Genomic DNA, 108,361 nt, shown 5'->3' with positions numbered 1-108,361 from the left:
CATTTTCTAAGGATTCACTTGGATCCCAGCTGTCTATACTTGATATATGATTAGATTAGATTACTTACAGTGTGGAAACAGGCCCTTCGGCCCAACAAGCCCACACCGACCCTCCGAAGAGCAACCCACCCAGACCAATTCCCCTACACCTAACACTAACGGGTAATTTAGCATGGCCAATTCACCTAACCTGCACATCTTTAGACTGTGGGAGGAAATAGGAGCACCCGGAGGAAACCTATGCGGACACGGGGAGAGTGTGCAAACTCCACACAGACAGTTGCCCGAGGCGGGATTTGAACCCGGGTCTCTGGCGCTGTGAGGCAGCAGTGCTAACCACTGTGCCACCGTGCCTCCTTCGTTTTCTTGACCAGAGCCTCAAATTCTCTATTATCGAGCATTGCCTACATCTACCAGCCTTGGGCCTTACTTCAATTTAGAATTTAACTTTTTGACCAGTTCTATCCTTTCCCATAACTATTTTAAAACTAATAGCATTATGATCACTTGACCCAAAGTGCTCTGTATTCACATCTGTCACTTGCCCTATCTTATTTTTCAACAGAAGGCCAGATTTTACTCCTTCTCCACACATTGAATATGAAAGTTTTCTTGTACACACTTAACACATTTCTCCCCAACCAAGCCCTTACCATTATGATAGCCCGGTCTACTTGGAAAGTTAAAATCACCTCCCAGTACAATCCTATTTTTCTTATAGATATCGGAGGTCTCCTTAAATATTTACTTCACAATTTCCTGCTTACCTTTTTTTTCATTCATGAGATCTGGACGTCACTGGCTAGGCCAGCATTTATTGCCCATCCCTAATTGCCCAGAGAGCAGTTAAGAGTCAACCACATTGCTGTGGATCTGGAGTCACATGTAGGCCAGACCATGTAAGGACAGCAGTTTCCTCCCCTTAGGGACATTAGTGAACCAGGTGGGTTTTTCCAACAATCGATAGATTCATGGTCATCATCGTTAGACTCTTAATTCTAATTCTTTTTATTGAATTCAAATTCTGACATCAACTGTGGCAAGATTTGAACCCAGTTCCTAAGAATGCTGGGTCATTGGATAAACAGTTCAGTGGTAATATCACTAGACCATCACCTGTCCCCAATAATGCAATCCCGACAAAGTGATCATCCCTTTCTAAGTTCCACCCATATAATTTGACAGTCTCCCAGGAATATTCTTTCTAATTATAGCTGTAATGTTGTCCCTAACCAAAACCAGCACTCTCCCTCCCCTCTTGCCTCCTTTTCTATCCCTCCTATAGCATCCATACCTCAGAACATTAAACTTCCAGTCCTGAGCATCCCTGAGTCACATTTCTGTGATAGCCATGATAACTGCTTGAAGGAAATGCAGTGTTTGCCCAGTGACGGCAAACAGCATGGTGGCTGAGTGGTTAGCACTGCTGCCTCACAGCACCAGGGACCCTGGTTCGATTCCAGCCTTGGGTGACTGTCTGTGTGGAGTTTGCACATTCTCTCCATGTCTGTGTGGGTTTCCTCCAGGTGCCTGTCATGATCCAAAAATTGTGCAGGTTAGGTGGATTGGCCATGTTAAATTGCCCGTAGTGCTCAGGAATATGTGGGCTAGGTGTATTAGTCAGGGGTAAATGTAGGGGAGTGGGTTTGGGTAGGATACTCTTTGGAGGGTCTGTGTGGACTTGTTAGGCCAAAGGGACTGTTTCCATACTGTAAGGATTCTAAATTGCTGGCACATGCTTCAGAGGTAACATTTACGTAGCATGGTACCACACAATGATATGTCCATCCCCTTGAATGCTCCCCAATGTGACACATTATTCATCTCCCTTGCTATGCTATTCTAAACCGCAAAGGTTAGCAATTCATAACTGAGCACTGAAGACCCCACAACATGAAGTAAGCAAAGTGAGCCATATAGAGGCTGTCAGTCTGTACGTTTGTGCTGAACTGTGAATTAGTGAGTACAGTGAAAAGTTCACAAGTCGCCACCTATGGTGCCATTTAAGGTACAAAGGTGCCAAGATACAGAATCTTAGGTACAAAGCAGAAAAATAAGGAAAACCAAAGTTAAACATCACAGTGCTTTACCAAATAAAGATAAAAACAAACAAATACAGTTAACAGTTCAACACCACAGTCCATAAGCACCTAGCCATGCTGGACTCGCAATCCTCACGAGGGCTCGATCACCACCAGTTGCCCCATGCTGCCTGCTCCCGCTCCGGCCTCCGGCCGCCCCACGCTACCTGCTCCTCCTCCGGCCTCTGTCCTCCCCACGCTGCCTGCTCCTGCTCCCGCTCCAGCCGCCCCATGTTGCCTGCTCCCGCTCCAGCCGCCCCATGTTGCCGGCTCCCGCTCCAGCCTCTGGCCTCCCCACACTGCCTGCTCTCACTCCGGCCTCCCCATGTTGCCTGCTCCCGCTCCAGCCTCTGGCCTCCCCACACTGCCTGCTCCCTGTCCTGCTCCAGCTGCCCCAAGCTCCCTGTTCTGCTCCAGCTGCCCCAAGCTGCCTGCTCCTGCTCCAGCCTCCGGCTGCCCCAGGGTGCCTGCTCCTGCTCTTGCTGCCAGCCTGTTCCAAGTTGCCTGTCCCCACACTCCTATTGGAGGCCCGCTCTAGTACCACTCAGGGCCTCCAGCCATTTCCACGGTCCAGACCTTAAAGAATCCACAATGCCGCTGACTGCCAGAGCTCTGCTCAGACACACCATGTGACCGACTGCCTAAAGCCCCAACCGCTGCCGTCGTTGCTGCTGTGACCATGACTGAGCTCTCTCCAGAAGGCAAGTAGAGAAAAGAAAACTGGGAAAATTAAAACAAAAGAAAGAAAAAAATTGAGAAAAAAAGAGTTTGTGCTAAGAAAGTATTGTAAGGACTGCAGAGGCTGGCAGCCCCTAAGGAAGCACAAAGTGAATGAGCTCAAGAAAGTAAGTTTAGAACCACAAGATGTACCTTATGTGTGATCCTCTGCAAAGTATTAAAGTGTTGAGGCTGGTGGTTTGGCTGATGTCGACTTGCATGAATGAAAGCCATAGAGAACACAAAGACCTGCTTGTGAAGAAGCCGTTACATGTTGGCCAACAGTAATTTGTGGTGTCCAGTTTCTCAGGGAAGGAGAAGACAATTGGAGATGGCTCATCAATAAGAGGAGCTGGAGCTTCAATGTGATGCAAATCCATGGAAATAACATAACCATCACACAAGGAGAGACCTGAAGTCACTATTTAAGGTTTGATGGAAAAATTTGCAAAAACTTTTGTCAATGTCAAGTTTCAGATATTTTCATTCTCTGTATTTCTCTCCCTTTCTCACTTTGCTCACACATCTGCCACTGTATAATTCTGCCCACTGTATATGTAGGAACTTGTAGTGCACAAAATGGCTGTTACATTTTCGCAATGTTGATTAAGGAATAAGCATTGGCCATTCTGCAGGGGATAACAGTCCTACTCTTCTTCGAGATAGTGTTAAGGAATTTTTGACATTCAGTTGACAGACTATATAGGGCCTTGATTAAACTCATCCAAATGTCACTGGCTCCAACCGTGCAACACTCCCTCAGCACTGGAGCATAAACTCTTTTTTACACATCACCCTTTAAAAATTCACAAAGTTGTGAATCAGAGACAAGCGAACTCTGATGGACATACTAAAACAGCAAAATTAATGATATACCGTTTCCAGTAGGCTCTCTGCCAAGTTGTACATCATTCTGACTTAAACGTCTCAGTGTCACGGGAACAGGATCTGTGAATTGCATACATAAACCGCTCTGGAAGCACCATCACTGTAAAAGATTACAATGGTTCAAGAAGTCCCACTATTTCTTCAGAGCAATAGGGATGGGTACTTTTGTTCAATTAGCTGCCCTCTGAAGTGGCCTAGCAAGCCAATCAAGACAACTAAGGAATGGGCAATAAATCATGTTCTTGCCAGGGATGCTCACACCCGAAGAACAAATGACCAAATGCTGCCTTGCCAAAATTGGCTGCATCATGAATTTTTATTTTCATATTCAGTAATTTTTAATCTATTGTACAATCCAATGAATAGTTCTGTAATCTCACCAAGATCATAGCTTGGCACTTCTCTTTTTTGTAAGTATGGGATGAAAATACTTGCTATTTCTCATTCTTAAGTTTGTTTCTTCTCCTTTCTTTCCAATGTTCTGTTAACTGCTTCCACTTTATAAGTTGTGCATATGGTGTCAGCACATTTATTAGGGTTAATAGAATTGTTGTTCTACATTCCAATTCCAACAGCTGTAAATGTCAACAACAAACGTACGTTTTTACTCTCATGTTGGTTTAATTCAGTATAAGGACTTTTGGTCTTAGTCATATTTATTAATCGAACTTGCAAGCTAAGAAATAATGCAGTTATTCTTTCAAGTTCAAACCTCTGTTCCACATGTGTGGGTCACTGGGTGGTGAAATAGAAGGTGCAAAGTTATTTGTGTGAACATTTCCAATGATTTTACAGCTCCTTGGGGAGCTACTTCTCACACCTACTGAAGCAACTTCAGAAAAATACAAATGCCAAATGTGTGTGCTTTATCACAGCTTTATAACATTTTCCTGTCAACAAAACCGCAATACTAAAAAAGAACTTTCTAGAATGGTCCAGTCGGTGTGTTGTACAGCTTTCATTGGTTATTTAAAATATTTTGGAACAAGTATCTACTGGATTCTTGTGAAATGTTTGCAAATCCTTTGTTTATTTTGCAGTGTTTGGATTTTCTGGCTCCCCACTGGCAGAATTAATTCCAAAAGCAGTTTTCTTGTTTACTTCCCACTGCTTTACTGACTGTTGCAATCAAAATAAAATCACAATGTAAGCTCCTACTTGAAACAGTGAAAATCCCATTGCTGTTAGACACAGCATGTGTTGGTAATTTATTTCATTATTCCTTTTGTAAAGTAGCTAGCACTTTCAACCAACTATGTTGAGTATATTTGATCCAAAGCATTCATAAGTTTTTTTTTGTTAAATTCTGAAATCAGGGTGAAAGCTTACTGAATTTAGAATTTCTTAAATTTAGAATATACAGCGAATACTATAGCTCACAAGAGCTTAACATGTTCATAGGGAATGTTTAGCTGGGAAAACGTGCTCTGCATTGTAACAATTCTGGGATTCTGAGTTAAAATACTATACGAATGGTTAAAAGTTTGCTATCTTACAATATTAACAAAAGATGACTAGTAATTTAATAAAGGCTGACATAACTCCTAAAATGCTGGCAACTCAAACGCAGAATTGATTTTAAACCCAAGGCAGTGATATCCAGTCATTAAATGGGTTTTGTATCTTAAGCTGCATGATAGATCAACATTGCTTCACTTGGAGGAGAGGGTTGTTGGGGGAGGTGATGTAAATGTGATTACATGAAAGCCTAGAGAGTTAATAAAAAAAACCTGATGGCAGGGAGTTTATCTAGATTTATCTAGGAAATAACTCACAGGAGTTTTTACAATTTCAGTTTTATTAAATGTATTTTCTAATACTTTAGCATCTACTGCAATCATGAAGATTATTTGAGAAAAAAATTGGGAGCTTTATTATCATCTGTTGTGTGTGTGAGTCAGGCAGCATCCGAGGAGCAGCAGAATCGACGTTTCGGGCATAAGGCCTTCATCAGGAATGAGGCTTGCGGGCTGGGGGCTGACAGATAAATGGAGAGGAGTGAGGCTGGGGGAAAGGTAGCTGGGAGTGGGATAGATAGATGAAGGTGGGGGGGGGGAAGGGTGATAGGTCGGAGAGGAGGGTGGAGTGGATAGTGGGAAAAAAGATGGACAGGTCAAGAGGGCAGTGCTGAGTTGGAGGCTTGGGACTGGGATAAGGTGGAGGGAGAGGAAACGAGGAAACTGGTGAAATCCACATTGATCCTGTGTGGTTGGAGGGTCCCAAGGCAGAAGATGAGGCGTTCTTCCTCATCTTCCAGGCGTCATATGGCATTTGGTGATGGAAGATGCCCAGGACCTGCATGTTCTTGGTGGCGTGGGAGGGTGAGTTAAAGTGTTCAGCCATGGGGTGGTGGGTTTGCTTGGTGTGTGTGTTCCAAAGATGTTCTCTGAAACGATCCGCAAGTTGGCGTCTGTCTCCCTGATGTAGAGGAGATCACATTGGGTGCAATGGATACAGTCAATGAAGTGTGTGGAAGTACAGGCAAATTTGTGTTGGCCTTGGACAGAGGTGAGGGCGGAGATGTAGGCTCAGGTTTTGCACTTCTTACATTGGTAGGGGAAGGTGTCGGGAGTTGGGAGTGGGCTGGTGGGGGATGTGGATCTGACAAGGGAGTTGCGGAGGGAATGGTCTCTCCAAAATGCAGATAAGAATGGGGAGGGATATATATCCATAGCAGTGGGGTCTGTGAATAATGAACTTTCTCCTAGTTCATTATTGTTTTCATATTTTAAAACATGTTTCCCCCAGGAGCAGCAGATATTCCATTATTTTGAGAGACAGGATTACTTGAGGATGGAGACACCTATTCCAAATTAAGTCTCACTTTCCCCTCAAAGAATATATGTGCCTACAACATTACATTTTCTGACTGGTTTGGGAACCTACTGTTTGAAATACATTGAAATTTTACTGTAAAGTGCCTAATCTGAAACAAGGCCATGCTTAATGATTGGTAGGTTTTAATCGTATGCAAAGAAGAAAAGACTTACATTTATGTAGCACCTTTCATGTTCTCAGGACATCACAAGGCACCAATACAGTGTTGTCATGGCCGTGATGACAAAAATAAAAATGAAATTAGGGCTTTTATCAGCCAACAAACAATCAGACAACACTTCCCCATAAGCTACTTCACTTGTCATTCTCCCACATACAAAACCTTTTCAATGGCCCATTACCTTCTCCAGCATCTCCAGCAAAACTCTACAAGGCTGTACCTTCAACTAGTTCAGTTTAATCAGGCATTCACTCACTCCTCCCCTTTCAATTTGGCATTTTTCTCTCACTCTATATCAGTAACCTTGTTCGAACCAGTAATTTTCTCTTTCCAGTTGGAGCAGGTCCAGACTTCATTCTGATGCTACTTTTGATCAAGTACCCGCTGACATTTACTTAGCTCAATTAAGAAGAAGAATCATTTGTGCAAACTATCATTCCTCAAGCCAACGCCTGAGGAAACGAGCCCAGCACAGACTTATGGCTGCAGAAGGAAGGGAAAAGGAACAAAACTTGAAATAAAGCAGAAAATGGTCAGTGTTCCCGTATGGCTTTTATTTGGGTCTTGAAACAAGCTGAGGCCACACTTTAACAGTTACACTATACATGATGCTACAAAACAATACCATCTGAGCTTAAAACACAGCCCCCTGTGAAGTATTTAGAAGAAGGGAAAATGGAAGAAACAAGAATTAGAGGAGCACATAGATTACATGGTTGGATCAGATTGCAACTATTAGGAAGGGCAGGGATGGGGGTTGTTGATGGTGATTTGAAAATAAAGATGAGTGTATTAAAATTAAGACATTTCTTGACTGTGAGTGAACGTAGCTCAGCGAGTATAGTGCTTTCAGGGGAACGGAACACACACACAGATACACACTCTCTCTCTCTCAGTCTCACTCAGTCTCTCCCCCTTACATGCACGCACACACACACATGTAAGTCTATGGGGTGAAATTGCAGTTGCAGAATTGTATTTGCAGATACATTCTATTTTGTTCAAAAAGCATACAATCTGTAGGCAGTCAATATTTTTTATAATCCATGCAACATTTTATAATTTCCTACTTTGCAGCGTGAGGAGATTGTACCTCTGCTTTCCTGTCACTATCATAGATGTTAGCTATGAATTATTCTGCTGAACAATTCTGTCATATATCTTCAAATAAATAGAACTAACATATCGTTTACAAGTATTTGTTTGAGGATGGTAAGTTTGTGTCAGGCAAATACAGAAACACATCAAAAAGGACTAAATGGTGATAAGAAAGCATTGCGTCTGCGTACGCAGCTGATTGGTGGCAAAGTATATGTGTACAATCAGTTCTGGTCAGCTTCGTTGTGCAAACAGCCTCCATTAATCTATGCTCCATAATCACTCTAATTGGAAAGGGAACAAATCACTTGTTGGTAATTTTAATCTTTAAAAAAGTGAGGAGTTTGAACAGGTGGTGAGGGATTGGGTGAGGGTTAAGTGTGAAAAATCTGTTTCCCAATTCAAACTTGCCTTCAGCTTTAGCTGAGGCCAGGTGGTGTGTTTATGGGGGTGACCAATCTGTTTTAAGGAAGATGTTTGCAACATTAAACATAATAATGACACTGCAAGTCTTAACGTCAGCTAAAGTTTCACCTTTAACTCTGGTCAGGAATTTGGGGTGGGAAGGCCCATGCTTAACTTTCCTGCCCTAATGCCAACTCAGGTGTTTATGTGTCCACTTCATAGCCTCTTCATGCCATCACCAAATAAACACCATTGCTGCAGGTGAGTACAGTGGCAGCCTTCCCAACTGGTACAATGTAACAGCCAGTTTGCTGGTTATAGAGAGTAGGCATTGATTTTCCCTGATTTGAGGATGATACAGTGAGGGGGCAGTCAAACAGGAGGCCTCTGAAAGTTACATCTGAACCTCCTGACCTCCCTGTGCTCCATGCGATCTCCCTTCAAAAGTCACCTATCGCCTGCAGTTGGCTGTAGTTGTGCTACGAAGTCTTGCTGTCTGAGACAACATGGTTATATATAGTGGTTGCTAGTGTCTGATTGATTGTCACCTTTGGATAGATGGAAGATTGCTGTCACAGGATGTGATGTGCTGCAAAGCCCACTGACTGACAACGAAACAGCCTGATAGATATAGGATCTGGTGGAATTTCTAGTTTGTGGCAGTGTGGAGGGACAAGGATGGGTGGTGTCCTGTGTGATAAGTGCCCAGCACAACTCTTCAAAAAAAAATTGGAAATCCCAGCTTTAAGGGTATGCAGGTCTGGGTACATTAAGGTGCGCTGTCTCTCACTTTCTATCAAACTGTTTTACCTTGCATCGAGTTTGAATAGGTTTCCATTGAGTTTCTTTCTCCAAATTAAGATGATGATATAGATTTGTTTCCAGGGAAACTTTGCATGAGGTAATACGACTTTCTCCAAACTCAATTTTACCTCGAATTGAAGGCAGCAGTGTAAAACATAATATCGCCTGTAAGAAAAAGTGCTTGTCTAAACAGCTACTAAGATTAGATACCCTACTTCCAACCAATCACCATTAGACCTCTAATCCCATCATGATCCATTTGACCTCCTCAGCCTCCAATCCACCCCTCCCTCCACAGATCAGTAGCTTACCTATTAACAGTCCCCTCCTCCAAGTGAGCACTTTATATCCTGATAGCATCCCCTTCCCCCAATTAATCCATTCATATAATGATAACAGCCCTTTCCCCTAATTGAGCCAGCCTATATCCTGATAACGGCCCCTTCCCCCAACTGAGCCCTTTCTTGGTGAAACAGTACTTGACCCTGTGGTTTTCTGCAACCAGTATTGTGCTCTGTCTTTTCCCTGTATGCTCTTGTCATTCTCCCTTACTAGTGTTTCCCCACTTTTCTTAGATAACTTTTGGGGGAAATACTGTACAACTCATTTGCATCTCTGCAATAGGCATTGCAAATCCTCGGTGAGGAGAGCTGCACACCACAAAATTTGATTCTTTGCCATGCAAGCAATCAAACTCTAGTTAGTGAATGAGTTAGCTGATGAAATGGAGGTTGGTTAGCTCATTTGGCTGGATGGCTGGGTTTGTAATGCAGAGTTACATCCACAGTATGCATTCATTTCCTGCACTGGCTGAGGTTACCATGAAGGACTCTGCTTCTCAACCTCTCCACTTGTCTCGGGTTAAACCAGTCATCTGTCTCTAATCAAGAGAACATCCCTGCATACCAGAAGGACTATGGCAACCTTAACTTTGTAGACGATTTGTTACCAGATGTTATAAACTCTGTTTTAACATCATGAAGGAAAATGTGTTGTTGTGATTACTGTAAGGGAGCTGCAGTTGGCCAGACTATGTTAAAATCCAATTGTTCACAACTGGAAAAGGAAAAGCAGAGAGTGGAAAGAGATAAATGTGAAAATTGAAATTAAATTAATTCATCAAATTAAACACAGACTAAAAATTGGAACAGGGACTTTTCCCAGCTTGTGTCATTCAATTCCCACCTCAGGCGACTGACTGTGTGGAGTTTGCACGTTCTCCCCGTGTCTGCGTGGGTTTCCTCCGGGTGCTCCGGTTTCCTCCCACAGTCCAAAGATGTGCAGGTTAGGTGAATTGGCCATGCTAAATTGCCCGTAGTGTTAGGTAAGGGGTAAATTATGGGTGGGTTGCGCTTCGGCGGGTCGGTGTGGACTTGTTGGGCCGAAGGGCCTGGTTCCACACTGTAATGTAATCTAATGTAATCTAATCTAATCTAATTCACATGATCCTTCCTTATTTTCTTCATGGGACGTAGATATTGTTGGCAGGACCTGCATTTGTTGCCTATCCCTAATAGCTAACCAGTGGTTAGCATTGCTGCATTATAGCACTAAGGACCTGAGTTCGATTCCTGCCTCGGGTGACTGACTGTGTGGTGTTTGTACATTCTCCCCATGTCTGCCTGGGTTTCCTCCCACAGTCCAAACATGCACAGGTTAGGTAGATTGGCCATGCTAAATTTTCCTGTAGTGTCCAGGCATGTACAGATTAGTTGGATTAGCTATGGGAATAGTGGGGTTATGGGGATAGGGTGGAGGGCTGGTTCTGGGTGGGATGCGCTTTCCAGGGTCAGTGCACACTCAATGGTCTGAATGGCTCTATCTGAAAGGTAGGGATTCTATGATTCTATAGTTGCCCTTGAACTAAGTGGCTCGTTTGGCTATTTCAGTGGGCAGTTAAGAGTCAACCATACTGGGAACAAACCTACTGGGAACAAACCTGAGGAAATGACTTCTTCATGGTTTTTGGGGTTTAAAACAATCTCCTGACCTCCAATTGTGGATTGTTCCTTTCCTTCCCTTTGTCATAGCTTCAGAATTCTCAGGTGGAGACCTTTTATCACAACACATTTTCTGTTTGAGGTCTCAGTCAAATCAACTTGTATAAAATATAGGTAAATACTGGATGTAGGTTTGCTCACTGAGCTGGAAGGTTCATGTTCAGACGTTTCGTCACCCTACTAGGTAACATTTTCAGTGAGCCTCCAGACAAAGCATTGCTGATGATTCCTGCTTTCTATTTATATGTTTCGGTTTCTTTGGGTTTCAAAGAAACCCAAACATGTAAATAGAAAGCAGGAATCATCAGAAATGCTTCGTCTGGAGACTCACTGAAGATGTTAACTAGTATGGAGATGAAATGTCTGAAAATGAACCTTCCAGCTTAGCGAGCAAACCTACATCCAGAACCTTAACCTGAGCTACAAATCTTCTCAAAACTCGCTAATAGATAAATACTGTTAGGTAATAACCCTAGCCTGTCCCAATTGTCAGGAAAGCTGTCAGTTGACCCAGTTAAGTGAAAGAACCGTGTTAAAAACCACTCCCTTTTACTTTCCATAGGTCCTCCCTGCTCCAAGCAGATACCTATGGTTTAAGCAGAAGTATTTGTGAAACAGAATTTTTTCCATTTCCAATATTTTTTACATTTTATAAATAGAAGTCATATAGTAATAAACCCTTTATGGCATGAAAGAAGACCCTTCAGTCCACCATGTCCATGCCAGTCATGAAACATCCCATTTTCCAGCACTTTGCCCATAGTCTTGGATGGTATGTTGATTCAAGTGGTCATCTTATTGGTTTCCTTAAATGTCTTAAAGGCTCTGGCCTCGACCACCCTTACAAACAGTGAGGGTAACCCTAAGGGTAAAGAAGTCTCAAAGCTCCTCTAAATCTCCTGCTCCTCACTCTAAGACTGTGCCGCCTGGTTATTGACCCACTACTAAGGGGAAAGGATTCTCCTTATTTAGCCTACCTATGTCCCTCAGAATTCTGTACACCTGAGGATCCCATTAGCCTTCGCTGCTGTAAACAAGCCCAGCCTACCCAAGTGAGCTGCTTGCTAGATCTGATCAACCAGCATTCAATAGAAAATGCAGCTTTAAGGAGCTGCACCAAGTAATTTACAGTTCTTCTCAACAAATTCATCTGCCAACCTCTGTGCTGTCAGCAAATAATGCAAACTGCACCAGAAATATGCCATCCATATTTATAAGGACATCAGAAATCTCAAAGCAGGTCATTCAACTCTGTACACTGGAAATATGAAGTATGACAGCTCAAATCCACTATGTGAACTGTTCAACTGCAAGTATTCAAATCCTGCCCAAGCAAACTGCTTATTTCACAAGAGTATAAAGTGGATCCAAGTGTTTCTGGATAGTTTTCTCATCCAGCATAATTATGGAGGAGGGGGGAACATCCCAGGTCTAGTCTGTAAGCTCATCTTGGCTATAGGCAGTAGTTTGGATAGTTCAATAAATATCAGAGGGAGGAGAAATTCAGTATTGGGGAGGGGAAATGTTTTAACTCCCAGCTGTTTTCCCAACCACACAGGCTTGTGATTTTGGAATGATATTCGTTCTGATTTTCCCTTTTGTTACTGAATTGTCTGCAAATGAAATGTCTAATTTCACACAGGAAGAATGACCCCAGCAGCCGTAGAACAATATCCCCAATGTGAAAAGTGGAAAATATGAACAATATGCTATTGCAGCACCACCTGGTGTTACTGGATGTTATTGTCATGCATTATCAACTGGCTTCTGTGAGTGAATGTGCAAGTGTCCATGAGATCATTCTTCTGTCCACTCAGCAAAATGATCAACTCAAAGAGTCACGGATCTGTGGAATTCACTACCTGAGTGCGGTGGATGCTGGGACATTGAGTTTGACATTAAGAAGGGGGAATAGGCAGATTTTTAATTAGATATGGGTTGAAGGGATATGGAGAGCGGTCAGTAAAGTGGAGTTGAGGTTGAGATGAGATCAGCTATGATTGTATCAAATGGCGGAACAGGCTTGAGGGGCTGAATTGCCGACACCAGTTCCCAGTTCTTATGTTCTTAACTCAGACAGAATAATTAAAACAGCAACTCCCAGATATTTACTAATTGTAAAACTAAGGATATAAGACATTTCTAGCGCTCTTGTGGCAATGGAGTGTCTCTGCCTCTGGGCCAGACAGTCCAGTTTCAAGTCCTACCTCTGCCAGGAGTGTCTTGCAATAAGTCTGAGTAGGTTCATTCCAAATATTAATCAGATATCTCTTTGCTTCCTGTCGTGTCACAAGCAAGCTTTGCATCAGGAATATATAAACTACTGGCAAGATTACAGCAAGATTGTGAATATCTGAAAAGAGAAAAGTAGTCTCAGGGTTTCAGTAGAAACATTAACTAATGATGTTGGATATTTGCAAAAGAAATGGATGAGTGCTTAATTAGCATGGTAATTTATTTTATTAAATAGTTGAAAAATGATTCACACTCAACTGGTTAAAATCATATAACAACAGAGTTATAGTCCAATAGGTTTATTTGGAAGTACAAGCTTTCGGAGTGCTGCTCCTTTGTCAGGTTGATGGGTTGATGAATCGAAACTTGCAACTCATTCTAAGTGATTAAAGACTTAACAGCAATCTCGGTTAGTTCAGTACATCGTATGACAATTTGATCTTTCACTATAAATTCTGTGTCCTCTCATCCTGCCTCACTAGCTACCTGATGAAACGGCAATGCTTTGAAAGCTTGCACTTCCAAATAAACCTGTTGGACTATAAACTAGAGTTGTGTGATTTTTAACTTGGTAAAAACAATGACTGCAGATGCTGGAAACCAGATTCTGGATCAGTGGTGCTGGAAGAGCACAGCAATTCAGGTAACATCTGACGAGCAGCAAAATCGACGTTTCGGGCAAAAGCCCTTCATCAGGAATAAAGACAGAGAGCCTGAAGCGTGGAGAGATAAGCTAGAGGAGGGTGGGGGTGGGGAGAAAGTAGCATAGAGTACAATAGGTGAGTGGGTTGTCTGGCAATAGTGCTCCCAAGTGTTGTTTAGTAACATGATACAGACCAAAAGACAATGAAAAACAAAGTTTATATAAAACAGAATGGCACATGACCTGGAAGGGATGTTGTTCCTATGATAATGTTGTTTCTGTTCTTATTGGCAGCAGAGTTTGCAAGAGAGGGAGGAATATTCTTTACAACACAAATTCTGCAGCCAACTTTGGTGATGGAGAGTGTTGATATTAAACCTGCTGACAGGTGTCTGTCAAGTTAACAACTATACCTTGAGTAATATTGAACTTCTGGAGTGTTACTGCAGTTACATTCACCAGATTGTCAATTCCAACTCAAATGCTATCCAAATCCAACTTCAGGCTAGTATGAATTGCTTCATATTGCTGAATATAATGAAATTTCCAACAAATAAACCCACTTCTTTCCTTATAATGTAAGAAAGGTCAATAAGATGGTTGGGCTGAGGACTTTACTTGAAGAACTCATGCAGTGACGTCCTGAAGCTACAATAACTGACTTCCTATCACAACTATCTTCCTTTGACTCCAGTCACTGGAGAGTTTCCCCATTTACATCAGTTTGTTAGTGATGCTTAACACTGTATTCATTTAAGTGTTCTCTTTCTGTTTACTCTTCTTTGGCAGCCTCCGACTATCTGGGGGAAAGAGAACTTTCTTTCCAGTATTCACTTGCTCTATCAATAATTCCAATGATTTCATCTAAAGGTTTCTGGGGTGTGTTGGACCTTAAGGTATTTTGGAGACTATCACCATATTCCATTTTGTTTACGTTTAGAACTGGGAGTTGAATTTAAAAGTTGAATTTTGAATGGCAGCTTGTTTTAAAAGTGAAAAGACCAAAGACAAATGTTTGCTGTTGGGAACTGACCTGAAAACTAACACAACTTTATTACTGTTTGAATAAAAAAAAGGTCATCACACTCTCTCTCATGAGAGAGAGAGAGAGAGATGACTAGTGTGACTTAACCTGATGGTCCCCATGCCTCAGTGAGGGGAGAGGTTGAGAAGGAGAATCCTTCATGATAACCCCTGGTGTGGGAATTAAACCCACGCTACTAGCATCTCTTTACATGGCAAGCCATCCATCCAGCCATCTGAGCTCAGCAACCCCCAAATGAACTGCAGGACACTTAAATTCAAAGTTCACCATCTGCCATGGTCGGATTCAAACCCAGGACTCCAGAACATTGGCCTGGGGTTCTGGATTACAAACTCAGTGACATTGCCGCTATGCCACTGCCCTCCCCTTTATGTAAGGACATTGTAGATGTATAGGCACTGACTGTCGCTATACTCAGGGATGACAGCTGCTTGGAGATTGAATTGGTCAATAAAGGGAGGACTGGTACTAACCAGCGAACCACAGAGAATGTTGATTGGAAAGAGGAAAGGTCAGTTCTGTCTGGGTTTTGGAGGCTGTAATTTTTGGAAGCTTCCAGACTACAGGCTACTGCTGTGTTTTGTTATCTCTTTAGTTTGTCTCTCGAGTTATCAAATTTTTGAGTGCATTCAGAAAAAAATTCCAGTCTGTAAGAAATAAGTAAATATTTCTAGAAATTGGATGGGATTGTTTGCATTAACTGGTGACTTCAGAATTCAAGCAAAATATACAATTCAATGTATCTGGCAGGTTGTGGCCATGGACACATAGCAGCAATTATTTTTTTTCCAATACACTCTTTTTATGAAAAAGGTGCAATTTATTTTTGTATTTTGTATAATTGCCTCAGGCTAGCCAGGTCTGAGCATTAAGATTGACAATTAACTGTTCTTGTTCCATTTTCATGGCCCAACTAGGGCCCTCTATTCATGCTGTATAAATGGTGTCTGTTTCTTGTGTCTTAGTACTGATGTGTACAGGACAAAAAGCTTCAACCTCATTTTCTTTTAGCAATGTTTAAATTCCATATTTCTCTTTTTTCTAAAAAAGAAGCATTTCTCCTTTGAACTAGTGTTGGCACTTATGAACCTGCGCCAGGGCCCAATTCCTGCCTCCTAGTCAGGAAGCTGCCAATATGCAGACTGAATTCCTTCCCCTTTCCTCATGACATTCATAAAGTCATGATGTATTGCCTTCTTAATCTAGAGTAGTTTGTCTGAGCTTTTAAGACCATAAGAAATAGGAAGGGATCATGGCTGATCCAACTTTCTTCACATCCACTTTGAAGAAGGGATTTCACCCAGCAACAGAGAAGAGCAGTGATATGGTTCCAACTCAAGACGGTGTGTCACTACCTTTCAGATGCAATGTTAGATTAGATTAGATTCCCTACAGTACAGAAACAGGCCATTAGGCCCAACCAGTCCACACCAACTCTCCAAAGAGTAACCCACCCAGACCCATTTCCCTCTGACTAATGCACCTAGCAGTATGGGCAATTTAGCATGGCCAATTCACCTGACTTGCACATCTTTGGACTGTGGGAAGAAACCCAGCAGACACAGGGAGAATGTGCAAACTCCACACAGACAGTCGCCCAAGGCTGGAATCAAACCTGGGACCCTGGTGCTGTGAGGCAGCAGTGCTAACCACTGAGCTGTAGATCCTTTCTGATCTTTCAGGTGGATGTAACAGACCACACAGTGGTAAGAGCAGGGAATTCTCAACTTGCCTTCAATAACATTTATTCCACAACCATGCCCATCAAAACAGACACCCTGAACATCTATCCCATTGCTGTTTGTTGAATTTTACGATGCACATATTGGTTTTGTGCATTTCTCTACACAATACCAATGACTATACTTCAAAAATCATTTGACTGTGGATTAATTTGCCATTTTATGAGGTAATAAAATGCATTACATAAATATAGTGTTTCTGTTAAAATAAATGAGTGGTTGAAAAAGGTGCAATGAAAAGTTTGGTCAGTAAGATGGGTTTCAGGAAGATTTTTAATGGCATTTGAAGATATTGAGCTTTAGGTAGAGAAATTTAAATCACAAGATCTAGACACAGCTACAATTAAGGGAGGACAGGGACAAAAAGCTAGAGTCAGAAGGATGAAGAGTTTGAGGGTGTTTTCGTGCTAGAAGATGTTACATAGATATGGAGAAAAGCGGATGTGAACTGGTATAAACACAACACTTGAATTTTAAATTGGAGACTTTAGAGCACTGGAAATCAAAAGTCAATGCGAACCTAGATGATGGATATGCAAGACTTGGTATGGTTTGGAATATATGCACGTTGGTACATTCTTCCACATTAAAAGCATTAAATTAATGCACATTGTTGATTATGGTATTTTGTATATAAGTCAGTGATGAATCACAACATTTAGTACTGCTGGATACTGGCATTATAGTACAGGTAAACATGTATTTCTATTGCTTTCCAATTCACACACTTCAGTTTAGGTATTCTAACATCATTCCATAATCCTGAAAATTCCAAAATCCAGAGATGATCCCAAGAATTCCGGACTGGATGTTTTAACTTTATCTCAAAGCAAAACACCAGGTCAGCCTCCAGGCTTTCTTATGCTACGTTAATCATATATTAATGCACAGGAGTCTGTCTCACACCAGCTCCTTCAAAGAATAATCCAATTTCACTCATTTCTCAGCTCTTTCCAAAATTCCTTACATTTGTTTCAGGTTTCTGTCCCATTTCCTAGTGAAAGCTACTGTTGAATCTGTTTTCACCTGTCTATCAGGCAGCGCGTTCCAATCTGAGTCGAGTGTGTGGTGCTGGAAAAGCATAGCAGGTCAGGCAGCATCCGAGGAGCAGGAGCTTATGCCCAAAATGTTGATTATCCTGTTCCTCAGATGCTGCCTGACCTGTTGTGCTTTTCCAACACCACACTCTCAATTCTGATCTCCAGCATCTGCTGTCCTCACTTTCTCCCCATTCCAATCTGAATGATTTATTGCATGAAAAATTACAGATGTAAACTACTTATTTTTGATGCACATCACATTTCACTTTTCTATCATCGAGTTCCACTCTGCCATATTCCAATCAGAGGGCACTGCAAGACAGTTGTAGCTGATTCATGAAAACAATATCTTCAATTTATATTGTTTAAAGTTCCATTCAGTTTCACTGGATCTAAGACTGTTATTACTTGAACCTTCTTTATATTGAGGGAGGAACGTTATGCTGATTCCTGCCCTGTGACATTGCTCAGTTTTCTCCCAATAGTGGGGGAATAAACAGGTTCCAATCTCTTGACGGGGGATACCCAGTTCTTAGATAAACTCATCCCTGAAATGTAAACTTTATTTTCTATTTCTGTGAGAATCAGTTGCTGAGTGTATTCCAACAATTTCTGGTTCAAATTCGTTTGAAGTTTGTTTCAGTTTCCATTAAATTAATAGATAATTACAGCAGAGAAGGTAATTCAGCCCATCTCGTCTTCCTCCCTCAGAGGTTTTTCTGATTGAACTATCTACCGGAGCTCTCATTGTAACTTCAGAGCAGTCCCTTAGATTACCAGCGGTGCGCATGCGCACCCGTCACAAAGCTCCGTCACGCTCAAGGCGCATGCGCGAACCTTTGCCCAACCTAAACAGTGTTGCGAGAGAGTGGCAGAAGTTGAAAGGGGGGGGGGGTCTGAACAAAGTGAGGGAGAGTGCGGGGCGGAAGGTGAAGAACGGGGGGTCTGAAGAAGGTGAGGGAGAGTGCGGGGCGGAAGGTGAAGAACCGGGGGGCTGAAGAAGGTGAGGGACAGTGCGGGGCGGAAGGTGAAGAACGGGGGACGGGGTGTGGGGGCTGAAGAAGGTGAGGGACAGTGCGGGGCGGAAGTGAAGAACGGGGGGCGGGGTGTGGGGGCTGAAGAAGGTGACGGACAGTGCGGGGCGGAAAGTGAGGCGTGTGCTGAAAGAGGTGAGGAGCAGAGTGGGGCGGAAGGAGGAGCCGGAACAGGATGGGGCGAAGTACAAGGTCAGCATCAGCCAGTCAGATCGAGTGCGGCAGTTGGGGACAGTGTATGAGGAGCGGAAGGAAGATGGGCACCGCGGAGGCCCCGAGTACCGAGATGATGGAGGAATACGCGGGCGGCAGTTCGGAGGGAGTCGGTGTGCCGCGGTTTGGCTGGAGGATCTGCCTGGCCCATCAGTTCAGGGAGCAGAGAAAACCGTTCGAGGCCAGCGACGTCTCCATGTCACATATGATTGACCACCTGGGCCTGGGAATCCGGTGAGTGAGGGCCCGGAAAAGGGGTTTTCAAGGCCGGGTGTTTGCTTTGAGTGCTGATGGAATTGGTGTTTGACTCACAGCTGGTATGTCCGGCCTGGGATTTGATGCTGTTTGTTGTTGTGGATTTAGACAATTTCCCTTCCCTTGCTCCCTGGTATTGGTAACAGCTGACTCTGTCTGCTCACTACTGCGATTTGAAATAACCTCTATACAGATAGCACCTGCCACTCACCGGGAAGGTGCTGATTTCGCCAGTGAAGTCTCTGTACAAATCTGGGGGGAAAAATGCTTAGTGTCAATAGCTCATTATTACCCTGAAAGATTTTAAATTGTCTCCATTGCCATTTGGATTATAATGCACTAACTATGAACTGCAGTCGTGGTAGATTGCTGCCGCACAGAAGGAGGATGTTTGCCAGTCTGTGCTGAGTCTCCGGAAGAGCAGTTTGTACCTTGCCCCATTCTCCCCGAAACACTGCGTAAGATCCTAACCAAGAACTTGTTATGTAAAAAAAAAGAGGAAGTTTTGCATATTGTTCGCTAACTGCAAGGCAGCGACTGTCTTCAGATAAGAATCTAACCACCTTCCGGTGCTTTTCGATGGCATTACCGTCACTGAATTCCCACAGTATCAATATCCTGTGGGTTACAATTGACCAGAAATTACTATAGGCTAGTCATATAAATATAGTGACTGGAAGAGCAGATCAAAGGCTCTAAATTGTGTTGAATAACTCATTTAATATCTCCATGGCTTGTCCATTACGTACAGGATTTAAGTCTGGAGTATGATTGAATACACTCCACTTTCTTGGAATGAGCATGTCACCAACAGCACTCAACAAACTGGACTCCATCCAGAACAAAGTAAGAGTCACAGAGATGTAGAGCATGGAAACAGACAGTTTGGTCCAACTCATCCATCCCTATAATTAATCTAGTCCTGCTTGTAAGTTTGCTTGCTGAGCTGGCAAGTTTGTTTTGAACACAAACCTGCCAGCTCAGCGAGTAAACATACGACCTGAATCTCAACCTGAGCTACAAATCTTCTCCAAAATTGTAATCTAGTCCACTTTGCCAGCATGTGGCCCATATGGGGGTATGGTGGCTCAGTGGTTAGCACTGTTGCCTCACAGTGCCAGGGACCCGGGTTCAATTCCTGCCTCGGGCAACTGTCTGTGTGGAGTTTGCACGTTCACCCCGTGTCTGCGTGGGTTTCCTCCCACAGTCCAAAGATGTGCAGGTTAGGTGAATTGGCATGCTAAATTGCCTGTAGCATTAGGTGCATTAGTCAGGGGTAAATGTAGGGGAATGGGTCTGGGTGGGTTGCTCTTCGGAGGGTTGGTATAGACTTGTTGGACCGAATGGCCTGTTTCCACATTGTAGGGAATCTATCTATCTATCTATCATCACTCAAAACCCTTCCTATTCACATACCCATTTTCAACATTGTAATTGAACCAGCCATCAACACTTCCTCTGAAAAAGTTGCCCCTTAGGTGCCTATTATACCTTCCCCCCCTCACCTTAAATCTAGTCCTCTAGTTTTGGACTCCCTTACCCTGGGGAAAAGACCTTGACTATTCACCGTATTCATGCCCCTCATGATTTTATAAACCTCTACAAAGTCGCCCCTCAGCCTCTGATGCTTCAGAGAAAGAAGCCCCAGCCCATTCAGTCTCTCCCTAAAGCTCAAACCCTCCAACTTGGACAACATCCTTGTTAATCTTTTCTAAACCCTTTGAAGTTTCACAACATCCTTCCAATAGGAAGGAGAGTAGAATTGAACACAGTATTCCAAAAGTGACCTAACCAATGTCCTGTACAGCCAGAACATGACTTCCCAACACAATGCACCGTCAATAAAAGCAAGCGTGCCAAATGCCTTCACTTGTTTGAAACTCCATTTACCACCTCAGTTGCAGCAGTGTGTACTCTATAAAAGCTGCACCATCCTGACATGACCATTCGTTTCCTGTCGTTGGATGAAAGTCCTGAACTTTCTTTCCTAACAGCTCACCTCTGGTGAAAGGAATAATTTTAAAATGATCAGATCAAGCTTTTTGAATTTGTGTTTCAAGTGTAGATTGGAGTTGACTTAGTATCCTGTATGGTCAGATGAGGGTTACGCTGTATTATAAACTGAATTCTGTAAACAATTCATGCTTTTGTTTAGTTGTCAGTCATTATGTACCACAATTCTATTTCTAAACAGTTATTTGAAATGGTGGTACAGAAAAACTCGAATAGAAAAGAAGACACCTTTTATTGACACTTTTAATTCTATTCCATTGCGTCAGATTTATGGTAAGTACAAATTAATAAATTTATAAATGTGGTTCAATAATTTGAAGGTTTTTTGAGACTTCTGTATAGTTAGAATTTCCAGTGTTTTGCCATTTGAATAATAGTGATTATTTTAATCCTGTAAATGCCAATAGAAGAATGGTTGCTTATCCACTGTATAGCTGGTGTATGTGCAAGGAATTAAGGCAAGTATTGTTAGTTTTAACCAAGTAATTAGACTACCAACCATATTTTTTGATGTGCAAAGATTAGGAAGAATTTTGATCTCAAAGTATGGTGAATAAGTGGAGTCAAAATATCAACCTGATGTTCCTTCTCAGGCGCACCACTCGGTGGGTTTGGAGGGGGTTCCATTACAAGGGGATGGCGAGGGGAGTTCTGCAGATGGCAGCTAAACCCAGGAATGTACACCTATGACACTGTGATTGAGAACCAGGTATGTATTTGATTGTGGAAGTAAGGCTGCTGTGAAACTTAGTAGAGGTATTGCCCTTGAATACCCTTGTAAAATTGAGCTGTTGCCAAAAAAAATTCTCAATGTGCTGTTTTTGAAATGTGCTTTTCTTACTAGTTGTGTAAATAAAAATGTAAGAAAAATAAATTGGTTTTTAGGCTTCTGTTTTTCAGTAATGATAACCCACTGGTCTTTCTTTCCTAAAATTTGAGTTAATTAGAAAAACATTTAGTTGGGTATCATTTTAATCTATAAGAGAACGTTCTATTTAATGCTAAATTAATTTTAGCTCTACTGGAGCCTGCAGATCATTGAGTGATCTCCCTTACCCACAGTCATGTTAATGCTTATTCAGTTGAGGTTCCACACTGCTTGTTAACTGCTTCATAAACATGCTATGGAGTAATTCATCTTTGCAGAAGTCTTGAGAAATATGTGTTTTAAGTATGTGGACTTGTGTCAAATCAATTTTTTTCCAATTATTTATCATCAGCAATCAGTCATTGATATTGAAATCAACAAATAGATTCAACATAATAACTGTAGCTTTTTGATGTGGGTAAGAGTGTGGAGCAACAGCATCCCAACTGAGTCTGCTAACCCTGTGTTCATAGCATACTGCTGTGCACTGGTAAGATCTGGAGGTCATTTGCTAGGCAGAACCAAAGACTGAAGAGTTTCTATCTTTGCATTCTCAGATGTATCCTCGGTGTCTTTTGGTAGCTCAAGGTCATTAACATGAGCTTAGCCATACTTACTGGGTGAATTACAGTTGTATACCAATTACATTCCGTGCAGTGGATTGGCCACTGGCTCTCAACTGCTGCAAGAACACCGCAAATGAGATATAAAGACGACTGACACTGATAGCCTTGACTGTCTGAAAGTTGGCTTGAAGGACATGGCAAGCAGAAACTGGGAAACTTGAAACAAAAATAAATCCAGCATGTCTGGCAGCATCATTGGGAAGAAGGCAGAGTTAATATATCAAGTCTGATGATTTGTCATCAGAACTGAAAGAGAGATTATTATGGATCAGGCCAGGACAGAAGAGAAGCTAATAGTGAGAGCCGAGGGTAGCAGGGAGTGGGTAGTGTATGCCGAAAGCAAAGTCATGTGAAAATGGTTGGCTATGCTGAAAGAAACCCATGTGGTAACAGGACTGGGTGTGGGCTCAGCAAAAAAATTGAATTGTGCTCTAAAGTTATTGCATTCGATGTGGAGTTCCAGAGGCTGCAAGATCCTGTAAACTGAATACAAGATGCTGATCTTTTGAGCTTGGTGAAGTTCACTAGAACACTGCTGCAAGCCCGAGACAGAAATGTTGGCCAGGGAACACGGTGTTGAAGTGGCAGGCAACTGGAAGGCTCTGGGTTATTTTCAGGGACAGAATATAGGTGTTCCGTAAAGCGTTTCATCTCCTCAGTGTAAAAGAGACCACACTGAATGGCAAATACACTAGACTAGATAGAATAAAGTATGGGTAAATCACTGCTTCACCTGGAAGATGTATTTGGCCTTGGGTGGTGAGGAGGGAGGAGGTAAATGGGCAGATGTTACACCTGTGATTGCATGGGAAGGCATCAAAGGAGTGTGCAGAGGTGCTGAGAATGGAGTGGGGTGGACCCGTTTACAACAGAGCAGAAGGCCTGGGGAATTGGAAGCTAGTAAGCCATGCAACTCAGTCCATTGTCTTCCTCTGCAGAAAAAAACAGTTATGCTAAAGTGGAGTTCCTCAGCTACATCAGGTGATGTACACAGTTGACCATCACAGCACAAGTTATTATCGCAGGAGATTAAAGGCTATCACAAATATTCACACCTGAGCAATGATTTTTGACTTCTGCAGAATTTGAAAGATTTGGTGATTGAGCAGAGCAATGGAGTATTTTAACAAGCCACGATCTAATTTAGTGGGGGAGCAGGCAAAGAGATTGTTTGGCTGACTACTGTTTCTTATGTTCCTATTTTTGACCATATTTTTAAAACCTTGGGGCTAGTTCCTGCTTATTGGCTTCACCTTGCTCAAAGGTGGTCATTGAGCTAGTTTTTTTTTGAAGAAGGAACTTTTTGCATAATGTATTGTTGAGTAAAAATTGTGCATGTGGCCCTGTGAAGCGATGAAAATTTTATATCATTGCTGTATGTTAAAGCTGCGAGCATTAATTTACTCTGCTGTAGAGCCCTTTCAGAATTTCAAATTTCAAAACTCCCCCACTAAATTAGATCATGGCTTGTTAAAATACTCCATTGCTCTGCTCAATCACCAAATCTTTCAAAAACTTTTGTTTTTGAAATTTGGATTATTTTATGGTGTTAATGTTAATTTTTCTATTAACTGCAGCTGTGTAAATAAGATTGAAACTCTGAATAATCTTGTATTCTCTGAAGGGACCTTGTTAGAAATGTGGTGCTGAGATGCAGAAAGAGCCCAGGTTAATGTAATTTCTAAATGAAATGTACCACATTTATCTTAGTTTGTTAGCTCTTTGCCAACTTTGCTTGTGTTCATGCCACTCTGAGCTGAGTTATGGACCAGACCAAACCCCCTCAAAACAAATATGAAGAGGTAGCTTGGACCCTAACTTTGAGGGCTTATGCCTGAAACATCGATTCTCCTGCCCTTCGGATGCTGCCTGACCAGCTGTACTTTTGCAGCACCGCACTGTTCGACTCTGATCTCCAGCATCTGCAGTCCTCACTTCTCTTAGACCTTAGCATTTATCTTACTTGAAGGCAAGTGTAAGAGACTGCATTCCAGATGTGATTCAATTGATCGAACTACTAGTATTAAAGTGCACTTTATTCTTACACCGCAGTTAAAATCCAGAAACAAAATTGGCATAGCTTTAACTCTAATGAAATTATTAACAAAATAATATATTATTTTAACTACTACTTGTCAAATTTTCCAATATAGCAGCATCCCATAGATAGCCTTGGCAAATGAAAATTTGGGAAAATGGATTCACTCACATGCTATGTCCAGTCCAAGAGAAAGAAAAAACTGAAAAAGAATGAATCTTGCACCAGGGTGAGAGAGAGCTGTATCTTGCTGTTTCAACTCTAAAACCCCAATTTCAGCAACTAAAAGCAAAACTAAAACCCCTTGGTCTGTGTGTGCCTGAGTCCACCCACTCATGCTTTTTTTGTATAATTTTAAAACAAAACCCAATGGAGCAAACATCTCTGCTTCAGGTTTACAATACCTCGCCAAGAGAATCAGGATGGTAAAATCCTCCTTAACGGCATAATTTGTCACAGCTGGGATGGTAAGATTTTTGTATTTTTCCCATAGTAACCAAAACAGACACCTGAAAAACAAGGTAACCGATTGCTACGTGAGTGTCTGAAGCAAGCTTTAAAACCTTTTAATATAATTATTAAATTTTCGACACTATGTACCAATATGATGTATGATGACACTTAACTGGATTTCTGTTGTTCCCAGTTTACTGTCTGCTTAAGAAAGAATGGACAGACTATTTATCAACAAGTACTTTCTATTGAGAGACCTCACAAGCTGCAGAGTTGGAATTGGGGATACTGTGGAGAATATGCTTTTTACCATGCCCTTTATCCACGCGCATGGACGGTTTATAAACTTCCTGGACAAAATGTAACTTTGACATGTCGGCAAATATCTCCAATTATTCCGCATAATTATATGGTTGGTATTATTACGCTATATGATCTGGAAATTTTTTTGGAAAGATGAGTTATGACTATAACATTTGAATTTATTTACAATTTATGACATATAATTTATCAGAAATCAATGGCCTCTGCGTCAAGTTGTGCAAATATAGGTTTTTCTCAAATCATCTAGGAATTGAAGCTGGTTTTATAACTTGCTGGAATGGTCTCTTTTTTTTTGTTTTGTCGCTGTTAGGAAACATTTATCTGCTTAGTGAATGCAGGTCATTAAATCACAGAATATTGTTATGGTGAAGAAGGTAATTTGGCATATTGAATCTGCACCTTGCCCAGTATTTCTATTTAAATAGTTATCTAATGCCCCTTGAATGCCTTGATTGGACTTACTGCTGCCGCATTTCTAGGTGGTGCATTCTAGACCAGAATCACCTGGGATGTGAGAAAAAACTTCCATCACAAAGGAATTGCTTCTTTTGCAAAATACTTGAAGTCTGAGTTTTCAAATCTCCTCTTGACCTTTTCTCAAAGGAAGAAATTCTTTTGAGTTATGAAGATAGTATAGAACTTCCTCATTTTCTGACCACTCTTCTAAAACCACTCCTTCACTCTCTCTCATGTTCACTCATCCAGCGTGACACCCAGATTGTGTGGCTCTCGGCTGAGGTCTGACTCCTGTCCTACGAAGGTTTAGCATAACCTTTCTCCTCTTTTACTATATTCCCTGTTAAAGGATCGGAGAGTGTATGCCTTATTCATTACTGTGTCCAACTGCCCTGCCACTTTTTTAATTACTTGTGTACATATATACCTCTTAGAGATATGCTCTTTAGTTTGTACTGTCCATGTTTTTTGCATCCAAGTCTATAGTTTTTCAGTTTTCCAAATTGGACTTCATCTGCCACCGTTCTGCACACCTCTGCAGTTTGTCAGTGTTCTTTTGAAGTTGTATGTTGTCATGCTCACCCAGTTTATAAATCTTCCTAGTGCAGTGCCATCAACAAGTTTTGAAATTGGTCTCTGCACGCCGAGATTTAAATCACGGATGTAAATTGTGTAAAACCACGATTTCAATTCTGATCCCTGGAGAATTCCATCACAATGTTTTTCTCCAAATATAAAATATTTCTGTCAGTCAGCCAGTTTTATACTCTCATTGCTGCTTATTCCTTTTATAACTCATGGAATAAACTGTCCTTCAGATCTGTGTGACGCTGTATTAAATTCTGTTTGAAAATCAACTTTGTGCGGTACAAGATATCCTCATTAACCGTATGTTAACTCTTCAAACAACTGTTATTTTCCCTTAGGAACAGCCAACATCTATTTCTTAATTAATCCACATGTAACTAAATCTTTCCTGCCACTAAAATTAATTGGCTGATCTGTAATTGTTGTGCTTATGATTGCAAACACTGTTCAAAAATGGTTATAATTTCTTCCTCTGGCACCTGTGTAGAAGGAAGAGTGAAAGAGCATGGCCAGTGCAATTTCCATTCTCTATTCCTTCGGTATCCCTGAATGCATCCTCAATTGTTGTGATCTTGGTAATATCTTTTCCTTCGACATATGACATATTCATTTTAATATCACTACTTTGACTCCACTTTAATGCATAAGCCACCCTTTTATTATTTACATGCATACAGAAGACCTTAGGATTCTCTGAGGTTAGCTGCCCTTTTTTTTTCTCATAATTTTTCTTTAATTCTCTTATCTGCTATTAAAACTCCCTTTTGAACATCTTGCTGTTATTGGTGAAATACAAACACACTGTCAAATGCAGTGGTGTGGAACTAGGCACAACTATTTCAAAGTATTATCACCTTTTACTATTTTAAAAGTAACAAATCTTTTGGTCTTGATTTAATACAGCATCTTTCTGCTTTATTATTATAAAGAAAATTATTTATAAATCATGCCTATTGAATTCCCTATAACAATAATCTTTTTCCGTTATTTTCCCCCACTTTCCTTGGTGGTAGTGAGTTTAGAACCTAAGAGCTAGGAGCAGGAGTAGGCCGTCCTGCCCTTTTGAGCCTGCTCCACTGTTCAATAAGATCATGGCTGATCTTTTGATGCACTCAGCTCCACTTACCCTTACTCTCACTATGTCCCTTAATTCCTTTATTGTTCAAAAAAATCTATCTTTAGCTTTAAAAACGTTTACTGAAGCTTCTGCAATTTTGTCTGTATTAATATTCCTGTGTAATGCTGGTATCCGATGCACAAAATTCTCTTGGTACTATTTCTACTGTTTTCATGACTTGGACTCTTCTTTTGTGCTGTCTAATGCCATTCAGTTTTTTTCTCCTGATAGATTACTGATTTTTGTCTGGCTGCCACGTGATTAAATCTTCCTTTATTTGAATGCAATTTATATTATTTAAGTCAGCAATCTGTGGAAATTTGAACATTCAGTGAACAGAGATTTTGTTATATTTGTTCCAAAATGTTAGCTATATTCAGTACTGCCTAGGAACAAGACTAGTTACGTGGATTTTCATAGGTCGCTTAGAACAAGAGTTACCACCCTGTCAGTTTAATCAATTGGGTCAAGACAGTTCGAGAAGAAGGTTGCTACCTTTAAACTGCTAATTGCTAAGGTATTTGGGACTAGAGACGCGGCACTAGAAAAGATGCTATGCAACGTTTGAACAGTTGGGACTCCAGGAAGGTCTAGGCAGATGTATTGGGGTAGTTGGGGCTCATGACTTAGCTCATAGAGATGTACAGCATGGAAACAGACCCTTCGTCCACTCGTCCATGCCAACTAGATGGCAAAGCAATGTGGTATTAATAGTTCAGAGCAGCTGTGGGGGCAGGGTGAACAAAGCCAATGAGCAGTTTTTCTGTTATGCAGCTAAGTACGATTTAGAGTTCTCAAGAGATGAAAGGACAGTGCAGTTTTGTGAACCTGGCCATCTGTGGGCCAGCAGAAGTTGTGGCTGAGAGGAGATATCAGAGTGCAGTTTCCAGATTCCAGGGGAGCAGAGTCCCAATTGGGAGAGTGAGGCCATCTGTGATGTTGCTGCTTTTGAATTTAGATCTTCAAATGTGAAATATTGGATATTCTTGTAAACTTTTAATGAAATTTCATGATACACAAATGTTACTAATGTTCTGAGGGGGTTGCTGAAATGTCCATGGGATTTGTCTTGACCATGTTTGCTATTTGAAGTCATTTCTGTTCGTACTTGCCTCTGGTTAATTTTGAAAATTAGAATATAAATGATTATTGTGGGAGGTCTTACTGTTCTAATTTTGTATAATTTTATTATTTGTTCAAAATTGTGGAATTCTGTGGTTTTATTCTTTAAGTATTTAGAATCTCATGTTTTGTCAACTTTCTTTAAAAATAATAGCTGGTGTCTAGTCAGAGTACAACACAAATTTAATAGTCTGAATGGGGATCAAAGATGAAACTGGATTTTTAATTGCAAGCTGGAAAGGTTCAGTTGAATAGACAAAAGAAATGTGGAATGGATTTGACAAGCATTTACTTGCCTTGTAGGACACTAGTCTGCCAGTTGGAGTCTTTATATGGGAAATTGAAAACCAAAATAAAGAGGACCTGGAGGTTGCGCTTATGTTTACTCTGAGGAATGGTACTGGAACCAAGGATGATCTGAAAGGCGGGCACTGGAATGAGCCATTCCATTTCAATAAAGAAGAGGAGCACATTTCAGGAGTGTTGTTGCATCATGCTGCCCCTGTAAATAATTATACAATGGCAATTTCAGCCAGACATAAGGTTAGTGATTTATGTTGTTACTGTTCCAGAGTTTAGTATAACTTGGTGGAAGTAGGGCATCAATTTTAAAATGGTCATTGGGAATGGAGAAAAATTTAATGAAATTCATTTTATGAAAGGGATTTCGGAGCATAAATGCGTTGCCTCAATGTGTAGAGTAGATAGAAGAAGGATATTCCCAATAGCAAAGGTCGCAGTCTAAGGAACTGAGGTAAACATTTATATCTGAGATGAGAAATTTCTTCATGTAGGTAGTGATGAGCCTGTGGAATTCACTACCACAGAAAACAGTCAAGGCCAAAACAATATGATTTCAAAGTGGAAAAAGATCTCGCCTTGGGGTTTAAGGGATCAAAAGACATTTGGGGGTGGGGGGGTGGAGAGCAAGAACAGACTGAGTTAAATGTTCAGTTATAATAATAATGAATGGTGGATCATGCTCAACAAGCCAAATGGCCTACTATAGCTCCAAACATATCTTTCTATGTTTGAGGCATAGACCAAATAAATTAGGGATAAGTGTAGACCACTCAGCCCTTTGAGCCTGCCCACCATTCAATAAGGTCATGGCTGATCTGATTTTTAACCTCAACTCGACATTCCGTCATACCCTTAGTAAACCTCTATGACAATCAATTATCTTTAAAAATATTTAAAGATTCTTCAATTGCTCCCATTTAAAGAATGGAATTCCCAAGAGTCAATCCTGTTATACGAAAAATGTTTCTTTATTTTTCTTAAATGGGTGACCCTTTATTTTTAAACTATGACCCCTAGTTCTAGGTTTTCCCACAAGAGGAAACATCTTTTCAGCATCCACCCAATCAAGTCCCTTCAGGATCTTTTTATATTTCAGTTAAGTCACCTCTGACTCTTAAGCTCCAGTATTAGTCTAGGAAAGCTTCTCTGAACTGCTTCCAATGTATTCACATGCTCCTGTAAGGACAGTGACCAGTACTGTATACAGTCTCATCAATGCCACATATAACTGAAACATAACCTTCTGATTCTTGCACTGAATTTCCCTTGCAATAAACTATAACATTCTACTAGCCTTCCTGATTATTTGCTGGACTGCATCCTAAACTTCTGTGATTCATGCGTTAGCACCCAGATCTTTACATTCCAGAGCTCTTCAATCTCTCACCATTTAGATACATTGCTTTTTTAAAATTTCTGCCATAATGGACAGTTTCTTTTTTTCCCCCCACTTCTTTTGTCAGATATTTGCATTAAATAAGGGGGGGGTAACTTTCGGTTAGTGGTCTGAAAAAAATTTAGCTTCCATACCTTCAGTCCCTTCATCCAAATAATTTATACAAATTGTAAAGAGTTGAAGCCCCAATACCAACCCCTGTGGCACCACTTGTGATGTCCCTCCAGCCTGAAGAAGATCCATTTATTCAGAGTCTCTTTTTTTTTGTCTTAGCCAGCCAACCTTCTGCTCATGTAAACGTGTTACCTCAATACTGCAAGATTTTATTTTCTGCAGTAAATTTGATGCACTTTATCAAATGTCTTAACTGAAAACCTAAGTACAATATACTTACAGGTTCCCCTTTATCTACAGTATATTTATTTAAACAAGCTCCAATAAGTTCGTTATACAGGATTTCCCTTTGGCAAACATTATATTGGCTCTGCCTGATTACCTTGAGCTTATCTAATTCCTCATTTTACAATACCTTTTAATAGTTCCTAATATTTTTCTTCTCATGGAAGTTAAATTAATTGGCTTGTAATTTCCTGCTTCCTGCCTCCCCTATTTGAATACAGGAATTACATTGGAAAATAGCTAATCTTAAGGGAAAATTCTGACCTACTGCTAGTGCATGCACAGTTCCTTTACTTGCTGTCATTAAGTGATGAGAACTCATCTGAAGTGTATTGCATGTCCAGTTGCGGCATGTAGATTGACTGACTCTGAACTGGATGTAAGTCGAGGTGACATATTTATACTGCAGACTATTTCAGGAGCAGGTGACCAAAAAAAATCGGCTTTCATCAGTATTTCTAGATTCTGATTTATCTTTCTCAGCAAAAGTTTTTTAATTTGTGCTTTTGTTTTTGTTTCCAAGCCCTGCAGATGAGATCATAATTCTATTTTTATCTTTGGTTTCTGCTTGGGGAAATCGACGTTTCAGGCATGAGCCCTTCTTCAGGAATGAGGAAAGTGTCCAGCAGGCTAAGATAAAAGGTAGGGAGGAGGGACTTGGGGGAGGGGCGTTGGAAATGCGATAGGTGGAAGGAGGTTAAGGTGAGGGTGATAGTCCAGAGAGGGGGTGGGGGCGGAGAGGTCAGGAAGAAGAGTGCAGGGTAGGAAGGTGGTGCTGAGTTCGAGGGTTGGGACTGAGACAAGATGGGGGGAAGGGAAATGAGGAAACTGGAGAAATCTGAGTTCATCCCTTGTGCCTAGGAACCCTCCAACCACAAGGGATGAACTCAGATTTCTCCAGTTTCCTCATTTCCCCTACCCCGACCTTGTCTCAGTCCCAATCCTCGAACTCAGCACCGCCTTCCTAACCTGCAATCTTCTTCCTGACCTCTCAGCCCCCACCCCCACTCCGGCCTATCACCCTCACCTTAATCTCCCTTCCACCTATCGCATTTCCAACGCCCATCCTCCAAGTCCCTCCTCCCTACCTTTTATCCTGGCCTGCTTGGCATACTTTCCTCATTCCTGAAGACATGATGACATTACACATTGTACTGTGAGGAACAAAACAATAATCAGTACCATTATATTACACTGTCATTCTTGGACTAAATAATATTATTAAAGAATAATTTATCAAAGATTTGTTTTAATTAGTATGATTCCACAACAGCAATAACCTATACAGCCTTCACAAAATATTCCCTATACTTTGGGTTCATCTTCCCTTCTCCCGAATCGCCCGAAATGTCGATTCTCCTGTTCCTGCCTGACCTGCGCTTTTCCAGCAACACATTTTCAGCTCTGATCTCCAGCATCTGCAGTCCTCACTTTCTCCTTTCTGCTTGGGGAGCCTTGTACTCCTTTATGGCGTGAAGCAGATGATAAGGAAATTTTCAGACTAATGTTTGCTTGGAAGTTTATCTTGTGTTTGTAAAGGGAATAATCTAACAAATCAAATGACAAAGAATTAGCAATCTTTCCTTTCATGATGAAAAGAAGCAACATCTGACGTCTTAAGTGGTTTGAATTTAAAACCTTGTCTGACTTTTACTCTGGAAAAGGAGTGAATTATAGAATTGCTTTGAAATATCAGCTTGAGTTGTATGGTTCACGTGGTTGACAATTATGCCATAGTGTTACAAACCTTGTGTTCATAAGACAAGCAGTTCGTTCTTTTTTGGCCCTGTAGCTATGAAAATGGTCTATGCTTCACTTTATTACAATTTTTACCAGCTGCTGTTGGCTGTTTCTCTTAATTTTTTTTGTACCCAGTGTACATCTTGGCTTTTTAACAGAAATGAATCATTACTGTTAATCGCTGCTATTTTGACCTCCACCTTGAAGAACAGGAGTAAGCTATTTCAGGTTATTTTGTCATTCAGTTTGATCATGGATTGGTATATTAATTGCATTCACATTCATGTGTTCTGAATTCCTTAATACATTTAACTATAAACTTTTGGTCTCCATTTAAAGTTTTAATTCAACCTAGCCTGAACAGATGTTTGGAAAGGGAATGGTCAAATTTACTCTTTTTTTTTTGAGTGAAGAAGTTCCTTATGACATCTCTCCTAAACAGCCTCATTCTAAGTTTTTAGTTTAAATGCCTGCTCTTTCTGAACTACACCACAAGGAAAATTATTTCCCTCACTACTTTGATCATTATGTAGATCCCAGTTAAATAACATGATTTTCGAGATTCATGGGATATAAAACCTATTTTTCAAGTTTATCTTTCTTAATCCTGGTGATCTAGTGAATCTAAATGGTACCCTTTCCAAAACCTGTACAACCCTCTTGTTACTTCATCTAATTTTTTTTGCCTGCTACATATGGAAAATGATGCTAGATGGTTGGCTACTTTACACTGCTTGGTTGCACGTGTTTTTTTTTAAATAAAAGGTCAGCATTTATTTTCCCTGCCCTGAGATGGTGATGGGCTGCTGCAGCTGTTTAATACAACAGGGTGGCTTGCTAGGAGTGCATTGGAGTGCAGTAAACAGCCAATTATTCTGTGGGATCTTAGTTACACGTAAATCGAACTGGATAAGGGCACCTGAGGCCTGATTTATTTACAGACAAATTTAAAAACAATTCTTTGAATTAGAATCAGGCCCCAAGTTTCCATCTGGAAGGATATTATTGAATTAATTTGAGTCATGTTGATATTTGGACAACTTCCTTATTAAGGAAGTATTTTACTAATGCCAACATTTTAAAATTTCCAATTCCTAGGTTTGAATTAAATTTCTCAAACTGCGTTGATCTTATTGTATATTGGTCATGACTCCTTATTTACTGGTTGTTTCATATGCTGCTGTAACTGTATTCACGTGCACTGTCATCTTTCAATCAAACACTTTATAAAGTGTATTTGCACTGTTAAAGCAGTCAGTTTTACATTGGATAATGAATATGAGAAACGTCTTTGACTTCAATGGAAATTAGCACAAATGCAGATTCTGTATGTAATTGTTCAGCAATGTTTAAATGATGTCTTCTCTTTGCTAGCTGTAAAATATTGATTAGTTTGGTGTAACTAGATGGCAAAATATAAGTTTTTTTTAATATATTCTGGCAGCCATATTTCTTAAGGTTGGAAGAGATGTCCTGCTTTATATAGATTTGCAACATTGAGAGTTTATGCCTTCTGTTAGACTCTTGATCTGCATAGACACCTCTGTGTAAATATATTTTGAATACATTTAGTATAAAGGTAGTTTTGAATCTAATTTGAATTCAATTTGGTTTCTTAAACAGCAAGGTTTAGTAATTAGTCACCAGACTGAATTTAACCCGAATGGCATGGGACAAGAAATCTGGAAAGATCTGCTTCAGGATGGGAAATTAGATTCTCTACCAGGTATTTGTATGTTAACTACTTTTAATGTGACTTTCCTTGTGTTTTTATAAATGCATTTCCTTCTGAAAATGGACACGCAAACTTTATTTCTGTATCATCATAAAATTATTTTAGGTTTGAATAAGAGTTGTTGAATATGCTAAAATTAAAATTACATGGCATTTGCCTTAATAGACACCAGCACAAAAACTCTCCTTCAGATTTATATGCTTATATTGAATTTCTTACCTAGTATGCAAGGCCTAAGTGTGTGGTGAAGGCAGAAACAATTGTGGCTTTCAAAGGAAATTGACAAATTATCTGAAAAGGAAAGAAAAATACAGGGCTGCAAGGAGCATGGAATAGGCGTTTCCACCTTTCCAAGCTTGCTGTTATTCAATAAGATCATTGCTGATCTGTAACCAAATCTGCATTCCTGCTTGCCCCAGTTAAATTTAAATCCCTTGCTTGACCAGAAACTCTGTACCCCTACCTTAAACATAATCATGGACTCTGTTTCCACCACCCTTTCAAGAAGACCCTTTCAGAGAGAAAATAAAACATTTCCTCATCTTTTTAAAATTGATTACCCTTTTGTTTTAATATAGTGACTCCTAGTGGATACAGGCCTAGCCGGCCCAACTTTTGCTTATTTTAGCTATTAATCTGAACTATTTATCTGACAAATCTGTGAACTACTACCAATGCATTTATGTATCTTCCTTAAATCAGGTGACTGATACTATGCACAGTACTCTTATACGTAGTGTCACCAACACCTTATATGATTGAAGCAGTCTTCTCAATTTTATATTCATATCCCTCTTGGTGAATTATAAAATTATATTAGATTTTCAGTTATTTGCCGTACATGCACAATAATCTTCTATGATTCATGAACTTGGGTGTCAAATTACAGTTCTAACAGACTGTATGCAGTCTAACCAGTCAAAACGTCATTTCCACCCTGGACAGCATCAAGATCAGCTGCAAGCAAGTTTGCTTGCAACCTTAGCTTCTAACCCCAGTAGTTAGTAAAAGCTTTTATAATGTTGTGGAGTGGTTGGAATGCAGTTTACAATAAAATTCTTACAGTGTAGCTAAATGATTTCAGAACAAGTTTGCTGCTCTTTCCAGCAATCTCTATGGTCTGGCACTCACAGTAATTTCACCTAGTCTATACTTATGTAAAGCAGAAGGGTTGTTCACTGCGACAACTGAAATTGTTCTGGCAGGGAAATCATGTATATGAGCTCATCTGTATTAAAATGAGATGAAAGCCATTATTTTTTAATGCTGTAAAATGCTTTTAAACATGTTCAAAAGCTCTTGTACTGACTCTGGCAGAACTTCATGGTCTTTTCAAATTCTCTAGTTTGGCAAAGACCAGGTCCTGAGGCTGCTGTGTTAGAGCTATAACCTGTACAATATTGTCCAGTGCTGGGGGAGAAGAGGAAACCGCACACTCCACTCTTGGGTGACATATGAAAAGAAATGAGCCAAATGCTATGCATATAGGTGAGACTGTAACTTGCATAAAACTAATCCTTGCTTTTTGTCTCTAGGTAAACAAGGCAATAATGTTTAATGGCAATACTTAGGCTGCATATATTCTTTACATTTTTTTTGTGCAGGACAGTAATTTTTGAAGAACTGCCATGTCATCAATTTCAAATTTAGAGCTGTATTTACAGTTAAATGCATCAACTAATGCTTTAGTAACTGATAGCACTAAGTTCTTAATCAGCCTTTTCTGACAAACTCTGATGCCAGCATCTGGTTTTTTTCATATTGAACAATGTTACTCGTTTTCCAGCAGAATCACCCTTTTTAGGTAAGAACATTCATTCATCAAGCTCATCTATTTTGTACCATCTGCTTCAATATGAATATGCTTTTTTTTTTTGCGTGCTTTCCACTCTTTCAAGACATTTACATTACTCTGCTATACTATTTCAATAACATTTTCTCCAGTTGGTACCTCTCACTAACAGGCTTTCAGCTAGCTCAAAGCCTTAATTTTTTTTCACAATGGGCAGGCTTCTCATTTTGGCGCACTCACTTGATGGAGCTTGTAATATGCATTCCAAATATCAGTAGAGAAAGTTTTAACGACTATTGTATTATAAGGCTTAGGATAACTGCTGTAGAAGCCTAAGAATAGTCCAGAGCGAGGAAAGTTAACTTGAATGGGGTAAGAATGGACCTGGCTTGAATCGGAGGTTAACAGGAGAAATGGTAACTGATAAAGAGACTCCCTTTTATGCTAGCTGGCAATCCCTAAGTCTTCTACAGACATAAATGGGGGGAGGGGAAGGAGCAGGGATGATGATGATGAGTCAGAAAGGAATTTATGTATGGAAATGGGAGAACTCAACTGAATTTTTTTTCGTTTCTGCGATATGGGCACAGCTAGCTTGGCCAGCGTTTATCACCCATTCCTAATTACCCTGATATGGAGAGTGAAGAGCTGCCTTCTTGGAACTGTTGCAGCCCTTGCTGCGCATGGACACCCAGAGTACTCTTAGGAGGGGAGTATTTTTATTATTAATTTGTAGGATGTGAGCAATATTATTACCTCTCCCTAGTTGCCCTTGAGGAGGTGGTTATGAGCTGCTGCCTTGAACTGTTGCAACCCATATCCTATAGCTAATGCCATTAGGCAGCAAGTTCCAGGACTTTGACCCAGTGACACTGGAGGAAGGGAATATATTTCCAAGTCAGGCTGGTGAGTGAGTTGGAGGAGAATTGGCAAATGGCGGTGTACCTATCTATCTGCTGCCCATGATCATCTTGATCATAATGGTTGTGGGTTGGGAAGATGTTCTCTCGTGAATTTTTCCAGTGCACACTGCTACTACTGAGCTTGTGTTGGAGAGAATGGATGTTTGTGAATGTTGTGCCAGTCAAGAAAGCTTCTTGAGTGTTGTTGGAGCTGCACTCATTCAGGCAATTGGAAAGTATTCCATTACACTTCTGAGTTGTGCCTTGTATAGGGTGGACAGGTTTTGTGGAGTCCAGAGATGAGTTACTCACTGCAGTATTCCTAGCTCTGACCTGTTGTTCTACTCACTATATTTGTATGGCAAATTCACTTCTGGCAAGTGATAACCCTAGGATATTGATAGTGGGGCATTCAGTGCTGGTGATGCCTTTGAACGTGAAAGGATAATGGTTAGATTTTTCACTTGTTGGAAATGGTTATTGTCTGTCAGTTGTCACTTGTAAACCTAAGTCGAGAGTGGGGTGCTGGAAAAGCACAGCAGGTCAGACAGCATCCAAGGAACAGAACAATCGATGTATTTGAAATGATGAAGGGCTTATGCTCAAAACGTCGATTCTCCTGCTCCTTGGATGCTGCCTGACCTGTTGTGCTTTTCCAGCAACCACTCTCTACTCTGATCTCCAGCATCTGCAGTCCTCACTTTCTCCTATTTGTAAGTCTAAACCTGATATTGTCCAAGTCTTGCTGCATTTTTGACAGTGACTCCTTCAGTATCTGAGGAGTTGTGAATTGAGCTGAACATTTTGCCATTATCAGTGAACATCCCCATTCCTGACTTGGGTGGATGGTTATTGATGAAGCAGGTGAAGATAATTGTACATTGTCAACTGAGGTGGACATTGTCAAACTTCAAAAAGACAGACAAGTTGGTAAATGGGTCAGCAAGTGACAAATGAATTTCAATGGGGAGAAATAATGTGATGTATTTTAGTGGAAGAACATGGAGACACAACATAAAAGATGGGGGTAAGTCCAACAGAGCTGCAGGAGCAGAGGGATGAGGGTATATATCTGCATGGGTAATTGAAAGTGGCAGGAAAGATTGAAGGAGTTGTATAAAATATATAGTCTCACTGGCTTTATTAAAAGGTATATAGAGTGTAAGAGCAGGGAGATAAAGTTGGATATAAAGCAGTAGTTTGGCCTGAGCTAGAGTATTTCACCTGATTCTGGGCATCTAAATTCAAGAAGAATATGAAGGCATTGAATAGGCACAAAAGATTCTCAGAAATTGTTCTAGGGATGAGGGTTTACAGTTAGGAAGATGCGTGAGCAGAGTTTAAGTTGGGACTGTTTTCCTTGGAGAAATGAAGGCAGAGAGGAGAATTTGATATAGTGCTGAAGGTCTTTGGGACAAACTGTTTGTGCTTATGAAGTGTGCCCTCGAAGATGCATGGCCACGTGACCGCTCAGGGTTTGCACATGCCTAGTTGTATGTGGTCACACTTCTGCTTCAGGAAGTCACTGCTGTGTAAGGACCTCAGAGTTTCATACAGCAGAAGGAAAAATTAGAGAGATGAGCTTGCGAAAACACCAGAAACTGAAGGGTACAGATATAAGGTAATTAATAAAAGAAGCAGAAGTTATGTATCGGGAAAATTGTTTGGACACCTTTGCTACATTGCTGCATATAGAAATACTTTGTGATTAGCTTTGAATCTGAGTCCAATATGTTGCTGCAGAAGGAATTAGATCAGCACTCATTAAAAATGTTTGGATATTGGAAGAGAGCAATATGCGATATGGGAATGAAGTGAATAGTTTCATTATGAAGCAGTTGAAGTGCAGGTACAGTGGCACAGATTTGTTTTGTGCTGTGATTTTCTGTCCTGCATTTATTTTGCCATAAGTCACTGTGGTATTTAATATCTTCCCTATCAGTATGAATGCAAACTATTTGAGATCTTTAATTAGCCTTATAAGTATCACCTATGATCATTTGAAAAATATTTTTCTGACAGACCAGGTAAATGCTGAATTTTTTTTTCCTTTGTCTGAAATTTAAGCTCATCTATTACTCCTTTATTCCGCCTCCGCTATGATTTTTCTGTCAAAGAAATGTAGGAGGCTGAATGTTGTACCCAGTGTTTTCTCTCCCTTTGCCATTCGCTTGGTTAAGATAACCTCTGGAAAGGAATCGGCATTGTCCACACTCTCTGGACTTCTTTATCCAGCAGGTAAGCCAGTTCTATGAAAGATGATGCCTACTAATCTAGGTTTCCATTTTCCACCTTTTTGATTCTGCAGTTTTGATTTGACCCTCTTGTATTTCTGTCTCCAGCAAGTTAGAATTAATCCTTTTAGCCGTCTGCCTCAATTTTTATCCAATATTCCCATAAATGCTGAAATGCTCTCTGCCTCAACTACAAATAGGTGATAAGGCATTCAATGCTCTGACAACCAACTGTTTCTCCTAACACATCTTCCCATGCTGTTTATCTTAGTATCTGCCTCGTTCTGACCGTGGTTTATTTTATCATCCATTCTTCGTTGCTACGAACCACAAAGGAATTTATGAATGTTAAGAGTATAATTTTCTCACTTGCTGGAATTGTAAACTAATTTATGCTTCAAGTTTCCCTTTGAATTTCTCCCTTTGTTTAAGTAGCAAGGTTGACCAAGGACATTGCAACATGGCTTTTTTGTATTTAAACTTCTCACACTTAATTTTTAAACTGCTTAATCTTTAAGGAAAAAAGACTTGCAGTGGCAGCCACCTCAGAAGTTCAGAGGAAGGGTCACTGGACCCAAAAGATTAACTCTGATTTTTCTTTGCAGATGCTGTCAGACCTGCTGAGCTTTTCCAGCATCTTCTGCTTTGTTTCTGATTTACAGCATCCACAGTTCTTTTGGTTTTTATTAAGCAATTTGTTGGTTTCCGAATAGTTGATATTGTGTCTGTTGAATTCCAGCTGTCCTTTTGTGCAGTTGTTGATCTCTTCGGGCCAGTTTGATGTCATGTGACAGTTGTTGTAGCCTTTCTATGAAACTCATGCAAGACAACTGTGAGTTGAATCTGTCTGGCTAGCACAGATGTTCTTTACAAGTCTGCATCTGAATTACAGATTTTACGCCACAGTGTCAATATTGTCCTGTCAATATTAAAAATTATATTTTCTTCTTTGATTTCTGAGCAAATACCTGAAATTGCTCCAGAGGGGAAAATCTGCCTTTTTGCTCTTAAGATCAAAGGAACAACTTCAATTTTCCTAAATTATACTCCATCTCCCACCTTGTTGCTCTTTCACTAAAACAATCTTTTTGCAGCCCGTATGTATCCTGTGGTTTGTCTTTTCTAGTTTTGTATTGTCAGCTAACTTGGATATGTTATTCGGTGTCCCTTCAAAGTCACTAATATAGTACATAAATAGCTGAGGCTTTTTCACTGATCCTTGTAATATTCTGCTCGGCACAACCCGCTAATATGAAAATGTCCCATTAACCAATCATCTGACCATGCTAATATGTTCTCTTGCTTCCTCCTTTTCTAACCACCTCTTTCCACCTTCCCCCCCCCCCCCCCCCCCCCAAAAAAAAGCATCATGTGCCCTTAGCTTATTAACTTTGTGTATCTAACTATGCCTTTTGGAAGTCTAGGAATGCTACATTTATTGCTTTCCCTATGAATTACATCATCCTAAAATTCTAAGTTTATCAGACAACATTTCCCTCCTTTAAAACCATGTTGACTTACGCAAATTGAATATATGCAAGAAAGTACAGTACATCGATATTGGGCTATCTAGTCTATAATAGTTACCTTTCTCCCTGTCTGTCTTGAATAGCTGTGTTGCATCTTGCCAAATTCCAGCTGAAATATTTCTGAATCCAAGGAAAACAAAATATAGAGCATGCTGGAAATTTGAAATGAAAGCAAATTGCTGGAGAAACTCAGGTCTGGCAGCATCTATGGAGACACAAATAAAGTTTACATTTTGAGGACATTATGACTCTTCTTTGGAATTCCAATGATCCAAAGAGGAGTAATTCTATTCTCGAAATGTGAACTTTGTGTCGCTCTCCACAGATGCTTCCAGAACTGCTGAGACTCTCTGGACCTTTCTTCTTTTATTCCTGAATCTAAGGAGTTTGGGAAATCATAGCTATATTATTTCTGCAGATGGCTCTTTTGGAATCCTAGGCTCTGCATTCCAGAGGTGAAATGCGAGTGACTGTCCTTTACATTCAAGGCCACACTTAACTGAGCCCTAGACAAACCTAGTACAAAGGAAAATAGCTGGGGGTCACATCCATGCAGGAGTTTTTCTGTCCAGTCTCAATTATCTTCAGCTGCTTCATAAATGACCCTTCCTTTACCATAAAGTCAGAAGTGGAGATGTTCACTGATTGCCAAGTGTTTAGCATCATTTGCTACAATTCACAAATTGAAGCACTCATTGTTGAAATGAACCATGATCTGGAAAACTATTCTGGTTTGGCCACATCGGTGGCAGGTGATGTTTGCCTGCCGATGGCCATCTCCAGCAAGACAGAAGTCTGGCCAATACTGTTTGACATTGAATGGCATTACCATTGCTTAATCCTCCCACATCAACATCATAGGAATGGATATTGACCAGAAACTGAACAGGACTAGCCACATATAAGTAGCTATAAGAGCAGGTCAGAAGCTATGAACTCTGCAGTGAGTAATTCTCCCTTCATGCACAGCCAGCATCCCAAAGTCTATCCACCATCCACAAGGCAAAAATCAATGTGACAGAATGTTCCTTGTCTGGATGGGTGCAGCTGCAACAACACTCCAGATTCTTGATACCATCCAGGACAAAGCAACCCACCTGATTGCCAGAACATACACAAACATCTTCCTGCACTGGCATTCAACAGCAGCAGTGTGTACCATCTATGAGATGCAATTCAGTGATTCACCGAGGCTGTTAGACAGCATTTTCCTGTGACAAATTAGAAGATTAAGCGCAGCAGATACATGGAAACAGTTCCCCTCCAAGCCACGTTGTCCTGATGTGGAAACAATTCACAATTTCTTCAGTGTTGCAGGGTAAAAATGTTGCAAACCCCTCCCTGATATCATTGTGGACTTCAGCAGTTCAAGTTTTTTGGATCAGAGTGGTGCTGGAAAAGCACAGCAGGTCAGGCAGCATCCGAGGAGCAGGAAAATCGACATTTCGGGCAAAAGCCCTTCATCAGAAACTGCCTTCAGCAGTTCAAGGAAGCACCTGTACACTACCTTTTTTCCTGGGCAATTAGGGATAGGCAACAAAAGCTGCTCCAAGCAGTGCCACCCATGTTAGAGGCATGTGGATGACTGCTGGTAAGTGGAATGAGGTTAGTTTGGGATGTCTGGTCTGTGCAGACAAGTTGGACCAAAGGGTCTGTTTCCATGCTGTGTCAACTGAGTCTACAGCAGCTAAAATGGGAACCAATGACCTCAACTATCTCTGTGCTACAGATGCACTTGTTTGACTGTAGCGGTCAGAGTAACCACTGTAGATTCCTTGTAAAGATAAAAATTCTATCTTCGTAATGAAGAATACCCTCCATTGTGTTAACTAGCACTACCACCATGCTCACTGAGAAGTTTCGAATGGATCTAGTAACTCGACTGTGCGTCCATAAAGAGCAGAATTGCATTCTCTCAATTGCCAACCCCATGAGCCAGCATCTCCTCATTCTGCCATTACTCATCAATGACAGGCATTTGACTCTGGCTAAGTGAAGAGTGCAGGAGTGCATGCGAAGGGCAGCACCAAACCTACCTGATGATGCGCAAGTGCTCTTCTGAAACATTAGTGTCCCTACCCCTGAGCTAGGAGGCCTTGATTCAAGTCTCACTGGTGGAGTGTAACAACATCTCTGAACAGGTTGATTTTATTTTTAAAACCTACCAACAGATGAGGTGTCAACCTTGTGAAGCTATAGCACAAATGTGCCAAACAGTGTAAACAGTAAATGATAAACCCAGGTTCTACAACCAGTGGATCAAATCTAAGCTCTTTAGTCCTACTAAATCAAGTTGTGAATGACAGACACTTAAATAACTCCACAGGAGTAGCTGATGATTGCAGTATTCAGCACCATTTGTGGCTCCACAAATATCCTCAATGCTCAATTCTCAGTGCAAAATATAAGGATGAAACATTTGCAACAATTTTCAGCCAGAATTGCAGAGTGGACAATCCAACTCTGCCTTGTGTGAAGGTTCCCAGATACTAATCTTCAGCTCGTTCCTCAGAGTATTCTCTTAGGTTTGGCCATCTTCAGCTTCTTAACTGTAAGGTCAGAAATGAGGATGTTTGCTGATGATTGCAGTGTCCAGCACCACTTGTGGTGACTCAGATGCAGTGCATATTCAAATATAGCTGGACAAAATCTAGGTTTGGGCTGACAAATGACAAGTAACATTTGAGACAGTCAAGTGTAAGGCAATAACCATCTCCAACTAGAGAACCTAACCACCAACTCTTAACATTTAATAGCATTATTACCACTGAATCTCCCACTGTCAGCATCCAAGGGGGTTACCATTGACCTGTCTTATGTGGCTAAAATGGCCACTCAAAGGCTAGGAATCATGCAACAAGCAACTTCCCATTGATAAAAAGCACTGCAGATATTCACCAATACTCCTTAGACTGCACCTTCCAAATCCAAGACCACTACAGTTTACAATGACAAGGGCAGCAGATACATGGGATTGTTGTTTTCAGAGCCGCTGGATCAAAATTGTGAAACTCCCTTGCTAATAGCATTGCTGATTGAACCAAATGAATTGCAATGATTTAAGAAAGCAACTCACCATCATCATCTCAAGAGCAGTTACGAAAGGCAATAAATGCTGGCCTAGTCAGCTAAGGCCACATCCTCAGAGTGAAATAAAAATTTGAAGAGACTGAAAGCAAATTAGTTGCAGCATACTGGTGTGATTCCAAGATTCTGATTTTTTGACATTTTATTGTCCCAACAGTGTTCCAGTGAAAATCAATGCAAGCTTAAAGAACAACATCTCAGCATGTTGCTTCCTACCAGCCTTAATATTGAGTTTAACTATTTTCCAACCATAAAATCCAAACAGAAGTCATTTCCTTTTTCTTTGTAAGTTTTGCTTTATATTCCTGTTTTTCTCTCTCCTTTTGAACAGCAACTGTGAAACTTGAAAGGGTTCAGAAAAGATTTACAAGGATGTTGGAGGATTTGAGCTGTAGCAAGAGGCTGAACAGGCTGGGTCTGTTTTCCCTGGAGTGTCGGAGGCTGAGGAGTGACTTTATAAAGGTTTACAAAATTATGAGGGGCATGGATAGGGTAAATAGGCAAAGTCTTTTCCCTGGGGTCAGGGAGTCCAGAACTAGAGGACATAGGTTTAGGGTGAGAGGGCAAAGATATAAAAGAGACCTAAGGGGCAACTTTTTCAAGCAGAGGATGGTACGTGTATGGAATGAACTGCCAGAGGAAGTGGTGGAGGCTGGTACAATTGCAGCATTTAAGAGGCATTTGGATGATTAGATTAGATTAGATTCCCTACAGTGTGGAAACAGGCCTTTTGGCCCAACAAGTCCACACCGACCCGCCGAAGCGTAACCCACCCAAACCCATTCTCCTACATTTACCCCTTCACCTAACACTACGGGCAATTTAACATGGCCAATTCACCTGACCTGCATATTTTTGGATTGTGGGAGGAAACCGGAGCACCCGGAGGAAACCCACGCAGACACGAGGAGAATGTGCAAACTCCACACGCCTGAGGCAGGAATTGAACTCGGCTCTCTGGCGCTGCGAGGCAAGTGCTTGCCACTGTGCCGCCCATTAGTGTTCATTAGCAGAGGGATTGAATTCAAGAGTCATGAAGTGATGTTGCAACTGTACAGGACCTTGGTAAGGCCACATTTGGAGTACTGTGTGCAGTTCTGGTCGCCTCACTTTAGGAAAGATGTGGAAGCTTTGGAGAGGGTGCGGAGAAGATTTACCAGGATGTTGCCTGGAATGGAGAATAGGTCGTACGAGGATAGGTTGAGAGTGCTAGGCCTTTTCTCATTGGAACGGCGAAGGACGAGGTTTATAAGATGATCAGAGGAATAGATAGAGTAGACAGAAACTTTTTCCCCGGGTACAACAGAGTGTTACAAGGGGACGTAAATTTAAGGTGAAGGGTGGGAGGTATAGGGGGGATGTCAGGGGTAGGTTCTTTACCCAGAGAGTGGTGAGGGCATGGAATGCGCTGCCTGTGGGAGTGGTAGAGTCAGGATCATTGGCGACCTTTAAGCGGCAATTGGATAGGTACATGGATGGGTGCTTAAGCTAGGACAAATGTTTGGCACAACATCGTGGGCCGAAGGGCCTGTTCTGTGCTGTATTGTTCTATGTTCTATGGGTATATGAATAAGAAGGGTTTGGAGGGATATGGGCCAGGTGCTGGTAGGTGGGACTAAATTGGGTTGGGATATCTGGTCAGCATGAACGGGTTGGACAGAAGGGTCTGTTTCCATGCTGTACATCTGGCTCTATTGACATCCCCAGACACCCCTTTTAATCCTTCTCACGTTTCTACTCCCTTTGGCCTTACACCACAAACTCTTCTGTTATTTAATCTCTTGTGTTCTACCTTATTACATATAATTCATTTTCTTATTTTACCAAATTACACACCCTTTCACTTAAAACCTATTGCATACCTAACATTTCCTGGCTCCAGTGAAAGGTTAGCAACCTGCAACGTTATCTCTTTCTGTAGCTCCATAGATGCTGCCTGAATGCTGTGTATTTCTAGCATTTTCAGTTTTCAATTTTGATTTTTAATATCTTTGCTTTTGTAAATCTTAGATATTTTTGTCTGTTGTTATGCAGAATGTATATTCAGCTTCTTGTAGCAGACCCAAGCCTGTTTCAAACATTTATTTTGCTTATCAATATGTGCTTTTCATATAACCATAATCCTGTCACAATGCAACTGTCCTTATTGTCCGCAGAATGGCATTCTTCCGATAGGTTGACTTACCAACTTTTATTAGGGCGGATGTGTAAGCTAATGTTGGAAACTGCTTTAATTTCCCCACAATATATCAAAACAGTCTTCAGTGAAGAAAATCAGAAATGTCATTTATTTCCCTCTGGTCTTAGGTATATAACTTAAATATTTTTTACTATTTGCTATCATGCAAACAAAACTATATCTTGTTAAGTCAAAAAAAAAGGAATGGTGGCAGTATCTTTCACCCGCCAAGTACCACAAAAGTTTCTTGGTTTGATCCACATAACAATGAACTGAGCATGCCACTTTTTTATGTGCCTAGGAAAAGGTAAACAGACAGACAAAGGGCAAGTCATTGCAGCAGCTATTGCAACTACCTGCATTGTGCCAGCAAGAAAGCAAAATGTCGTTGAGTTCTGTCTTGCGTGGGACATGCCCAAGATCCATTTTGGATCAAGGGAAAAAGAGCATGCAAGGTAAGAGAAGTAGAACAGGAAGAAAAATCACTTCCATTTTTCTATGCAGACCAGACCTTTTCTTAAAAAAAAATTAGTCTAGCACAAAGGCAATTTTGACCCAGTTGGCTACATTATTTGATCTGCACAAATTTCAATCTCCTGAGGGAAAATTCTACAAGAATATGCTTATACATTTATTTCCCCCCACCCACAAAAACTTTCTTAAGGAACAGTATGTACATTTCTGAAGTTTTATGACAGAGGCATTTATTTGGCCCATTGTCTGCGCCAGCTCTCCAAGTCAACTATACATTGTCATTTCCTTTTCTTTTCCCTATAACCCTGCATTTTTTCTTCCTTTTTTCAATTATCCAATTCCCTCTTTAATGCCTCATGTGAACTTGACTCTGCCACCCTCAATATATTCCAGATCCTAATCGCCCACATAAAAGTTTCTCTTCATGACTGTTACTACTTTTGCAAAATATTTTAAATCTGTGCCTTTTTATTCTAATCCTTTCTCCAGTGGCACCACCTTTCCCTATCAACTGCCAGAACCCTCTTTCTCGCTACTTGACGAGAAACCGTCCCAACCTTTCCAATCAATCTACATAACTGATGGTTCCAGAGATAAGTAACTTTCACACAAATCTTCTTTGCACGTCTTCCCTTAAAGTGTGCTGCCCAGAGCTTGACACATTTGACTCCAGTTGTGGCTGAACTAGTGTTTTATGCGTTAAATGTAACCTTCTTGCTCTTGTATTCTATGCTATTTTAAATAAAACTAAAATTGCTACATTTTCTATAATAGCTCCCCTCTCAACCTATCCTGCCACCTTCAATGACCTGTCTGTATCTGTACTCTGGTCCTTCTGCTCCTGTACCTCCATTTGGATTGGACTATTTTTGTTATCTATTTTCTGTCCATATTTTCCTGACCAAAATGAATCGCTTTATATTTTTCCATATTGAACTTCATCTGCTGTCTGTCTGTTCATCTGACTAACTTGTCCTTTTTGAAATTTTAGATTATCCTCTTCACCGTTCACAATGCTGCAGAATTTCACATCATCAAATTTTGAGGTTGTGCCTTTTCACTAGTCTAGGACACTAGTATCCAAAAAACAAATGTCCCAACACAATCCGGTAATCTCCACTCCAAACCTACTTTCAGCCCAAAGAAAGTATCCATTTATCAGGGCTCTATTTCCTGTTACTCAGCTAATTTTGTATCCATGTTGCCATTGTCCCTTTTCTCTCATGAAGAGAGAACTTTGTGTTCAATTTGGTTACTTGACACTGTTGTATGTCTTTTGGGAAATCCATGTACACTACATCAACATGACTATCATTAATCCTTTATCTCAAAGCAAAACCTCTAGCTGATTAGGTAAAAATGATCCGCCCTTAAGAAAATACATTTATTAAGTATTCCATTTGCACAAATGACTTATTAATTTTATTCAAATTACTATTTCTCCACTTCCCCAGTACTGAAATTAAACTCAACAGCTCATAGTTACTGGGATTCTCTTCACACCCTATTTGGAACAAGCGTATCATTTGTAGTTCTCCAGATTTCTCTCACCAGGGTGATGTTTTAAAAATTATGGCCAGTGCTTCCACAGTTTCCTCTTATTCCTCCGTATTCTTGAATGTATCTAATCTGGTACTGTAGATTTATCCATTATAAGTTCTCACATCTTATCAATTACCATTTCAATTTCAACTGTCTGCCATTCGTGAAAATGCTATTGTGAGGATGTTGATGGTCCCTAACTGTCCATGTCTTTGTAGCCCACATGTCTCATACTAAATTGATATTTCTGCATTTTTTGATTTAAAATTATTAATTCATGTTGTACTAATTCCTTCACTTTTTTTTTGCTCAGTTGGAGCAGGCAATCTTCATTACATTGCCATTACTGTTTTAAAACTTGCATGTCTTCGTTGTTTCCCATTGAAAGCTGATTGCTCTCCTCTGTAAATTCCTTGTACATATCCTTTTGATGGTAGGGTATCCAGAATTATACCCACTACTGCACGTTTCCATGGTAGGGTGAGTAATGAATGACTCGTTCAAACTCCAGAGTCAAAAACCCTTGGAAACACTTCAATTCATACTTTTGTTTTGGCCAAAGGCTTTTACTGAATAGTCAGTACTTGTAGCAATTTTTTGTTTTAATGGTCACTTTATTGTGCATACCTAATAAACTTTTTTATCTCTTGATCAGCTACAGCCTTGTATTTTTTCATTTTATATTACTTTGGGCTAGTTTTTAATAAGTCATTCAGCACAGACCAGAAAGTTTGATGTTTGGTTTGTCGCCTGTGACAGCACCCATGATGGAAAAACCTGGTACTACCAGTGCAGACCAAAACTGCCTTAAATTAACCAAGATATTATTTCTTTGTGTATGTCTGACCTGCATGTTCTGCAACCTTTGTACTTTTCCGAATATATCATATAAGTTCATGCTTATTTATCTTAGCATTAACATTTTATTACAACAATCCTAATGTATGGCACAATAATTTGAAGAGGAATATAAATTGGTAACTATCATCTCAGATTTGAGATATTTGGGCTTCAACTGTTTCAACAGCATTTAAGAGTGGACTTCAAATGTATATTGGGATTGTTTATTATATTGCTAAGAGAATATTGGTAATGATGTATGCTGCTAACTTTAGTTAAATTTTGTTTCTAGGTGGTACACACGTTTTTTTGGGACAAGTGGAGATGCTGCTCCTGCTTTGAGTCACTACTCCTTAACGCATTACAAGCAGTGGGAACAAAAGATTGATGATTGGCAACATCCAATTTTAGAAAATGGGTAAATAGTGCAAAGTTAAGCATAAGGCAAATTTGTATTTTACATATAAACTTGCCCTTTGCTATGTTTTTTTTTTAAAATGTAGGATAATTCATTTTATCCACTTCCTAATGTTTAAACTACCTATAATCAGTTGTTTAGAAGACGGTGAAACAATATGCGTTGTCTAATTTTGTCCCCTACATGTTACACAGTGCAAGTATTTTATGCATCTTCAATCAAATATTTGTTTGTGCAGCCTAAAGTGCAGGTTGAATGTTGATCTCATCAGAACTTACAATTGTTATTGATTTATCATTATTTAGTGGAATTAAATTGGTGAATGTACAATTAAAATGGCATGTTCTTGATTATGTATTTATTTTCCTGACCGTTCATTCTAAATAACAAATGAGGTCTCACTTAAACTTTATATGAAAAAGATTATTGAACCATTGTTTGGAAAAATCGAGTTGGAACAAAAGTAACGGAAGTGCTGGAGAAACCCTGCAGATCTGGCAGCCTTCTATTTCGAGTGTGGTGCTTGAAAAGCACAGCAGGTCAGGCAGCATCTGAGGAGCACGAGAACTAATGTTTCGCACATAAGCCCTTCATCAGCATCATCCATGTACCTTGCAGCCTTTGGGACTCAACATTGGCTTTAACAATTTCAGATTTTGAACAGACTCCTCCAGGTTTGTTGCCTATGCCCACATCCCTAAATCCTGTTCGATGTGGGTTCTTCTGACACCAATAACCCATTTACACTTCTCATTAGCACCCTACTCAGTATTAATCTCTTGATTTAGCAGAAATCCCTTTCTGTCTCCCCTTCTGTCCTCCCCTCTGTCCTTCATTGGCACTGACCAAACATTTTGACTTTTGTTACTCCACGGATGCTGCCAGATCTGCTGAGTTTCTCCAAGACTTTGATTTCATCTGATTTTGAGCATCAGCAGTTTCTTGTTTCATTGAAAACGAAATTGAGGCTGCCAAAAACAGGTTGAAAAATCAAAGTTTGTCAGATCCTAATGCAGTACATAAACTTTATTTTCTCAGTTGTCCTATGCTAAATACATATTTTCCCCCTTTAATTTCTATTCTTCCGACCTTGAGAGAATACTATTTCTTTCCTAAGTTATAGGAACAGCCGATTTCTTATGTTAACCTTAGCCAAATAAACTGAATATTTCAGCCTAGAAACTGAATTTTGGAGTCTGTCCTTGCCTGATATAACTGTTAAACTGCCCAGTTTTGGACAATATTACAAACAGCAGTCCTTTGTTTTCAGTTTTGCTGAGTCTAATTAGGATTAGCTAATTCAACACTGCAACTATCTATTAAATCATTAGCGAACTGTTTTTTGTAATTTCATTTCAAATTGAATCATATGTTTGAGTAATTTACATGCATTGATCAACAATTACCAAATACATTTGGCAAAGTAGAAATAGTATAAGTGAGGACAAATGTGTAGGTCAAAAGTTAAAGCAGTTTGTCTGGTGGAGGTGGTACTGAGCAAATACTGGAAATAAACAACTTGGAATGTTGCTGACAAGTGCATCCATCAATGAGGAGCTATAACAATAATATTTTAAATATTCCATATTATTACACCTTTAACTGAACCAGTCCAGTCCATTCAATACCAAATGAAATTTTGCAGGGCAAAATCGTAATGTTGGAATTTTATTAGCTTTTATTATTTGCTTCCATGAAGTTTTATAAATTTGAATATATTGATGTTCACAAATTGATAATTTGTGAATGCCATCATTGTTTCTTGAGACAAATCTTGAAGTGCTCCTGAAGTGAACACCATCTCCATCCCCAAATTAATTACAAAACAAGACAGAATTCCCACTTTATTTAAAGAGAATTGCCCTACTTATGATTATCTTCTGGTTAACTGACTTTAGCAAGTTTTTCTGGAAATGATCAGACCTGCATTTATACACTTTTGCACACATGTTTTGCACATATTTATCACAGAAATAAAATCCTTTTTTTTTAATCTGAAACTTTTTAAATTTGGAGTGTCTGTGTTCACATTTTTCTGTTCCCATTAATTCAACAGCCAATTACCTGACTGGTACAAGTCAGCCTTATTTAATGAACTATACTTCATATCTGATGGAGGAACAATTTGGCTTCAAGTGACTGATGATTTAAATATAACAAATGGCTTGACTGTTCAGAGGGATCAGCTTCCGCCTCTACCCAAAGTGATGAAGGAATATGGACGGTTTGCATATTTAGAAGGTAGATATACTGTTGATGTACAGTACAATGTTGTTACACTCAGAATAACAATCAGTTTTCCCTATGGCCATCATCAGTGTGAGTGGTTCTATCATCTCTTGGAGACTAATCCAGACATTTTGTTTTGCATAATTTCAGTATTAAATTTGACTAGAAGTTTGATCATGTTTTGTTTTCCGAACAGTTTACATTGAAATTGCCACATATAAGAGGGCAGCACGGTGGGACAGTGGTTAGCACTGCTGCCTCACAGCGCCAGAGATCCGGGTTCAATTCCCGCCTCAGGCGACTGACTGTATGGAGTTTGCACGTTCTCCCCGTGTCTGCGTGGGTTTCCTCCGGGTGCTCCGGTTTCCCCCCACAGTCCCAAAAAATGTGCAGGTTAGGTGAATTGGCCATGCTAAATTGTCTGTAGTGTTAGGTGAAGGGGTAAATGTCGGGGAATGGGTCTGGGTGGGTTGCTCTTCAGAGGGTCTGTGTGGACTTGTTGGGCCAAAGGGCCTGTTTCCACACTAAGTAATTTAATCTAATTTACTCTAATTAAAATTAGACAATCGACCAAATGAATATTTTGAAAAATACTTGGTCAACAAGTAAATCATTCTGCTATTCCCTCAGTTTTTGATTTTACTCTGTAAAATCTAATGGAGTACTTCCCAAACTTTTTCCTGACATAAATCCATTTTAATGCTTCTCATATCTTGTCCAGCAATCATAATTCTGGAATTACAAGAGATTGTTTCCATTGGGTAGATGGCTCAGAGGTAGTTTTGTGTTTTATATTGAAGGGTCCTTTTCCCTTAAACTCATTGGCATTGTGAGTCATAATTTTGGAAACTCTGATCCAATAAATAGACCAATTTGTAGGAAGCATCTAATAAACATGGAACTGTTCTTTGCTACTGAAATGACTACCTGGTTGTGTATAAAGAATCAAGTGTTGTAAAGTATCAATTATTTTTCTCATGCACTGTAGGACAGGAGTATCGAATGTACAATACATACGATGTTCATTTTTATGCGTCATTTGCACTAATTATGCTATGGCCCAAACTGGAACTTAGTCTACAGTATGATATTGGTAAGTTATATCTACTCCATTTGGTGCATTTTACAGGAATAATACTGTTCTGAATGTTTTATGGGGCTAAAGTAATTGCCTGGTCTTGAGAGTTCTTTTCTTTTCTGGGATGTGATCATTTCTGGCTAGGCCAATACATATTGTCCATCCCTAATTATCCTGAAAGGTAGTGGAGCCAGAACTGTTTTATAGGTATACGACAAAGGAAAGAGTAGGGCCCATTAGGGACCAAAATGGCAATATGCGAATGGAGCCAGAGACATAGAGGTCATCTGTATTTACAATCTGTTTTATAAGGACGATGTAGATCTAGAAACTAAGGAGGGGAGTGTGATATGATTGAACAAGTCAGCATTGATGGGGAGGATGTGTTAGCGTTTTTAGCAGGCTTGAAAATAGCTAAGTCCCCAGGCCCAGATGATATCTATTTCAGGCTTCTGTGACAGGCAAGGGAGGAGATTGTTCAGTCTCTAACTTTAATTTTCTAATCCTCGCTGATCACAGGATGCTGCAGGACAGTTAATGTAGCGGTATTATTCAAAAAAGGTAGTAGGGATAATCTAGCAAATTACAGGCCAGTGAGTCTAATATCTACCAGCTATGGAAGGAAAACTATTGGGGGAAGGAAATTGAGCGACAGAATTAATCTCCATTCTCCAGAGGCATGAATTAATCACATGGTCAGTGTGGCTATTCAGGGGGATATGTCTGAACAAATTTGAGATATACCAGAACTTCAAGAGGTGAGTGTAGTTGCCATCATTGAGGAAGAGGTGCTGGGGAAGTTGAAAGGGGATACATCACTCAGACCAGATTGGCTACACTGCAGGGTTCTGAAGAAGATAGCTGAAAAGATTTATAGAGGCGTTGTGATCTTTCAGGACTCACTGGAGTCAGGGAGGGTCATGGAGGACTGGAAAATGTAAAACCGTGTTTAAGAAGGGAGAGAGGCAGCAGATGGGAACCTATAGGTTGGTTAACCTGACTTTAGTCATTGGTAAGATTTAAGAGTCCATTGTTAAGGATGAAATTGCTGAGTACTTGGAAGTGCATGGTAAAATAAGGCTGAGTTATCAAGGCTTTGTCAAGAGGAGATCATGTCTGATAAACCTGTTAAATTCTTTGAGGAGGTAATGAGTAAATTAAGGAGAATGTGATCTGTTTGGATTTCCAGAAGGCCTTTGGCAAGTACTGCACAAGGGGCTGCTAACTAAGATAAAAGTCCATGTTGAGGGCAAAATACTGGCATGGATAGAGGATTGGATGATTGGCAGAAAGTGATGATAACAGGATCTTTTTCAGGATAGCAGCTGATGCATACAGAGTAGTGGATTTTTCAGAGGCCAGTGTTGGTACTGCAACTATTCATGTCATACATTAATGATCTGGAAAAAGGAACTTAGGGCATTGTTGCTAAGTTTGCAACTGACAAATATATTTGGAGAGACAGGTAGTGTAGAGGAAGTGGTAAGGCTGCAGAAGGTCTTGGACGTGCGAGGCAAGCAGGCAAAGAATTAACAGATGCAATATAATGTAGGAAAGTGAGGTTATGAATTTTGGTATGAAGAATAGAGATGCAGAATATTTTCTAAATAGGGGAAGGTTTTAGAAATCTGAAGCAGAAAGGGACTTTGGAGTTGTAATTCATTAATTACTTAAGGTTAACATGCAGGTTCATTTGGCACTTAAGAAGACAACTGCAATGTTAGCATTCATTTCAAGAAGTCTAGAATACAAGAGCAAAGAAGTACTGGTGAGGCTGTATAAGGCTGTGATTAGATGACATTTGGAATATTTTGTGAGCAGTTTTGGGTCCTGAATCTAAGGAAAGGCAGGTTTACAAGGATAATACCAGGGTTGATGGGCTTGCTGTATGAGGAGCAATTTAAGCCTCTGTGTTTATACTGAATGAAGTTTCGAAGGATGAGGAGGAGTTCTAATTGAAACTTTCAGAATACTTAGAGGCCTGGATACAGTGGACATGGAGAAGATGTAGGGGAGACTAGTATCTGAGGTCACAGCCTCAGAATGAAGGGATGACACTTTAGAATTGAGATGAGGAGGAATTTCTTCAGCCATAGGGTGGTTAGTCAATGGAACTCATTGCCGCAGAGTGCTGTGGAGGTCAAGTCATTGAATGTATTTAAGAGAGAGTGGTTCTTGATTAATGAGGGAATCAAGGGTTATTGGAAGAATGCAGGAGAATAGCATCTCTGTTGTAAGGCATGTGGTTTTCACTAGTGGAAGAGATTTGCATGGGTCCTGAGAATATTGTGCAAATCCAAAATTTGGCATAGATTCAGATTTTTAGTGATTTGTATATAGGTAAGTCATTGAGAGTTGCTTACATATTGAAAATTCAAAGCAAATTCCTTTTTCTTAAAGCTGCTGCTGTACTGAAGGAGGATAATACACAGCGAATACACTTGATGAATGGTAGATTGGCAAAAGTGAATACATCAAATGTAGTTCCACATGATATCGGAGATCCGGGTGAGATTGGTGCATTGCTTCGGTGATAAAATTAAACTTGTAATTTGTCAAAGCTCAACAGGAGCAAATTAATTTTTTTCTTTTTCCATATGATAATTTACTTTCAAGAATGCTTGTCCTTTTAAAGGATTTCAATTTCTCTTTGCTGTTTAATTTGGCATAATTTTATTACTTTTTGCTTAGCTGGAATTCTGCTATTGTTTTTCTATAGTTTATTTAACACATTGGTATCTATAGGGAAAATGTATGCAGGCCTGTACATTTACATTAAAGCATTCCAGTACTTTAAACAGACTCTCAGAAATGTTTATATATGTAATTGTGCCTACACTGATCACTTGTGATTATTCTCAAGTCCAGTTTCCTATTCTTTCCAGTGCCATCTAATATTTTCTTCAAATACTTATTTCATATTCCTCTCGCTGTGTTGCTTGTCCATAGTCTACTAATTTGAATGAAGAAATACTTTCTTTCTATATATTTTGCTCATTTGACCTAATTTTGTGGTCAGTGTTGAAGGCATAGTGGTCTCCTTTCATGCTGCTTTAAGCTGCCTACAGACTTTGCAAGCTTTTGAATAGCATTTGCTGCCATATCTGAACATATGCACTGTCTGACTCTGACATGAGTGTTTCTTAAGCAATCTGCAAAACTGAGTTACATAGTCTAAACTAGGAAGTATTGATTATAATATTTAATTTGTGTAAAAAACATAAATGGAAAGGGAAGGAAAGATGATATTTAGAGACAATTGGAGTTTTCCAGTGGTCTTTTTATCATCTGCTTCTATTCATGTAGCCAGGACTGTGTACATTTTTCTCTTTATTTGGCATCAACATGTCCTATCCTGTACATAGCTTGCTGTTAAGTATACTTCAGTGTGTTTTCATGATGACATAACCTGCCATTTTGGGCAGCAATTTTGTACATGATATTACAATGTACTCTGGTACAGAATATTGGAGCCACAAGTATTGATCAACATAAGTCTTAGTTCCCATTTTTAGCAAGCCAGGGAACTATAGACCAGTGTGCCTGACGTCGGTGGTGGGCAAGTTGTTGGAGGGAATCCTGAGGGACAGGATGTACATGTATTTGGAAAGGCAAGGACTGATTAGGGATAGTCAACATGGCTTTGTGCATGGGAAATCATGTCTCACAAACTTGTTTGAATTTTTTGAGGAAGTAACAAAGAGGATTGATGAGGGCAGAGCAGTAGATGTGATCTATATGGACTTCAGTAAGGCGTTCGACAAGGTTCCCCATCGGAGACTGATTAGCAAGGTTAGATCTCACAGAATACAGGAACAACTAGCCATTTGGATACAGAACTGGCTCAAAGGTAGAAGACAGAGGGTGGTGGTGGAGGGTTGTTTTTCAGACTGGAGGCCTGTGACCAGTGGAGTGCCGCAAGGATCTGGGTCCTCTACTTTTTGTCATTCACATAAATGATTTGGATGTGAGCATAAGAGGTACAGTTAGTAAGTTTGCAGATGACACCAAAATTGGAGGTGTAGTGGACAGCGAAGAGGGTTATCTCCGGTTACAACAAGATCTTGACCAGATGGGCCAATGGGCAGAGAAGTGGCAGATGGAGTTTAATTCTGATAAATGCAAGGTGCTGCATTTTGGGAAAGCAAATCTTAGCAGTACTTGCACATTTAATGCTAAGGTCCTAGGGAGTGTTGCTGAACAAAGAGACCTTGGAGTGCAGGTTCATAGCTCCTTGAAAGTGGAGTCACAAGTAGATAGGATAGTGAAGGCGGCATTTCCTTTATTGGTCAGAGTATTGAGTACAGGAGTTGGGAGGTCATGTTGCGGCTGTACAGGACATTGGTTAGGCCACTGTTGGAATATTGTGTGCAATTCTGGTCTCCTTCAACATCGGAAAGATGTTGTGAAACTTGAAGGGGTTGAGAAAAGATTTACAAGGATATTGCCAGGGTTGGAGGATTTGAGCTATAGGGAGAGGCTGAACAGACTGGGGCTGTTTTCCCTGGAGTGTCAGAGGCTGAGGGGTGACCTTCTAGAGGTTTACAAAATTGAGGGGCATGGATAGGATAAATAGACAAAGTCTTTTCCCTGTGGTCGTGGAGTCCAGAACTGGAGGGCATAGGTTTAGGGTGAGAGGGGAAATATATAAGAGACCTACGGGGCAACTTTTTCACTCAGAGGATGGTACAAGTATGGAATGAGCTGCCAGAGAAAGTGGTGGAGGCTGGTACAATTGCAACATTTAAGAGGCATTTGGATGGGTATATGAATAGGAAGGGTTTGGAGGGATATGAGCCGGGTACTAGCAGGTGGGACTAGATTGGGTTGGGATATCTGGTCGGCATGGACGGATTGAACCGATGGGTCTGTTTCCATGCTGTGCATCTCTATGACTCTATGACTTTATTTAAGATAGACACACTGGAGAATTGGTGATGAAATTTGAAACCTACAATCTGTTGAGTGTGGCTAGTTCAGGTAGAAAGTGCAAAAAGGTTGGCTTTGCGCACAAGCTTTGAACTAGTTATGGCTCCATATTCTGCCTAGCATGCAGTAGGAAACTGGAGTTCCTCACTTCCTCAAACACCATAATGCACCCTAGGCACTCCTTTTAGGTGGTATCTCTCTGGATTACCATAAATTATATAAATTACACGACCTGTCAAAACCTCTTGAAGTTAAATCACAATGTGGTCTCCTCTACGTTGGGGAGTAGAGGTGCAGGTTGGGTAACAACTTTGCAGAACATTTGCATTTTGTCCGCAGAAATGACCCTGAGCTTCCAGTTGCCTGTCACTTCAATACATCACTGTTCTCTGGCCAACATCTTGTTCTATTGTTGTGTCTCAGACTTGCTTAATGCTCCAGCAAAGCTCATCACAAGCTGGAAGATCAGCACCTCATTTCCTGTTTGGAAACTCTACAGCCTTCTGTACTTTATTGAGTTCAAAACGTTTTGGGCTTGAGCACCCTCTCCATATCCTTGCCTCATGCCCCACATGCCAGGCCTTGTCATCACATGAGCTGCTATCACTAACAACCCAGTGTCAGTCATTTAATGGTTCCTTCTAGCAATTATTCATTCTCCCAAGCTGACCTTTACCTAGCTCTTTGTCTATCCAACATTTTATTTCTCTCTCTCTCTCTCTTTAGGCTCCATCTCCACCTATTGGTTACACCACCTCCTCCTCCTCCCTCCACCCCATCTTCAGCATATATACCAATCGTTTCATCGCTATAATCAATTCTGAAGAAGGGTCACTGGACCTGAAATTTTTAATTCCGCATTCTCTCCACAGATACTGCCAGACCTGCAGAGCTTTTCTGGCAATTTTTGTTTTTGTTAAAGACTACTTTTGTTCACCACAGATCTAATTGAGATGATCTCCATACCTCAAATCAAATAAGACTATGGAAAATTATTTTGTCAACAAAGCAAATTACAAATATGTGAATCTTAATGCCTGTGAACTTTATGGAAACTAAAACACAAGATCCAAGTTAGGGTCGTGTGCTTTAAAAAATCCTACTTCATTCTGGGCTCAGCCTTAATGCACCAGAGAGCTATAATCACCATGGATTTGTTTAATTCAAAGAAGGCACAATTCCTAGACAAATGTCTTTACCTACCAAGAATAGGTCCCTATACATGAATATATGTGGCTTCTAAACTGTTTTTGTTAAGAATTGCACTAGTACAAACTTTCAGATTGTCAATTGGCTTGCAATTAGCTCGTTATGTTTACTAGGTATTATGTTTACATAGTCATTCTATTGACTTGGCATGCTGTTTTTTTTGAATTGTGAAACCATGAGGTAAAAACTTTGGTGCATTCTCTGTGGAAATTTCTCAACCTTTCACCCTTATACAGTGTAAAATATTGCTTTTTTTTTTGAAAATTGGCATCCTTGCATCTCTCATGATGAGTTAAGCTGAAACGACTTGTCAGCATATCTCTCAGCAGTATTGAAGTTCTGTGCCACAAAGCAACAGTCTGTAGCTTTCATAAAATTGACGGTCAGATTTTCTAATCAAAGTCAAAAAGCTCAATTTAAGAATTAAATAAATGCAAAATGTCTAAATGCTGGAAACTCAGACTTTCATGTCTGTAGAATGGGTATACAAATTAACATTTTTGTTTTGGATTTCATTTTCAATCAGTAGATTTTCTATTGACTCCGGAAAATAAACGAGTGGAATACCAGTTGGAATACCAACATTTTCGATTCAAAGTGACAGCAAATTATTTAACTATGGAAGATGTTATTTAGTGGCTATGCTCTTGGAACAAAGTACAAGGAGAGCAGTGCCCTGCTGGGGAAGGCTGCTGCCTGGATGTACTGCTCAGTTTTTCTTTGTAGAAACTAAAATAACTTAATCAAAAAAATTGTTTAGATCATTCCAGTTAAAAATGTCCTTCTTTATAATTTTTTTGCTAGATGATGAACCATGGGAAAGAGTCAATGCTTATTTGATTCATGATACAGCCGACTGGAAGGATCTCAACCTGAAATTTATTCTACAAGTTTATAGAGACTACTATTTAACTGATGATGTTACATTCCTTAAAGACATGTGGTCTATCTGCCAGGTAGAGATGGTTCAATAAGTCTTTTTTTTAAATTGTTTTCAGTTGTTCTATATAAAATAACTCTTTAAATATCCTATCTATGCAGTCTAAAAGTTTAAACCATGGGTTAAGTCAGCTATTCAAATAGCTCACAACCTATAATATGAATTGCAAACGTGGAATTTGGGTAAATACATAATGTTAACATGATAAATGAGGAAGAAAAATATTATACTTGGAAGGTCTTGGATTCCAAGCATAGCAACTGATGTTCTGTTAATAAAGACTTTTGAAAAGCAGATCTATAATTTTATAATGAAAGCTACATCACGCTGTGTTTGTATTTGGAGATTTTTGGCTTTGTGGGAATTTTTATAATTAATATTACAATGTTGCTATTAAATTCCATTAAACTCAGGAGTGACCATACTGATAGCATAAAGTTCTTGAGAAAATAGCCTAGAATTAAAAACATGCCCAGAATGGTGTTTGCTACAAACCATACTTGCTGCACATCATGATTCTTCAAGATGTTCCATTAAACATTCAAGCATCATGGAATAGCTTCAGTCATGAGAGTCTGTGCAATTACTTAATCATATTTAGGAAGGTGATGGGATATAATGTGGGAAAATGTGAAATTATGCACTTTTGCAGAGAGAATAGAGGAGCTGGATATTATTTAAATGAAGAGACTGCAGAAAGCAACAGGACAGAGATTTGGGAGTCCTCGTGCATAAGTCAAAAAAGCTAGCAGACAAGATCAGCAGATCATACGGAAGGCAAAGAGATTGCAGGATGATAAGTAGGGAGGTCTTGCTAAAGCTGCACAAGGAGTAGCCACACAATGGCTGGAATACTGTGAACAGTTTTGGTCCCCTTTATCTAAGCAACAGTACACTTGTATTGGATGCAGTTGAGAGAAGGTTGACAAGATTGACTCTGGGAACAAAAGGATTTTCTTGCAAGAAAAGGTTGAGTAGTTTGCCCTGTACTCATTGGTGTTTAGAAGAATGAGAGGTGATCATATTGAAGTCTAAGATTTTTAAGCAACTTGATAGGTTAGATGGGGAAAAGTTGGGAAAGTGTGGGCATAATCAGAATAAGGGATTGCTCATTTAAGACAGGTGAGGAGAAATCTCTCTCCTCCTGGAAGATATTGAATCAAAAAGTCTTTTGAGGACTGTTCAAGGCTGAGATAGACAGACCGTTTAATCTGTAAGGATTTCCAGAGTTATAAGGGCAAGGCAAGAAAGTGGATTTGAGGATTATTGATCAGCCATGATCTCATTGAAAGGGTCTTTGTACCTGAGGAGCACCTTGTCGCGGAGAAGGTCCTGGTTCAACCTCAGGTTTGCATTCTCGTGCAATTGGACTCAGAATAAAATTTACTCTGATGAATGTGTATAGTGTTGTGATTCCACAGAGAATTGAATGTAGTTCTGTTCTCTGAGCTGGGAATTTGTGTTGCAGACGTTTCGTCCCCTGTCTAGGTGACATCATCAGTGCTTGGGAGCCTCCTGTGAAGCGCTCCTGTGATCTTTCCTCCGGCATTTGTAGTGGTTTGAATCTGCCGCTTCTGGTTGTCAGTTCCAGCTGTCCACTGCAGTGGTCGGTATAGCTGGAAGTGACAGGCTGAATGGCCTACTTTTGCTACTGTATTTTATCATCGTATGGTGATGTTAATAGAGCTACCTTTAAACCCAATTACAAAGCATGAAGAATTCATGGTGATTCTGGAGTTAAGCCTTTGACTTTGCTTAACTAAAAGTGATTTAGGTTTTCCAGAAATCTGGTTAAGAAATCAGAATTACAGCTCAGCTTCGTGCCAGTTGGTTTGAGAAATTTCAAATCTGTAGAGAGCTTTTAATCTGCTAATGGATTTTTTTCTCTTTCCTATGTTACAAATAATCTGACAGATTAGAGGAAATTCCATTTTTAACACTGTTGTGCCCGTTGCCTTAGAAGTGGCCTATTCTGAGGTGTCAATTATTTAGTCTCCTGGAAGATTAGAGAAACACATTGGGGCATGTTAATGTAATGTATCTCTATTCCTAGGTCATGCTATGGTATAACTAAATATTAGGTAATAAGTTGCTGAATGTGAGCAATGTCATATCTTATTTCCAAGTGAGTCTAGTGATGTTCAGCCTAAGAAAATATCAAGTGCTTCTAACACACTTAGATTCTTCATTAAGCAAGGGGAGCGAAACTGTACACAGAATGTGGGCAGCACGGTGGCACAGTGGTTAGCACTGCTGCCTCACAGTGCCAGAGACCAGGGTTCAATTCCCGCCTCAGGCGACTGACTGTGTGGAGTTTGCACATTCTTCCCGAATCTGTGTGGGTTTCCTCCGGGTGCTCCAGTTTCCTCCCACAGTCCAAAAATGTGCAGGTTAGGTGAATTGGCCACGCTAAATTGCCTGTATTGTTAGGGACAGGGGTAAATGTAGAAGAATGCGTCTGGGTGGGTTGTGGGTCGGTGTGGACTTATTGGGCCAAAGGGCCTGTTTCCACACTGTAAGTAATCTAATCTCAAAACTCCAGATTCAGTATAACTACATTATATCCTGTCATTTAAAATGCTGATCCTACTTGTTGAACCTCCTGCTCACTCATATATCCTGCACTCTGACTGTCTTGGTCTTTGCAGACTTTTCAACTTGCCGCCTCTCCTACTCTCTAACACACTCTCTTGCTGCTGACCATCTAATTTTTGGCGTCTGCTACCAGACTCTTCTCTTGCCATTTTTAATGCCAAACCTCCTGCTCCTAACTGTTGCTTATCCACTTTTCTCTCCTTAACATATTGGCACCAATGATATAGCCAGGAAAGGGATTGAGGATCTGAAAAGTGACTACAGAGAGCTAGGTTGGAGGCTGAAGAACAGGACGAGTAGGATAGTGATCTAGGTTTGCTACCGATGCCACGAGACAGTGAGGTGAGGAACATTCAGCGAGTGCAGCTTAACATGTGGCTGCGAGGCTAGTGCAGGAGGGAGGGTTTCAGAAACTTAGACTCTTGGGATGCCTTCTGGGGAAGGTGGGACCTGAACTGGAGGGGCACAAATGTCCTGTGTGGGAGATTTGTTAGTGTGGCTTGGGAGAATTTAAACTAGTTGGCAAGGGGGTGGGAACCAGAGCTACATATGAGAGGGGGGGTAGTTGTGGATGGGGCAGCGACAGGATATAGTGAATCTATCGAGTGATGAAACAAAGGGATCGGTTAAAGTGTGTCTACTTAAATGCAAGGACAGTCATAAATAAGACTGATGAACTTAGAGCATGGTTCAGTACTTGGGACTATGATGATGTGGCCATGACGGAGACGTGGGTTTCACAGGGGCAGGAATGGTTGCTAGATGTTCCAGGATTTAAAACGTTTAAAAAGAACAGGTAGGGTGGAAAAGGAGAAGGGAAATGGTGATCATTGGTAATCAGAGAGTGCATCACAGCTACAGAAACAAAGGTCGTTGAGGAAGGTTTATCTACTGAGTCAGTATGGATGGAAGCTAGGAACAGCAAGGGAGCAGCCACACCATTAGGGGGTTTTCTACAGAGCCCCTAATAGCAGTTGGGAGATTGAAGAACTCCATAGGCCGGCAAATTTTGGAAAATTGCAGAGGTAGCAGGGTTGTTGTTATGGGTAACTTCAACTTTCCCAAAATCGATTGGAACCTCCTTAGTGCAGATGGTTTGGATGGAGCTGTTTTTTGTCGGGTGTGTTCAGGAGGGTTTCCTTACTCGGTATGTAGACAGACCGACAAGGGGAGAGGCCATTTTGGATTTGGTGCTCGGCAATGAGCCAGGACAGGTCAGATCTTGTGGTGGGAGAACACTTTTGGTGACAGAGACCACAACTGCCTCACATTCACCATAGCTTTGCAGTGGGAAAGGAGCAATTACCAAGGGAAGGCATTTAATTGCAGAAAAGGTAATTATGACACTGTCAGACAGGAGTTGTGAGCAATTGTTCCACAGAAAGGGCACAACAGACATATGGAGACTGTTTAAGGAGCAGTTGTTGCGAGATACACAAGTTTGTTCCTCTGAGACAGGCAAGAAGGGGTAAGATTCAGGAGCCTTGGTTGATGAGAACAAAGGAGCTTCTTATCCAAAGGAAGAAGGCAGCTTATGTAAGGTGGACGTAGCAAGGATCTAGCACTGCTTTAGAGGATTACAGGCTTGCTAGAAAGGAGCTCAGAAATGGATTGAGGAGAGCCAGGAGGGGGCATGAAAAAGACTTGGCAAGAAGGATTGGGGAGAACCCAAAGGCATTTTACTCATACGTGAGGAATAAGAGAATGATCAGGGAGAAGGTAGGGCCGGTCAGGAATAGCGTAGGGAACCTGTGCATGGAATTTGAGCAGATGGGGAAGCCCTAAATGAGTTTTTTGCTTCGGTTTTAACGAAGGAAAGGGACCTTGTTGAATGAGACTTTTCAGGAGCTGGGATACAAGCGTGACCAGATCAAGATTGATGAAGTTGATGTGCTGGAAACTTTGGCAAACATTAAGATTGATAAGTCCCCAGAGCCAGAGCAGATTTATCCTAGGTTGTTCCGGGAAGCAAGAAAGGAGGTTGCTGGCGAAGATCTTTGCTTCCTCACTCTCCACAGGAGTTATACTGGAGAATTGGAAGGAGGCAAATGTTGTTCCACTTTTCAAGAAGGGTAATGGGGAAATCCATGGCAATTACAGACCAGTCAGTCTTCCATCTGAGGTCAGCAAGGTTTTGGATACAATTCTGAGGGATAGAATTTAACACTATTTGGAAAAGCATAGCATGATTAAAGGCTTTCAGAGGGGCAGGTCATGCCCATAAATCTTACTGAGTTCTTTGAGGAGGTGCCGAGACAGGTCAACAAAGGCCGAACAGTGGATGTGGTGTATATGGACTTCAGCAAGGCATTTGATAAAGTTTCTCATGGTAGGCTCATTCATAAAGTCAGGAGGAGTGATACAGGGAGATTTGGCTGTCTGGATTCAGAATTGGCTTGCTGACAGAAGGCAGAGAGTGGTTGTGGATGGAAAGTATTCTGCCTGGAGGTGAGTGTTGAGTGGGTTAGTAAATTTGCCGATGACACAAAGGTTGGAGGTGTCATAGACATAGCGCGACATAGACAGGATGCAGAGCTGGGCTGAGAAATGTCAAATGGAGTTCAACCTGGATAAATGTGAAGTGATGCATTTTGAAAGGTCGAACTTCAATGCTGAATATAGGATTATAGACAGGATTCTTGGCAGTGTGGAGGAACAGAGGGATCTTGGTGTGCAAGTGCATAGATCCCTCAAAGTTGTCACCCAAGTGGATATGGTTGTTAAGAACTCATATGGTGTTTTGGCTTTCATTAACAGGGGGTTAGAGTTTAAGAGCTGTGAGGTTTTGCTACAGCTGTACAAGTCCCCTCGTGTGACCACATTTGGAATACTGTGCCCAGTTCTGATTGCCCTACTATAGGAAAGATACAGAGGTTTTGGAGAGGGTGTAAAAAAGGTTTACCAGGATGCTGCCTGGACTGGAGGGCTTGTTTTACGAAGAGAGGTTTTTTAAGCTTGGACTTTCCTCTTTGGAGAGAAGGAGGAAGAGAGGTGACCTGATCAGGGTATACAAGGTAATGAGAGGCATAGATAGGGTCAACAGCCAGAGACTTATCTCCAGGGCAGGATTGACTGGCATGAGGGGTTATAGTTTTAAGATATTAGGAAGAAGGTATAGAGGAGATGTCAAAGGTAGGTTCTTTATGCATAGAGTTATGAATGCATGGAATGTGTTGCCAGCAGCGGTGGTGGAAACAGTCATTAGGGACATTTAAGCAACTGCTGGACACATGGACAGCAGTGAATTGAGGGATGTGTAGGTTAGGTAATCTTATTTTAGATTAGGAATAATCTTCGGCACAACATCATGGGCCGAAGGGCTTGTTCTGAGGTGTACTTTGTTCTTTGTTCTAACTCTTGCTGTCAGTAAAGCAAGCTTTGACAGCTGTAGGACCTTGGGGATCTGACGACAATGACATCAATTTATAACAACCCCACTTCTGGGACCTGCATTTTCACAACACCTGAGCTTGGCTTCAGATCAGATCAAATTAGATCTGGACCTCCTTGAACAGGAATTTATGTTTCAAAGTTGCAGCTTGTGAAACGTGAAAGTGCACCTTGAAATGTTGAGCTATTATAATCGTTGTGCAGTCACATCATGTCCTAACACCGCACAGTTCCTTCACTTGCAATGAGGGAATGGGAGATGGGAGCAGATATTCTAAAATGAGAGGTGAGTGGGAGTGGCAGAGACTGCAGGTTGGAGGTTTTGCAGTAAGGGGATGGGTTAGGAAGCAGCAAAATGTTCTCCATTGGGTCAGCTGGCCTAACATCATATCTGTGAAACAACTTAAACTGAATCTTACAATTGTTGACTGTTGACTAACATTGGAAAATAGCAAAAAGGAATTGAACAAAGTTGGAGTGAGGATGTAATTGTACTTGATTCTTGCAATAAAAGCCAATGTTCCATTTGTCTTCTGAACCAACTGCTGTATTTTTCTACTTTTTTGAGTTGTATACACCAGAACATCCAGATGCCTCTCGATGGTAAAGTTTTGTAGTCTTTATTCTTTCAAAAAGTATGCTGCTTTATTCTTACCAGAGTGGACAAATTCACATTTGCCTGCATTGTATTCCATCTGCCAAAATTTGCTGACTAACTTGATTTTTCTATTTCCCTTTGCAAGCTATGACCTTTTTGCAATTTGCTCTCCTGCCTATTTTTATATCACCAGTAAATTTAGCAACCATACATTTGATCTGTTCATCCAAGTTAATAATATAGGGGACAATAATACAGTATTGACCCCTGTGACACTGTTGAAAAGACCAGAGTTATGCCAGTTTTGTCCTTCCTCTTAGCTAATTGTGTCGTCAAGCTCCACTCTTCCCTAACCCTCTAAAGAAAAACAACCATGAGCTCTTACTTTGTGTAGTAACTATTGTGGCACCTTATCAAATAATCCAATCCAAGTATGTCACATGTACAAGTTTCCTTTTATCCAACTTGCTTGTTATTTCCTCCAAGAATTCTAATAAATTAGTTAAATATGGATTTGCTTTCATAAAACCTGTCACAAGTATTATAATATACTTTACGTCCTGATTTTACCTGTTATTAATGGATTCTAAAGTTTTCCCTGTACAGGTCTTAACCTAATTGGCAAATAGTTTCATGCTTTTTGTCTCCTCTCCTTTCTTAAATAGAATGTTACATTAGCAATTTTTATGATCCACTAGGAACATTTCTGAATTTAGAGAATTTTGGAATTTCACATGTGCAATTTCTGCAACCTCCTTTTTGAGACCCAAGGGTCAGGCCAGGGGGGGGGGGGGGGGGGGTTTCAACCTTTCGTTCTAATAGAAAGCAGTTTGGTAAGATTGTATCGTTGACAAAATTTCTTTCCAACTCTTTTTTTTTGAGAGAACATTACAGATCAAAAATACTGAATTGCTTATTGCAGGTTATTTATAATTCATGTTTCTCAAATATTGAAGTACTGAAGAAGTTTCAATAGATGTTTAACAAAATTAGGATTTCACTTGTGTTTCAGCATTAGGGAATAAGCAAGTATTCCTTAAATAGAATTGATAGATGATTTAGAAGAAAAAACTATAGTAAAATAATATGTAAATTTTGGGAAGCTTAATGAGCTGAATGAAGTTTATTCACTGCTTTTCGCACTGTATTCAAATAATTGCCTTTTGTAAAGCTGGTAGGTCATCTTGTTTCACCGTATTTTTAAGGGGTGAGGAAAACCCAACATCAAAAGAGGTGAACTTTAACAATCTGAATTTGTTTGTTTGAACGTTTGTATGGAATTTAAAGCAAGATTAATAACTGATGAAAACGGAGTTTGTAACTTCAATACTGTTTTTAGGCTGTCATGGATTCTGAACTGAAGTTTGATACTGATGGAGATGGACTTATTGAAAACTCTGGTTATGCTGACCAGACTTATGATGGTTGGGCTGTAACGGGACCTAGGTAAGAAATCCACCCCTCTCTTTTTATTTAAAGGTACAAGCCAATTTTATTGAGAGCAATTCAAATCTGCTCTTTTTGCTTTCAACTTTACTTGTCTCTTTCGTCTTCATTGTGCTATGTGTTATTCTTCAAAGAACATACAGGAAATCTTCTAAGAACATATACAGGAAATCTTCTATTCTATAACTGCTCTTAATTTTAATAAATCGAAATACCCTAGTCTACTTCAAAGGAGCATAATCAAACAGTATTTGACATTAAGATGCTTAAAATGGCTACTGGGGCTGACATTTCCGCTGATACCCTCTTGCCCGTTTAGTCAAAATCTGACCTGTGTTTCAAGTCCCTCAGATCATGAATGGAACATTAGTATTTACAATATGTTCGTTAGTGTACTTCAGTTACTGTCCTGTTTTTGTATTGTATGCCACAGTGTATCACCAGGAACTGTGAAAGTGTGACTCGAAATGTTGAACTATTATAATCGTTGTGCAGTCTCATCACGTCCTAACATCACACAGCTCCTTCACTTGCAGTGAGGGAATGGGAGAGGAGAGAAGATGGTTCTAAAATAAACAACTTTGTTTAAAGTCTGCCTTTTAGTAGTTTCACAAGTAACATTCATTTTGACTGAAACTATGAGGAGTGTTGTTGGTTAGTTCTGCAAAGCTGATGTGTATCGACTGTTCAAATTAATTCTGTTTTCTTTGTATAAATTGCAGTGCCTACTGTGGTGGGCTATGGTTAGCATCTGTGTGTATTATGTGCAAGATGGCTGAGATACTTAAAGAAGAAGAAGAATACAAAAAATACAGAGACATACTAGAAAAAGGAAAAGAAGCTTTTGAGAGGATCTTATGGAATGGTAAGCCTTATTCCTGAATTTAGCTATCACATTTAATATTAGCACTGATTAAAAATATTACTGGAAAAAAAACAACACTTGAACTAGAATAATTCTTTCCTAGCCTGTTAACTAGAATAGATAAAACTCCACATCTTGTGGAGAAGAAGGGATTTCCCTTAAGACCATACGAAATAGAAACACGGCTAGGCCATTCAGCCCCTCGAGTCTGCTGTGCCATCCAACACTTCTCACGTGTATTTCTCTGCATAACTTGATTCCCCTTCTGATCAAGAATATATCTCTCTCAACCTTAAATATCCACAAGGACTCTGTCCCCACAGCTGTTAGTGGCAGGATGTTCTAAAGGCACACAACCCTTTGAGAGAAGAGATTACTCCTCATCTCAATCTTAAATTGATATCCCTTTTATTCTGAGACGATGCCTTCTGATCCTGGAGCCTCCAATGAGGGGAAACATTTACCCTGTCAAGTTCCTCAAGAATCGTAACTGTTGCAATGAGAGATCCTGTCATTTTTCTAAACTCCAGCAAGTGGAGCTCCAACTTCCTTAGCCTTTGATCATCAGACAATCCCTCCATACTGGAGATATCCAGCAGAACTGCCTGCAATGAAAGCCCCTTCCTTAACTAAGGGGACCAAAACTGCTCTCAGTTCTAGATGTCATCTCACCAACACCTTGTACAGTTGCAGCAAGACTTCTCTATTCTTGTATTCCAACTCCCTTGAAATAAGGGCCAACATTCCATTAGCCTTCCTAATTACTGTGTATTTGTGTACTAGTTTTGCTTCATGCACAAGTACCCCAAGCCCCTTTTGGTGTTGCAGCTTTCTGCAGTTTTTTCTCCGTTGAAAAATACTTTTTTTGTTCTCTCTCAAAATGAGCAATTTCACATGTCTCAAATTCACATTTTTCTGTCAATTAACTTTTAAGAAAATGATTGCTAAAAAATAAAATGTTTAATCACTAAGCTTCAATGAAGATGTGCTGTGTTGGGAATCCTCATTCTTTGTGTCACCAGTTTTCGATTTGCTGCTTTAAAAGTACTGATTAATCAGGTTCTCCTTTCTGAGCAACACACCCTTCTAACCTTTTTTAACCCTGAGATGGATAGATTCTTGGAATACAAGGGGGTGAAAAGTTATTAGCATCAGCAGGAATCTGGACTGGAGATGAGCCATTATCTTAATAAATGGTGGAGAGGCTCAGCAAGCCAAATGGCCTATTTCTGCTCTTTGTCTATATGTATGAGGGAGCCATTTATTTAATATGTGCATTTTGTGTTAATCTCTTTTTGGGTACTAACTATTGTGAGGAGTTTTCAGTAGTTTGAGGTGTGATGTAAGTAGGTCATACATCCCAATGACTAGTGGACTGTACAAAAACAGCACATCCAGTTGATCATTTGCAGCAGACAGAAGGCCAATTAGATTCATTAGGTTAGATTCCCTACGGTGTGGAAACAGGCCCTTCAGCCCAACAAGTCCACACCGACCCTCCAAAGAGCAACTCACCCAGACCCATTTCCCTCTGTCTAATGCACCCAGCGCCATGGGCAATTTAGCCTGGCCAATTCACCCAACCTGCTCATCTTTGGAAATGGGAGGAAACCGGAGCACCCAGAGCAAACCCACACAGACACGGGGAGAATGTGCAAACTCAATACAGACAGTCACCCAAGGCAGGAATCGAACCCAGGTTCCTGGTGCTGTTAGGCAACAGTGCTAACTGCTGAGCCACCATGCTGCCCTATTTGTGCTGAATCAGCCTGTGCTTGTAAGCCACAAAATGCATTCACTATTGGATGCAATTCTGATATTGGAAATAGTTTATTAAATATCTGAAGTCTGTTACAAAGTTACACTAGAAATCAATTTAAGATAATCAGTCAGGCTCTCTGTGTATTCGTGTGTATTAGAAGCTATTGCATACAAGATCTTGTTTTGATTATGTTCCTTTGAAGTATGCTGGGATGTTTTGCAGTTTTAAAATTAAGGGCAACACAGAATAGAAAATTTCCAGTGTGTGTTCTGTGAAGAATAATACATAGTACAACGACGAGGAAAGATACAAGTAAAATTGAAAGCAAAAGAGTCCAGATTTGAATTATTCTCAATAATGTTGGCTTTGTAGCTTTAAATTACAAAAAAAAGATAAATTGATTTCTTACCCCCATCCCGTTACAGCCAAACCATCATTGGTCTTGTCAGCATAACCAGAGTTTTCAATAGTACGTCTACATCAGTATCAAATTTCAGTTCAGAATTCATAACAGCAACATTGAAGTTAAAACCTCAGTTTTCAAAAGCTATTAATCTTGCTTTACATTGCAAGCAAAATCCTGATTTGTTAAAGTTCACTGCTTTTGAATAGGGCTTTCCTCATTCCTTAAAAATGTTGTGAAGCCAGCTTATGCAAAAGGATACATATGCACATTGCCTACCTATGAAAAAAGTGCAACGAGACTGCCAGTTCCTACTGCAACACCCTGACCAATCCAAATCTGCTGTCAGTTCTGAGACATAAGATTGGCAGTTAACTGTTCTAGCTACAACTCCATGCCAGTAATTTGCTCAATAAATCAGCACTCTTCCATCTGTTTTCCAAGTCTGTTTCTTGCATCCTCGTTCTGATGATTGATTACAGGATGAAAAGCGTCACATTTTTGTCTATTTTGTTGCAATGTTTTAAGTTTTTTTTCCCTCTGTTGTGGTTACAACCACTTGGTCGATCCACTTAAATGGATGGGCGATGCACATGAACATTACATTGTGTGGAAAAATACATGTGACTTCGTGAAGCTTGTTGTTCTAGTCCTGAGGGGCTTTATTAATATCATGAAGATGCATGTTCTGACTTGTCTGCCGTCAGCAATGTTTTGAATTTTAGCAACCTATTGAATATGCCATTCTGCTAATTTTGCAGGGAAGTACTACAATTATGACAGTAGTAAGAAATGCTATGCAAATAGTGTGATGTCAGACCAGTGTGCTGGGCAGTGGTTTGTGAGAGCATGTGGCCTTGGAGAAGGTGAATACGAGGTAATTCTATTAAATGTTTTTGATAATTGTATATATTTGAAGGATTGAGTGGTGTGGCCAAAATTCTTACTACATTTGAGTAGACTTTTGATTGTCAGGGAAGTCAGGAGTTACGGGGGCAGACAGGAAAGTGAAGCTAAGATCACAACTAGATCGGCTATGACATTATTGAATGATGTAGTAGACTTAAAGGCTTAAGACTTAAAGTACTTGTGCTTTTCCTTCTTGTAACCCTTCACACCCTTGTCCCACAAATATCTACCTCTTGTCTGAAATTTTCATGGAGTCTTTTAGGATACATTCTAGAATCCCACTTTTTTTTGTGTGAAATGCTTATTGCTGTCATGCCTGAACAGCCTTACAATAATTTTACAAATGTTCCCCTTGTGGGCTTCTCTACCAGCTGGGAAGTTTACTTTTTCTCTTTTCTCTTTCTAGCCTAACAATTTTAAAATCTCATTTATCTATTGTATAGAGTTGTTTTCTCTTCCAGGTGAAACATGAAAACTAGGAGTTTGGCTTGGGACATATGTGCTTAGGAAGGATTGGAAAGAGGCACTGAAATGAGCCCTTAGCCATCACTTCTAGCCAAATCAGAGGGGATTGAATTATGAAGCCTCTAGCATATGCTACAAACTCCTTTTTAAATTAGAAAATTCTGTCTAACCCATGTATGTTAATTCTGGTGGATTTATCGCCATTAGGAATCGGGTCACATATATTCTGGTCTTGCCCAAAATCTACTTGCTTACTGTTCAGCCCATCTGAACAGTCTGTCAATATTGTCCTGGAATCTAAGGTTTTCCTTCTCACTATTTACCACATTGTCAGTGTGTCATCTGCAAACTTGCTGATCATACCTCTGACATTCATGTCTACATCATTAATGGACACAACAAACATAGGGGGATTCAGCACCAAATCCTGTGAACGTAGGTTTCCAGTTGCAAATATGCCTCCAAACATCACCCTCTGCTTCCTGTTACTAAGCAAATTTTGGATTCAGTTTGCCAATTTGCCCTGGATCCCTTGGGCTCTTCACTTCTCAACCAGCATGCCATGCATGATCGTGTCAAAAGCCATACTGAAGTCCATGTAGACTACATCAACTGCACTACACACCTTATTACCGCCGTAAAATTCAATCAAATCTATTAGGGGAGGTGAAGGCCTAATGGTTTTATCACTGGACTGTTAATTCAGAGAGCAAGATAACATTCTGGGGACTCTAGTTCAAATCCCAGTTTGGCAGGTGGTGGAATTTGAGTTCAATAAATTATGTGGATTTAAGAATCGAATGATGACCATGAATTGTTGATTGCCAGCAAGCTATCTGGTTCACTGCCCCCAGGTTAAGAAGGCATACGGTATGTTAGGTTTCATTGGTAGAGTGATTGAGTTCCAGAACCGCAATATCATGCTGCAACTATACAAAATGCTGGTGTGGCCACACTTGGAATATTGTGTACAGTTCTGGTCGCCCCATTACAGAAAGGATGTGGAAGCATTGGAAAAGGTGTAGAGAATGTTGCCTGGTCTGGAGGGAAGGCCTTATGAGGAAAGGCTGAGAGACGTGGGTCTGTTTTCATTGAAAGGAAGAAGGCTAAGGGGGGATTTGATTGAGACATACAAGATGATCAGAGGATTAGATAGGATAGACAGAGAAAGACTTTTTCCTAGGATAATGACGTCCGCTTGTATGAGAGGGCATAACTACAAATTGAGGGGTGATAGATTTAAGACAGACGCAGCGAGTGGTAAGGGCGTGGAATGCCGTACCTGCTAATGTAGTCAACTCAGCCACATTAGGGAGATTTAAACAATCCTTAAATAAGCACATGAATGATTTTGGGATAGTGTAGGGGGACGAGCTGAGAATAGTTCACAGGTCAGCGCAACATAGAGGGTTCAAGGGCCTGTTCTGCACTGTATTTTTCTAAAATGCCATCCTTACCTGGTCCTTACCTATATGTGATTCCTGACCCACAGCAATGTGATTAACTCTTAACTGGCCTCTAGGCAATTAGAGATGGGTAATAAATGCTGCCTAACCAGCAACACCGTCATCCTGTGAATGAATAAAGAAAAGTTAGAAAAGATCTGCCTGCTGCAAAGCCTAGGTGATTATCCTTGATTAATCCTTCTCCCATAGAAGAGATTAACTCTGTCCCTCAGATTGTTTGTCCCCCAATAATTTCCCTACCACAAATGGTAGACTTGATGGCCTGTAGTTTCCTAGTTTTTCCCATTACTCATTTTTGAATAATGGTTTCACATGAACTGTCTTCTAATCCTCTAGCACCCATCCCGTGCCCAAAGAGGATCTAAAAATTAATGTTAGATCCCCTGGTCTGCCACAAGACGCACTGCAGAAACTCACTCAAGGCTCCCTCATCAGCACTTTCTAAACTTGTGATCCACACAACCTAGAATGGTAAGGGCAGCAGATGCATGGGTATACCATGACTTATAGGTTCCGAGCCATACACCATCCTGATTTGGAAGTTTGGTTTCATTTCCTTTGCTATCACTGGGGCTAAATCATGGAATTACATCCACACTGCTGTTAGGGAAGTATGTTCTACAGCAGTTTAATAAGGTAGCTAATCTCTACCTTCTCAAGGGCAATTGTTGATTGACCATAAATGTTGGCCTTTTCAGCATGGATATTCCATGAAAGTATATTTTTAGTAAAAATTCTACAATGTTATGGGTCACATACACGGTGATAATGAAGCCATTTAGAAAAAGTAATGTGCAGGGTTTACACAATGCTGGTGGAATACCAGCATTGTGTAAATCTGTGCATCTTGCTGTCAAGCTCTTAGGAAATGGTCCTGGACCATTTCCTAGGAAGAAAGGAAGGCTAGTAGGAATATTTCTACTCTTTATTCTAATTTTTATTTTTCAAAAGTCTGCGAAGTCTGGACATAGTTTCAAGTAGATTACTTGAATGTTGCATCATCCTTGCAAGATGCCTGTTGAAGAAACAATTACAACATCAATGGCAATCATTGCCGATAAAACTTAATTTTGTACTTTCTGATAAATAATGGCCCTAGCTTGATTACAACCTATAATGTGAAAATATAGCTCATCCTGCCCCTCTGCTTCATTTACCTGCAACTTGTAAAAATTGTTAAATACTGTTATCAATGTTTGTAAAGCTCAGAAAATTATTTCAAGTCTTTTTTTTTTGTCCCCCTCCACTGCAATTTCATTTCTGGAAACACCTTTGGGTGCCAGTAGACATCTAATCTAAACAATTCTTGAAGTATAAGCCATGAATAGAAATTATCTAAGCCTAAGACTCTCACTTAAGCCTGATCTTTTTCATGTCCTGTCCTAAGATTCATGTATTTTCTAAATTGGATCTCTATTCAGTATCAGGAGCAGGAGCCTTGGCTATATTATTGTTCCATTTTCTAATCCTTTTCTCGTTTAAGGGGATCACATTTTAATTGCCTATGTGTGGCTAAAATCAAGAAATTTAGATCAAACAGATTAACCCTAAAAAGTGTCTGTTCTGTATAGCATAGTAGTATTGTGAAATTAATGCATTTACTCAAGATTATTGTGTGCGTTCAGTCTGTAATTCTATTCCAACTGTTTCCTTAAATAATTGGACAGTGGGACTGTATCGACACAGTAAACTTACACCTGAAATTTGCTGGATGGTTTAGTTTTAGGCTATGGTTTGTTTATCTGGTGAGGTGAGATGAAGCATTTTCTTGCTTGAAAAATAATTGATAAAAAAGATTGTTTCACATCAATTTGGAAAATCGTGGAAGAGGTTTCAGAGGCATAAGGCTGAATTTCTTGTTTGCCCTGTGGTGGTGCTATATTGTATGCAGAAATAGTTGAAAATTGATAAATATGTAATGTGTATGTGTATATCACATTATGCTGCTAAAATAAGAGTGTTATTTAATATTTACAGGTATTTCCAAAAGCTCATGTTTTATCAGCACTAAAGACAATCTTCGACTTGAATGTAATGAGTTTTGCCAATGGGACTATGGGTGCAGTAAATGGAATGAGACCCAATGGTACAATAGACACATCCAGTGTCCAATCAGATGAGGTTTGGATTGGGGTAGTCTATGGTCTGGCTGCCACCATGATACAAGAGGTGAGTTAGTAAGAAAGATGTTTCCGGTACTGGAGACTGAGTTATAACTCAATGGTGGGATGTTTTTCCACTGGAACATAAGTTGAGGGGTGACCTTATACAGGTCTATAAAATTGATGGTTGATTATCATAAAAACCCATCTGGTTCACTAGTGTCTTTTTAGAGTATTAAATATGCCATCCTCGCCTTGTCTGGCCAACATGTGACTTCAGACCCACAGCAACGTGGTTGACTCTCTTTGAAATGGGCGAAAGTGAGGACTGCAGATTCTGGAGATCAGAGTCAAGAGTGTGATGCTGGAAAAGCACAACAGATCAGGCAGCATTCGAGGACCAGGAAAATCGACGTTTCGGGTAAAAGCCCTTCATCCTAGCAAACCATCCAGTTGTACTGATTGCTACAAAGTCTCAAAGAAATGAAACCAGACTGATCACCTGATGTTGACCGAGACACTAGAAAAAACACTGACAGAAACAGCCCTGTCGACCTTGCAAAGTCATCTTTACTAACATCTGGGGGCTCTTACAAAACTAGGAGAACTGTCTCAGACTAGTCAAGCAACAGCCATACTTGTGGAATCCATACCTTACAGGCAATGTCCCAGATACCACCATCACTGTCCCCGATGGATATGTCTTGTCCCAAGACAAGATGGATATGCAGGACAGACCCAGCAGAAGTGGCGTCACAGTGATGTACAGTTGGGAGGGAGTTGCCCTGGGAGTCCTCAACATTGATTCTGGACCCCATGAAGACTCTTGCTTTCAAGTTAAACATGGGCAAGGAAACCTCCTTCTGATTATCACGTACCATCCTCTCTCAGCTAATGAATTCGTACTGCTCTATGTTGAGCAACACTTAGTGCTCCACCCTCAGTGCTTCCTCTAAGGGCGCAAAGCTGTACTCTTGGATGGGGCATTTCGACATCCACCACCAAGAGTGGTTTAGCAGCAGCACTACAGATCAAGCCGGTGAGGTCCTAAATGATATTGCTGCTAATTGGCTCCGCAGCAGATGATGAGGGAACCAATAAAAAGAAAAAACAATCTGCTAGCTGTGGATGCATTTGTTCATGTCAGTATTGGTAAGAGTGACTACCACATAGTCCTTGTGGAGACAAAGTCTGATCATCGTACTGAGAATAACTTCCACCGTGTTCTGTTCCGCAATCACCATTCATTCTAAATTGGACAAACTTAGAACAAATCTAGCAACTCAGGACTGGATATCTGTGAGGCGCTGTGGACCATCAACAACAACAGAATTGTACTCCAACACAATCTAACCTCATTGCCCAGAAAATGCCTATTCAACCATTACCATCAAGCCAGGGGATCAATCTTGGTTCAATGGAGAGTGCAGGAGGGCATGCCAGGAGTGGCATCAGGCATACCTGAAAATGATGTGTACACCTAGTGAAGCTACCAAACGTGAGTACTTGCATACAAAACAGCATAAGCAGCGAGTAATTGAAAGAGCTAACCGATCCCATAACCAACAGATCAGATCTAAGCCCTGCAAGCCTGTCACATCCAATTGTGAATGGTGGTGGATAATTAAACACCTCACTGAAGGAGGAGGAGGCTAGGCAAATAACCCCATCCTCAATGATGTAAGAGCACAGCACAAAAGAAAAGGTTGAAGCATTCACAGCCGTCTTAAGCTAGAAGTGCCCATTGGAACATTCATCTCAGCTGCCTCCAGTGGTCCCCAGCATTACAGATACCAGTCTTCAGCCAATTCAATTCACTCCACGTGACACCAGGAAACAGTTGGAGACATCTGGATACTACAAAAAGCTACTGGTCCTGTCAACATTCTTGCAATAGTACTGAAGACTTGTTCTCAAGAACTTGCAGCACACCTAGCCAAGTTGTTCCCGTGCAGTTGAAACACTGGCATTTATCTGGCAGTGTGGAAAATTGCCCAGGTATGACCTGTACATAAAAAGCAAGTCAAATCCAACCCAGCCAATTACTGCCCCCATCAATCTTCTCTTGATCATCAGTAAAGTGATGGAACATATCGTCAACAGTGCTATCAAACAGCACCTGCTTGGTGATGCCCAATTTGGGTTTCATCAAAGCCACTCTGCTCCTGACCTCATTATAGCCTTGGTTCAATCATAGACAAAAGAGCTGAATTCCAGAGGTGAGAGTGACAGCCCTTGACATCAAGAGTCCTAAGAAAACTAAAATCAATGGGTATCAGGGAGCAAACTCTCCACTGGTTAGAGTCATACCTGGCACATGGGAGAATGGTTATGGTTGTTGGACGTCAGTCATCTCGGCTTCAAGACATCTCTGCAGGAGTTCCTCAGTGCAGTGTCCTAGCTGCTTCATCAATGAACTTCCCTCCATCATTAAGGTCAGAAGTAGGATGTTTGATGACTGCACAATGCTCAGCACCTTTTGTGACTCCTCAGATACTGAAGCAGTCCATGTCCAAATGCAACAAGAACTGTACAGTATTCGGGCTTGGGCTAACAAGTGGCAAGTAACATTCACACCACAAATGCCGAGCTATGACTATCACCAATAAGAGACAATCTAACCACTGCCCCTTGAAATTCAGTGGTGTTACCATCACTGAATTCCCTCACTATTAACATCTTTGGGGTGGGGTTACCATTGATGAGAAACTGCCACGTAAACACAGTGGCTACAAGAGCAGGTTCGAGACAAGGAATACTGTGGCAATCAACACCTGACTCCCCAAAGCCTGTCGATCATCTACAAAGCACAAAGTCAGGAGCGTGATTGAGTACTCCCCACTTGCTTGGATGAGTGCATTTCCAACAACATTCAAGCTTGACATCATCCTGGACAAAGTAACCTGCATGATTTGGCACCACACGCATACACTCCCTCCACCACCAATGCTCCGTTGCAGCTTGACCTACAAGATGCACTGCAGAAATTCACCAAAGATCCTCAGAATATGACTCCCATAATACAGGTATATTCTGACCTACCAGCGTCAATGTAATATACAGTCAGCAAGGAGTTGTCCTGAGATTCTTCAGCATTGGACTCTGGATTCTCTGAAGTCTCATAACATCAAGTCAAACGTAGGGGAAGGAAACCTTCTGATTACCATATGCAAGGGTGCAGAAAGTATCTTGGATGGGAGAGTTTAGTGTTTCAGTGGCAAAGTTAGTGACCAGGCTGGCTGAGTTCTAAAGGACATAGCTGTTGGACTGGATTCATGGCAAGTGATGAGGGGATCAACAAGAGGGAAAAATCTACTTTATCTTGCCATCATCAGCCCATCATAAAATCAGTGGGAGTGATATGCATATGCATTCCTTATGGAGACAAAGTTCCATCTTCACATTAAGGAAACCGATTATTGTTATGTGACACTCCCATTGTGTGAAACGGGGTAGATTTTAAACAGATCTAGCAACTCCAATCTGGGCATCCATTTAAGTTCAGTGCTATCAACCATACTGGTAGTGTACAAAACCACAGTCTGTAACGTCGTTGCACATCTCCCTTTACCTTTTGCCATGAAATCTGGAGATCAACGCTGGTTCTATGAGGCATGTCGGAGAGCATGCTAACCTGAGATGTCAACCTGGTGAAGTTTCGACACAAGACTGCTTGCATGCCAAACAACAGCAGCACCCAATAGACCAGGGTAAGTGATCAGATTTGCAGTCTTGAGACATCTGTTTATAAATTGTGATGAACAACTAAACCACTATCAGGAATTGGAGGCTCCAAAATATCACCATCCTTGATTTTAATGGGGTAGTTCACCACATTCCTGCAAAACACACAGCTGAAACGTTTACATCTATCTTTATCCAGGACTGCCTAGTGCTATTTTATCTCGATCACCTCCTCTGGTCCCAGCAACACAGGTGCAAACTTCAACCACTTTGATTTGTTAATGATATTGAGGAATATTGAGAAATTTCTGAAAACATTGGATCTGCAAAGGCTATTAGACCTCACAACTTTACAGCAATAACATTGATGACTTGTGCTCCAGAATAAGCTCAGCCTCTCGCCAAGTATTTCCAGCACTGCTAAAACTCCAACGTCTGTTTGAAAATGTGGAAAATTGTCCAGGTGTATCCTGTGCACAGAAAACAGGATCAATCCAAGCCGGTCAATTGCTCTTCTATGAGCTTATCTCTCTATATTAGCAAAGTGATGGAAGACATAACTGCTTAGCAATAATCTGCTCACTGATGCTTAGTTTCAGTTCTGTCAGAGCCACTCAGCTCCCGACCTCATGACAACCTTGGTGCAAATATAGACCAAAGAGCTGAACTCGAGGTGGAGTGAAATTGAAGGCCCATTACATCAAGGGCACATTAACAAAGTATAACACTACGGAGCCAAAGCAAAACCGAAGGAAATGGAAATTAAAGGGAAAATTTTCTGCTGTTGAAGTAGATAGTTGGTGTTGGTCAAGCATCTTCAGGAATCTGAAGGGCTTATGCCCGAAACGTCGATTCTCCTGCTCCTTGGATGCTGCCTGACCTGCTGTGCTTTTCCAGCAACACATTTTTCAGTGTGGATAATCCTGCCAACTATATTTGAACAATACTCATTATTTTCCAGCAATTGCCCATTAAACTAAATGTTAGGTTTTGTCTGATTAGTGCTGGTGCCTCAATCATCTGTTGTTATCAAAGCACCTACAAATCACTGTGAAAACTCAAACCTCCACTTCAAAGCTCTACAGAACTGACTTCCAATCTGCACGTCACTTACCATTTAACTTTATTTGCTTTAAAAGTAAGGAATTAATGATTGATCTCATCTGGGAAAATCTATACTGGAATGAAGAATTATTGGGGTAGCATGTGCAATGATAAATTAGTGGATGAATGTGCAGAGAACACCATCAAAAGTGGTGAAAAGGGAGAGGATAATTATCAAAAAAACTAGATCTGTAGGGTTGGAATCACATCTATCATAGTTGCTATACATCATAAGCGCTACCTAGTGGCTGTAGTAGGGACCTATACTTTTAAATTCAGGCTATCGACTTCCAATAATTCTGCCTGACCTCTTTCTCAATTTTACACCCACCCTTGCATGTGCTCCCCAAAATCTATCTTCCTCCTCCTGTGCCTGCATGCTTATTCCTATGCAGTGGTTATGAGTACATTAGTTTGCATTATAACATTTTTGAAATATAGTTTAACTTAAGATTCATTTAAAAGATTAATTGTTTTCCTCTGGGGATTCACAGGGACTTGTCACTGAAGGTTTCAAGACTGCAGAAGGTACATACAGGACAGTATGGGAACAACTTGGCATGGCTTTTCAGACACCTGAAGCCTATTGCAAAAAGAACATTTATCGTTCATTGGCATATATGAGACCTCTGAGCATTTGGAGTATGCAGCTAGCACTGGACAAAATGCATGAGTAACTTGACTTGTCTGACATTCATATTTGTAAATGATGAGTGAGCTTCAGATTTGTCATTTACTTTCTTTAGTCAGTAATGCACCTCCAAACCCTAGCATCAATTAGAGCTTTGACTATTTTCCAAATATACCACTACTTCATTGCATTACAGTAATATGCAAAGTGTGCAAAATAATTATAAAAATATTCCTCATTAAAGAGAAGATGCAAGATCAATTGTTTTTCATTCATGTCAAACGATGTCCTAAAAAATTTAATCAAGCACACTTCGTTATAACTTTAATTTATATTAAAGCCCTGAAAAATGTGCACCGGATTGAAACAGTTCAACAGCAAATTAATAGTAATAACAAAAATTGATATTATGTTTTCAGATCTACATGAGCATCTTAAATTTATGATGTTCATTATGCAATGCAAGGCTGAACCTAAACCTTTCAAGCAGCCTTGCCATTTTTTTGAAGACAAAAAGAGCACATTCCTGTTTTTGAAAGTTGACAGCAAAACATTGAAACCTTTTTTAGGCATATGGTCACTGGTGCTGTAGAATGTCAAGATAATACTTCACTTGGATTTATTTCAAACTCATGATTTCTAGCTCAGATAGTTCAATCATTAAACAACTTTCCTAATATCTTCATTCCAGATGTTATATTTTAGTTCCTGAAGGATTTGCTTTATGAAGTCAAAGGCATATTCTAAATTGAAATGTTTGGGATGAATATGGATGATCACTAAATTGTATATTTGCACTTTGTATATACAATCAATAACAATCATTTAGAAAATCAATGCAATTTTGCAAAACAGTTGTGAAAATGTTGATTTGAAATGTTTCTCAGACATTTCAAATTTTTCTGGTTAAACTTACTTTTGAACTGAAGAGTTTTAAACAAAGCAGTACTGTGTGTTAATCTTTTGTTTTTAAACTACACTCATTTGGGTATGTAATGGATTTTTGACACCAAACGTGGTCTGGTTACTATGTATGAAATAATAAATTGTACATTTTTGTGTGTATATATGAATTTCTTTTAGTCACTTTTTTCTATATATTTGAGTACACTACAAATATATCATTTTGAATGAGTGCCCAACTGTGTATTACAATTGGGCAACTTGATTTTCAGTGTGAATTAAAGTAAATTACAGATGTAACTAATCACTTTTTTAGTGCATAGTAATGGCCATTTTGAGGAGAAAGGAAATGTAGAATGTGGGGTAAAAATGCTGTAGGCTAACTATCTAACATCAACCCTGCAGTAAAATATATATCTTCAAAGGTCTATATTGTATACAGAAAAACTAATTCTGAAGATTAGAAGTAAAGAAATATTGAAAGTATACAGCCAACCAATAGAAAGAATGTTCGGTTAATGCCCTGAATTTTCAATGTTAGTTTTAGCATAATTTCTGAAAACCAAGTTCATAATACATTGATATTTAAAGCCATCGAGGTTTCACTAAAACTTGCTCTGTTTCACAAACATTTATTTTTGTTTTGATCATTTCTTGGACTTGTTTTCTAAATCTAGTACACAAAACAAACTCGAACCTATCCAAATGTTGGTTCACTTTTATTGTTCTGAACATATTCTAAATGGCAATTTTCTGTGTTCCCCTTTCTAACTCATCTACATTTCTTGTTGGATTTCTTGTCAGTGTTTTGATGTTGTGCTGTTGGCTTTTTTTATATAACCTCCACCAACAAGAGCTGGAAATGTGTTGCTGGAAAAGCGCAGCAGGTCAGGCAGCATCCAGGGAACAGGAGAATCGACGTTTCGGGCATAAGCCCTTCTTCAGGAATGAAGAAGGGCTTATGCCCGAAACGTCGATTCTCCTGTTCCCTGGATGCTGCCTGACCTGCTGCGCTTTTCCAGCAACACATTTCCAGCTCTGATCTCCAGCATCTGCAGACCTCACTTTCTCCTCCACCAACAAGAACCAAGCGTAGGTGGTTCACAAGAAAGAAAATCATTAATGTTGTAATCACCTTGAGGTATGCCTCACAGTAATGAACGAGCTTGGTAGCACAGTCGAATTCCTATATGCAGTAAGTTGAAAGACCAAATTGAAGACTGCTTTGGAGATCTAGAGTTTAAGTTCCACTTCAGGGTGGGAAGGGGGGTTGTTAGTATACTGTATACTATCTATTTCAATTTTTTGCTGAAGTTAAATTTTATCTCCCATTCTCTAATGTGTGGATCATTTGGTCTCTGCTGATATGACTGACTTAAAGATTGAGAATTAAAAACAGAGTGAAAGTAAGACAGTCTATTGTGCTCATACTTCAATTGTAGAACCTAGTGCATTTTAAAAATAATTAAGTCGAGAACAACTTATTTTAAAAGTTTCTAATTTCAATGACAAACATTTTAACCAGTGTTATTTTTGGAGAGCAAAATATACAACTGTACAGAATAATGCAAAACAACATGGGAATGAGTTGTCATTCAGTTCTCCTGTCTGTTTGACAATTCAGTTCAATGAGAATTTTTTAAACGTCTTGGCCTTGACAGGTTTTGGGGACAGTTCTAGATTTCAAAGAACTGTGTGTTACCTTTTAGAGGGGATAGAAAGCCAGAAAAAAAATTGAAAATAAAACTTTAATGTCTGTGAATCTGGATCACCTTCTACACACTGGGAATTTGCTTCTTTCTGATGTGAAGGTGTCAATGTGGGATTGGGTAGGACATTGAGAAGTCACACAACACCAGGTTATAATCCAACAGGTTTATTTGAAATCACAAGCTTTTGGAGTTCGCTCCTTCAGGTAAAGTCACCAATAACTTCACCTTATTAAGGAGCAGCACTCCGAAAGATTATGATCCCAAATAAGCCTGTTCGGCTGTAATCGGGTATCATGTGACTTCTAACATTGTTTCTTTATGACTTGGACTTCTCATTGCTTCACAAACTTAGAACTATGTTACAGGTCAGTTTGCAGCAAAAAAAAATTCTAATTAGTATACTTTATAAAAAAACCTTAAATTTTTTTTTTCCCCCAAAGCTGTACAGTAAAATGAAGCAGAGGCCAGATTAACTTGTTCCTCTGATTTAATTAAGACTATTTAACAGACATCGGAAGTGGATGAGGTGGTTATACTAATAGCTGTCTGAAATGAGTTCACTCTAGTAGAAACAGCTCGTGGATGTAATGTTTCTCCTTATTTATCTTTTTGCCTTTTACCCCACCTTTCACAAAGCAGTGCTGCTCTCAGCCTAATGAATGCTTGTACGATTGCTGTTCATCTGATGTTTCAGAAGTATAGTTTAAATGGTGCCTGGATTAAACCTGAACCTTTGATAGGTTAATGTGATTCTTCTTTTAACTTTAGATTTTTAAGCTCAAATATTTATTTTTAATTATTCAACTATTACATAGAATGGTGGCAATCAGCATCTAGGGCATGTATATTGTTTATTACTATCCACAGTGCTTTATTGGGGGTAACAAAATGCATGTTTTGTTGAATATCATTACATACAAATGTTAATTGCAATGGTCTGCATGTTTTATAGTCTTGTAGTTATTACGTAATGACTTCCGATTGCATGCTAAATATAACAATCAGTAAAACAGTGATTCGTGCTTCAGGAGAACATTAATTGATATTTGTAAATGTAAGTTTGCACCTTTTTTGCTTAAATTGTAAATAATTTCTAATATATATGCTACAAAGAAATCAAGTAAAATATTCTGAGAATCTCTTTTATTTTTGTATTTTTAACAGAAATGCAGCCGTCATTTGATCTGTTTTCCTGGTTTTACTTTGTTGATATGTAGAATCTTGAATAAAAGTGGCTCCACAGCATTTTATTATTGTTCCCAAAAGTCAGTAGCAAACCAATTTCATACACGCCTTATTATTGGGGTGCATTTGTTTACCCTACTTTGTATCACTGCTGAAACTTTGCTATGAGAACATTATTCTTTGATTATTATTTTTTAGAAAACTGCCATTTAATAACAAAGTGGGGCAAATAATCTTAAGTGACAAACCCTGGTAAGCAAGACCGTGGCTGATGATGAAACTAAATTAAAAGGTAACAGGATAAATTAATCTACCAGAAGGGATTGGCATGAGAGCATGCCAGCAAAAAGACTCTGACACCTCCACCTAGAATTCTTAGTGTGGAAGCAGGCCATCGGGTTTCCACAGATCCTCTGAACAGCATCCTGTAACCTTGCATTTCCCATGGCTAAACCCACCTAACCTGCACATCCCTAGACACTATCGGCAATTTAGCATAGCCAATCCACCTAACCTGCACATCTTTGGATTATGGGAAAAAAACCAGAGCACCTGGAGGAAACCAGGATATACTGGGAATTTGCAAACTTCACACCATCTCCCAAGGTTGGAATTGAATCCGGACCCCTGCTGCTGTGAGGCAGCAGTGCTAACCACTCAGCCACTGCTGTAAGTTTTATCACAGTCAAAATTCCTTTTTTTGAGATTGATCTTGGAGCAGTTTAGAAATATTGATTCTGAACTGAATTCTGGAAGATGTGAGAAATGTAGCAACAGCAGTAATAATTGGAAAATCGATGGTCGGGTGCATAGATGATTCTGTGGCTGCAGAGAGACTTCACGATGGTATGTTGCTTCCCTAATGCCAGAATCATGGATGTGTGAGTGAGCACAGGGCATCTGGAAATGGGAGGGTAAACAGACAGATGTCATTGTCCATATTGGCACAAATGACATAGATAGGAAGAGTGACAGGACCTGCAATAGCAATTCAGGGAATTAGGTAGTAAACTAAGTAGGACCTCTGAGGTAGTAATCGCAGGATTACTCCCCATGCTATGTGCTTCTCAGGTTAGGAACAGAGACAGAGTACAATTGAACATGTGGCTGGTGTAACAAGGAGGGCTTCCAAGGAAGGTGAGACTGGTACAAGAAGGACAGATTGGCCTTAACTAGAACATCACCGATATCCTGGCAAGGAGGTTTGATAAAGCCACCTGGAAGGGTTTAAACTAGTCCAGACAGGGGAGTCTGAACCAGAACAGCAAGTCAGTAAATAGAGAGATTGCCTTAAACTCAAGGTCTTCTCCAATGTAGCTAAGAGGAAGAGCAGTCAGGGAGAGGTTGCTGAGTTCAGCAGAACTTGAGGCTTGGACTGTATTTGCTTCAATGCAAGAAATAGGTAAAACAGATGAACTTAAGACTCTGGATTAATGTATGCAGTTATGATGTTGCTTTCACAGAGACATCTTTGAAAGAGGGACAGGATTGGTAGCTTAACAGTAGCTGAGACAGAGGAAATAAGAGGTGGAGTTGGGTTACTGGTTAGGAAGAGATCAGAGTTGAAAACTGGCACTGGAAAAGCACAGCAGGTTAGGCAGCATCTGAGGAATAGGAGAATCTACCAGATTCATGGGGATGGGGAAAGGGGACTGAAGAGTTAAACAGAACATGGGGGTGAGGCTGGGGGAAGTTAGCTGGGAAGGTGATGGATGGGGGGGGTGATGGTGATTGGTTGGAGGGGAGGGTGGAGCAGATAGGTGAGAAGGAAGTAGGACAGTTCGAGGGCATGTTGCTGAGTTGGAGGGTTGAATCTGGAATGGGGTGGGGAGGGGAGGGACAAAATCAACGTTGATGCTGTGTGGTTGGAGAGTCCCAAGGTGGAAGAAAGTGTTGAGTGACTTGGATTTGGTGGTGGAAGAGGTCCTTGGTGGAGTGGAAGGGCGAGTTGAAGTGCTTGGCTGCACGGCAGTGGGAATGTTTGGTGCATGTGTCTCAGATGTTTTCTGAAACATTCTGCGAGTTGGCATCCTGTCTCCCTGCTGTAGAGGAGACTACATCAAGAGCAGTGGACATGGTCGATGAGGTATTTGGACGTGTAGGAAAATCTCTGCCAGATGTGAAAGGATCCTTTTGAGGCCCTGCATAGAGGTGACGGAGGTGTGGGTGTAGGATTTCCACTTCTTGCAGCAGCAAGGGAAGATGCCAGGAGTGGTGGGTGGGTTGGTAAAGGGTGTGGCCCTAATGAGGGAGTTGCAGAGGGAATAGTCTCTGTGGAATGCTGATGGGGTGGGGAGGGAAATCTATGTATCTGGTGCTGGGGTATGATTGTAGGTGGAGGATAATGCGCTGCACCTCATCTATGGTGTCCGTTGCTCTCTGTGCTTGTCTGGAGGGTTTTAGTTCGAGGAGTGATTGGATAAACTGGAAAGACGGAGGCTGAGGGGCAACGTGATGGAGGTCTACAAAACTATGGGAGGCATGGATATGGTGGATAGTCGGAGGCTTTTTCCCAGGGTGGAAAGGTCAACTCAAGAGGGCACCGGTTCGAGGTGAGAGGAGGAAAGTTTAGGGGAGAAGTGCGGGGAAACTTTTTCAGAGGATGGTGAGTGCCTAGAATGCACTGCCAGTGGAGGTGGTAGAAGCAGACACAATAGTAACATTCAAGGTGTAGCTTCATAGGCACATGATCAGGAGGCAAACAGAAGAATAGAAAGTGGGCACTGGCAATAATTAGAGAGTCTAAATAAGGGTTAGTAATCGGCACAGGCTTGGTGGACCAAAGAGCCAAGTACAGAATGATACTGATTATGTTCAGAGTTGGCACCTACACCTAGTGTCAGAAGAGATTAGACCTGTTAAAATTGACATTATTGCCAAGCTCCCCTTTGTGCAGGATTTAGCAATCATTAGAGGGAGTGTAAGCAGGTTACAAAATTGCTGCTAGTTACAGTATGATGGGTGTTGCATTTATTATTAATTAACATTGGCTGAAAAGTGAATGTGAGATAGTTAATTTTGTAACAAATACATGTGAGAATAAATAAATAAAATAATTTCACAGCCCTACCAAACATCAAACCAAAAATCTGGGTCCGCTACGTAGATGACACCTTTATCATCACAAAACGAAATAAGATAGAAGAGACATTTAACATCATCAACAACACCCTCACAGGCATAAAGTTCACCAAGGAGGAACAAACTGACAACAAACTTGCATTCCTGGACGTCACAGTCAAAAGGAAGGACAACGGAGAACTACAAACCTGCGTATACAGAAAACCAACAAACACTGACCAAATACTTAACTACACCAGCAACCATCCCAACACACACAAACAAAGCCGTATCAGAACACTATTCCAATGAGCTACCACACACTGCAGCACAGCCGAACTTCAGAAAACAGAGGAGAACCACCTATACAACGTATTCAAGAAGAACGGATACTCAAAAAATACAGTCCGCAGATTCCTCAAGAACAAACCACAACAAGCAGACCAACCACAGCCAGAGACCCTAACCACCTTACCCTACATCAAAGAAGTTTCAGAAATGACAGCCAGACTACTAAGACCCCTTGGAATCCTAGTAGCACACAAACCCACCAACACTCTCAAACAAAAACTAACAAACTTAAAAGACCCAGTACAACACCAACGTCATCTACAAAATTCCATGCAAGGACTGGGGTTCTGCTACCATACCTGCTGAATTTTTCCAGTATTTTCTCTTCATTTCTGATTTCCAGTATTTGTAATATTTTTGCTGCCCAAGGTTTTCTTGTCTTTGTGTCATTAAGTCTTGCATCCCTGGTGCCGTTCTAATAAATTTCCACTGCACAATATCCAAATTGTTGACATTTCTTAAGTGTAGGAAAATGTAGGTGCCATACTCCAGGTTGAATCAACACCTTCATAAACGTCAATTATTTCAACAGTAAATATTACAGATGCTGAGGGTATACTGGTCAGGTTGCAGGTATGGAGAACAAATAGTTAAGAATTTCAGGCCATTGGTTTTGATGAAAAGGCTTTGGTCTGGAGTTTATTTTTCCATAGATGGTACCCAACCTGAGTATGTCCACTGTTTATTATAATTTACTTTGCCTTTTTTGTCAAGGATATTTATTCATTTTGGAGGAAAGTTTAAAAAGTGACATTCCATGAGGATCAATGATGGGATCATTGTTATTTATTACTTACATTAAGGATTCACACTTGGGAATTAGATGCTAAAATTTTCTAGATATCAGAATCTGGGTTATAGCTAATATGAGTGAAAAGATAAAATAAAAACCCAGAAAATTGCTGATTGGACAGTCGACAAGCAAATCAACTTTTACATAAATGTGTTGCATTTTGGCAGAAGTATTGGAAAAATCTATGATTTTGAAATGAAAGAATGAAGTAGAAGTACGACAGAATCTAAAGATATGTAAAGAAATGTTTGCAAGCATTTTTGTTATATTGCTTTTACAATATTGGTTTATCTCATGTAAGAGTAGTGAAGGCATATTAAACTTTTCTAGAACCTTGACCAGGCACCATTTAGTGGCATGTTTCCAGTTTTCATATAATGCAGGAGCAATAGCATACATGATTGATAAGGATTGGTCCTGACTAAGTAGCTTAGAGTTATTGGAGACGATTGAACAAGTTGAGAATTTCTTTTCGTTTAAACATAACCCAAGAGAATTTTTGGTAAAACTGATAAATGGCTTGAACTGGGTAGATGTGGTGAGAATCCAAAATTAGGGCTGTTACACTAAAATACAAGAAGGGTAGTAGGGATATTCCGGGTAACTACCGACTAGTGGACCTGACGTCGGTGGTGGAAAAGTTACTGGAGAATGTACTGAGGGATAGGATCTATTTATATTTGGAAAAGAATGGGCTTATCAGTGATAGGCAACATGGTTTTGTGTGGGGGAGATCGTGCCTTACCAACTTAATAGAGTTCTTCAAGGTAGTGACCAAGTTGATAGATGAAGGAAGGGCTGTTGATGTCATATACATGGACTTTAGTAAGGCATTTGATCAGGTTTTCCATGGTAGACTAATGGAGAAAGTGAAGTCATATGGCATGCAGGGTGTTCTAGCTTGGTGGATAAAGAACTGGTTGAGCAACAGGAGACAGAAAGTAGTAGTTGAAGGGAGTTTCTCGAAATGGAGAAAGGTGACCAGTGGTGTTCTACAGGGGTCAGTGTTGGGGCCACTGTTGTTTGTAATATACATAAATGATCTGGAAGAGGGCACTGTCGTTATGATCAGCAAGTTTGCAGATGAACACGAAGATTGGCGGAGTAGCACAAAGCATAAGGGACTGTCAGAGAATACAGGAGGATATAGATAGACTGGAGAGTTGGGCGGAAAAGTAGCAGATGATTTCAATCCAGACAAATGTGAGGTGATGCATTTATGCAAGACTAATTCTAGGCGGAATTATACAATGTACAGAAGAGCCTTGGGAAAAGTTGATGGGCAGAGAGATCTGGGAGTGCAGGTCCATTGTACCCTGAAGGTTGATAGAGTGGTCAAGAAGGTGGATAGAGTGGTCAAGAAGGCATATAGTATGCTTGCCTTCATTGGATGGGATATTGAGTATAAGAGCTGGCAAGTCATGTTAACATTGTACAAGACATTGGTTCAGCTGCATTTAGAATACTGTGTACAGTTCTGGTCGCCACATTACTAAAAGGATGTGGACGCTTTGGAGAGGGTGCAGAGAAGGTTTACGAGGATGTTGCCTGGTATGGAAGGTGCTAGCTATGAAGAAAGGTTGAGTAGGTTAGGTATATTTTCATTAGAAAAAAGCTGCTTGAGAGGGGAATTCACAGTGAGACAAGAAGCAGTCAATTATGTAGAGTGTGTTTAGAGTATCCAGTGAAAAGTGGAAAAGTCATCGTAGGAGTACTGGACAGACTCTCAGCTCTGGGAATACAATGTTTCCTTGCAAAAGATATAGCTTGATCACCGGTAGGAATGCTGCCTACTGGAGTTAAAAAGCCAATGGAAACTCAAGCAACTGAACTATTGCAGGACACATGCTGGGATTTTTCTGGAATGTGTGGTAATGAGGTCACAAAGTCACCAGTTGAAACAGGGGAGATCAAGGAGTAGATAAGAAGGCTGAAGTGGAATTAGCAGAGACACTGTTTGATCAAATGGTTGAGATGAGCCATGAGCAGATAGATGGCACAGCTGACGTCTTTAGCTCAGATAAATTGACTGAGTTACAGCAGAAAGATCGACATGTAAAGCAGTTGTATCATAAGATATACACAAAAATAAGACTCCCAATGTGTTCCTGAATGCTATTATCTTAAAAATGATGTCTTAATGAGGAAATAGAGACCATCACATATTCAGGCAGATGAGAAATGGGCAGAAGTTCATAAAGTCTTATTGCCAGTTGGTTAGAGAAAGGAGATGTTGTGGGTAGTGCACAAGTTACCACTAGGGGGTCATTTGGGAGTGAGAAAAACATAAGCTAAAATTCAGAAACAGTTTTACTGGCCTGGACAGTATAAGGATATAGTTGAATTTTGCCAGCCATGTCATACATGCCAGATAATTGGAAAACCACAGGCAGTAATAAAACCCGCACCATTAATACCTATTCCTGCATTTGAAGAATCTTTTACAAGAGTCTTAATTGATTGGGTAGAACCCCTATCTAAAACAAAAAGTGGGAATCAGTATTTGTTAACAACAATGAATGTGTTCACTAGATTTCTAGAGGCCATTCCATTATGCAATAGCACAGCCAAAAGAATTGTAGAGGAATTACTCACATTTTTCACTAGATATGGACTACTCACAGAGATACAATCAGATCAAGGGTCAAACCTCACATCAAAATTATTCAAGGAAGTTATGGACTGTTTAGGAATAAAATAATTCACATATACTGTGTATCATTCAGAATCACAGGGAGCACTAGAAAGGTGCCATCAGACATTAAAGACCATGTTGAGGACTAAGAGTCAAGACTTTCTAGAAAAGGAGATTCTGTTTTCACTTTTTACCAGTAGAGATGCACCAAATGAATTGACCAAATTCAGTCCATTTGAATGAAACAGGAACTCACAAGAAATCACAAACTTGCAATTTTGTTATTGGGAATAAGGTATTAATGTTACTTCCAATGATAGTTGAACCTTTAAAAGCACTATTTAGTGGGCTTATCAAGTTGAAAGGAAATTGAGTGAGATGAACTATCTGATAAAGACTCCAGACAGAAAGCAATCTCACAGTGTGTCGTGAATATACCCAAAAGGTAAGTTTCTCTCTAAAAGACATACCTCGTGAATCAATGGTCTCCATTTGCAGCAGCGGGAGTGGTGAGAGCACAAACCAGGAGGCTGCCGGGAAGGTAAATTTCCCTCTTAAAAACTTACCTCATGAATAGGTGGAGCGAAGGCTCAACAGGAGTGAACGCGGACACGGAGTATGCTGGGCACGTGAACTGAATTATTCGGGTTGTGGCTAAACCTGAAACACTTACACGTGTAGTATCTCCCATCCCTCCCCCTCCTCTAACCAAAAAAAATAGACCTGTCCAGCAGTATCAGCAAGAGCTTTTTAAACAACCTCCACATGTGTGGACAGTTGATAAGATAAGGCTTTTGTTTTCATTTATTCAATCTTTCTTGGCAATTTAGAGCAGAGGGGATGGAAGCTAGGGCAGTTGCATGCACCTCTTGCAGGATGTGGGAGGTAAGGGTTGCCACTGGTGATTCTCCTGACTTCGCTTGCGAGAAGTGCACACAACTCCAGCTCCTCACAGACCGCATTAGGGAACTGGAGCTGGACTAACTTCAGATCATTTGGGATGCTGAGGGGGTGAAAGAGAGGAGTTATAGGGAGGTAGTCACATGTAAGTTACAGGATAAAGATGGCTGGGTGATCAACAGGAGAAGGAAAGGGAACAGGCAGACAATACAGGGACCCCCTGTGGCCGTTCCACTCAATAATAAGTATACCGTTTTGGATATTACTGGGGGAGGCGACCTACCAGGGGAAAGCCACAGCAGCCAAGCTTCTGGCACTGAGCCTGGCTCTGTGGCTCAAAAGGGAAGGGGAAAAAATAGGACAACAATAGTGATAGGAGATTCAGTCATGAGAGGAACAGACAGGAAATTCTGTGGTTGCAAAGAGACTCCTGGATGGATGTTGCCTCCTGGTGCCAGGGTGAGGTATGTCTCTGATCAAGTCTACAGGATTCTTATAGGGAGGGAGAGCAGCCAAAAGTTGTGGACCACATCGATACTGGAAAAGTTGTGGACCACAAGAGGACTGGAAAAGAGAATATGGGGAGATAGGAAGGAAGCTAGAAGGCAGGAGTAGTAATCTCAGGATTACAACTGGTGCCACATGCTAATGAGGCCAGGAATAGAGATTGAGTGCAAATGAACGTATGGCTGCAGGACTGGTGTAAGAGGGAGAGCTTCAGATATGTGTATCTATGGGATACCTTCTGGGAAAGGTGGGACCTCTACAAGAAGAACGGGGTTGCACCCTAACTGAACAGGTACCAATATCCTGGGCAGGCAGTTTGCTAGAACTCTTTGGGAGGGTTTAAACTGGATTGGCAAAGGGATGGGAACTGGAACTACGGATCAAATGATGGAGTAGGTACTGAACAGCCAGATACAGTGTGCAGAGAGTCAGTGAGAAGGGATAGACACCTGATAGGGCAAAGGTGCAGTCAGTATAATGAGTTGAAGTGTGTCTATTTTAATGCAAGAAGCATCAGGAATAAGGGTGACGGAAATAGAGGATGGATCAGTACTTGGAACTATGATGTTGTGGCCATTTTGGAGACTTGGATATCACAGGGGTAAGAATGGCTTTTGGATGTTCCAGGGTGTAAATGTTTCAAAAGGAATAGTGGGGCAGGTAAAAGAGGTATTGTAGTGCATTGCTAATCAGGGATAGTATCACAGCTACAGAAAAGGAGGTTGTCAAGGAGGGTTTGTCTGCAGAGTCATTATGAGAGAAGTCAGAAACAGGAAAGGAGCAGTCACTTTATTGGGAGTTTTCTACAGAACCCCCCCCCCCCCCAATTGCAACAGAGACATGGAGGAGCAGATTGGAAGGCAGATTCTGGAAAGATGCAGAAGTAACAGGGTTGTTGTTATGGGTGACTTTAACTTCCCTAATAGTGATTGGAAGCTCTTTAGTTCAAATAGTTTGATTGGAGCAGTTTTTGTCAGGTGTGTCCAAGAAGGGTCCCTGACAGGCTGACTAGAGAGGAGGCCATATTGGATTTGATGTTTGGCAATGAATGGGAGAGGGGAAATTACAATGCTATTGGCAGGAACTTGGGTGCCTAAATTGGGAATAGATATTCTCAGGGAAATGCATGACAGAAATGTGGAGGTCGTTTCAGAAGCACTTGCTGATAGTGCTGGACAGGTTTGTCCGACTGAGTTGAGAAAGGGATAGTAGGTTGAAAGAACCTTGGGTGACAAGGAATGCAGAACATCTAGTCAAGAAGAAGAAGGGAGCTTACAATTTTTGAGGAAGCAAGTATCAGATAGGTTATGAGGTAGCCAGAAAGGAACTGAAGAATGGACTATGGAGAGCTAGAAGGGAACATGACAAAGCTTTCACAGGTAGGATTAAGGAAAACTAACGCATTCTACACTTATATGAGGAACAAGAGGATGGCCAGAGTGAGGGTAGGGTCCATCAGGAATAGTGGAGGGAACTTGCGCCTGGATTCGGAGAAGTTAGGGGAGGTCCTTAATAAATACTTTGCTTCAGTATTCACTACTGAGAGGGATCTTGATGTTTCTCAGGACAGCGTGAAACAGATAAGCTTGAATAGGTTGATGTTAAGAAAGAGGATGTGGAGAGTTCCAAGATGGTGGCGGTCTGCTGTGCTGGGCTCTGTGCCATACCCCTGGGCAAGGTGCACCTTTACCACTCCCCTCACCAACCACCCCCAGGACAAAAAAAGTATTAATTTAAACTTACCTATCATCTGGAGCCGTTGAAAATTTTGTGTGACAGCTTTAAAGCCAGCATGATATCGAATTAAGGAAAGGGGCCTAAAGGAGCACAACAGACAGAGCATTCCCCCACTGCATCTGGGGGTGCCTGCAGCCAGTGCTCAAACTCTTGTGGTGGCCCCTTTGGGTTTAATAGGACAGCAGCATTTACTGATTGAGGCAGCAGTAGAACCACTATCTGCCATGCAAAATAAACACCAGCAGGAAATCAAACTACTGGACCGAAGAATGGAGTCAATGGAAGAGAGGACTGCGGCATCGGAGACCATGGCAGAAGTCTTGGGAGGAAGGATCCAAACAATGGAAGACCAGGTTTGGGTCCTTCAGGAGCAAGTCGACGACCTAGAGAACAAAAATAGGAGAAAACACTTAGAAGGTCATGGATCTTCCGGAACGCGAGGACCTGGTCGGCTTTCTGGAGAGGTGGCTTCCGAAATTCCTGGGAGCTGGAGTTGGAGTCAGGCCTGGTGAACGTGAAGTGGGCCCACCGGATCGCAATGCGCAGGTCCAGAGCAGACCTGCACCTATGCATGATCCTAGTGCAGCTCCTGTATTATAAAGAAAAACAGTTAATAGTTGAAATAGCAAGAAGACTGGGAAGACATTCACAGGATTTAATGGACAAAGGCTCAAAGATAATGTTTTTTTCAGGAGCCCTAATTAAGAAGAGAAGGGCATTTGATGAAGTCAAGAAAGAATTAATGGACCTGAACATTCAATATTTCTTGAGGTACCCGGCCATGCTGCGTTTCGCCCATGGGGGAACGGTATATAACTCTGACTCCACAGAAAAGGCGAAGGACTTTGTGAATTATTTTGTGAATTGAAGGACTTGAGTCGGGGTGGGAGGGGAGGGGACATGGTTGCAGATAGTGGTGTTTTTTTTTTATTGCTCCTTTTCTCACTTCTCTCTCTCCCCCTTTCTTTCATTGTGGTTATTGGCTTTATACGTACAGCCTTGTTGTAAAACTGGAATTATTTTATATTTCGGTCGGTTAGAATTATCTCGGGCTTTTTTTTTAATACTGCTGTCCTTTTGATTTTGTATTGGGGATGGCTATATCTGTGGTTAAGGGCAGGGGGTGGAATGGGTATCCATTGTTAACTCTCAGAATGTAAGTAACAGATTTTCCTCATTTGTGAATTGCCTGGGGCTAGGGCACAGCCTCAGCTAGAGGGAGGTAGGATGATAGCAAGGATTGGGAGGAATGTGCCCTATGGGCAAGGGGGAAGGTCTCTGATGAATTGGGGGTTATTTGCGTGTTTGTTTCAGTTAAAAGCAGTGATTAGTTTTTTAGTTGTAGCAGTTTTTAGACTTCATAGAGTTAATGTCTTTTTAGCTCATCAAACTTCAGATAACCTTCCTCCTTTTGGGAAACCACAGGCTGCCCTGGATGACCATGGCTAGTGATTTGTTCAGATGGTGCACCTGGAATATAAAAGGGAGAAGGTGTTGTCCAGTCTTAGGAAGCAAAGGGTGGACATTGCCCTACTGCAAGACATGCATCTAACTGATAAGGAGGCGGGGGGGATATGACAGGGTATTCTTCTCCTTCTTCAGCTCTAAGAGTAGAGGAGTGGCTATATTGGTAAGAAGGAACCTCCCTTTTCAGGTGACGGAGCAGATTAAGGACAAACGTGGACGGATAATTATTCTTAAAGCCCTCATATATGGGGAAGAGTATGGCATCTTGAATGTATATTGTCCCCAGCGCACCCTCTTAAATTTCTAATTGAAGCAGTGGCTAAATTAATGAATCTTGGGGCGCACTGCATAATCATAGGAGGGGATTTTAATCGCTTGATAGATCCTGAAGTTGACAGGGTGCCAAGGGGCCCAGCAGGTAGCCCGCGCAATCTAAGCAGTTGGTGGACATGTGTGAAGAGTTGGGACTAGTGGATGTGTGGAGGCATCTCCACCCTAATGGAAGAGACTTTACGTTCTACTCCAATCCACACAAGTGCCATGTGCGAATTGACATGTTGTTTATGCCAACTGATGGTTTGGATAGAACATTGGCATACAAAATTGGGAATACAGCTGTCTCAGATCATGCGCCAGTGTATTTAGATATAAAATCAAGGATAGTGGAATGGATGCACGGCACTGGCGCAGGACCATTTCTGTTAAGGGATAGCAAATTTGTTGACTATATCAGAAGGGAGTTCAGGGCCTTCTGGGATATCAACTCAGGTATGGCCAGTAATCCGGCAGTAATTTGGGAGGCCACTAAGGCATATTTACGAGGCCAGATCACTTCATATTTTGCGACTAGAAGGAGGCAGAGGGAGGAGCAACAACGGATGCTGGAGGCTCGGCTGCAGATAGCTGAGGAAACATATTATAATAGACCATCTCTGGTCAAGTTGCAGAGGGTCACGGCCCTCTGGGTGGCTCTCAACTCATTGCACACACAAGTGGCTAAAAAAAAGAGGTCTCCTTTGCTAAACAAAGACTGTTTGAATTTGGAGACAAGCCAGGTTGATATCTGGCATATTTGGCTAGGAGGAAAAAAGCTTCACAATCTATTACGTCTGTTAGGGAGAAGGCTGGTATGATTACCTGTGAGTTGAAGAAGATTAATGTTAGATTTAGGGAATACTTTGCAGCGATATATTGATCAGAGGGAGGCGAACACGATGAAGAGAGAATGCAGTCCTTTTTTGAGAATCTGGACCTCCCCAGTATAAACACGGAATAGGCTTCCCTATTGAATGCACCTATAATGGTACAGGAAATGCAGGAAGCAATGAGGCACCTCCAGGGTGGCAAATCACAAGAGCCAGACAGATTCCCAAGTGAATTCTATAAGGAATTCATAAATGTGTTGGTGGAGCCACTTCTGTGGATGTATAACTATTCATATGCACAGGATTGTCTGCAGACCTCTCTTAGGGAGGCTAACATCTCCGTCATTTTAAAGAAGGAGAAGGAGCCCGAAGAATGTGCTTCACACAGACCAATTTCACTGTTGAATGTAGATTTTAAAATTCTATCCAAGATGCTAGCTCTGAGGTTGGAAAAGGTCCTGCTCGATTTTATAAAAGAAGATAAGACGGGTTTTGTCAAGTGCCGTAACTCTTCCAACGATATCTGGAGGGTACTGAACATAGTGCAGGCATGCCAGCAAAAATTGATCCCGGGTTCGGTGGTCTCCCTATCTGCAGGAAAGGTGTTTCATCGAATAGAATGGTCATATCTGTTTGGGGTCCTAGAGCGCTTTGGTGTGGGGGGGATCCTTTGCCAGATGAGTGGCAGTACTGTATAATGATCCCAAGGCGGCAGTCATTACAAACGGTGCTAAGTCAGATAACTTTAACATTGGGAGAGGTAATCGACAGGAATGTTATTCACCTTGGCAATTGAGCTGTTAGCTGAGGCTATCAGGAGCGATCCTGAAATAGTGGCGCCAAGGGTGGGAATGGGGGAGCATAAGATTACATTATATGCTGACGATGTCCTCTTGTTTTTGGCCAATCTGGAGAAGTCTGTTCCTTGACATTCAAACAATTAGTTTATTTGGCGAATTCTCAGGTTACAGGATCAACTTTACAAAATTGGAAGCCATGCCGGTAGGAGGATTAGTGGAGGTGTCTAATCTGAAGGATAGAATGCAGTTCCCATTTAAATGGTCACCAAAAGTTTTTTGTATTTGGGAATTTTTATTACCCCTTCCTTCCACCAACTGTATAAAGCTAACTATGTACAACTACTGGAGAGGATAAAAAAGGATTTGCAGCGTGGGAGAGGTTACTGTTATCATGGTTGGGCCAAAGAGCCCTGATTAAAATGAATGTTCTTCCTTGCCTGTTGTACCCCATGAGAATGCTCTCATTGCTGCTACCCACACGAGTATTACGGAGGCTCAATGGTTGGCTAGGGTCCTTCATTTGGTGCCACAGGCACCCTCTAATTAAATTCACTAAATTGCAGTTTTCGCAGGGTGAGGGAGGGGTGGATCTTCCGGATTTGAAGAATATCAAATAAGCGTCCTGTTAGCATATGTTGGTGACTGGGAACGGGGGAGTTCAGTGTCAATTTGGCTTGATATTGTAGCCTCACTGTCGAAATGTCCTCTAGTCAACTTATTATTTATGGATAAGATGAAATCCATGACAAGCAGTGTAAGAATCCAATCATTTTAAATACGGTGAAAGCTGGAGGATAATGAGGCAAGATGAGGGCAATCAGTCTAAGGCCTCGTTGGTGGGAGCCCAAGGATTTAAACCTGGGGCAATGGACTCCGGCTTTAAGCTATAGGAGAATAACAGAATCTCATGCCTGGGAGACTTGTTCGAGGGGGAGGTCCTGATGTCATTTAGTCAGTTAAGCCAGAAATATGGATTGTCCAATAGGGAACTTTTCTGGTTCTTTCAGATAAGGAATTATATACAAAGGAAGACCATGCTCCTGGCTCAGTGTTACAAATCAGAGAAAAGAGTACTCCGGGGTATGGGTGCTCTTTCAGTCAGTATTTTGTATCATTTACAGAAAGATTGTGCCTTGGAGAACGTGGAAGGACTTTGTAGGAGGTGGAATCAAGAGCTAGAAGAGGACATTTCATCAGAGGTGTGGGAAGATATATGGGGAAATGGAAGGAAAATTTCAGCATGTAACAGAGTGCAGGCCATGCAATTGAAGATCTTACACAAGGCTCATATGGCGCCAGAGAGGCTAGCTACGTTCAAGAGAGGAGTGTCACCAGGGTGTCTCATATGTAAAATTAATATAGGCACTCTTACACACTACTATTTGTCATTTTCTAAGATCCAGAGGTACTGGAGTGCTATAGTAAGGGAGCTAAAGGACATCCTGGGGATTGATATTAACGTGGATCCGGTATTTCTTCTTCTGGGGTAACCAAATTTGCCCTCTCTCAGGGAACATGGGAAGAGATTGTGTAACATTCTTACCCACTGTGCGAGGAAGAACATTTTGTTGAATTGGGCATCGGTAAAACCACCAGGTCTAGTGGGGTGGCTTAGGTTGGTGATGGAGCATCTCCCCCCTCATAAATATGGTGCACTACAAAACGGAACAGTTTTACAAAACATGGCGGCCTTTTTAAAATTATATTGACACAGACTTATCAGCAATATTAATTAGGACTGTGAGAATCAGAATGTGTGCCCGTGGAGCCCTGGGAGGGGAAGGCTGGGGGAAAAAGAACACGGGTACTATAGCTGGTGCTCTCAAAGATGGGAGCCTCAGTGGAGGTGTCATGAGTGAAATAGAATAAAGTAGTGAGATATAATTTAAGTTGCTTGAATTTAGTTTAAGTTAATATTTATTAAATTTGTTTGTAGTTTAGTTTAAGTTAAGTAGATACGTTTGTTCTGGTAGGATAGTAGATCGTTCATTAAAAATAGTATTGCATTATGTCTTTGTTGTACTGCCTCAAATTTTCTGTTTTTTGGTGTTATTCCGTTTTTTTGTATATAGATGTTTCGTAAAAGATTTAAAAAGGTCTTTGATAAAAATATTTATAAAAAAGAAAGAACATGTATTGAACATTTTGAACATGAAAGGATAGATAAACTCCCTGGGCCAGATGGGATTTACCTAAGGATTCTACAGGAAGCGAGGGAAGAGATTGCTGTGCCTTTGGAGATGATCTTTGTGTCTTCACTGTCCACTGGAGGAATGCCAGATGATTGGAGGATTGCAAATGTTATTTCCTTGTTCAAGAAAGGGAATAGGGATGATCCTGGGAATCACAGGCCAGTCAGTCTGTGGTGAGTAAAGTATTGGAGAGGATTCTGACTGACAGGATTTATGATTACTTGGGAAACCATAATTTGATTAGAGATAGTCAGCATGGCTTTGTGAAGGGCAGGTCATGCCCCACAAGCCTTATTGAATTCTTTGAGGATGTGACAAAACACATTGGTAAAGGTAGAGCAGTGGATGTAGTGTACATGGATTCTAGCAAGGCATTTGAAATAGTTCCCCATGGTAAACTCATTCATAAAGATAGGAGGCCTGGGATACAGGGAAATTTGGCTGTCTGCATACAGAATTGGCTGACCTATGGAAGACAGAGGGTGGTGGTAAATGGAAAATATTCAGCCTGGAGCTTGGTGACACCTGGTGTTCCACAGGGATCTGTTCTGAGTCCTCTGTTCTTTGTGATTTTTATAAATGATTTGAATGAGGAAGTGAAAGGGTGGGTTAGTAAGTTGGCAATGACACAAAGATTGGTAGAGTGGTGGATAGTGTGAAGGGCTGTTGTAGGTTGCAATGGATGCAGACCTGGACTGGTACGTGACAGATGGAGTTCAACCTGGAAAAGAATGAATTTGGAATGTTGAATTTGAATGCAGAATACAGGATTCTTGGCAGTGTGGAGGAACAGAGGGACCTTAGGGTCCATATCCATAGATCCCTCAACATTGCCATCAAAGTTGATTGGGTTGTTAAGAAGGTGTACGGTGTGTTGGGTTCATTAGGAGGGGGATTGAGACTAAAACCTGCAAGGTTATGCTGCAGCTATATAGAGCCCTGTTTAGACCACACTTGGAATATTGTGTTCAGTTCTGGTCACTTCATTATAGGAAGGATATGGAAGCTTTACAGAGGATGCAGAGGGGTTTAACCAGGATTCTGCCTGTACTGGAGTGCATGTCTTAGAGAAAGGTTGAGGAAGCTAGGGCTTTTCTTATTGGAGTGAAGTATGCTGAGAGGTGATTTGACGGAGGCGTACAAGATGATAAGAGGCAGAGATAGAGTGGATAGCCAGTGACCTTTTCCCAGGGCGAAAATGGCTATCATGAGGAGGCATAACTTTAAGGTGATTGGAGGAAAGTTCAGGGGCGATATCAGATGCCGGTTCTTTACACAGAGAGTGGTGGGTGTGTGGAATGCACTGCCAGTGGTGGTAATAGAGCTAGGGACATTTAACCAACTCTTTGATAGGCACATGGAAGATAGTACAATGAAGGGTATGTAGGTTAGTCTGATATCACATTAGGATAAAAGGTTGGCACAACATTGAGGGTCAAAGGGCCTATAGGTGCTATATTTTAAAAGTATTTTCATAGGGAAAGAAAGCCAAAGGAGACTGTGCTATTGATTACAACACAGAGGGAAAAACCAAGTTCACAAGATTCTGAATTGGATATTCCTCAAACTAAATTGGACAATGAACAAGTTATCAAAAATAGGGATAAATTATTGAGTTACCTTCCAGAGGAAAATCAAAATGACCTGAAAGAAGTGTTACAATCACACGGGGAGATATGTGGAAATAAGGTGGGAAGTACTAACCTAATTATACATGATGTAGATATAGGAGATGCTGTTCTAATCAAGCAACATGCTTATAGGCATAACCCTCTAAAAGAGATTGAACGCATGCTCCAATATGCCATTATCAAAGTGAGTTACAGTGACTGGAGCTCCCCCATAGTAATGATGCCAAAACCAGATGGCACCCAACAATTATGTGTGGATCAACACTAAGTCAATGCAGTTACAAAAACTGATGTATACCTAGTTCCATGTTTGGAAGACTGTGTTGAAATGGTGGGACAAACAACTTATATTTATAAGTTGGACTTGCTCAAAGCATACTGGCAGATAACTTTGTCTGAAAGAGCGAAGACAATTTCAGCTTTCATAATGCCGATGGACTGTATCACTTAAAGTCATGCTATTTGGTACGAAAAACGCGCCAGCCACATTTCAGAGACGAGCCAATAAAGTCATTTCTGGATTATCAAGTTGTGTCATTTATATAGATGACCTGGTGATTTTTAGTCACACATGGAAGGAACATTTGCAACATTTATAAAAATTGTTTGATTGATTTTGGGAAGTAGGCTTGGAGATAAACCTAGCTAAAAATGAATTTATCAAAGCCCACGACACCTTCCTGGGCCAGGTTATTGGACATGGACAAATGGCCCCATGGAATGCAAAAACAAAAGGAATTGGGGAGTTTTCCATTCCATCAACAAAAAGAGCAGTACTACGATTCCTGGGATTGAGTGGATTTTATCGAAAATACGTACTAAATTTTAGCAGTGTGGCTGCTCCACTCACTGAATTGCTAAAGACAAAGCAAGAGGTTGCAGTGGACAGTGGACTGTCAAAGGCATTTGACAACCTGAAAACTGTGTTAACCACTGCCCCAATATTAGCCAAAGTTAATTACGAAAAGCCATTCAAGGTGGCTACCGATGCAAGTGATGTAGATGTCGGTGCTTTGCTCTTGCAGGAAGACAACAAGAAGATAGAAAGATATTTCTCCAGGAATTTGAACATTCATCAGCAGGGATATTCAACAGTTGGGAAGGAGACTTTGAGCTTAGTGTTGGCGTTACGACATTTCAATATTTATGTTACCAGTAATGTATCTGAGACACTGACCATAGCCCACTAAGTTTGTGTAAACATTTAAGGACAAAACTTCCAGACTGGTTAGATTGAGCTTGTTGTTACAGCCATTCAGTTTGAAAATTGTGCAGGTGGCAGGACAAGAAAACATGTTTGCTGATCCATTATCGAGACTTGGATGAGAAACAGAGGCATTCGGTGGCAGGAGTAAAACAGACTGAAAGACAATGTAGTAGTGCATGTTTACAGGATTATTGTCAATATAATGTATATGTCTGTTGTAGAGTATTAACAGTGTAAGATTAAGAAGTTTTAAAATTAAGTCATATTTGAATATTGATGGTTCATTTTTTTAAGATGGAGGTGTGACGATGCTCGTTCTTTAACAAGGCTATGCTGTTTTTGGCTTTTTTTCAGAGAAGTCTTAAAGGCAGTGATTCTGAAAGGTCTAGGTTTGAAGGGCTTTAGGGCCAATTTGATTATAGGTAACAGATATTGCCTCAGGAAAAAGGCTTTCAAGTTTAAAAAAAAATTGTACAATGAAAGGGAAGTGACCAGTTCTCCCAGCTCAGCTTTTAGTACATAGAACAGTATAGCATAGTACAGGCGCTTCAGTCTTTGATGTTGTGTTGACCTTTTATTCTACTCCAAGATCAAACTAACCTACAAACCCTTTATTTTACTATCATCCATGTGGCTATCCAAGAGTTGCTAAAATGTCTCCAATGGATCTGACTCTGTTTACCACCACTGGCAGTGCATTCCACTCTAACACCACTCTCTGTGTAAGGAACTTACCTCTGACATCTCCCCTAAACTTTTCTCCAAACACCATAAAATTATGCCCCCTTGTGACAGCCATTTCTGCCCTCGGAAAAAGTCTGTGACTATTCACTCTATCTCTGCCTCTCATCATCTTGCACACCACTATCAAGTCACCTCTCACCCTTGTTCGCTCTAATGAGAAAAGCCTTAGCTCCCTCAATCTTTCTTCATAATACGTGCCCTCCAGTCCAGACAGTATCCAGGTAAATCTCCTCTGCATTCTCTCTAAAGCTTCCACATACTTCCTATAATGAGGTGAGCAGAACTGAACACACTATTCCAAGTGTGGTCTAACCAAGGCTCTACATAGCTGCAGTATAACCTTGCAGGTCTTAAACTCAATCCCCTTCTAATGAAAGCCAACACACAATATGCCTTCTTAACAACCCGATCTACTTGGATGGCAACTTTAAGGGATCTATAGACATGTGTTAAAGTACTGATTTGAGACGGCTCAAGGAATCCCTTGTGGACTCAGACCTGTAAGCCTCTCTCATGGTTCGTCCCGGAGATCGTACTCTTTGGTTGTCTGGAATAGAAAAACTCTTGCCGACAGTTTAGTTTAATTTTAATCATTCCCTTCATTTACTAATAGCATCACTGTTACAACATAACACTGATATCTATAAGCCCGGCTAACTGGATTCTAATAATCCAGGAGAGTAGAACATCAGCTCTTCAAGAGCCCTGGCAGGCTACTTTGTCGTACTATCAAAAACAGACTATTTTTATACACAGGTTTACAAAGACGTTACTATCACAAACACAAAAGTTATGAAAGCACTGCATTTTCTGAACTAGACAGATAATAGCGAAGGACAATAATTCGGGAGAGAAGTTAATTTGATATCGAGTTTCATTCCGAAGTCAGAATTAAACATTGTTTATTAATTTTACAAAGGAACAGCCATGAAGGTTATCACTCGGTGTCTTGTTCATACAGATTCACTGATGTTCTTAATTATCTTATCCTCCCTGCCATACCATTTTCTAATATGCAGCAAATGTGTTATATAATTAAAAATTACATTTTAGTCTAAATATTGAAGGACAACATTTAAAGCTATAAACTTTCTCACATGAACCTGAAGATCCCTCTATTCCTCCACACCGCCAAGAATCCTGCCTTTAACCCTGCATTCTGCATTCAAATTTGACCTTCAAAACTGAATCATTTTACACTTTTCCAGGTTGAACTCCATCTGCCACCTATCAGCCCAGAACTGCATCCTGTCAATGTCCTGTTGCAACCAACAACAGCCCTCCACGCTATCCCCCACTCCATCAATAGGCGTGTCATTGCCAACTTACAAACCATCCTTCCACTTCCTCATCCAAATCATTTAGAAAAATCATAAAGAGCAGAGGTCCCAGAACAGATCCGTGTGGAACACCACTAATCACCGAGCTCCAGGCTGAATACTTGCCATCTACCATTACCCACTGTCTTCTATGGGGCAGCTAATTCCGTATCCAGACAGCCAAATTTCCCTGTATTCCAGGCCTCTTTATTTTCTGAATGAGCCTACCATGAGGAATCTTATCAAACATCTTGCTAAAATCCACGCACATCTACTGCTCCACAAGGACCCTCTCAGTAGGGAATACTGAAGCAAAGTATTCATTAAGGACCTCACTTACCTCCTCTGACTACAGGCACAAGTTCCCTCCACTATCCCTGATCGGCTCTACGCTGACTCTGGCCATCCTCTTTTTCCTCACATAAGTGTAGAATGCCTTAGGGCTTTCCTTAATCCTACCTATGAAAGCTTTGTCATGCCCCCTTCAAGATCTCCTAAGACCTTTCTTCAGTTCCTTCTTGGCTACCTTGTAACCCTCTAGAGCCCTGTTTGATCCCTGCTTCCTCAACACTTATACGCTTCCCTCTTCCTCTAGACGAGATGTTCTGCATTCCTTGTCACCCAAGGTTCTTTCAACTTACCATCCCTTCTTCACCTCAGCTGGACAAACCTATCCAGCATTATAAGCAAGTACCCCCTAAACAACATTCACATTTCTGTCATGCATTTTCCTGAGAATATCTGTTCCTAATTTAGGTGCCTTATTTCCTGCATAATAGCGTTGTAATTCCCCCATCCCACTTAAATACTATCCCATATCATGTGCTCCTATCCCTCTCCATGAATACAGTAAAGGACAGGGAATTGTGATCACTATCACCAAAATGCTCTCCCATCGAGAGATCTGACACCTGGCATTGCTCATTGTCAAGCACCAAATCCAATATGGCCTCTCTTCTAGTTGGCCTATCTACATATTGGGTCAGGGACCCTTCCTGGGCACATCTGACAAAAACTACTCCATCTAAACTTTTTGAACTAAGGAGGTTCCAATCAACGTTAAGAAGTTAAAGTCACCCATGACAACAGTCTTGCTTTTTCTACACCGTTCCAAAATCTTCCTCACAATCTGCTCCTCCATGTCTCTGTTGCTATTGGGGTGTCTGTAGAAAACTCCCAATAAAGTGACTACTCCTTTCCTGTTTCTGACTTCCACCCATACTGACTGTAGACAAACAGTCCTCGAAGATCTCATTTTCTGCAGCTGTGGTTTTGTTTGGTTTTAGGAAATAAGTTGTAAAGCTGCTGCACCCAAAGAAACAGATCCATTTGTACCTGTCTCCGACATCTCTCTTCTAAGGCCCTGTGTTTGATTTTACCTGTTGCGCCAAGAAGCATATATGGGGATTGTTGCAAGTATTTGGAACAGAATCATTAAGTTGGGGTAATCAGTTGGGTTTTTGGATAGGTTAAGTTATTCTATATTCTGTTCTCTTTTGTTTGTGTTTCATTCGGTAATCTTGCAATTAAATTCAGCTTTGTTTAAAACTAAATTGTTGAGCCAACTGCATCAGTCCTGCAATATCCACATTACACCTTATTATTAATCCCACATACAAATGGTCTCTAATCACTTCATTAAGAGTTAAAGCAAAATCACATGCCTCTGCCAATCATCTTAATCTTGTCAAACACAGATTCCCCGGGTTCTTGAATTGCCGAGTAAAACTGCTAGCATCTCAGACTTAGAGGAGATTTGGGGTCATAATATTCCTTAAATAAATCCGTCAATTAGAGTCATAGAGGTATATAGCATGAAAACAGACCCTATCATCCAACTTGTCCATGCTGACTAGATATTCTAAATAAATCTTGTCCCATTTGCCAGCATTTGGCTCGTATCCCTCTAAACCTTTTCTATTCATACACCAAAACAGATGCTTTTAAATGTTGTAATTATATCAGCCTCCACTACCTCCATACATGCACCACCCTTTTGTGAAAAAGTTGCCCCTTAGGTCCATTTTAAATCTTTTCCTTCTCACCTTAAACTTATGCCCTCTAGTTCTGGACTCCCACAATCCAGGGAAAAGATTTTGACTATTTATCCTATCCATACCCCTCATGATTTTATAAACCTCTATAAGGTCACCCCTCAGCCTCCAATGCTCCAGAAAAAATAGGCCCAGCCTTGGCAGCCTCTCCGTTTTGATCAAACTCTCCAAACCTGGCAACATCCTTGCAAATCTTTTCTGAACCCTTTCAAGTTTCACAACATCCTTCCTATAGAAGGGAGACCCGAACTGCATGCAGTATTCCAGTAGTGGCTGCAACATGACCTCCCAGCTCCTATACTCAATGCACTGACCAATAAAGGCAGGCATACCAAACACTTTCTTCACCATCCTATCTACCTGTGACTCCACTTTCAAGGAACTATGAACCTGCATTTCAAGGTCTCTTTGTTCAGCAACATTCCCCAGGAACTTACCATTAAGTGTATAAGTCCTGCCCTGATTTGCCTTTTCAAAATGAAGCACCTCATATTTATCTAAATTAAACTCCATCCGCACCTCCTCAGTCCATTGGCCCATCTGATCAAGATTCTTGAAAGACTTTAGTAGCTGGTGCCTCAGGAAATGTTAAGCTCCTAAAAAAATGAAAAAGCTAGGGGTCCACTAGCTATCAGGAGAATCACTCATTGATTTTTATCTGTCCCAATGCCATTTGCCCAGAAAAAAAGAGCATTATTTCTACATACTGGGCCAAGTCTTTGAACACAAGATCGAGCAAGTCAAGCTTCCCAAATAACGGCATGATGCTTATCCCAACTTAATGACGACTGTTGTGAGTGAATTTCTTCAGGAGCATATTCCTTTCTTTTATCACCACTGA

At 40.6% G+C, this 108,361-nt stretch overlaps 1 protein-coding gene across 3 annotated transcripts; it reads left to right on the top strand.

Moving 5' to 3' along the window:
• The first annotated feature begins 18,953 nt into the window (after positions 1–18,953).
• gba2 (glucosidase, beta (bile acid) 2) lies at positions 18,954–82,243 on the top strand. 3 transcript variants are annotated; one of them, XM_043687103.2, is made up of 18 exons: positions 18,954–19,177; positions 21,393–21,484; positions 21,805–21,920; positions 25,390–25,608; positions 29,107–29,346; positions 34,265–34,367; positions 36,166–36,180; positions 46,401–46,554; positions 49,248–49,373; positions 51,430–51,614; positions 52,591–52,695; positions 55,081–55,188; positions 59,623–59,774; positions 67,681–67,787; positions 68,510–68,652; positions 71,579–71,694; positions 75,635–75,826; positions 81,042–82,243. In XM_043687103.2, exons 1-18 carry the CDS (start codon positions 18,969–18,971, stop codon positions 81,222–81,224), a joined length of 2,565 nt encoding a protein of 854 aa, XP_043543038.2. In that variant the 5' UTR covers positions 18,954–18,968; the 3' UTR covers positions 81,225–82,243. The 3 variants fall into 3 exon arrangements, with proteins under 3 accessions (XP_043543038.2, XP_043543029.2, XP_043543058.2); XM_043687094.2 differs by having other exon boundaries at positions 36,163–36,180; XM_043687123.2 differs by lacking the exon at positions 71,579–71,694 and having other exon boundaries at positions 36,163–36,180; positions 81,042–81,178.
• Positions 82,244–108,361: the final 26,118 nt, after the last annotated feature.

Source organism: Chiloscyllium plagiosum, unplaced genomic scaffold (assembly GCF_037043375.1).
Source record: "Chiloscyllium plagiosum isolate Xiang-an unplaced genomic scaffold, Cpla_swu_hap1 HiC_scaffold_1, whole genome shotgun sequence".
In the NCBI taxonomy this organism is placed as follows: domain Eukaryota; kingdom Metazoa; phylum Chordata; class Chondrichthyes; order Orectolobiformes; family Hemiscylliidae; genus Chiloscyllium; species Chiloscyllium plagiosum.
This window is presented reverse-complemented; position numbering and strand designations above follow the sequence as displayed.

Bases quoted from the DNA above. Each gene is read 5' to 3' on its own strand.
- gba2 (XM_043687094.2), top strand. From the start codon at position 18,969: ATGAGGAGCGGAAGGAAGATGGGCACCGCGGAGGCCCCGAGTACCGAG. The intron at 21,485-21,804 runs GTAAGTACAAAT...GTTCCTTCTCAG, and splicing joins TCCATTGCGTCAGATTTATG to GCGCACCACTCGGTGGGTTT. The intron at 29,347-34,264 runs GTTAGTGATTTA...TTTCTTAAACAG, and splicing joins CAATTTCAGCCAGACATAAG to CAAGGTTTAGTAATTAGTCA.